The sequence below is a fragment of the Podarcis muralis genome, chromosome 6 (genome assembly GCF_964188315.1).
Source record: "Podarcis muralis chromosome 6, rPodMur119.hap1.1, whole genome shotgun sequence".
Lineage (NCBI taxonomy): Eukaryota > Metazoa > Chordata > Lepidosauria > Squamata > Lacertidae > Podarcis > Podarcis muralis.
Window position 1 is genome coordinate 89,266,911 of NC_135660.1, and position 144,179 is coordinate 89,411,089.

The 144,179-nt window shown below is 46.9% G+C and overlaps 2 protein-coding genes across 3 annotated transcripts; one reads left to right on the top strand and one right to left on the bottom strand.

Moving 5' to 3' along the window:
* The first annotated feature begins 14,709 nt into the window (after positions 1-14,709).
* DRGX (dorsal root ganglia homeobox) lies at positions 14,710-53,872 on the top strand. Its single transcript, XM_028728896.2, has 7 exons — positions 14,710-14,908; positions 15,468-15,525; positions 19,345-19,442; positions 19,763-19,864; positions 30,430-30,602; positions 33,299-33,411; positions 53,079-53,872. Exons 2-7 carry the CDS (start codon positions 15,492-15,494, stop codon positions 53,342-53,344), a joined length of 786 nt encoding a protein of 261 aa, XP_028584729.2. The 5' UTR covers positions 14,710-14,908; positions 15,468-15,491; the 3' UTR covers positions 53,345-53,872.
* A 12,033-nt stretch (positions 53,873-65,905) lies between these two features.
* Positions 65,906-100,670, bottom strand: C6H10orf71 (chromosome 6 C10orf71 homolog). 2 transcript variants are annotated; one of them, XM_028728894.2, is made up of 4 exons: positions 100,313-100,670; positions 75,868-76,021; positions 72,940-73,064; positions 65,906-71,703 (listed from the first exon to the last, which is right to left on the bottom strand). In XM_028728894.2, exon 4 carries the CDS (start codon positions 71,532-71,534, stop codon positions 67,173-67,175), a length of 4,362 nt encoding a protein of 1,453 aa, XP_028584727.2. In that variant the 5' UTR covers positions 71,535-71,703; positions 72,940-73,064; positions 75,868-76,021; positions 100,313-100,670; the 3' UTR covers positions 65,906-67,172. The 2 variants fall into 2 exon arrangements, with proteins under 2 accessions (XP_028584727.2, XP_028584728.2); XM_028728895.2 differs by lacking the exon at positions 75,868-76,021.
* Positions 100,671-144,179: the final 43,509 nt, after the last annotated feature.

The following is a 144,179-nucleotide window of genomic DNA, read 5'->3' on the forward strand; positions in this document are numbered from 1 at the left end:
ACTCCGTCACGGGAATTCGAACCGCCGACCTTCTGATCGGCAAGTCCTAGGCTCTGTGGTTTAACCCACAGCACCAAAGTGTAGTACCAAGGAATTTGCACCAGGTGATTGGAATGAAGTTTGCCATCCTCAATTAATGTCTTCTGTCTGTGGCTTTGTGTTCTCGGCTACAATAATATTACTGGCTGCAATGCGAATGTAAGAAGAGTGTTGCTGGGTCAAACCAAAGACCCATCGAGTCCAACATCCTGTTCTCAATGGAGCTAATCAGATGCCTAAGGGAAGTTCATAAGTAGGATATAAGTGCAACAGCGCTTGTGATTTCCAGCAAATTCAGAGGCATGCTCTCCTCCAGTGGCAGAGAAAGGACTTAGTCACAGCTGCAGCCTCCACAAATCTATCCATGAATTTGTCTATTTATATTACAAAGCCATCCAAGTTTATGGCAATTGCTGCATCTTCTATTTACATGTATGTTAATAATATTAACACTACCATCATCATGATGTTAATTTGTTGGTTTACCTTAATAAAGGATAATAATAATTTCTTAAAAGACTGAAAAGTCAAGAAATCGCGAGAATTAAGGAGATCATTACAAACAATTTGCAAGATTAGATGGATCAAGTAGAAATCTCTGCCACCATCCAAAGCCAACACAGATAACATGTGTAATCAAATTTAACAGTTTCTTCGCCAAGCTCTAAGCTTTGGTATGGGAAAGATGTGGGTGGATTTTGGGAATCACAGAAGAAATCTGAAAGTTAAGAGGGAGAAATGCCTTCATATAGCACATCTGAAATCAAAGAACAAATGTGGAAAACTAATTTGAGGGTTGGCACTGGGTCAAGAAGACACACATTTTTGCTCAGCCATGAAGCCAATCACTATCTCTCAGCCTAATCCACCTTCCAGTGTTGCTTTGGGAATCAAATGGGGAAAGAGGGGACCACAAACTCCATCCTCTTCTTCTTTGAAGGATTATTATTATTTGTTAAGTTTCTTAGTTGGCCAGGGCAACCCAAAGCAACTTACAACCAACCAGACACACAGACCAAAAGCCCCACATGGATACATTAAAACCACAGATAAAGGTAAAGGGACCCCTGACCATTAGGTCTAGTTGTGGCCGACTCTGGGGTTGCAGCACTCATCCTGCTTTACTGGCCGAGGGAGCCGGCATACAGCTTCCGGGTCATGTGGCCAGCATGACTAAGCCGCTTCTGGCGGACTAGAGCAGCGCACGGAAACACCGTTTACCTTCCCGCTGGAGTGGTACCTATTAATCTACTTGCACTTTGACGTGCTTTCGAACTGCTAGGTGGGCAGGAGCAGGGACCGAGCAACGGGAGCTCACCCCGTCGCGGGGATTAGAACTGCTGACCTTCTGATCGGCAAGTCCGAGGCTCTGTGGTTTAACACACAGCGCCACCCCCATCCCAAAACCACAGATAGTTAAAAGTCAGATGCCCGGTTCTAGAGGAAAGTTGTTGCCTGGCACCTAAAGATATACAACAATGGTGCCAGGCGACAGGGGCGGAGGAAGGGGTGTGTGGTGGGGTCAGACTGCCCCGGGTGTCACCACTGAGGGGGTTGACGAAATGTTGGCCGGCACTCACCACGCGGCCTGCAGCACGCCCAAGCCACACGTCTCTCCTGGGAGTGACGTGGTGGCTTGGGTGCCTGCAGGCTCCATGATGTCCCAAACGGTCCGCCCGTTGCCTTCTCCTCAGCTGTAGGGTGGCTGAGTGGGAGGAGGCAGGCAGACTCCTCAGAGGCCCCACGGAGCGTCCTGCCCCAGACTGCCCCACCCTCGCGGGTGGTTGGCCCTGCCCCAGGCGCCCGATTGGCTTGCTCCGCCGCGGCCAGGCAAGCCTCCCTGAGGAGAGCATTCCACAAGCAGAGAGCCACAGCAGAATAGGCCTGTTCCCGTGTTGCCATCCTCCAGGCCTCTTACAGAGGGGGCACATGAAAAAGTGCCTCAGATTATGATTATGGGGTCCAGGTAGGATGATGATGATGATGATGATGATAATAATAATAATAATAATAATAATAATAATAATAATAATAATAATATATTATTTATACCCCGCCCATCTGGCTGGGTTTCCCCGGCCACTCTGGGCAGCTTCCAACAGAATATTAAAATACAATAGTCTATTAAACATTAAAAGCCTCCCTAAACAGGGCTGCCTTCAGCTGTCTTCTAAAAGTCTGGTAGTTGTTTTTCTCTTTGACATCTGGTGGGAGGGCATTCCACAGGGCGGGTGCCACTACCAAGAAGGCCCTCTGCCTGGTTCCCTGTAACTTGGCTTCTCGCAGTGAGGGAACTGCCAGAAGGCCCTCGGCGCTGGACCTCAGCGTCCGGGTAGAATGATGGGGGTGGAGACGCTCCTTCAGATATACTGGATCGAGGCCGTGGATGGGATATAAAGGTAAACGTGGACCAATTATGTCATGAATCCACACTATCTTCTTGCAGTCCATGGGACTCTCAAGAGTCTCCTCCAGCACCAGAATTCAAAAGCATCAATTCTTCGGCGATCAGCCTTCTTTATGGTCCAGCTCTCACTTCCATACATCACTACTGGGAAAACCATAGCTTTAACTATACGGACCTTTGTCAGCAAGGTGATGTTGTGACAGCAGGGCCCCCTCCTGAACCAAGACAAGACGCTTTATTGATAAGTATTAACAAAACTGCAGTGTTTAAGTGCCCATTGTTTCTTTGCAAAGAAGGAGGATAGGGAGATAAACAACAGGTGGAGACTACACTTTTATCCCAGCGAAGAAGCAGCTATAACAGCAGGCATCCCTGATATTTTTCAGTTTAGTTGCATGCTAGTTTGAAGAAGAAGAAGAAGAGTTTGGATTTGATATCCCGCTTTACCACTACCCAAAGGAGTCTCAAAGCGGCTAACATTCTCCTTTCCCTTCCTCCCCCACAACAAACACTCTGTGAGGTGAGTGGGGCTGAGAGACTTCAGAGAAGTGTGACTGGCCCAAGGCCACCCTGCAGCTGCATGTGGAGGTTCACCAGATTACGAGTCTACCACTCTTAACCACTACACCACACTGGCTTTGTAGAACAGCAAAGTGTCCACCAATATCTTTGCAAGGAAGGAGAATACAGAGAAACTCAGAGCTTGGTATGCCCCTGTGACCTCTCTTTGGTCACACCCCTGTGACTTCTTAAGAGATCCACCAGATCTAGTGGGCACCAGCCTATGGCACTCCATGTCACATGTTGCTTTGGCATCCCATGGAAGCGTTGCTGAAGAAAGGTCCCATTGCCCACTAATTCAGTTTAGTGGTTTTCAGTTCTGATCCACTTCAGCGGAAGCCCTGGCTGGAATAATGTCAGCTGGAGAGAATTTAGCCAATGCTCATTCCGTTCCCAATCTCCCTGCAAAAAATCACATCATCTAGTAAGGCAGATCACTCTTCTTGTGCCATGGTATCATTCCTTCTCAGTTGCGAAAACCTAAGATAATGTTCAGAATAATGCTCAAAAATAGAACAAATGCATGCAGAAGACATTCACATGGTTTGTTGATTTGCACAGTATCTTTTGAATGCTGAATTTCAGTTTTCTTCTGCCAGAATATGGAATTATTATTATTATTATTATTATTATTATTATTATTATTATTATTATTATTATTTATTTGAGGGTAGCATGGAAAAGAATAGGACCACTCTTAGAGCCCCTTCACATTGTATGCTTTTAGCACATAACATGCTAAAGCTTACGAGATTATGCATCGATGGTATTTAACCCCAAGGAAGCTAGCTCAAATGTACAAAAATGTATCAATTATTTTTTTTTTTGAAATATAAGGACTGTGAGAGATCATTCTATCATATGTGGTGGACCTACAGGAAGGCCTTTTGGGATATTAGCTATAATGAAATTAAGGGGGGGAATTAAGTGACTTTTCCCAAGAGGCCAGAATTCTTCCTGATGGGGATACTAGACAGCGAAATGAAAAAGAATGCCTCAATGGTATTTATGTATGTAACTCATAGCTGTCAACCGTCCCTTATTTGGCGGGAAAGTCCCTTATCCCAGCGCCATGTCCCGCTGCTGTCCCGGATTGATGATGTCCCGTAAATTTCCCGGGTTTCAAAGGAAGCAGCTCCTCTCTCTGCTGGCCAGGGAGGAGGGAGGCTCCAGCTGTGTTGCTTGGCTGCGTTGCTCACCCAATAAGGAGTCTAAGAATGACTGGGGGGTGGAGCTTGCATGCCTTGTGCCAATCAAATTGGCCGTGTTGCCTGGGGACTCGCCTTTGCTCAGCGCTTCCCAGCGGAGAGGTGACGGTGGTTTTCCTTGCTGCATCCCCTTTGCCGGGTTGCTGCGCTGTGGGAACCACCGCTTGAGGCTTCGTTTGGCTGCTGGCTGGGCTTTCTGCCTTTGGCTCAGAAGTTGAACATACCTGTGTTAGGAAAATCCCTTATTTTGGCTGCTGGTCCCTTATTTTCGAGGCTGCTGGTCCCTTATTTTCAAATCTGTAAGTTGACAGCTGTGATGTAACTACCGCAGCAAGACTTCTCTAGACACAGAAATGGAAGGAGGATTGAACAACCCTCAAAAGAAGAATGGCTGGTGAAAATCTTGGAATATGCAGAGATGGCAAAATTGACGGCACTGATAAAAGATACAATTTAGAATCTTTTAAAGTAGTCAGGAAACCTTTTCTAGTCTATATAAAAAGTCATTTCCCATACGCGAAGACCACAGCGGGATTTGAAGCGCAAGAAAACAGCAGAACATATCTGGAAACATGTCAGAGGGGATGAAATTAGATAAGAAGGAAGCTTAGAATGCAATTGTATGTAATTTGGGTTATAAACATTGATGTCGGGCGAGCAGAAAGTCACTAGTTTACCTGAATTGGAATATAATTGTTGAGTAACAAATGTAACTTTCTATATGGAAAAAAAGAATAAAATATTATTTTTTAAAAAATAACATGCTAAAGCTTAATCAGGGAGGGCGACAAAATGCATATTTTGAAAGATGCATACACCTATTTCGGTAAAAGCAGACACTACAGCAAGAATGACATCCTCTGCTCTCCCACCATGGGTGAAATATTCATGGCAAACTTCTAAGGATCAGCAGCACACTGTAAATTACTTTCTTTTTTCCCCTGCACCACTCAACATCATCTCATTATGGCCCATTAAACACTAATAATTAAAACAAAATATATTGGAATTGTTTATCCTGGACTGTGTAGGGAAATGAGGTCCATAATAATGCTGAAGGGGGAGAAAATAACTACTCTAGGTCTTGTAATTAGAATAACAATTAAGCAAAAGTCAGCTTTTTGGGGATGGAGGCAGTAATAAGAGACAATTTTTGTTGCTAGTACTCTCGTCGTATACAGATGCTATAACAGGGCAGTTGTGAAGGTCTGGTTACCTGTAAGAGCTTAGCAGGCTATTGAAGTACATTGAAGGGGCAGAGAACAACCACACAAATTGTTCAAGGGGCTAGAGCAGCAGTTCTCAAACTTTTTTCTCTAGACCACACTTCCATAATAATAAATTGCTTGCATCACACCAACTTCTTTTAATTGATAAGAAAGACAAACCTGCAGCTTTGAGATCAGTCCCATTCACTTTTGTGGGAATGTCGTGGATAGTAAGGTAAAGGGACCCCTAACCCTTAGCTCCAGTCGTGGCCGACTCTGGGGTTGCGGCACTCATCTCGCTTTATTGGCCAAGGGACCTGGCGTACAGCTTCCGGGTCATGTGGCCAGCATGACTAAGCCGCTTCTGGCGAACCAGAGCTGCGCACGGAAACACCGTTTACCTTCCCGCCGGAGCGGTACCTATTTATCTACTTGCACTTTGACGTGCTTTCGAACTGCTAGGTTGGCAGGAGCAGGGACCGAGCAACGGGAACTCACCCCGTTGCGGGGATTTGAACCGCCGAGCTTCTGATCGGCAAGCCCAAGGCTCAGTGGTTTAACCCACAGCGCCACCCGCATCCCTGTTGTGGATAGTAGGAGAGGATATATTGATTCAATATTATTCTTCCTCACTCATGCTAGTGAGCTGGTAGCAGCGTACTTTCTCCTGTACATTGCAGGAAGCTACAGTCATACCTCATGTTGCGTCCGCTTCAGGTTACGTCTTTTCAAGTTGTGTCCCGCGGCAACCTGGAAGTACTGGAACAGTTACTTCCAGGTTTTGCCGCTTGCGCATGCGCAGAAGCACTAAATCGAGCTGCACACAGACGCGGCGCTTCTGGATGCGAACGCTTCGAGTTGCGGGCGTGCCTCCGAGAAGGATTACGTCCGCGACTCGAGGTTCCACTGTAGTTGGTAAATTCATTTGAATCTCTTGAGTTAAACAATCTAGTCTGGCTTGTCCAGATTGGATTCTTCCTGGTAAATTCCCCTTTTATTCCCTCTTAAAAAGAATAAAGACGCAGCCGTCTTCTCTTAAAAGTAACAAGAAGTTTATTTACATTCAGTTCATGGTATGATCCTGAAGGCAGGCTTTTTCGCTTGTAGTTAAAGAAGAGAGTGGGGGTTCATCCCATATGGGATGAGAGCCAGAAGACAGCAAAAGTATCAAGATAGTATAAAGCAAAGAAAAAGAAAAGGAGGAGGAGGAGGAAGATCAAGAGGAAGATGACTGCGTGACCAGACCTTTTATGGGGTCGCCAGGGTCACGCCAATCTACCTGGTCACATGCAGGGGAAGGATGCTCCAAACAGGTGTCACAGGAAGTCCTCATGGCTAGAGTAGCATTCCCCTGCGTGTCCACTCTGGGCAAACATGAAATGTTGTACTTGACTGCTACGGTGATGTGACATCCCACAACTTTGAGCCGCTTCGGCAAAATCCTTGATTCTCCTTGGACAAAAGCGTGACTTGCTCCAAAGCAGCCTACTTCAGTTTGGGTTTCAGTCTTTGTCCAAAGTAGAGGCACTCCTGGAGTATTGATTACAACCAAGAGGTCCAATACAGACACAACTGTTGCAGTCCAGTTTCCGACGTAGGTCACCTGACAAACCAATCAAAGATGCATCTATCCGAAACCAGGTCTGAAGCTGGATTGAAATGGATCTCGGATATTAATTTTACCCAATAACTCTAGGAGTCAAGTCATCACCACTTGGCATGTTTGAAATGTGGGATGTGAAACACAAGAGCAATCAAGTACAACATTCCTAGAGTGAACATGTTTGCACATGGGGAGGAATGTTTGTCCAGCCAGCAGGTAAACTTTCTATTTCCTTCTGGGCTGGGATAGACTTCCTCTACATGTGACTAGAGGTGGGTGTGGCCTCACCTGTGCAGGTAATGACAAAAGCACAGGGCAGGGCAGCCATCTCTCTCTCTTTCACCAGATGCATCGAAGAAGCAACATCTATGGAGCTAAAGATGCCCTCTTGGCTTCCAGCCTAGATAGGACAAAGGGACTGTCTTCTTATGAGATAGATTCCAAGTGTATGTTACTTCATTAAGCTAAGTCTGCCTTCTGGGATCTGAGTGTGAACAGAAGTAAACTCTTTTTATACTTTTGTAAAAGACTGTGTCGTCTCTTATATTTTATGAGGGAATAAGGGGGAAATACCAGAACAGTTATTATAGAGGCTTTAGCGAGCCTGAACAAATGCATTCGTTGCAAAGTTTAAAATAAGGGGAATGTTACTCTGCTGAAATTGTGGAACTTGTTAACACAAGTTGGATAAGGATATAATCAGACAGTATATCCTCTCCTGCATCCCTGAACATTCCCACATGAAACTGGCTGGAGATTCTACAACACAGTGGGATTTCATCCCAAGAGTTTATTAAACAGAAGTCTACCTACAACTGCTAGGCTACACGGATATTCAAGGATTGGCAAGCGTCAAGAATAAAGATAGCTGGTCTCACACTTCCGAGATCTCGTCCGCGTTCCCAGGCTGAACAAGTGGAAAAGTATCCAGAACAATAGGACAAGCGGCTGCCAAATGTTCCATTAGGATATTATGCAATAAATGTGGCATCCGAGTTGGAGGAGATGCAACCAGCTTCACCCTCAGAGAGCCTGGTAAAACAAACATGGCAAAAGCATGGACCCAAAAAGGAAATAGATCAGCAACCACCACCTCTGATATCCCCTTATAAAAATGTGATTCAGTAAAGAGTTTCATAATATGAAAAATAAAGTAACATCAGTATCAAATATATATATATGAATAATGAAATGGTTTGCAGCAGCACTGTGAGCCCTTCGGAACTGCTGCAGAGAGGGAGGTGTTGGCAGCCGAAAGACTCTCTCCTCTGGTGATGGTTGTAAATAGGATTTCATAATCTCTTTTGTTTCTATAACACTCACATCTACCCTGAGCTCAGTGCAGAATCAACAATCTACAGTTCTGGGCCTTTTCCCAGAGATGAAACAATTGTTTTGCGAGGGTTTTTTTGGGGGAAAATTCATAGCTAACATTCTTTGACGAACAGTCAGATGTTTAGTTAACTCAACTGATTTAAAGATTCATGCAGTGCTATCAACAGGTAGTTTTAGAAACTCCGATTATACAGCCCATTGAATATTTTGTGGCCCAATCCTCCCTATTGATTTAATTGGGACCTACTTCCAATTAACTGTGTTTACAATTACAGCGGCAGAGTCTGATCCTATCCATGTTTTCTCAGGTGTAAATGCCTGTAGTTTTAGCAGGAGTTAAGTGTGCATAGAAAGCCTTTTGTAGGTTTAACCACTGTGCTCAATGGAGCTTTGTATAGGATTGCAGCCCTATAGTCAATGCTTTTCCTTTTAACAGTCTAACCAATTAATCAAGTGACTGGATAGCATACCTCCTGGGACTTCAGAAACAAAAAGAAACACATTCTGAGAGCTGCCACCGGTCAGTAGCTTTCATCTTCCCTCCTCGTTCCTATTTCCTTTTGTATCCTGCCTATCAGATTGTGAGCCTGTGGACAGCGAGTGTCTTATCTTTTAATACAGTATGCATACAGAAGTTAGAAAATGGTAAGTCATGGGCGTAGCCAGGATTTATGTTGGAGGGGCAGTTCACCCACCTGTCCTGTTCCAGAATGGTTAAACCCCTGTGTTGCTAACAATTATCAGTGATATCCAAGGCAACATGATAACCAAGTACAACAATGCGATGTCAGTACAGTGGTACCTTGGCTTACAGACGCTTCAGGTAACAGACGCTTCAGATTAGAGACTCCGCTAACCCAGAAACAGTACCTCAGGTTAAGAACTTTGCTTCAGGGTGAGAACAGAAATCGCGCAGCGGCAGCAGGAGGCCCCATTAGCTAAAGCGGTACCTCAGGTTAAGAACAGTTTCAGGTTAAGAATGGACCTCCAGAATGAATTAAGTTCTTAACCTGAGGTACCACTGTATAAACTTTATATAATCTATACAGAACATTGAACAGTATGAAATATATGAAATATGCACTCTCTGCAAAACCAAATAAACAGAAATCTTATAAATCTCTGAAAGTCACATAATATGCACTCTGGATAGATTCTCCTGAAAACATCGAACCACATAAACATAAGTCTTATAAGTCTCTGAAAATCTTTGTAGGCTATGCAAGTCTCTGAAAGAAGCAATGGATCAGATTCTCTTCTGGTGAAAACAAGCCATAAAGCTTTGTTTTATGACATCCAACACTGCCGAAGTGGTCCACAAACTGATGTAGTGAACAGCACATTCTGAGAACTGCCACCAGTCAGTGGCTTTCATCTTCCCTCCCCATAACTATTTCCTTTTGTATCCTGCCTATCAGATTGTGAGCCTGTGGACAGCGAGTGTCTTATCTTTTAATACAGTATGCATACAGAACTTAGAAAATGGTAGGTCATGGGTGTAGCCAGGATTTATGTCCTGTTCCAGAATGGAGCTACCTGTGATGCCCTTTGGTCAGTTCATGGAAGCCACGCCTATCGCTCAGTTGCATCACTAGATTGCATCGCCACAGCATCATCCAAGTGACCGCGGTGAGCATTTCAATTTCAAATATTCTGATGATTTCTACTTTGAGTTAAGTATTTTTATTTATTTACTTGATTTATTTTTATTTATTTACTGTCCCCATGGCTACGCCCATGTGTTAGGTGTTTTATAAGTTTATTATATCAGCAAAGCGGGATTTATAATTTTTTTTGGCAATCTAAAGCAGATAGCACTTTACTTTGCCTTTAAAATACACTTGCTCCTTTCCCACATGTCCTTGTGCCTGCTGTGGATTTGTACTGATAACTAAGGATTGATTGCTTTGCCTGCTGCGGCCCATTATATAAATAAGAAAATGGTTACACGTCACAGGGCATACACATTCCAATCCTGTATAAGGCAAGGTCTTTTGCTGATTTTATTGAGTATTTTTGTTGTTGGTTTGGACTTCAAACAAACAAACAAACAAAAAAACAAACAAACAAACATAAACCCAGCCCTTCCTCCCGGAAGCTCAGGGCGAATGCCTCAGGGGGCCACCAATATCTACAACTCCCTGCCACACTTACAAGAGCATTTTAAAATAGATTTCCTGCGGCAGTAGCTGCCTTTATGCTCCCATCCACTGCCCATTTTGAAGCACAGAGGGCAAGCTTCTTGCAGGCTGTGTAGGACCTCCCTTGTCTTGGAGGTTTGCCAGACAGAGCCAGAGCATCTTCTGAAAGCAGGGAGCCATTTTTCCTCTCGATGACCAGATTATTGGCTTGCTATATTTTTATACAGCGTCCCTGCAGGAGCGAAGCCGGAATTGGGATTAAAAAAACCCACAAAAACCTGCATGTTAATTTGCAAGGGATGCGTAGATTGATTCACTGTAGCTATCCATCGATTGCTCATCGCAGTTCTCTTTTCCTGTTCTCAGCTGTCAATAAGCAATAGGTAAGGAGAACGATAAAAGTCTGCAATGCACCACCAAGTTGTCTGCTGAAGGCAAGAGGGCCTGGGCTTTGTGGTGACGCGCTGCGGGTGGGCCCGAGTTTCAGGCGTCACCTTCAGGAGTGGGAACACGGATCTGGGAAGAAGGAAGAGTCGCGTGGCTGGGACTGCCGGCACTCTCTGGGTCTGCAGCTTGCCGAAAACTTGGGCACGATTTTCCTGCAGGAAGGGAAGGCGGTTGCCCGGGTTCCTGGTCTCCGCTTTCCAGATCTGCGGTTGAGTCCCCAAGACCGACTGTCGCGCGTTTTAATTGGCGAACTTGTCCCATCCTTCATTAAAGCAATCACTGTTAAAACAGAGGGACATAAAGAATAAACCATAGGATTTATTCCTTCATTAAACTGATGATCCGTACATGAAGCCAATTAACATTATGAGTCTGGCGAACATCAAGTGTAAAAGAGGTTAGAGAAAATGGAGAACAGTCACCTTGGTCTTTAGATAAAGAAAGAACACTTTTGCGTTATAAATTATAAGAGAGTCCAACCGGGACAAATCTGCAAATTTGACTAATTGGAAAATGCCTTTTACTGCACATGGGTTGAGATGAAATGTAACCTCTTCGCTGCTGGTTCTCAGAGACAACTGGGTGTCAGGACGGGTTGCTAGATCATCAGGAAAGAAAGGAGAGAGGAAACAAATCCCCCCCCCCCAAAAAAAAACCCCAGCACTGGCGTCAAATTCGCTTGGTCCAGACAAAGTTGGCAAAGATTGAAATCGGTGCCTGAAATGTCTTTTGAAATCTAGACCTGCTGGAGCGAGCAGGCACAACTGTCATGCAGGCGTTGGACCCAGAGCCACCCAAACTGGACACCCAAACTGAATCCAATGGTTCTTCCTCTTCTACAAAGCCGGTGTCCCAGCGCCGGATGAAATGGGTGACTCACTCCGCACCTCCGCCACACGGCTCTCTGCCATCCAAGAGCGGCTGTCCTGCTACACACAAACACACGCGCGTAATGCTTTTTATACTGGCTCAGATTTTCTACCAGATTCAGGGAGTTAGGAAAGTCTCCAGTCCAGGGTATACGACTAAGAATGCGTCCTGAATGGAAGCATTTCCTCTCTCCCTCCACGCACACTTACTTGGGCGGGTGCTCCACAGAACACAGTTCTGGCCGCCCGCTTCTCTGTTTTTAGACGGGGAGTTCGGTTTGCCTGCGCAACCGCGGCCGGGGCAGCCTGTTGTCAATTCCGCTCCAATGTAAACGAGCGGAGACGGGCCGCGGAGGCGAACCACCTCCTCTCTCGACCAAACCAGAGGGTCGCACTGACCCTCCGAAGGACAAACTTCTTGAAATCCAAGCCACCCGTTTCCCTGACCGTCGTTTAACTTGGAAAGACACTCAAGGCGCCAGATAAGACGGGTTTCTCTTTTTCTCGGGGTAGTGGGCGGCGGCGGGGGGGGGGGGCGTAACTGCGAAGGCCTTTGGCATATTTGTGCTTACTCGAAAGTAAGCCTCACTGAGGCCAGTGGCACTTGCTCCTAAGCCAGGATGCACCGAATTGCGCGGAGATCGTGAACCGACGGGGCCGCTGTCCCTGGTGCTGAACCTGCAACACGCTTTCGTGGGCGGAGGGGATGGGTCCGGTTTCATACCCAAATGAAAGAGGCGCTGGGGTGGCCCTGGGGGACAGAGAGAGGGTGAAGCTCTCTAAAGCCCTGTTCTCCCAAGGGTGCTTTGTTTTCCCTTTCTTTGCAACAAGCCCTCGATTATCTCACGCGCAATGTAAGTAAGTTGATCTCTTTTATATGACAGGCCATCTCTGCGCTCTCTATCTCGCGTCTGCAAGCCATAAAGGCAGCTCCAGCCGGTTAGAATGGGACCCTAGAGAGGGCCCTTTTTCGTTTCTCGGCGCGCAGAATCCAGGGCGGACTCGGAGCCCCTGGGCAGAATACGCTGAACTTGCAGACTACGAGCAGCAGAGAAGGGCAAAAGCGATGGAGGAAGACGTGGAGCCAGAAGAGCGAGGCATCCACCCTTCACACAAACACACACACACGCAAACACACACAAGCAAGCCTGAAGAGTGCCATAATGAAGTTATGATTATTTTATTAGGGTTCTTAGGATAAAATCTACTCTCTCTCTGTCAGACAAGAGAGAGAGAGAGAAGGAAGGAAAGCCGCATCTGTTTCCAAACCAGGGAGCCATCGGTGCCAATCCCGTCCGGGGAGTTTATAGCCGTGGATATGCCTGAGAAATAGGAGCCTTCGGAATTACGCAGCGTGGTAGCGGCGGCGGCGGCTTCGTCTCCCCCACTCGCCTCCCACCCGCTTTGGGGGCTCTGTTGAGCTAAACTAGATCGACTCCCCCACCCTAACAGTCAGGCTGGCGGTTCCCCGACCCTGGAAAGCCAACCCGAAATGGCTTGCCTGGCTGGGGAGTCCAGCGCAGATTCTCCTTGCCCGGGATTCGCCCTTTCGGAAAAGCTGGTGGCAACCAGGATATGAAAAGAACCGGTTTCCACTTTCTGGCACTCGACGTATTTCGGCGGAGCGGAGGTGGCCGGACTCGTGCCTGCTTTCTCTCGGAGACCCTGCCTGGCACGGGACAGCGAGACTCCGAGGAGGACGGCTGCCCCAACCGCTTGTCGCGTAAAAGCGCGTCGGTGCAACTCAGCTGGCGCCTAACGGGAGGGAAACCTTGTTCCTGGGCTGTGCTTTTCGTCTCTCCATCCCTCTCTCGCCTTGCTGCCTTGCTTTAAAATGCACCGTGTCTTGCAAGCGATCCCTGAGCAGGCTAGTCCGTCCTTTTCCTCCTTTTCTAGCTGCGCGTTTCGAAAACAGCCCGTCGTTGCCGTCTGTCCAAGCAAGGCTTGTTCCAACGGAAAACGAGCAGTCTAGACCAAACACAGACAGCCAAACTTATCAACAGTTGTCTGACTTGCATCTTCTGACGCATCTTGAGTGGGTCATAATACCAACTTTATTTTCAGTGGTGCATAAATTAATTACACGCATTTAATAACCCAAATATCATTATATTCCCCCTTTAATATCGTAAAGGCTTTACGCCAGGGAAGCACTTAATCGGGCAGGGGGGGCCATAAGCGGCTATTATGTCGGTGTAATGCTATTATGGAGCCAATTACGCGCCATTATCCCGTCCCCCCGCCCTTTCGGTTTCTGCCATTTGATCCAATCTCGCGCCCCCGAATTTAAATTTTCAGCTGGGTGCTTTAAAAAGACTCATTTTCACCCAGGCCTGGGGGCTGGGCCAGCTCTCTCGCCGCCGAGCCTCCCTCTCGGATGCGCTTTAAAAGTAATTGCGAAGGGTCCCAGCGCATCTCATTTGCAGACGGGAAGCGAGCATCAATCCGGAGACCCCTCGCTGTGAACAAAATCAAACTCCGCTTTGGAAAGGCGAGGCGGCTCCGGCAAAGCCCACCGAATGGGCCATTAGCGGGAGGGCGGGCGGGCGAGCGGGAGGGGGGAGGAACGTGCCAGCCAGCCGGGCACAAGTGCCAGCCCCGCTTGGCCACCTCTGCCCAGAGGTAAAGTGGTACGCCCCCAGGGACCCCGTCGGGGCCTGGGGAGCCTGGCGCGAGCGCGAGCTGCTTAGGGAAGGTCTATGTGGGATCCTCACCCCACCCCACCCGTGGGCTCCCCCCATCCTCCTCCTCCCCCCTTCGCATTCCTGCTGTTTACTGAGAAATGACGCGCTTCCCCCCCTCCACGCACCACGTGGGTCATTTGGAAGGCCCAGTAGACCTATCCAAGTTACTCACTGTAGACAGCGCTGGCAATAATCAGATTAAGGCCAATTACGCGTGAGATTATAAAAGCAAGTGCTGAGAGGCTGAGCGGACGGCAGACAGTTCCGTCAAGACATCTGCCCATTGGCACGGCTCCGCCGAGGCCTTGTGGCTGCCTCGACGCCAGGAGAAGGACGAGCAACCGCAGCTGGGGCGCGGGCGAGCGCTGCCTCCTCCAGCCGCCCCTCTGCCTCCACGCCGCCTTCGGTAGGGCTTTCACTTTCCTTGTTGTTCCTTGACGGGGCGGGTTTGGAGTCTTTTTGGGGGTCTTAGTGGGGGCTGAACAGCTCTTCCCGAACGGGGGAAGTGGGGAGACCAGTATCCGGCTCATTGCCGCCGCCAATAAAGGATTCCCCAGAATTGCTGCCTCGGCTTTCTAAGCTTCTCTCCCCATTCCTCAAATTTTGTCCCTCCTTTCGAAAGACGAAGAGGTCGGCATGGGGGGCCGGCCGGAGGAGCTTCGCTCTCCTCTCCCTCTCCCTCTGGCACAGCGGACGCGACCTATCCTTTAGCCAAAGTTCCCCGGGAACTTTTATCCTCTTCGCCTAGCGTCGAAACGCCCGCGCCGTCGAAAGAGAGGGCCCACCTGAGCGCTGCGCCTCGGGGTCTCTTGCTCTGCTGCTTGGGGGTTCCTTGTTTTGATTAGATTGGAGGTCAGGATGAAGAACCACCTCTCGCCCTTGGAGCTGGGGGGCGGGCGTCGCGGGAGAGAGATTTATTCCTTTGCCTGTTACTGACCTCCTTCTCCCTGCGCTGTTTGTTCCAGAGTTCCCGCCCGCCTCTCGCCACTATGTTTTATTTCCACTGTCCCCCGCAGCTGGAGGGTGAGTGTTGTTGTCGAAGCTCAAACCGTAAGTAGGAGCGCAAACTTCGATCTCGACGGACCTTCTCTGCGAGGCTCCCAGCGTTTGGGCCTGGAGCGCAGAGGGAGGCGCTGAGCGCACAGGCAAGCTGGCAGGCAGCGGCTAACCCCGACCGATCAGTACAGAAAATCTCATTTTGCTTATTTTATTTCTGTTTCGCCTCTTCGGAAATTGTAGCCCGCCCGCCCTGGGCGCCGCCGGCCCCCGCCCCATCGGAGTACTGGGTTGGGAAGCGGCCTTAATTGCCTTCCTCTTGGAAGCGCCTTCGGCTGGGGCGCGCGTCTTTTTGCGCGCTGCGCGGCTACACTTTTGGCCACCTGCCTCCCCTCTGCGGCTGCAAGAGCCGCGGGCGATGGGGCCGCCCGGCCGGGGATCCTCTTTCCTCTCCCAGCAGCACAGATGTTCTTGTTCCGCCTTTAATCGGGAGGCTTTCTGGAGGTGGGGGGGGGGGCTGCCCCCCGTCTCTCGCCCGGGGGCAACATAAATCTTTCATACAGTTTTGGAAACCGGCTTCTGCGACGTCAGTCGGGAGCAGCAGCGAAGTGGCGGTGGAGAGCTTGGGGGGCCGTGGATAGAGCTGTGGGGCAGGCCCCAGTGGTGGCATTGGCTGTCGGGCGCCGCCTCCTTTAAAACTAGTCAGTAAGTTTTTGTCCGTTACAAAGTGAATAGAAGGAAGAGAAAAGGAAACAGGGTGAAATCTGATTTTAAGACGGGGCGGCCGCAGCTAAAACCCGCTGTTCAAGCTGTTCCTAAGCTTCGTTGTCAGGGAGGTAAGGCCGGTTGAGCTAAGGGATTGCTTTCCAGGGGTCGAAAAGTTCCTCGGGGTTTCTTCTGAGCCAAGCTGGGTATGCAGAGAGGCGCGGGAGTCTCGGAGACCCCTTCCGTCCGATGAGTTTCCTTTCGTTATTCCCTTCTGTCTCTGTTCTGGAGTCGCGAGAATCTGGACTTTATCCGGAATCTTTCCGGGCCCGCAAAGCCCTTTCCAAGGCCGAGCTGAATTTCGGCCCTCCGCTTGATCTGAATCTAGCCCTCCAAATCCAATTGGCAAGGGTCTGACCAGCGCTGGTGCAAGCCAGGATCGGACTGCCTTGTGGGCCCGCAATTGAGCAGCAGACCCCGAGAAAGGTTGCACTTTTACTTGGAAGTAAATCCCATTTGCCCTGCGGGCCTTTTCACGCCGAGTGAGTAGCCATTCACTTACCATTAGGCAAAACGAAGGCGGCTGATTTGGGGTCTCCGGAAATGGCAGCAAATGATTCGTTCTTTGCAATTTCATTTCGTGTGTATTTTTATTGCCATGGAAGAGCCAGGCGCTCGGGTGGGTGGGAACTTGCCTTCTTCGGGTGCCCAACTACCTTGACCAGCTTTGGATATTATGTACCTTGAAGGGGGGGGCACTTCCGGCTCCGCTTCAGGCACAAAGTATTTTGGGCGCGCCCTGTTCCTGCAAGAATTCGGAATTTCACCAACCCATCACCAGGCTCAGCGTTGGGATCAAGCCAATTCCCTCACCCTCCGTGAACTCGGTGGCGCTTACTCCCAAGTAACACATCGAGATGGCGGTGCGGGTCAATCCATTATCGGCAATCCCAATTAACTGAGCTGAAAACAGGGAACCGGGTGGCGGTGGTTCTCCCTGGCTGACGCATCTTATGGCAAAGGAGGCAGCCCTGGAAGCAGCTGAGGGGCGCAGCGCTCGCTGGGTACCAGCCCAGCCCTGAGCTGCGCCACAGATGTAAATGGCACCTCATAGTAAATGGGTTGGGACTGGAGTTACTCTCAACCGTTGGTCTTGGGAAGAGCCGGTGTTTCCTCGGAATATTCTGCCACCGCTTTAGCCCGAGGCAACCTCCGGCCTCATCCCTGTCTGCGCCAGAGACAGAGAGGGGCGCGCGGCGGTGGGGTGGGGGGAAGAGTTTGGGCAGGAGGCAGAAAACCAAAGGAACCCTGTCTTCGTCAAATCTCCTGATTTTGAAAGTCAAAAACCGGTAGAATGGGCTCAGAAGCCTGGCAAAAATCGTATGGAGAAATCGGGGGGGGGGGGGGTGTCCCACGCACAACCAGTATCTTTAATAGTGCTAAAAATCTCGCCCTGATAAGCTGAGACGACCCTCCTCCCTGTCCCGGAAAAAAGGAGCAAAAACGTCCATCTCCATCAATTCATTTCAGACAAAATCATACCCCCTTATAGGCACATATAGTGGCTGGGCGGGGAATAAGAATAAGAATAATAATAATAATAATAATAATAATAATAATAATAATAATAATAATAATTGCTTTAGCTGAGATTCATGCATTATTGTGGGTTGGAGTAGATGACTCGTGGGGTCCCTTCCAGCTCTTATTCTATGACACATTCCCACCCTCCGCAGGGCAACTATTGACAGGTAGGTCTCCTTCCCCAATTTGTATCCCAGTCTTCCCTGAACTGCTAGTAGTGGAATCGTGCCTCCTTTTCTCGTTACTGACAAATAAGAAACTCACTCCAAATCATTTACGAGATTGAAAGGGGTACATTGAAAATCAAAGCAACCCGTTAGGAAATTTTGAATTAATCTTAACCCTTCCAGCAGCCCTCTGGCAATCCGAGCCATTTTTGGGTGGGCCCAGAGGGGAGAAGGTGCGCGCAAACTCGCTCGCAGTCGCGGTGCTTTTGCTGGGGAGGCGAAGCGCCTCGACGCGCCTCCGAAAATCTATTTCAGGTTCGCTGCTGCGTAAGTGGTCTGCAAGCTCGCAGCCATTAGGAAGGGCCGACAAAAGGCCCGCCGCACGTTTGAGGCTTTAAATCGATTTAGTCACAAATGAGGTAATGGGGCTCGGACCCAGTAATGGGATTTCAGTCCCAGGAATGTGTTTGGGGTGGGGTGGAAGGGAATAATGCCTTTTATGATCCTAAATAGTAGCCCTTCTTTGCCCGATGGCGCCGCGGCCCGGTTTGTTTTCTGACGGCAACTTTGGAAACCTGAGCAAGTCACATCCAGTCCTGCAACTTGGACGTAAAGTGTACAATCAAAAGACAGAAATAAAAGTCCGGATTCAGAGCCGGGCCGGGCCTCTCCTCCTCCGGTTTCCCGTAGCCACGTCGCTGCCCCCCGGCCGTCGGTGGCGAGGAGAGGAAGCTCTTGCAACCGTCGTTTATTTCGCCGCGATCGCCCCAAACCGGCCAGGTGGCAGCTTTGAAAACGTCCCGGGGGCAGAGCAGGGGCGCTGAACCTCGTTTTCCGCAGCCTCCCCAGCTTCTTTTCTCCCCAAATCGACGCCCTTCGAAATGGAGAGGATCTCGCGCTTCTGTACCGCGCGCCTCTCTCCGGGTTGCGCCCAGTTCTACCCACTAGGCAGCTAGGCCTTACAGTGGCGCCCTTTGGGGAAGCCAAGGAGGAGCCGGAGCGAGAGTCTGGGTCACCCCAAGGCGCAAAATCCCCCTTGCCCACCCGCATAATGATTTGCAAATCGGGAGCGCCGCCCCGTCTGTTTTCCCCGCGGGAGAAAGCCGCTTCGGAGTGGGGGAGGCTTTCGGTCCCTGGTTATGCAACCTACAGCTTCCCCGCAGAAAGCGACTGGCCGGTGCAGCGTGTTGCTTGGTGCTCAACGGACAACGGCCCTGTCCCAAATGCATTTTTATTTTTTGGGTGGGGGCGGGAAGGGCATTTTTGGCTGGGCCCTCTTTGCTCCCCAAACTCCTCACAGCCTCAGCCGGGCGGCGGCGGCTTAGGGTACTTTCCCTCCGTCCGCCCCTTCCAGCCTCCGACCCCCGCTTCTCCTCGCCCCGTCCCGCAGGTGCCACGCCCTTCGGCGGCCCGTCCGCGGCGGACTTCGACGACGGCTTCTTGCGGCGGAAGCAGCGGCGGAACCGGACCACCTTCACCCTCCAGCAGGTACCCGGCAGCTGCCGTCGAGCCTCCCCGCCCTGGATGGTTGGAGTCGAGGCCCGCCGGGAAGCCCTGGCCGGTCTCGTAGGGGAAGGGTCTTCGTGGGTGCCGCCGCCGCGCGCGAAGGACCGGCCCGCGCTGGGTTGGACGGGGCGGGCTGCAGGGAAAGCCGCGCCCTCCACCGGCGTCGTGGCCTCTGCGGAGGCGGCAGGACGGAGCCCCCCCCCCCGCTGGAGGAGGAGGTGGTCTTGCTTGGCCCTGGTTCTCCTCGGCCCGCCCCGTCGCGTCCTGCCCTCGCCTGACGCGGCTTCTTGCTCTCCCGCCAGCTGGAAGCCCTGGAGGCCGTGTTCGCGCAGACCCATTACCCCGACGTGTTCACCCGGGAGGAGCTGGCCATGAAGATCAACCTCACGGAAGCCCGCGTCCAGGTAAGGGGCAGGTCTGGCGGGGAAGGAAGGGCAGCAGTAGGGCCGGATTTCGGTTTGATGAGGCCCTAAGCTCTTGAAGATAATGGGGCCCTTTATATGTCCAGCTGTCCTTCGTCGACAACAAATTGTCGCTGTTTTTGGTGTTGAATATATGCTATCTGGTAATTTATGGACCTCATAGGTATCTAAAGCCATTTGCACCTGCAGAATGTAGGCACCCTATATAGAGAAATGAGCAAACCAGTGATATTTTAGGGAGCAGGCTAGGAGGCGGGGCCCATCATAGGAACCTGCACAACACAAAACACTGTTGCTGTATGTAGGTTTTATTTTATTTGTTTTTTATCTTATATTTTGGAAACGTACACCCAGTTTTATTTTACTTTAAATTTTGGGGGGGCTCCCAAGAGGGTGGGGCCCTAAGCTTGTATTTAGCTTATACCTAAATCCGGCACCGGGCAGCAGCAAAAGTTTTTCCCACCTGCATCCTCCTCTCCTTCTCCTCCCCCCCCCAGCTTTTCTCCTCTTCCTCCTCTTCATCATCATCATCATCATTTATTTATTTATTTACTTATATGCCGCCTCAGCCACTCTGGGCAGCTCCCAACAGCAACAACAACAGTAGTAAAAACATAATAGAGGATCAAACACTAAAAACTTCCCTGTACTTCAGTTTTCTTTTAAAAAATCACATAGTCATTTCCAGTGCTTTTTGCTAGGGGGGAATGGGACTGGCGCAGGGGTACACATACCCCTAAACATTTTGTGAATCTAAGTTTGGCCTCATTGAGGGGCGGTATTTCAATATGAGTAGGAAAATGAGAGTACCCCTAAACATTTTTTAAATAATAAGATAATCATAATAATTTATTACTTATACCCCGCCCATCTGGCCAGGCCTCCCCAGCCACTCTGGGCAGCTCCCAACACAATATTAAAAACAGGATAAAACACTAAACATTAAAAACTTCCCTAAACGGGGCTGCCTTCAGATGTCTTCTAAAAGTCAGGTAGTTGTTTATTTCCTTGACACCTGACCTGATGGGAGGGCGTTCCACAGGGCAGGCACTACCACAGAGAAGGCCCTCTGCCTGGTTCCCTGCAACCTCACTTCTCGCAGGGAGGGAACCGCCAGAAGGCCCTCGGAGCTGGACCTCAGTGTCTGGGTTGGATGATGGGAGTGAAGATTCTTCTTCTTCTTCTTCTTCTTCTTCTTCTTCTTCTTCTTCTTCTTCTTCTTCTTCTTCTTCTTCTTCTTCTTCTTCTTCTTCTTCCTCCTTCATGTTTTTGACATCATCGCCCCCACCCCGGGCTGTGAGGAAAGGCCTATTTGCACATTTGGCCAAAGCAAGCAAATGAAGCCGATCTGTCATTTTCATGATGCACTTTAATAACATCAACATAATGTGGAATATTAGATTAGGTTGATTAATCGGTCATTCATAATTAACCAGTGATAATGTTCTACACTAATTTGTCCGTGTCTCTAAGGTACTAAATTACATCGATGCGCATCCATTTCCTTGCATTGGAGGAGGGGGGTGGGGGTGGGGGGGATGGAGGAGGAGGACGAGGAGGAGGAGGAAGAAGAGGCGGGTGGGGAAGAGGGTGGGGCGCACAGGACGGATGTGACTCTTTCCAGCTGGCTCTCTCCTCCTTTCCAAAGCTGCTGTCGGAGGAAATGGGCTTCCTCTGACCACAGGGCAAGCCTCTGACAGGAGGCAAGCCCCACTGGTGTGCTTAGGAGTCACTTTCCTGCCCTTGGGCTGCTCTGGAACAAGGGCGTTCAGTAACTTGCGAACTGCCTGCCTGCCTTGTGGACGTTTCTTCCTCTTCTCTTAGTTTTTAGTGTCCTGTACAATGTACGCAAACACACACTGTGGGAAGACTTTAAATGTTATTAATAGCCTAATGCAGTTTATTTCTAACTGTATTTTGGAGACTGCTGCTTCACGTTGCCGTACCATCCCACATTTCTCTGATGAAAATAGGGATGTCCTATTCAATAATAATAATAATAATAATAATAATAATAATAATAATAATAATACTTCCCTGCACATCTGTCTGGGTTGCCCCAGCCACTCTGGGTGGCTTCCAACATATATAAAACCATAACATTTTAGCAGCAGAACAAGAGGAAACTAGCAGCAGAACAAGAGGAAACTGGACTACAACTTGGAAAGAACAATGGGGGGAGGCCTATTAAAGATTTGAAGCTAAATGGTTTAAAAATAACTTTAAGAATAATTATAAAAAGAAAAGCCAGCAAGGAGTTGGGGGAAAAATGGGATTTATGGATTTTAACAATTCCAGGCAGACAACATGGATTGGTGATCAGAGGGAAATTAAACCGGGGACAGCGGGGGGAGAACTAGAATCCAAAGGCTTGCCAACTTTTTTCTGAATTAGTTTCTTTTCATCTACTATACTCTTTATTTTCTTATTTCTTATATTTCTATCGTGTGGGGTGTTTTTATCATTAAAAAAAAGGGAAATTGTGGAATGGAAATGGGGTGGGCCCTGGGGAGAGAACTTTTGTCTTTCAATATGAGGATTGTATAAATTTAAATTTAAATTTGAATAATGGTTTAAACAAATTAAGCTTTAATTAGAACTGAGAACTTGTGGAGCCAACAATATGAAAGGGGAATATGGTAGGGGTGGGGGAAGGGGGGAGTCCCGGAAAGTAGATGTATGAAAATAAGGCTTTGAACGTACTTTAATCTTTACTTTCTGTACTTTTGAAAATTTTAATAAATATTATTTTTAAAAAAACAACAACATATATAAAACCATAAGCATTAAACATTAAAAAATGTCCTTATACAGGGTTGCCTTTAAGGTAAAGGGACCCCTGACCATTAGGTCCAGTCGTGACCGACTCTGGGGTTGCTGCACTCATCTCGCTTTACTGGCCGAGGGAGCCGGCATACAGCTTCCGGGTCATGTGGCCAGCATGACTAAGCCGCTTCTGGCAAACCAGAGCAGCTCACGGCAACGCCGTTTACCTTCCCGCCAGAGCAGTACCTATTTATCTACTTGCACTTTGACGTGCTTTCGAACTGCTAGGTTGGCAGGAGCAGGGACCGAGCAACGGGAGCTCACTCCATCACGGGGATTCGAACCGCCGACCTTCTGATCGGCAAGTCCTAGGCTCTGTGGTTTAACCCACAGCGTCACCCACAACCCACATGTCTTCTAAAGGTTGTATAGTTACTTATTTCCTTGGCTTGGGGGTCGCATAACTCCATACCCTCCAATATTTCTCCGATGAAAATAGGGACGTCCTAAGGGAAAGCGGCGCATTCCGGGATCAGATCAGAAATCGGGACGGCTTCTGTAAATCCGGGACTGTCCCTGGAAAATAAGGACGCTTGGAGGGCCTGTGTTGCTTGCTGCAACACACCCTTCCTCCCAGTTTCTGACCAAATAAATGTCAGGAAATAAGTTCCATTCATATCAACAGGCAGCCTCGATTCCTTCCCAGCAGTGGCGTAGCGTGGGGGGTGCAGGGGGGGGGGCGGCCGCACCGGGCGCAACATCTGGGATTAGGGCAAATCCACGGGTTAGGGGGCGCAAATTACTTGCCTTGCCCCGGGTGCTGACAACCCACGCTACGCCACTGCTTCCCAGAAGCCCATCCTATTGTGTATGTGGAGGCATTTTCCGTTATTATCAGCGTTAGGACTTCCTTCTTGCAAAAGGTTTTCTCACACCACGGCGATAAACGAAGGTGCAATCCTGCACACGCACACACAAACTGTGCAAGTCCCATAGGTTTGGCTTCTGGGATTCCCAGGCCGAGTCGTTCTCTTGCTTGGGGAGTGACGTCTGCCGGAAGCTGTCTTCTCAAAGATTGATGAAGGATACCTGGTGGCGGCTTTTATGGGGATAGCTTTTTGATGGAGATTCCACAGGCGCTGCTTCTCCCTCCTCCCTCCCTAGCCCTGGAGCTGGAGCTGGCAGAAAAGACGGGGGTCATTAGGGTTCTGCTCCGGCAACTTAGAAGCTTCAAAATTTCAGCACGTTAAAAAGCCACCAGACTTCATTTTGATCTGCAAATCACATTTCAGCGCTCAAGAGAAGTAACTCAGACTCATCCTGCTCTCTAGTGATGGTAGGTGCTTTGCTACCCAGAAAAAGGGGTGCAGCTGTCCTCAAATAGAAGCTGCACCATCACTACTTGTGAGAACACAGCATGTTAAGGGTTTGTGTGAACAGAGGCGCCAGCAGTATAAGCGTTATGCTGAAAATCTACACACACACACACACACACACACACACAGAGAGAGAGAGAGAGAGAGAGAGAGAGAGAGAGAACTTGCCTTGCAATAGCCAGCCTTTCGCTCAGCTCAGACGTGTTATTTATGGGGTTTTTCCATCCTGCTGTTTCTGTCTTCTTTTTATGTAGGTGCTCGGGGTTAAGACTATGCAAAGATCTAATTGTAGGAAATATAATAGCATGCCTTTTCTTCCCCAGGGTCATGTTAGTATCTCTTAAAACCCAATGGCTAAGGAGAGATAATGGAATTCACTGCAGTAAATTGGGGATTGTAAACAAATTATTTCTTCCATAATCAGATTATGCAACCCTGATTATTAAATCTGAACATGAATCATTGGTCATGTGCAGGGAAATTAAACTGATTATTATTATTTGGACATTCAAATCTCCTTTTTGTGAGTACATTGGAGGTGATAGCTTGGGGTTTTCCCTCCCACCATTTTAGCAATTGGTGCCTAAAGACTGCACTGCAAATTGAGATAAATGGGACAATTATTGGGCATTCAGAAGTGGAAGATCATAACTTCTCCCTGAAAGGTGCAAGGGCGAGATAGGGGTGGTGACAATTAGAGTGCTTAGCCTTGTTGTGCGCCATTATGCAAGCAGACAATAGATGCTGGGTTTTGCTTTCATGCTGGGGACCTGCTGGGGAAACGGGAAGGGAACCATGTTTACATTTCTCCCCCTTGCTCATTCAAATATGATTAATGTGCTGGAAAGCCACGTCTTAATCGAAGATGATGTTGTCAAACAAAAACTAAATAGGGAAATAAACGACTTCATCAGGCCCTTTCTTCAGAAGCCGGCAAACTGTCATTGCAAAGTCATTAAAATATGATAATGAAAAATAGCTCAATTAAATGTTGTTATAGCTGTGACCTTCATTCAATTAAGACACAAGGAAGTGTCTGCAATTGGCTTTGCATTTAAGTCTCCTAAATTTAGAACGCAGATAAAATCATTATTCAGCCTTTGCTGATACACGCAATTAAAAGCAGGCTAAATAAAAATGGAACGATAACAATGCGCCGCACATTGTAATCATCTTTTAAATTGTGCATTTCCTTAGCCCTAGCTGGGAAAGCCTGATTTTCTATACGCATAATAACATCCACAACCTGGTTAAGCCAGCCTATTTTCAGTTTAAAATAATGGGCAGCCCAGTTACATTCCCATTTGCCTCTAGTCGGGCTAAATCCAAGTCTTGTGGCATAACCGGATTGTGGCTTCCCTTGTCACAGCCCAATTAAACTGAAGCACTTGGGTTTTGGCTACTTAATCCCACTGATAATTAGTGGGACTGAATATGCTTAATTCTGGGTGCGTGAGGTTTTCAGAATGAACTACCAAGGCCATTGTTGTTCTGTGTGGAAGCCATGGGGCAAAACTGACAATATGTAGATTGTTCTTAAAAGTGAGAAGAAACTTTCCATAAGCTGTATCAGCTAGTTTCAGGACCAAGCTAGATAAGATGTTAATTGTGTGCATGCTATTAACATAAACATATTTTTTTAAAGTGAAATGGTACCCAGAGGGATGATACAGCAGGCTTGGGACTGGTGTGTGTGTTTAAATTTTTCTTTTAACTTTTCTAACCAAAAGCTCTTCTCCGAATCTGCTATTTGCATTTTAAGGGCAGCTTGCGTTGCATTGGCTTAATATGCAAATAGCAGCTTCAGAGACTTTTTTTTATTCTTGGAATCATGGCAGGGAGCAGCAGTGGTAGAGATAGTTAAACTTCCCAATATGATAAGTACCGTATTTTTCGCTCTATAAGACGCACCAGACCACAAGACGCACCTAGTTTCTGGAGGAGGAAAACAAGAAAAAAATATTCTGAATCTCAGAAGCCAGAACAGCAAGAGGGATCGCTGCGCAGTGAAATCAGCAATTCCTCTTGCTGTTCTGGCTTCTGGGATAGCTGCGCAGCCTGCATTCGCTCCATAAGATGCACACACATTTCCCCTTACTTTTTAGGAGGGAAAAAGTGAGTCTTATAGAGCAAAAAATACGGTAGATCCTTGCTGGATCAGACTGAAGGCCTGTCTGATTAGGTCAAGGTTGCAGGTTTGATCCCCATACGAGACAGCTGCTTCCTCCTGCATTGCATTAGACTAGATAAACCTTAGGGTCCCTTCCAACTCTAGAATTCTATGATTCTATTTTGTCTGGCAGTGGCCAGCCAGATTTCCCTGGGGAGCTCCAAGCAGGGCATGAGCAAAGCTCTTTATCCTACTGTTGTTAGGATCTCACCTTATACCAGTGGCGTAGCGTGGGTTGTCAGCACCCGGGGCAAGGCAAGTAATTTGCGCCCCCTAACCCGTGGATTTGCGCCCCCTAACCCGTGGATTTGCGCCCCCTAACCCGTGGATTTGCGCCCCCTAACCTGTGGATTTGCCCTAACCCCAGATGTTGCGCCCGGTGCGGCCGGCCCCCCCTGCACCCCCCACGCTACGCCACTGCCTTATACCAAGTCAAACCAGTGGTCCACCTAGTTCTGAACTGTCTCTACTGACTGGCTCTGAGTGGCTCTCTAGGGCAGGGGTCAGCAAACTTTTTCAGCAGGGGGCCAGTCCACTGTCCCTCAGACCTGGGGGGGGGGGGCTGGACTATATATATATATATATATATGGGGGGAAATGAACGAATTTCAATGCCTCACAAATAACCCAGTGGTGCATTTTAAATAAAATGACACATTCTACTCATGTAAAAACACGCTGATTCCCTGACCGTCCGCGGGCTGGATTTAGAAGGTGATTGGGCTGGATCCGGCCCCTGGGCTTTAGTTTGCCTACCCATGCTCTAGGGTTTCACACTGAAGATACCAGGGATTGAATCGAGCATGTTCTGCCTAATGTGGAGGCACCTCAGGCTTCCCCATAGCCGATACTTACTCAACAAAAGGGGCACAGGTTGATTTCAGTTCCTCTTTAACCAGGGCCTTTGGCCGAATGACATCCGACGCCCCTTTAAAATGTGCCGACGGTGGGTTATTGGGTTGCTTTTGTTTTTATTATGTGTTTTGTGGTTTTATATTGTGATTTTATGTTGTAAGTGCCCCCTACCCAGTGGCGTAGCGTGGGGGGTGCAGGGGGGGCCGGCCGCACCGGGCGCAACATCTGGGGTTAGGGCAAATCCATGGGTTAGGGGGCGCAAATCCACAGGTTAGGGGGCGCAAATTACTTGCCTTGCCCCGGGTGCTGACAACCCACGCTACACCACTGCCCCTACCCCAAGACCTGTGAGTATAGAGCAGTATCCAAATTTAGTAAAGGTAAAGGTACCCCTGCCCGTACGGGCCAGTCTTGACAGATTCTAGGGTTGTGCGCCCATCTCACTCTATAGGCCGGGAGCCAGCGCTTTCCGGAGACACTTCCGGGTCACGTGGCCAGAGTGACAAAGCTGCATCTGGCGAGCCAGAGCTGCACACAGAACGCCGTTTACCTTCCCGCTGGTAAGCGGTCCCTATTTATCTACTTGCACCCGAAGGTGCTTTCGAACTGCTAGGTTGGCAGGCGCTGGGACCGAACGACGGGAGCGCACCCCGCCGCGGGGATTCGAACCGCTGACCTTTCGATCGGCAAGTCCTAGGCGCTGAGGCTTTAACCCACAGCGCCAGCCGCGTCCCCCCGTATCCAAATTTAATTAATAATAAATAATAATAAAATCTAGTTTGGGCCCATTGAAAGTGATTTTATGATGGTCATTCATTTGGCAGCCTGACCAAACTTAGATCATGAAGAACAGAAATAAGCAGGTTTGTTCTTCCTGCAATTCAGTTTGTTTGGGGAAAAGCTGTATAGAGAGGCAAAGAATAGATTACCCTGCTGTCTCAGCATTAGGAACGGGCTGGATGGCTTCTGGTCCCTCAGAGCATATGAACCTGCTTTCTACCATGTCAAACAATTGGTTCTTCTAGCCCAGGGTTTCCCAAACTTGCGTCTCTTGCTGTTTTGGGACTACAGTCCCCATCATCCATGCTAGCTTGGTCCTGCTAGCTAGGGATGATGGGAGTTGTAGTCCCGGAAAGGGCTGGAGATTCAAGTTTGGGAAATCCTGATCGAGCCCATGCGATAGCAACAGTGTTGCCCTCCAGATGCCGTTGAACTACAACTCCCACCACCATTGGCCGTTAGTCATGCCAGCTGGGGCTGATGGGAGTTGGAGTCCAGCAGAATCTGGAGGGCAACATCATATACCTTTTCCTTTTTAAAAAAAATAAAAATCTTTATTAATTTAAAATAAATGCATTTATGAAAAAACAGACGTACATACAAGTAAACAAACATACAATCTAACAAACAAATAACAGAAGAATAAAACAAACCACCACAATATAAGATATAAGAATATACGGTAAATATAATCATAATCATATATGCTCCTGATATTGAACACAATTATAGAACTTATAGAGAAGAAATTTAAAACTGACTTCCAATTAATCTCATTGTAGTTTATCTATCCATTACTTTATACCGCACAGTTACATATTTATTATATAATTTCATTTTACCTCCCTACAAACTTATATTTATACAATACAGGGATCAGTCTAATTCTGCCAAGATGCTTCCTTTTATTCCATAGTTTTCTAAATATTCTTTAAAGATTCTCCAATCCTTATAGACTTTTTGTTTTGGTTGGCCTCTTATGCTTCCTGTGGCTTTCGCTAGCTGCATATATTCTACCATTAGGATTTGCCAATCTTCTGTGTTGGGTATTGTTGTGTTTTTCCAATTTCTTGCTACTAAAATTCTGGCCGCCGTTATTCCGTACATGTACCTTTTCCTTTATAGAATACATTTGAGTTATCTTCTGCATTCAGTCTTCTGTTTCCAACTCCTGAGACACAGGTGAAGGAAAAGGTCCATTGTGGTTGGTGTGGAGGAGTAGCAGCACTGGCTTGACCCATCACTGGTGTTGCTTCTTACTGGGAGGGGTAGGGGAGGCATTGGTGTAGCCTTATTGGAGTTCACCGATTGGGTCTGCGTTGCTCCCGGACAGGAGGAAGAAAGTCAAATGACACCAAGGGTTGGTTCAGAGAAAGAGTTCTTTATTTCTGCTCTCCGGAACAGCAGAAAGGCACTTGCGTGGTCAGTCCACAGCAAGTCCAAAGAAATGAGAAATTTCATGTAGTATATATATCCTCTAGGCACCCTCTCCCCCTTCCCCAGGAATCCAGCCACGTCAGCTTGTACACGCAGGTTGACATCACAGATGTTCCTGCTCCGGCACTCTTAACCATAAAAGGGTATTCCTTCCTGTACTTCTGACCATATAAGGATCTTCCCGTTCCTACTCGTATCTTGGAGCAAGAGGTCACCATCTCCAAGAACACCCTCTGGCGCTGTTCCCAGACTAGGTCTGTGCGTCTTTGTGGTCAGGATATAAGATAAGGCACAGACGTGTCTTCCCTATTCTACTGGTACAGTCAAGGCCATCCTTGCCATCACAAACTGATAAAGGAGAGGGCTCTGAGCACTTGTCTATACAGCCGGGTTTTTGCTTATACATTGACTCAGAGCTCAAGTTAATGGATTTTAGCTAAGGAAAAATAGGGATTTTGGTGCCTATTTCAAACTGCCTGCACAGTCAGTTTTGGGTTTGGGAAACCCATTCCTTCAGTGGGAGATCAGCTTGGTGTCAGCGCACTGGGAGAGCCATTCCCAAGCTACATCTTGGCTAAAGCATCCATGACAGATGACCATCCAACCTCTGCTTAAAAACCTCCAAGGAAGGAGAGTCCACAATCTCCCGAGGGAGTGCGTTCCACTGTCAAACAGCTCTTCCCATCCGAAAATTCTTCCTGATGTAGAGTCGCAATCTCCTTTTGTGTAACATAAAGCCATTGGTTCGAATCCTACCTTCCAGAGCAGGAGAAAACAAGCTTGTTCCCTCTTCCACGTGACAGCGCTTGAGATATTTGAAGATGGCTATCATATCTCGAAGGCAAGTTAACCTCAAAGGTGCATTAAACCCTCATGTGTGGGAAAAACCCTTCCTTTTGATAATCGTCCTTCCCATATTTCTCCCCGTGTTTAAATCAGGTGCTTAGGCCCTACAAAAATTATATATTATAGTGTTTCATTGAATAAGGGCCTCAGAGAAATGCAGATATTCCTGTTGTGGCTCCCTGATGCAGCCTGGTTTTAATAGGCAGAAGCTGATGCTCTCTTACAGTCAAAGCAGAAGAGGAAAGAAAATCCACACAAATGACAATAGTTTGGTGCCCAAGCAAAGCTGCCGATTGGTTCCCTCCTTCCCGATTCAGGTCTGGTTCCAGAACAGAAGGGCAAAATGGAGGAAAACAGAGAGAGGCGCTTCAGACCAAGAAGGACCTAAGGAGACGATGGCTGAGGTGACACCCCCAGGAAGGAATTTAAACTCTCCCTCTCCAGTTGACCAAACCAGGAATAAGAAGGAGAACCTGGAGATTCAACAGAGGTAAGCTTGTCTCGATTTGATATGCGTTTAGTGCTGGGTGGAAGTTTGAAAGCATTTTTTGATTCTCAATTTTTATTTAGGTGGGCGGAGGGGGGGGGGGAAGAGACTTACAGGCCACCGTCTCAATCCTGAATGTGGAGATACATCAAACACACCCCTTTTTTTGGTCATGTGGTTGGGTTAGGATCATAGCAGCCAATTCCTGGGGACGAGGTCCATTCTCCCCAATAAAATATTTGAGGGCCTCTCCCAAGTTGATGGGCACTGCCATTCAAATGGTGTGCGTGTGCCACATCATGTGATTATGTGTGTGAAGCGACTTACTCCCCCCCCAATATTTTATTCAAGTTGGCACCCCTACTTGGCATCACATTGAGCTGTCAGCACAGAGCCTGACAGGGCACAGGATAGCGCAGAGGTGAGGTCTCAGCTGACAATGAAGCCAGACTGAAGCAATGGGTAGCCTTAGTTGTGGGAATGTTCAGGGATGCAGGAAAGGATATATTGTCTGTTTATATCCTTATCCAACTTGTGTTAACAAGTTGCACAATTTCAGCAGAGTAACATTCCCTTCTTTTAAATTTGCAGCGGATGCGTTTGCTCAGGCTCGCTAAAGCCTCTATAGTAACTGTTCTGGTATTTCCCCCTTTCCCCCTCATAAAATATAAGAGACGACACAGTCTTTTACAAAAGTATAAAAAGAGTTTACTCACATTCTGTTCACAATCAGATCCCAGAAGGCAGACTTAGCTTAATGAAGTAACATACACTTGGAATCTATCTCATAAGAAGACAGTCCCTTCGTCCTCTCTTGGCTGGAAGCCAAGAGGGCATCTTTGGCTTAGTAGATGTTGTTTCTTCGATGCATGTGGTGAAAGAGAGAGAGATGGCTGCCCTGCCCTGTGCTTTTGTCATTACCTGCACAGGTGAGGCCACACCCACCTCCAGTTACATGCAGAGGAAGTCTGTCCCAGCCCAGAAGGAAACAGGAAGTTTACCTGCTGGCTGGACAAACATTCCTCACCATGTGTAAACATGTTCACTCTAGGAATGTTGTACTTGACTGCTCTTGTGTTTCACATCTCACATTAGTGAGGATGGCAAGACACCGCTGTCTGAGGTGCTTCAAGGCTATTCCTGGGAGCACACAATGGCAGTAAAATAAGGGGGGAAAGGGGTGTGTGTGTGTGTGGTAGCGACGGGTGGATGAAATAGCTGGTGAACTTGCACGGAGACAGAAACAGAGATGGAAGCAGAGCTGTAGCCAGGGGCAGAACCCAGGCAAAGGGTCTGGCATGCATGGGGGAAGATAGCAGAGGTTTAGTGATAGCTGCTCCTTGTGCCTGAAGAGTCAAGAATAACATATTTAATGTGGCTTTTGGTTTTGTTGGCTGAGCACACTTCACCCATTGTACGAATTGTGATCTTAATTGGCAGATATGGGTAGGTGTGCCCATGCCCCCATACACGACGCAGCGGCAGTAACCGTTGTATGCAGTGGGGCCCAGAGGCCATGAATGTGAGAAGTTGCAGTGAGGCTGCAGAGTCCAACATAAGACTTGGCTCATGGCACCCATAGCTGATGATACTGGGTTTTTTTTAAAAAAAATTCGGCTAGACATGCTCATTTAACACACGTAGAGTGAAAGATCTGTTGCCCAGGTGGTCAAAGGACAGCTATTTTTAGTTGAATGTGTTGAGATGCAATCATACATTTTTATTTTTATTTTAGGTTTGGGTCAATTATTTTTATAGGATTAACACACACTTATATATCAGGCTTAAGGGACGCGGGTGGCGCTGTGGGTTAAACCACAGAGCCTAGGACTTGTCGATCAGAAGGTCGGCGGTTCGAATCCCCGCAACGGGGTGAGCTCCCATTGCTCGGTCCCTGCTCCTGCCAACCTAGCAGTTCGAAAGCAAGTCAACGTGCAAGTAGATAAATAGGTACTGCTCTGGCGGGAAGGTAAACGGCATTTCTGTGTGCTGCTCTGGTTCACCAGAAGCGGCTTAGTCATGCTGTCTACATGACCTGGAAGCTGTACCCCGGCTCCCTTGGCCAATAAAGCCGACTCTGGGGTTGCGGTGCTCATCTGGCGAACCAGAGCAGCGTACGGAAATGCTGTTTACCTTCCTGCTGGAGTGGTACCTATTTATCTACTTGCACTTTGATGTGCTTTTGAACTGCTAGGTTGGGAGGAACAGGGGCTGAGCAATGGGAGCTCACCCCGTTGCAGGGATTCAAACTGCTGACCTTCTGATCAGCAAGTCCTAGGCTCTGTGGTTTAACCCACAGTGCCACCTGCGTCCCATAACACACTTACCAACTCACAAAATAGTGACCACCTGGAGGCATCCATGGTATGTTTGGTAGTCAGCGGAGAGAGAGGCAAAATGACTGGGATATTGGGTGGCCTTGAGAGAGAAGGATCGTCTTCTTGTAACACCAGGCATACCAAGATAGAGCGAGTACGAGTGAATTGATGCAATTGATGCTGGAGTTGTACGTATATGGGTTGCTTGGTCAAATTCCAGATTGAGGGTCGCCAAATGCAATTGATTCCCCTGGTTAACATGGTGACAGGCCAGGCAGCTGGCTCTGGAGCTCTTCAGTTAACGCAATTTTAATTGAGTTTTAATGGGTTTCAACTTCTTTTAAAACCTATTTTCCCCCACTCTCCTCCTATTCCTTGCAGCCTCAGCAGAGCTGTCGGTCCCTCTGGGCCCTTTTTCCCCTCGTGTCTTCCAGGGACTCTCCTCAACACGGCCACCTACGCCCAGGCTTTGTCGCAAGTTGCGTCCCTCAAAGGTAATGGTCTCTTTTTTAAAATCCCAGATTCCACGGCAGAAAAGTGTGCTTTGTGTTTGAGATGGCGATGATAATAACAAAACCAGTTGTGGCTCAGGTGCAGTTTGCTGATTCAGCTGGGGCTTTTGGGCGCAACGGTTGCAGAATTGGCACTTTTGGACGTCGCCTTTTTTTGCTTTTCTGTTCTGACTTTATGGGCAAACGCTCCGATGGATTAGATTTGGGTTGCACTCCTGTATACGCTTATCTAGGAAGAAACTTCACTGAAAACAACGGGACTTACTTCTGAGTAAACATGCAGAGGTTTGTGTCGCATTACATGCAGTTAACCAAATGTCTAAACGAGATTGGGCTGGGTTTTTTTGCAGTAGCCTGGTCTGCAAAGCCAACCGATAAGCCCATGAATGTTCTCCAGTAAGGTGGATGTACGTATTGCTTTTTGCCTCATGAGTGAATCTCACGGAAAAGCTGCTTCTTCCTAGATGTATCTTAAAGAAAATGGGAAATGACCGTCTTTGGCTGCTGCTCTCTGACATGTGCTGCTGAGTCAAACTGTGACTTGTTTCCCATTAGAGTGGCTCTGTGGTTTCATTTGCCACCATTCATATTTTACAGAATAAATGACAGAAGAGGCAATGGGATACCCCAGGATACCAAGGGCTGAACTCTGGCAGGGGTGGCCCATCTTCGAGGCGAGGGGAAGCTGTTTGCCTCTGGAGGCACACCTGCCCCTCCTCCCCACCCCTGGTTTTGCGCCACTGCCGGTCCTGCCAGTGCTCCACCGACACAGTGCTCTTGCCGCTGTAGCCATGTTGTACTGGTAAGCTCTGGTGCAGCTTCAGTGGCAGTGGCAGGGCAGGCGCAACACTGGGACCTGGGCCCAGATCTGCGTTGGGTGGCGCTGGGGCATTTTGCCTGCAGCGGCAGAAAGTCTCGGGCCAGCCCTGAACTCAGATTTGAACCCTGGTTCGTTCACAAAGCTGCAGTAGTTCATCCGTAAAAAGCCAGTTGTTGGCAGAGAGGAGAGCCTTGGTTCACTTGCTTGTGCGAACCGGATTGTTTTCATGAATTAAAAGAGGCAGTTCTTTGATCAGCTTGTGGCACATAGTTGAGAGGGTATTGAAGGTCACCTTGTCCAACTTTCTGCTTGGAATCCAGACCTACGGTATTCTCTTAACAGCCTCTGTTTGAAGACCCACCCCAGATAACGGGTTATATTGTCAGAGGCGATGTTAGGGTTGTACAGGGGGTGCCTGCTGAAATTTGTGGGAATGTTCAGGGATGCAGGAGAGGATATATTGTCTGATTATATCCTTATCCAACTTGGGTTAACAAGTTGCACAATTTCAGCAGAGTAACATTCCCCTTATTTTAAACTTTGCAGCGGATGCGTTTGCTCAGGCTCGCTAAAGCCTCTATAATAACTGTTCTGGTATTTCCCCCTTATTCCCTCATAAAATATAAGAGACGACACAGTCTTTTACAAAAGTATAAAAAGAGTTTACTCACATTCTGTTCACAGTCAGATCCCAGAAGGCAGACTTAGCTTAATGAAGTAACATACACTTGGAATCTATCTCATAAGAAGACAGTCCCTTTGTCCTCTCTTGGCTGGAAGCCAAGAGGGCATCTTTGGCTTAGTAGATGTTGTTTCTTCGATGCATGTGGTGAAAGAAAGAGAGAGATGGCTGCCCTGCCCTGTGCTTTTGTCATTACCTGCACAGGTGAGGCCACACCCACCTCTAGTCACATGCAGAGGAAGTCTGTCCCAGCCCAGAATGAAACAGGAAGTTTACTTTCTGGCTGGACAAACATTCCTCCCCATGTGTAAACATGTTCACTCTAGGAATGTTGTACTTGACTGCTCTTGTGTTTCACATCCTACAAAATTTGACAGCCCAAAGCCTGCCACTGCTATTGTTGAGTCACTCTTACCGTCGAAAGGTCACTACGGATGTTCAACCAAAACCTACCCTCCTGTAACGTTAGCCCATCCGATCTGCTCTCTTGAGACAGCAGAAAACAAGTCTTTGCTCTTTTCTTTGTGACAAACCTTCAGGTATTTGAAGATCGCTACCATGTCTCCCTTCAGTCTTCTCTTCTCTTGGCTAAATACACTCAAGTTTCTTCAACCTTTCTTCATAGGACTTGATTCCAAAACCCTGTTCGTCTTCGTTGGTCTCCTCTCAACCCATTCCAATTTGTCTGCATCCGTCTTGAAATCTGGTGCCCAGAATTGAACACAGTATTCCAGTGAAGCCTGACTAGTGCAGAATAAAATGGAACAATGAGACTTGGAAGCTACACTTCCAGTAAGGCAGTCTAAAATGGCATTAGCCTTTTTTACAGGAACATCACACTGCTGACTCATGTTCAGCTTGTGACTTTGAGGCTGAGTTTGCCCATCCCATAGCTGTGTATTTTATGGGTAGATAGCCCGAACACAGAACTCTCCATCTGCCTCTGTTTAATTTCATTGCTAGTTTTGGGCCAGTTTCCCATTCTATCAAGGCCAGATTGAACTTCATCCCTGCCCAATGATGTGTGAGGAGCTTAAAGCTCTCTTGACCAGGTTCGCCATGCTTTGGCCAAACACAGTTCTCCAGTTCTTGTGATGTGCAATCCATCTTCTGCCAGCTTTCCTTTATCAAGGAAGAACTTGCAGGTTAAAAGTGTGAGTCATTAGAAGCTGGTTTATTTTTTTTTAACCTGGAAATAGCAACTGCAGAAAGACTTGATTAGTATTGAGACCACAGCACGTAGGGAGGGTTGTGGATAATGCCTTCCTTTGGTGCTGTTGTGCCAATGAAGATGGTTCATTGCAGATCCCATAGTGTAATTATGCACCTTTTATCTGCTTTGATTCTTCCAGCTTCATTAGTTGTCCATGCATTCTAGTGTGTGTGTGTGGGGGGGGGGGATATCATTTTTTTTCAACATAGTGCATTATCATCTCTACATGCCCCCCCCCATCAATACCTTTTCTCTAAACTAAAATACCCCAATGCTATAACCTTTTCCCCATAGGTGAGCTGCTCCTTCCGTGGCCCTATTGCTTCCTTCTATGATTGCTAATCTGAGTAGGCCAGTCAGGCAAGAGGTTCTCCAGTAGACTGCCACCATATTTGCCCCAAGTTCCCACTAACCCTGGCATAACGGCCAATGTTGCTCTGATGAAAATAGGGATGTCCTATTCAATGACGAATGGGACGCGGGTGGCGCTGTGGTCTAAACCACAGAGCCTAGGGCTTGCCGATCAGAAGGTCGGTGGTTCGAATTCCCACGATGGGGTGAGCTCCCGTTGTTCGGTCCCTGCTCCTGCCAACCTAGCAGTTCAAAAGCACATCAAAGTGCAAGTAGATAAATAGGTACCTCTCCGGCGGGAAGGTAAACAGCGTTTCTGTGCGCTGCTCTGGTTCGCCAGAAGCGGCTTAGTCATGCTGGCCACATGACCTGTCTGCAGACAAATGCTGGCTCCCTCGGCCTATAGAGCGAGATGAGCGCCGCAACCCCAGAGTCGTCTGTGACTGGACCTAATGGTCAGGGGTACTTTTACCTTTACCTTATTCAATGATGACAATGAATAATGACAATGATGATGATTTTATTATTCATACCCCACCCATTTGACTGGGTTGCCCCAGCCTCTCCGAGTGGCTTCCAACATATATAGAAACATAAGAAAACATTAAACATTTTTTAAAAGCTTCCTTATACGGGGCTGCTTTCCGATGTCTTCTAAAGGTTGTATAGTTGCTTATCTCCTTGGCTCATGGGTCAAATAACTCCATACCCTCCAACATTTCTCCGATGAAAATAGGGACATCCTACTGGGTAAAAGCCTCAGTGCCTAGGGCTTGCCGATCGAAAGGTCGGCGGTTCGAATCCCCGTGGCGGGGTGCGCTCCCGCTGCTCGGTCCCAGCGCCTGCCAACCTAGCAGTTCGAAAGCACCCCTAAGTGCAAGTAGATAAATAGGGACCGCTTACCAGCGGGAAGGTAAACGGCGTTCTGTGTGCTGCGCTGGCTCGCCAGATGCAGCTTTGTCACGCTGGCCACGTGACCCGGAAGTGTCTCTGGACAGCGCTGGCCCCCGGCCTCTTGAGTGAGATGGGCGCACAACCCCAGAGTCTGTCAAGACTGGCCCGTATGGGCAGGGGTACCTTTACCTTTACCTTTACTATACCTAAGGATGTCCTAAGGAAAAGCGGGATATTCTGGGATCAAATCAGAAAGCGTGATGGCTTATGTAAATCCGGGACTGTCCCTGGAAAATAGGGACACTTGGAGGGTCTGCACTGGGCAGAATTGTTTTCCGGAAATTCAAGGCAAATGCCTACAAGGGGATGCAGAGCTGGCGTCCAGCTTTCCTGCATCTCCCTAGAAGCCCAAGGTAGCTTGCTTTCCTCCATCACCCCCCACTTACTGACCATTTCAAGAGCCAGTTGTCTAGACACGTTGTCTTGAGTCACAACCACTCCACTAACACCTACGTACAAGGAGGAAACCTGTGGTTTAGGGCAGATCGACACGCATCTCCAACGAGAATCCCAGGAACTAGAATTTGTTAAGGGTGCTGGGAATTGTACCTAGGCAAGGGGCAAACTACAGTTCCCAGGATTCTCTGGGGGAAGTCTGTGCTTTAAATGTACATTCATTGCGAGTTAAATTTATGGCGTGGCTCTGCCTGTATATAGGTTTCTTGGCATGCACCTGATGAGTGAACATTGGACAGTGTGCCAGGTTCCCTTCTACCCTTCCTTTCTAAATATATGGAGGTAGCTGCAATTTGCTCCTTGTGTAGATGGGGCCACTCATCCAGGGTTTGTGCCTTTGTGATTTTTGTAAGAGGATCTTCCCTTCCTCCCCGGGAATCTATAACCTCAGTACCTTCATGATGTTGCATTGTGGAGCCGTCGACTGAACACCGAGCTACAGAAGGAAAATCCCTCGCTGCGCGTGATTTATTTATGCTCTGTGCAATAATATGGAGTTACCAGGAGAAATCAACAAGCTTAAAAGCAAGGACCCCCAGAGCAGTTCCTTAATGGACAAAGGCAACAGTGCAATTCATTAATGGAGAGATTATTAATGGAGGTAAACAAGAATCTCTGGTTTTCGGCGGAAATTCTCTAATCCTTGTGGGAGAGCCTCCCTTCCGCTCCTACAGAACTTCCCCGGATCCTCTGTTGCCCAGTGCAGGTTGGAAGGAGATAAATGATTACGTTTGTCATGGGATGACTTGCATAGTGCATCGCCGCTTGCGATATTGCTTGCTCCATTGGCGTAGCAGCCTGTGTGCAGCCATTGATGGGAAAACAGCTTCTGCATTATACATCAAAGCACCGGGCAGGATCGATCAGGATCATTCAGGGTTAGTGCGCTGCTGTGGTTGCAAAAGGTTTTGTGAAGGCTTAATTGTGGTGCCTGCGAGGAAAGGGGTTGTTAATTGTCCTGGATGAGTGGAATTTGTCAATGCCCGGGACCCCACCGTTGTAGTGAGACGCAGGAAGGCAAGGATTTACCCAGAACGAATGCTGCTCTTCGCAAACCTTTTAGGACACCCTCCCAATAATAATTATTATATCATTATTATTAATAATAATATCATATAAATATAACAACAACAAGAAGAAGAACAACAATAATAATATATAAATATAAATATGATAATAAAGGTAAAGGTGAAGGTACCCCTGCCCGTACGGGCGAGTCGTGTCCGACTCTAGGGTTGTGCGCCCATCTCACTTAAGAGGCCGGGGGCCAGCGCTGTCCGGAGACACTTCCGGGTCACGTGGCCAGCGTGACGAAGCTGCAGCTGGCGAGCCAGCACCAGCGCAGCACATGGAAACGCCATTTACCTTCCCGCTAGAAAGCGGTACCTATTTATCTACTTGCACTTAGGGGTGCTTTCGAACTGCTAGGTGGGCAGGAGCTGGGACCGAAAGACGGGAGCGCACCCTGCCGCGGGGATTCGAACCGCCGGCCATGCGATCGGCAAGCCCTAGGCACTGAGGTTTTACCCACAGCGCCACCCGCGTCCCATTGATATTATCATATCAAATATGATAATAATAATAATAATAATAATAATAATAATAATAATAATAATAATAATAAAATTTGTATACAGCTCTTCATCTGTAGACTGCAGGGCGGTTCACAACATAAATTTGTGGCCAGGAAAGAATTCTGTATAATATTATATATCTGCGATTTGTAGAGCAGCCAGCAATGGTTAATAATAATAATAATAATAATAATAATAATAAATAATAACAATAATAATAAATTTAATAATTTTATTGTTTCTACCCCACCCATCTGGCTGGGTTTCCCCAGCCACTCTGGGAGGCTTCCAACATGTATAAAAACATCAAACTTTAAAGACTCCCCCCCCCCCAACATTTTATTGGTTCTACAGATAGAGTACAAATAAACACAAATCAATAAAATCACACTGTATGTGGAGATTCTCCGAATCTTGAGACTTCCCCCCATCCCATCCATGGAGCATTATTTTAAACACCTACAACTGCATATTAGTTCATACTCCATTCTTTAAAATATCGAACCGTATTGTCCATAATGTTTTTTACACAACAAGGGAGTCAAAATCCTGCTCTTGTTTCCATCTGCTTACAGTGGTCTCCTAGATAACTTATAATTTTTTCTCATTCTTTTATGAAGTTTTCATCCTCTTGGTTTATGAGTTTCCCAGTCAGCTTTGCCATCTCAGCGTAGTCCATCAACTTGGTTTGCCATTCTTCTCTGGTAGGGACTTTCTCATCTTTCAAACTCTGGGCCAATAACATTCGCGTGACTGTTGTTCCATACATCAAAAATCTTTTCTGCTCCTTTGGGATGTTGGTACTTGTTATTCCTAATAAAAAGGCTTCTGGTTTCTTAACAAAAGTTATTTTAAACATTTTTTTCATTTCATTATATATCATCTCCCAGAAAGCCTTTATTACCTTACAAGCCCACCACATATGATAAAAGGTACCTTCTTTTTCTTTATAGTTCCAGCAGATATTTGTTTTTTTTAAATAATATTTATTAAAGTTTCAAATAGTAGAAAAAAGAAAAAAAAGAAAAAAAGAAAAAAAAGATTTAGCCTTTACAATCCAAATTTTCAATAACTTTTTTCCACAACTTCCCCTCACCTCCCCTTCTTGTATTCCATGTCCAAATATTTATCCAACAAGTTCTTATCCCTAAATTTTTAACCTTAATTTGTTATTATATTTATTATATTATATTTTAACCTTAATTTGTTATTATATTTAATTCAATTTATATATCAACTTTTAACTTATATACGTCAATCATTTATGCTTAAAAAACTTTTTCTAAGGTCAACCCAGTTTCCCTTCCACGGATTCCCCATTTTTATACTGATAACAACACAAAATTAAAAAAAGAGTAGAAAAAATCAGACGCCCTTTGGATTTCCAAACTCCACCCTCCCTTCCCCGGTTTCGATCCCCAAACCATTGTCCATTAGTCCATCTATTGTCAGCCTGGCAACCTCACGTCTGAGGCCCTTAAATCTCTCTCAGTCCCTCTCTGCCGGTTTCTTTGGAAGTCCTTTATATTTAACACCAAGTCTCGGAGGGGCACTATCCCCCTAGTGTCCATGTTCCTTCCAGCCAGGCCTCCATGTTTAAAGGTGGAGCTCAGATCTTGTTTCTTGATCCTTTTAAGTCCAAATAACCCAAAGGCTCCAACTTCCACCTTGATCAAATTTATAGTCCATAGATCTTCAGATCCCCACAAAAGGAGATCTTTCCAGCAGATATTTGAACTAACATAAAAAACTTCTTGATACAGAACTGCCTTCAAATGTCTTATCAAATTGTGTAGTTCTTTTTCTCCTGGGCGAGTTCCAGTGGGTTCTGCCTTGTCCCAACCCTACATGAAACCACAGATTCATGCTGGTCTGATGTTTTAGCAGAGGTGTCACTGGTAGGCTGATAATACACAGCTTTGTCTCTCATTTTCATCAGATCCTAGGGACACAGCAGGAACCACAAACAAGAGCTTGTCAGGCTGAGAAGGACTGGATGGGAAGAAACAAAACTGAATTTTAATGCAGAGAAGATGATTATCGGTTGCCCATGGGCTGTCCAAGCCAGTATCATGGTTGCTACCTGTTCTGAATGGGGTTTCAGTCCTCCTGAAGGAGCAGTTCCCCAGTTTTTGGGGTGCTCTTGGATTTGGTGCTGGGTTTTTTGAGATTCATAGGTGGCATCGGTGACTAGGAGTGACTTTTGCCAGCTTGTGCAAATATGCCAGCTGCAAACTTTATGGATGGCTGTGCCTCACTGTGGTCATTTATGACCTAGTGCAGGGTTTGGCAAATTTTGTTAGCCGCAGGCCTGTCCACTGTCCCTCAGACCTTGTGGTGGGCCAGAGAAGCAGTACTGGGGGGGGGGGGGGGGGAGCTGGAGAAAGAGGTGAGGGGGGCAAGTAGTCCTCCTCCCCAGCCCCAGCCGCTTACCTTCCTTGGGGCTGCCGCTGCCACTGCCGCTGCTGCTGCTGCTTCTCTCTCTCTCTCTTTTAAATAATATTTATTACTTTTCCAACCATTTAAACACTACAAAAAAACCCCAGAACAATACAATACAATACAAAAACACTACATAACACTAACACATTAAACTAACAAAACAGAACAAAAACAATCAAAAACAGTTTAAAACTGTTTTAAATCAAGTCAGTGCTCTCTGGCAACAGCTATGCGGCTTTGCTCCATGGAAGAAGCAGACGATTCGAAGCACTGCGCCGCTCACCCCACTTCGCTCCCGACCCCCAAAACTGGGTTTCCCCGCGAGTAGGGGAGGCGCAAAGGGTGCCCGCCGAATCCCACACTCACAGGCTTCTCCCGCCTGTGATTTTTTACGGGTCTCCGCCCTCGCCATGGCGGCCAGACCCAGATTCCCACGGGGCAAATTCCTCCCAAATTTCTTCTGCTTCTCATGGGTAGGCAGAACAAGGTCATCCTCTCCACTCTCTGGCCCTCAGGAGCAGCAGGGCGGCACCAGAGAGAAGATGAGCGGTGCAAGAGGGGCTGCTTAAAATGGCGCCCAGCCAGCTCAGCTCAGCCCACTTCCTCCTCTAGGCAGGGCAGGGAGAAGCCAGGAGGAGGGAGGGAGGGAGGAGGCGCCGCTGCCGCTGCCGCTGCCGTGTGTTTGAGGGAGAGGGGGGAAATAATAATAATAATAATTAATAATAATAATAATAATTTATTATTTATACCCCACCCATCTGGCTGAGTTTCCCCAGCCACGCTGGGCGGCTCCCAATCAAGTGTTCAAAACAGTACAGCGTTAAATATTAAGAACTTCCCTGAACAGGGCTGCCTTCAGATGTCTTTTAAAGATAGGATAGCTGCTTATTTCCTTCACATCTGAAGGGAGGGTGTTCCACAAGGTGGGCGCCACTACCGAGAAGGCCCTCTGTCTGGTTCCCTGTAACCTCACTTCTCGCAATGAGGGAACAGCCAGAAGGCCCTCGGTGCTGGATCTCAGTGTCCGGGCTGAATGGTGCGGGTGGAGACGCTCCTTCAGGTATACAGGACCGAGGCCGTTTAGGGCTTGAAAGGTCAGCACTAACACTTTGAATTGTGCTCGGAATGGTGCAGGGGGGGGGGGAATGACACAGCCTGAACAAACGTAATCCCCATTCCGATCCATGGACAGTCCACTGGTCAGATCCTGCAGGCAATTGGGCCTGATCCGGCTCACGGGCCTTAGTTTGCCGACCCCTGACCTAGTGTCTTCCATGGTTGGGGAAACTTCAGTTTCTGCAAAATGCAGTTGTCAGAATAGTGGCTGGAGTCAGCTGATCAGAGCATATTACTCTGATCTTGTATGATCCACGCTGGTTGCCTGTAGGTTTCCAGGCTTATTTTAAAGTGCTGGATTTGACCCTTAAAGCCCTAAATAGCTCGGTACCTGGGTATCTATACGGTTCGTTCTACTTTTGAGGCTTTGCACCAGTTTCTGGCTGCCGAGTGACCCACAGCGGGCATCCACTAGGGACAGGGCCTTTTCAGCTGTGGCACCAGCTTGGTGGAATCCTGTCCCTGGAGAGGTGTGATAGGCTCCACCCAGGACTTTGGGTGCCATGCGAATATAGGTTTCAGGAAGTCTTCTTTGACCATTCTTGAGCTTGACTTCTGAGTATGGTGCTATTTCCTTTCTCTCATATACATTTTTTTGTGTGTGTGTTCGTGTGTGCATGTCCCTGTAATGCAAATTCCAGGAGATTGAGGGAGGGAGGGAGAGGAGGAGAAGTCAGAACAAAATGGAAAATTATTTAATAAAAACATTAAACAAAAAAGGATCAGGGCTGGTCTCAGCAACAATGGGCAGGGCAGAGAGAAAAGAGCAGTGTGGAATGTTTGTGGGGCTGTTGCGGTGTGGGTTGTCTATAAAGATGGGGGCGGAAATTAACAGCTGGAGAGCTTTACTGCCGTTTCGAAATAAAAGCTCTTAACATTTCCCTTTCTTCTCACCCATGTAAATTCCTTTGCCCCATTCATCTGATGCATGCAAGGCACGAGCAGTTAAAGTGAGGACTGTGCAATCTTCACGTGTGTGCAGGATTTAATGCTTGATGCTGTTCTGTTAGGGCTCCCCCCCCCCCAATTGTGTGTACGTCTTCCTAATAATAATAATAATAAAAATATTATTTATACCCCGCCCATCTGGCTGGGTTTCCCCAGCCACTCTGGGCAGCTCCCAACAGAATATTAAAAACTTGATAAAACATCAAACATTAGAAACTTCCCTAAACAGGGCTGCCTTCAGATGTCTTCTAAAAGTCAGACAGTTGTTTATTTCCTTGACATCTGATGGGAGGGTGCCACCACCGAGAAGACCCTCTGCCTGGTTCCCTGTAAATTCACTTCTCGCAGGGAGGGAACTGCCAGAGCTGGACCTCAGTGTCTGGGCAGAACCATGTGGGTGGAGACGCTCCTTCAGGTATACTGGGCCGAGGTCGTTTTAAAGATCTGCACTAACATTTTGAATTGTGCTTGGAAACATCCTGGGAGCCAATGCAGGTCTTTCAGGACTGGTGTTATGTGGTCTCGGAGGCCACTCCCAGTCACCAGTCTAGCTGCCACATTCTGGATTAGTTGTAGTTTCCGGGTCACCTTCAAAGGTAGCCCCACGTAGAGCGCATTGCAGTCGTCCAGACTGGCTTCCAGTTCAGGTTTATAGGGCTTTTGTACATTCAGTCTCTCGCTCTCTCCTCCCTTTTTCCTGTACCACTGTTGTCGCTCAGGATATGCTTGTCTTGGAAAACTGTTCATTTGTAATGCTTTGTGACAGCACAGCACATTCGGATTTAACAGCTCGTCCCTAGTAAGCCCTGCATCACACCTCCAGCAGTGTTGTGTGTTTATTACGTGCCGGACTTCACAGGTGATCCTCTTATTTGAGATGTTTAGGAGCCTTTCTGGTGGAGCAAAGCAAGCTGGAATGATCTGCATTTACATGCATCACATAGTATCTGAAAGTTTTACTTGTTCTGCATGTAAGCCTGTGACATGGAAGTATCTTCTGTGCCCTGTTTTCGTACGCTGTTTAATATATAGGTGAAATACCCCGAATTACCCTGAATGTCCTTTTTGAGGGATAAATTAATTTTTTTAATAATAGTCTTTTTAAAGTTTTATTTATACTTTTCAGATTAATACATTTTCATCGAATTCACAATCATCTTAACATTTCCAAACTTGACTTCTCTTTCCGCGGTTCCGTAGATTTATTTTTCATATCTTCTGTGTATCCAAATCAACTTAATTTGCTCATTAAATAATAGCGCTTGTTTAAGAGGGCAGCCTTTAATATACTATTCTGTGCTTGCCTTACCCTGGTGCCCCATTCCTTCTAATAACTGAGTGCAGTTGGGTAAGTTGTGAGTAGAAAATCTTATTTTATTTGCCTTGGTCCCCCCCACCCCAGCCCGCAAAGGATATGTACACATGTAGGGTTTGAAACACACAGGCTCATTTTTTGCAATGCACTTTTTTTGCATAGTGCTATTCAATTCTACATGTTGTTGTTTAGTCGTTTAGTCGTGTCTGACTCTTTTTGACCCCGTGGACCAGAGCACGCCAGGCACTCCTGTCTTCTACTGCCTCCTGCAGTTTGGTCAAACTCATTCTGGTAGCGTCAACAACACTGTCCCACCATCTTGTCCTCTGTCGTCCCCTTCTCCTTGTGCCCTCCACCTTTCCCAACATCAGGGTCTTTTCCAGGGAGTCTTCTCTTCTCATGAGGTGGCCACAGTATTGGAGTCTCAGCTTCAGGATCTGTCCTTCCAGTGAGCACTCAGGGCTGATTTCCTTCAGAATGGATAGGTTTGATCTTCTTGCAGTCCATGGGACTCTCAAGAGTCTCCTCCAGCACCATCATTCAAAAGCATCAGTTCTTCGGCGATCAGCCTTCTTTATGGTCCAGCTCTCACTTCCATACATCACTACTGGGAAAACCATAGCTTTAACTATACGGACCTTTGTTGGCAAGGTGATGTCTCTGCTTTTTAAGATGCTGTCTAGGCTTTGTGCAATAACTTTGCCTAATGCTGGAGTTGCTGTCTGTGATGTTGGCACTCGCATACATACATACATACATACATACAGGTGAGCCTGTTTTCAAAGTAGTGCGCATCACTGCTTTTTTACTTCTTTTGGTTTTAGTCTGTCCGTATCCCCCGGCACCGGTGGTAACCTCGCTGGGGTTACCTCACTGCAAACACACACGCTTCCTTCCTCGTTTTTTAAAAAGGAAATTGCACGTTTTTCAATATACCAGAAGTCTTTTAGAAGATGGGGGGTGCCACAGCCCTGAAACATCACTAGTTCTGCCCAATAGGAAACGCTCTTTGTGTACACATGGTGGCAGCAAGTGTTCGGGAAGTGTATTTGCAGCACGAAATGGGTTTAAACCTTTCCTGCAGAAAGTGCTATAGATTAGCCAGGCCCAGGGGGATAATGTTGTGTGTGCAGCACTCCCCCCCAGGTGCCCCACATTAAACTGGAGCAGTGAACCAACAGCCACAATTGAGAATTATTTCTCAGTAGTTTTTGCACTGACCCCAGGCTCTGGACTCATACAATATACATATTATTAGAATCATAGAATTGAAGAGTTGGAAAGGACCACGGTGTTCATCTAGTCCACTGTTTCCCAAACTTGGGTCTCTGGCTGTTTTTGAACTACAACTCCCATCATCCCTGACCACTGGTCCTGCTAGCTAGGGATGATGGGAGTTGTAGTCCAAAAACAGCTGGAGACCCAAGATTGGGAAACCCAGAATTCTGGTCTAATCACAAGCAATGCAGGAATCTTTTGGCCTATATGGGGCTTGAACCCATGGCCCATGACCCTGAGATTAAGTCTCATGCTCTAACAACAATATAAAATAGATGAATAAACTGGGAAGGGGCCCAGAATCCCTTGGAATTGAGGCATACAAAGAGGTTAAATTTCCCCCAAGAAATGAAAACATCTGTATTGTTTTTATTGGGCAGAAGGGTGTTGCCCTATTGGTCGAGATTTATTTTAATTTAATGGGGTGGGATGGAGAGTGAGGAGGAGGGGTGTGGTCTGAGGGGAAAGGGGGCCCACTTTGCCCAAGAGCCCCCAGAAACCGCTGTGCCTGCCGCCTGAGGCACCCGCCTCACTCAGGGATTTAGTAGGAGCGCCTTTTGCAAAATAAATAAATCATCCTTGAAAGGATGGTGGGAGGTGAGAAGGATTCGTGTCAGACTGTGCTGTGAACCCGGTTCAAGCTGTGGCACCAAGAATTAAGAGGATGGCACATTTGCTGGGCTGGGAAAAGGGTCCTTACCTCAGAAAACTGGTGTCTAGATGGCGTTGGGCTAGAGGTGGACCAGGTATCTGGTTCAGGTGAGCTTTCAGAAAGGAAGAAAAAAAGTCAACAGAAACCCCTCAGATTCTCAAAACAGAAAGATAAAAAAAGGAATGAGCTCTGCTGCTGGGGCAAATCAGGTCTATCTGTGTGTCATTTGCCTGAGTGACACCTATGTAGGGATGAGAATAGATGCTAGGAGAATATTTATTAGATATTATCCTTTGTGACCCTTTGCAGCTTGTAAGGGACACTTGGAGAGGCTAGTTTTAGCCTTTTGGTTTAAATAATCCAGGATGCTTTAAAGCAGACGGGATTCTCCTGGTATTTCTCTCCCCCCCCTTAATACAACAATCACACGATCTTGTAAAAGGTCAAAAATTAACACTTTCTCTCTCAGAATACTTGTTGGAGAGTAACAGATGCAGCAGCTTTGCTTGGGAAGGCTTAACATGGTCATTCAGTTGCAAAGGCATACTTTAATCTAGCTTAAAATGGTGTCTGAACACCTTCATATTGTTGACTTGATGGAAGAATGGTGAAAAAGAGGATGTGCAATATATATCGCAGGTAGGACAAAAGAGAGAGCGAGAGAGCAATACCTTCTATCAGGGCACAGTGCGAAAGTGTCTCTCTTTTTTTATATATATAATTTTTCAACATACCAATTATTATACATTCCACAGAACTTCACATCTTATACAATCTTTTTGGACTTCCATCAGCACCTCTGATGATCCACCATTTTTATCATTTCTTCTGCATTTCTTAAATTCCTGTTGCCTTTAATTATCTTAACTCACAATCCACCTCTTTAACCATTTTTGCAATAATTCAAATAATTTACCTCACAAAACTTCTTGCAAACCTACAAACGTAATCTGGTCATCACAATTGCTTTTCAAATAGTCTGTAAATTTACACCAGTCTTCTGTGAATCTCTGGTCCCGCAGGTTTCGAATTCTTCCGGTTAGTTTATCCAATTCTGCATAGTTCATCAATTTCATCCTCCATTCTTCTTTTGTCGGTAATTCTTCTTGCTTCCATTTTTGTGCCAATAATATTCTTGCTGCCGTCATGGCATATAAAAACAACTTACAATCCTTTCTGTTTATATCATCTCCTACAATGCCAAGCAAAAATGCTTCTGGTTTCTTAATAAATGTATATTTTAACATTTTTTTCATCTCATTATATATCATCTCCAGTGGCAAAGTGTCTCTCACAGGCTTCTCTCTAGCAAACTTGCAGGAAACACAAATCGTTGGTTTGACAGCATTGTAAATATCCCACAGACTCGGGAGGAAGAATTGTTAGGGAACGATTCCCAAACCTGCTGTTATTTTGTTATTTTGGATTGCAGCTCCCGTCAACTTCAGTCAGTATGAATGCTGGCAGGGGGCTGATGGGACCTGGAGTCCAAAATGTCCGGAGGGCACCAGGTTGGGACTGGCTGTGTCAGGGTGCAAGTGTGATAATCGATGAAAGATGTGCTTCGAAATCTAGATCTAGGCCAGGTTTACCTCGCCTGGGTTGGTTCACTCCAACGGAGATCCCTGCGTGGGCCAGATTGCGTGCACTGCCACGATTTCTGGCGTCTGCGCAGACACGATTTCCGGAGTCTGAGCATGCGCAGATGTGATTTCCAGCACTGTGGAAGTGAGTCCCTGTGTCGCACTGTGTGGGGACTCACCGAGCGGGCAGCTTGGTTCGGGGGTGGCTTGTGGGCCGGTTAAACGACCTCCATGGGCTGCTTATGGCCCACAGGCCTTAGATTGTCTACCCCTGATTCTAAGCGCACCCTGCTCCTCTTCTCCTCCGGCGGTGTCTAGTGGAAAAAGGGATCCCCTTGTGAACCGATCTGTAGTTCAAGTACCACTTTCAGTTAAAATGTGCTTTTGGCAGAGATGAGGCAGGACTAATTTAATTTTTCCTGTCAGTCTCTCTGTAGCAGATCAATTAAACTGTCAAGTGGATCAAATATTTCAGACTGTATTTATTACATTAAGTATTTATGTCCGAGCTCAGCCTTTCAAGCATGATGTAATATAGCAACAGTAGGTGCTCCAGATCAATTCTGCAGAATTTGCTGTAACCTAATGGAGAACTAATTGTGTGTTTTTAATTTAGAATACAGGAGACAGCAGCTTCTTGAAACAATTTAGCAAAGGGCCCCGTTCAGATGCTAAGGCTGGGCTTCCACACACTATGACAGGAGCAGACCTCCTTTCTTCTAGAGTCCACTGCTTCCTTGACCATCTACCTTCTTTCCGTGGCAACCTTGTGGGGCTCAGGAGCCCAGTTATGCCACCCTTGCCTGCAGAGCTGGCAGCCCCTCACCTTTTTTCTACACACCCTCCCTTGTGGAGGGTTCCCTCAGCCTCCTCTCCTTTCCCCTCTCCTTGGGAGTCCTCCGCTGCTGCTGCCCATGTTCTCTGAGCTGCCCCCAAAGAGAGGTGCCTCCTCACACTGCCCCACAGGGGCCTGGGGCTTGTCTGTCCATTCCCAACAGCAAGGGGCTGGCGGACCAGCTGGCTGGGCTCCCTTGCCCGCTTGCTTGCTCCAAGGCTGCCTCAGCTCCTGGCAAGCAGCACCCCTGGCCAGCCCCAGAGGCACCATTCGCCTGGGGAGCTTGTAGCCAGGGCTGTTGCAACAAACAGCGTGCAAGCCTTTGGGAGGCAGAGACGCAAGAGGGCATCAGAGGAGGGAGAGAAGGAAAGAGGGACAGAGGCCAGTATTGCCCACGGCACCCCTGACCACCTTTCAAGTCACCCAAGGGTGCCAGGGCACGCTGGTTGAAAACCACTATTCTAGGGACTAAACGGAGCCTTCTCTTTATAACCATGTTCAGTGCCTCTCTGGGAAACTCTCATAAGACAGCAAAAATAAAACCCAAGCGCTGATTGAAATACCCATTTATTCCGGCATCCTGTTCTCACAGTGGCAAACCAGAAACCTATCAGAAGTCTGCAAATAATAATAATATAATCATAATAATTTATTAATTATACCCTGCCCATCTGGCCAGGCCTCCCCAGCCACTCTGGGCAGCTCCCAACAGAATATAAAAAACACAATAAAACATCAAAAATTAATAACTTCCCCAAACAGGGCTGCCTTCAGATGTCTTCTAAACATCAGGTAGTTGTTTATTTCTTTGATATCTGATGGGAGGGTGTTCCACAGGGCGGGTGCCACTACCGAGAAGGCCCTCTCCCTGGAACCCTGTAAACTCACTTCTTGCAGGGAGGGAACTGCCAGAAGGCGCTCAGAGCTGGTCCTCAGTGTCTGGGCTGAACGATGGGGGTGAAGATGCTCCTTCAGGTACACTGGGCTGAGGCCATTTAGGGCTTTAAAGGTCAGCACCAACACTTTGAATTGTGCTTGGAAACTTACTGGGAGCCAATGCAGGTCTTTCAGGACGGGTGTTATATGGTCTCGGCGGCCGCTCCCAGTCACTCTCAGTAATGGAACTTTAGTGTAGCCGCATTCTCTCGTTTTGTGATTCCCAGCAACTAATATTCAGAGACATATTGCCTCTGTCTGGGCAGATAGAAAATAGCTTTGCCCTTCATTATTTCATCTTAATTCCCTTTTAAAGTCATGTTGGCGGCCATCACTGCATCATGCAGTAGCTTCCATGGAGGTCCTTGTTTCGTCCGTGCCTCCCATTATTTTATTTATGCAGAAAAGTATTTCTGTACCACTATATCGTAAAATATCAAGGCAGTGTGTGCAACGTTAAAACATAAGGCACCATTAAAAACAATAACAGATAGCCATTAAAGCAGCTGGCTGGTCAAAAAATTAAAAATTAAACAGCTGCAGAGGCCTGTGGACTGAAAAAGGTCTTCAAAGATACCTGGAAGTCAAAAGTGAGGGCAGCTGCCGAATCTTGCCAGAAGAGGTTTTCACAGCAAGGGGGCCAGCAATGCGAAATACCCGACTTACAGCTGAGGCCGTTTGGACCTCTAACACTGTACTCCCCTGGGTGATCTTTAGATACAACTCCCAACCGTTCACACACAACAACACTAAAGCTATGTCTGAGCATCCCTTGTGCTGTTCACAGGCCCTCTGTGTTTGTGAAAGTTGCTAACATGGGGCACGACATAGAAGATGGACCTTTTTAAATGGGAAGAGCATTCTAGTCCCTGTCGTTTTTACATTCGCAGTAAGACGAGTGAAACCACAAACAGCACTTTTCAGGTTACGTGTGGCTGGAAGCACTCAGTTTTGGCTGTGTATTTTCCACAGGCAGTTGTGAAGGCAGAATCAGGGTTTCTGGCCCTGTGTCTTTTTAAAAGATACAAATTAGGAAAGATGATAATGTCCTTGTCTACTACTGTTTCTCAAAGGCTATATGACTAACCCAGTTCCTATATTTTTACCTCCATATTGTTAATAGTGTGACCTGGCTTTTCGATCAATATGGTTAAGCTACACTTTTTAAAAATGACTTTAAGAAGTTGTCCATAAAGATGAAATGCTGTTTCTTCGCTGAACAAAGGTGGATTTCTAGGTATGCACAGTATGTGAGGAATTAGGGCGCCATGCGGCTGAGGCCTCCTCTAAGTTACTAGGATACATGGATAACTGAGGGGGTACCATTGAAAAGTGACTAGAAACAATGAATTGCCATTGTTGAATTCTAGAATTTTGGTGTGTTGAGTCGTTTCCACTCTTCGTTTCTTCTTCTCCCTGATCAGGACCATCAACAGAGGAGTGCAGGTGGTACGCATGTACTGAGCCCCAAAGCACTCTTAACTTTCTTTTTTTAAAGCAAGTTGGCCATTTCTGAAAGTTAGAGCACAAAATGTGGAGGCAGCTGTAATGCTTCAGTGTGTGGTAGGCAGCATCGTTGCTAAGGGTGCTCAGAATTATACAGTTGGAAGGAACACTGAGGATTATCTTGTCTAATTCACTGCAATGCAGGAATCTTTTGCCCAACGTGGGGCTCGAACCCACAACCCTAGGATTAAGAGTCTGATGCTCTACTGACTGAGCTATCCACAGGGCCAAATCACCTAATTCTGTTGCTAAGCAATAAGAGGAAGGATGTTGACCACCAACACTTTGGATTTGGAAGCGGACCCTCTCAGAGCAGAACAAAATGGTGGATGAAGGATAATACTGAGATATGTTTGTTACAGCACTTTCTTAGCCTCCGCATTATTTAATTTACTCCCAAAGGGCGCTTCCTTTACATAATAAAACAGAATTGACTGGCTTTGGTATATTTTACTCAGAAGTAACTCCTTGAAATAAATCAAGTTTCTTTTCTGCTGAGAAAAATTGGCGATACAGTCTGCCCACCCTGACAGTCTTTTTGACTACTGTACAGTGGTACCTCGGGTTACATATGCTTCAGGTTACGTACGCTTCAGGTTACAGACTCCGCTAACCCAGAAATAGTGCTTCAGGTTAAGAACTTTGCTTCAGGATGAGAACAGAAATTGTGCTCTGGTGGCGCGGCGGCAGCAGGAGACCCCATTAGCTAAAGTGGTGCTTCAGGTTAAGAACAGTCTCAGGTTAAGAACGGACCTCTGGAACGAATTCAGTACTTAACCCGAGGTACCACTGTACTGTGGCTTTGGAACTGCTGATCTAACCTGAATAGTGTCTGCGCCAGCTTCATCCATGGTGCCTACAGGTGGGCAGGCCTCTGGAAAGTCCTCCTGGCACATATTTGTAGAAGTGCATTGCAGCAGCAAACGGCTCCATCATTTACCGATGCATTCCGACGGCAGGTGGTGTTTTGTTTTTCCTCCCGCTGCAGGTAGCCCGCTGTGCTCTTGCTGTGTTCCCGACCACATGGGCCTCTCCTTCCTCCCCACGTACGGCTGCCAGAGTAATCGCACGGCGAGCGTGGCAGCCCTGCGCATGAAAGCCCGGGAGCACTCGGAGGCTGTGCTGCAGTCGGCGAACCTCCTGGCCTCCAGCAGCCCCACTCCACCCTCGGGGGCCAAGCCGGGCGCAGAGAATGCCTTGGACAACAAGCCGCCCGTGGCTGTGGAACAGAACGAAAGCGAGAAAAGTGTTTGAGACCCCACATGCCGCCTCGTAATGAACTCAGCGCCCCAAGAAACCAAATCCGAGGGATCCACCCTTTAGAGGCTGTCTGGATTTATTTTGAAACTGGAAGGAAACTCGCTCAGCTCATCTGTTGACAGTTTCAGCAAGCTCTGGGTTTTCTCTGGCCCTGTCTTTTATTGCTACCATCAATTCCCTCTGGATTTCCCAAGGTTCTCCATTGCTCTCGCTGAATCTCCAGGTACTGCCTGGTGTTAGTTCTGCTTACAGCGGAACTGGATCCAGGAGCCCTGATGGGAATAGCAGAGAGAGAAGCAAAAGGGCATTATTTGCCTGGTGTCTAGATTCCACCAGATTGGGGTGGGGTGGGGATCAGGGGTTGCCTCAGCATCGCATAACAGGTCCCCCTTCTATTTAAACAAGAACAACAACCTCTTAGTTGCTCCACAGCGGATGGGTGTAGAAAGGCCTGGTTTCATTGGCCTGACGAGTGGAAGTTCCTGAGGTCCGGAGAGCTAATCTATTAATCTATTAATTTATCTACTTGCCAAACCGAGGTCCTTTGTGGAACATGTCCCCTCCATTCCCCCTCATCGTAGCAGAAATGTAACTTCACACAGGCTGTGCTTCAAGATCCTGTTGAATTTGAGGACATGAGACCATCAGTATATGCCACAGAGCAGAAGGAAGACACTTTGACAGCAGTCCATAACCAAGGGTTTCATTCGTGAGCACAGAGTGGTAATATTTTTTATTTGTCATAGGTATTTCTACCCTTGCCCTTCAGATAAACCCCCAGTCGGATGGCATACAATAGAAGAATCAAATCATTTCAGGCATGCAATACTATTCAAGTGTACTAAAATATAAGTCCTGTTGAATTCAACTCCCAGTTGTTTGGAGAACTGCCTTGCAAAATTCCGAGAAGTACAAATTTCAAAGGATAGCTCTGCTGCGGTTTGTGCATTGTCTCAGAAAGAGCAAAAAAAAAATGGTTACAAAAGTGGGAACATTGGGGAAAAGATATTAGTGAAAATGACATGCACAAATGCATTATGTTTGGGGAGGCGGCTTGCAAAAATACGCGTCATAGGAAAAAGCGACCGTGTGCTAATATGCCGATGAATGTTTACGGCAGTGACTTTTTAACTTAACAAATTGCAAACCGGTAACACAAGTGTTAGTGTTCTGAACTTCAGATTGGAAAACTAAAAAATGGAGAGAAACAAAAACAGATAAATCGCTGCTTCTAGTAAGTTTGTCTCGGATTGCAGCAGACCCAGACATATAAAACAGTTGTTGAGAATTCAAGGCTGTCACCCCCTGATCAGGAAAGTGGAGTGCCTGGTTCTCCAAAGACCACACCTTTGCAGAGTCACAACCTCCCAGGTTACATAAATTATACTATGACAGAAAGATAGTTGGTGATGCTCAGGCCTTGTGTATAGAGCATCTTTCTGGCTCAGAGTTCATCCTGAGCTTTGTTCTTTCGACTGGTTGATGAGCAATGCAGGAAGGCTTTTCTTTGTTTCAACATGATCAGTTGTTAACATTTACCCCTGTCCTTTTGATAAACTTAATCCCAGCAGAGAATAAAAAGCAGACGTGGGCAGCCACTGTAGCTGTGGAGATTGCAGCACCCCTGTGGGGTTTGGATGCAACCAAATTCTCTTCACCTTCAGCTCTTAAGCATTTATCTGAAGAGTAACAAGAACAGTTTCTCCTGCCAAAAAAAAAAAAAGCCACCCACCCATACAAACATCCCAGGAAGAAGAGGAATCTGTGTCTCTTTTCACAGCCATTCCAGTCATTTAGAATTTATTTCCTAAAGTTCCACTATTAAAATGGTTTGCAAAAATATAAGCAATCTCAATTTCATTTCGGCATAATTACCGATTGCTCAGGTGAACTTGGCCCTTGTATACACTAACTCTTCATTCTAATGGTTTGATTAAACTCATTTTTCCTCCAGAAAGGTACATAAATAAGTGAACTGTTGAGCAAATTAAGAATACTTAACAGCATTGCATCTGAAAAGTAGTTATGTTGATTAAATTTTCTGTCCTTGAGGATTTTCAGGAAATTACTTTTGATCGTCAATAACACAATTAAGTAAAATACACGCACATTAGCATGAATAATTGATAAGAAATTATGTATTACCATGAAGCATTGATTTAATAATTCATGGTGCGACACTCTAGTGACTGTGCAAAACTGGAGACCATCACAAAAGCCTGCCTGCCCGATGTAGCTGGAATTGCTGCCTGGCAGTTTTGCTGTATAATAATGAGAAATACCTGCTGCATGATGTATTTTCTGTTGGTTTAATAAAAAAAAAAACACGTTTAGAAAAAAGGACCCCAAGGATTGACCTGCATTATTTTTAAGACTACTTTTCGCTCCATCTCTATGTATGACATCTCTCTCTCTTACACACACACACACACACACACACACACACACACACACACGGTGTTTCATGGACCCTCAACACAATTTTAGCATAATTCCAGTTCATTTCAGAAAGGCTTACAAAGGCACCAGTCCTGTACAGTCTGAAAACGCCATAGAATTATTGCACATTCATGATGAAAAGCACAACACCCGGAACATCAACTCTGTCCCTCTGAGGAAGGGTACACAACAAAGACTGGACTGTGGTTTTATGGTTTGTGGCAGAACTCTTAATCTGGATTGCACTTTGGAAAGACACAGCCTCCCTTTGAGAGTGGCTTTATGGTGCTCAGATCAGTGGTCTGCCCAGCCTGATACTGCTTTCGCAGCTGGCAGCAGCCCTCCCTGGTGTTTGGGCAAAGAGAAACATTTCCCCGATTATGCTGCAGAGATGCCAAGCATCCAAGAACCTTGGAGCTCCTGTATCCCACTGTGCCGTGGTGATGGGAATGGAAATAGGGATGAAGGATAAGCTAAAGGTAAAGGGACCCCTGACCATTAGGTCCAGTCGTGACCGACTCTGGGGTTGTGGTGCTCATCTCGCTTTATTGGCCGAGGGAGCCGGCGTACAGCTTCCGGGTCGTGTGGCCAGCATGACTAAGACACTTCTGGCGAACCAGAGCAGTGCATGGAAATGCCGTTTACCTTCCCGCCGGAGTGGTACCTTTTTATCTACTTGCACTTTGATGTGCTTTTGAACTGCTAGGTGGGCAGGAGCAGGGACCGAGCAACAGGAGCTCACCCCATCATGGGGATTCGAACCACCGACCTTCTGATCGGCAAGTCCTAGACTGTGGTTTAACCCACAGCGCCACCCGCGTCGGGATGAAGGTTGGGAATACGCAATTGCAGGTAAGGATGAGTGTTAAGTTGTGGGTGAACATATCAGATGACACAGCAATTCTTCAAACAGCTCTTGTTTATTCACAGGCCAGAACAGACCTGAACTGAAGGGTTCAGCCAGCCTGCTTATATAGAGCTCCACTACAACGCAACAGTAACCATTTTCTGTAACTATCCAATCACTGAACGTCACATTCGATCCCTTATTTGCATATGTGGACCTGAGCTATCTACAGTATCCCCCTGCTGGCCCAGGGTGAGAACTTCAGTACATAACAATGAGCTTTGGCCTGTGTGTTCTGTTCCCTCACTCGGGAAGTTGTGGCATCATCAGCTGGTCTGGGGCTCTGCCCTTCCAGTTGGTGGTTTGGTGCTGACTCCAACAAGGAAACTTGCTTCCTGCTGTCACTGTGAACTTCACAGGGGAAAGACAAAGGAGGGTGGTCCTAGGATTCAGTATGTAACTGGGTCGTCCACGCTTCCACTTGCCCTGCTACATTCTTCCAGGGAAACACGCTGTTTGCGGCTGTATTGGAACAAACAGCTGTCAGGTTTTTGTGCCGATGTGACTTTTGTTCCGATTCAGAAACCGCTCAAACCATGAGCGTAGCCAGGAGGGCAGGACACCTGCCCCCCATCAAATACCGTATTTTTTGCTCTATAAGACTCACTTTTTCCCTCCTAAAAAGTAAGGGGGAATGTGTGCACGTCTTATGGAGCGAATGCAGGCTGCGCAGCTATCCCAGAAGCCAGAACAGCAAGAGGGATTGCTGCTTTCACTGCGCAGCGATCCTTCTTGCTGTTCTGGCTTCTGAGCTTCAGAATATTTTTTTTCTTGTTTTCCTCCTCCAAAAACTAGGTGCATCTTGTGGTCTGGTGCTTCTTAAAGAGTGAAAAATACGGTAAATAAGAAAAATGCTCCTTTTCCCTTACGGGGTACCCAAGAGCCCATATAGAGTCCTTATGTAGGTTTTCTATCGGTAGGAGAAAATAACCAATGCCAACCAGAGAATATTGAGAAGCAAAGCAGCTAGTAAGCATAATCTTTATTAAACTGTTGCAACAGGATGATCACCCCCACCACACAGGAGGGAGGAGGAACACTGAACATGGGTGTGCAAGCTCTTATATAGACTGTTGAAATTGCCTACCCTGTAGCTCAAGGTAAAAGTAAAGGTAAAGGGACCCCTGACTGTTAGGTCCAGTCGCGGACGACTCTGGGGTTGCGGCACTCATCTTGCTTTACTGGCCGTGGGAGCCTGTATACAGCTTCTGGGTCATGTGGCTAGCATGACAAAGCCACTTCTGGCGAACCAGAGCAGCGCACTGCTTCGTTTACCTTCCCGCCGAAGCAGTACCTATTTATCTACTTGCACTGGCATGCTTTTGAACTGCTAGGTGGGTAGGAGCTGGGACCGAACAATGGGAGCTCACCCCGTCGCAGGGATTCGAACCACCAACCTTCTGATTGGCAAGCTCTAGGCTCTGTGGTTTAGACCACAGCGCCACCCACACTGCATAGCTCAAGACCACCCCCGAAAACATCATACATATGGCAGTCTACAGCAGAATCCTGTCTGGCAGGACACCTGTTAATGGTCACTGATTGCTTTTACCTGGGCATCCTGGCCATTCTTTTGTGATGGTAAATACTCAGTTCCTGAATCCAGGTCACAGGTTCACCTTATTCATACACAGATGTGCCCTTAAGGCGGGATTTGTGAGCACAGAGACAATGGGGAGGCTTTTCCCATTTCCATCCAAACTGCAGAGGGATATTTGAGGTCAATTTGGGAGAGTCAAAATGGTTTCAGGATTGCTCTCCTGTACTATTTCAGACACGTGATTTATATACTTAGGTATGCGTTTGCCTTGTTCATTTATGAACATGTGATTTTTATATATGAGACCTTAGAATTCCTATAACAAAGTAAAAATCATAAAATTGTAGTTGAAAAGGACCACAAGGGTCATCCAGTCCAACCCGCTGCAATTCAGGAGACTTGCCCAATGTGAGGTTCGAACCCACAACCCTGAGATTAAGAGTCTCTTCTTCTAACAATTGAGCTACTGAAAGTTGTTGTTGTTTAGTCGTTTAGTCGTGTCCGACTCTTTGTGACCCCATGGACCAGAGCACGCCAGGCACTCCTGTCTTCCACTGCCTCCCGCAGTTTGGTCAAACTCATGCTGGTAGCTTCGAGAACACTGTCCAACCATCTCGTCCTCTGTCGTCCCCTTCTCCTTGTGCCCTCAATCTTTCCCAACATCAAGGTCTTTTCCAGGGCGTCTTCTCTTCTCATGAGGTGGCCAAAGTATTGGAGCCTCAGCTTCAGGATCTGTCCTTCCAGTGAGCACTCAGGGCTGACTTCCTTCAGAATGGATAGGTTTGATCTTCTTGCAGTCCATGGGACTCTCAAGAGTCTCCTCCAGCACCATAATTCAAAAGCATCAATTCTTCGGCGATCAGCCTTCTTTATGGTCCAGCTCTCACTTCCATACATCACTACTGGGAAAACCATAGCTTTAACTATTAACTACTGAAAGTAGAATTTGTAAAAGGATTTTGACACCTTTTTCTGAGCACTTGGGGTCCAAAGAAAGCAATTGGAAAGAAGACATTTGGTGAGACATTTAATTCCGAATCTGCTAGACAGAGCCAGACAGCGGATGATGACAGAGGGGTGTCCTGCCCCCACTGACATAAATCCTGGCTATGCCCATGACTCAAACCCTTGCCTAGAAAGCAAGCAGAAAATCTCTTGGACCTGTGCTTTTCAGAAAAGGACAAGCAGAAGCATAGCTGTCAACCGTCCCTTATTTGGTGGGAAACTCCCTTATCCCAGCGCTGTCTCCCACTGCTGTCCCTTATTGATGATGTCCCTTAAATTTCCCGGGTTTCAAAGGAAGCAGCTCCTCTCCCTCCCTCCCTGCCGGCCAGGGAGGAGGGAGGCTCCAACTGTGTTGCTTGGCTGTGTCGCTCACCCAATAGAGAGTCTAAGAATGACTGGGGGGTGGAGTTTGCATGCTTTGTGCCGATCAAATCGGCCGCGTTGCCTGGGGACTCGCCTTTGCTCAGAGCTTCCCAGCGGAGAGGTGACGTTGGTTTTCCTTGCTGCATCCCCTTTGCTGGGTTGCTGCGCTGTGGGAACCACCGCTTGAGGCTTCGTTTGGCTGCTGGCTGGGCTTTCTGCCTTTGGCCCGGAGGGGCTCAGATGTCGAACATACCTGTGCTGGGAAAATCCCTTATTTTGGCTGCTGATCCCTTATTTTTGAGGCTGCTGGTCCCTTATTTTCAAATCTGTAAGTTGACAGCTATAAGCAGAAGTGGGGATGAGCCCTCTATCCTCACACATAAAAAATAAAAATCTTTACTCAGACAGACAGACAACCCACCAGCTGCCTCCACATTGCATGGCAAGGCACCCCCCATCTGAACCTTCCAATACCATGAATAAGAGGCAAGACACCATCATTGGCTATATACCAGGGTGCTGTGCTAGGCCTGCCCTTGGAGGCCCACCCCCAAGGCCACTCACGATTGGCCAATTCAGTGAGCAGTCAGAACCCATCTCCCAGGTAGCAAACTCCACACAGAGGCTTCCTCAGGTGCTCTGGAAACTCCTTGGGGTTTTCTCGGGCCTTGGAGGGTGGAGGGGATGGTGGCCCACAGTGGCGCCCACCAAAGAAGGCGAGCAGGAATTATTATTATTTATTAAATTTGTATATTGCCCCCTACCTGCAGGTCTTATGGCAGTTTGCAACATAAAACCGCATTATAAAAACACAAAATACATAAGAAAAATTAAAAAAACAAGGGCGACTTCTCTTGCCCCCTCTCCCCAACGCATTTTAAGACAGTTTCAAATGTGATAGGAATTTTATGGTCTTAGATATATGGTAATGTTCCAACCAATGTACCAACCAAGCACGGACATAGATCAGCACAGGAAGACCGACCTGGAACCATTTTGATTCCTAAACTGACCAAATGTTTTCTCTGCAAGGTCAAAGTGGGAAACCTCCCATTGTCTCTTTCCTCACAAATCCTGTCTTAAGGGCACATTTAAGATATGAATAGGGTGTGAGCCTGTGACCTGGCCCAGGAACTAAGTATTTATCACTACAAAAGCATGGCCGGGCTCCCCAGGCAATCCAATCAAGTAACCTGCCAGACAGGAGATAAAGAACGACAGGAGAAAAACAACATTCAAGTTTCTGTTTTAGACCGCCTTTTCTGTGATGTAGGTGTGATGTATCTGAGGGGTGGTCTTAGGTTACACCCCTTCTGTGATGTATGCATGATGTTTCTGGGGGTGGTCTTGATCTACAGGGTGGCAATTTCAAAAGTCTTTATAAGGCCTTGCACGCCATTTTTCTGGGTTCCTCCTCTCTCCTGCGGGTGAGGGGAGACCCTGTTGCAACAGATCAATAAAGATCAAGCTTACTATCAGCTTTGCTTCTCAATATTCTCTGGTTGGCCTCTGTTATTCTCTCCTACCAATAGGGAACCTATGTAAGGACTCTATATGGACTCTTGGATACCCCATAAGGGGAAAGGGCAATTTTTGTTTACAACACAAACATGCAAGGAATCAGTGCTAACGTGCAGATGGGGTAAGCGCATTTAAATGTGGCTGGGCGCATGTAGGAAGCAAATGCAGGCAACATCGTTTCCTTACAAATCAGGCTCTGCTGTTGAGAGTTTTGGGGTTCAGCTGGAGACAGAGAAAGCTGGAAATAGCGGCGCTGGTAACTGCATTTGTGCAGTCAGTTGCTGATTTTCACTTCCCTTGTTTCTGTTTGATAGCTCATTGTCTCTGCTTGGGTCAGCTTCCCTGGGAACTTCTCCTGCTCCCCTGGGAAAATGAGTTGCCAAGGAGAGAGAGAAGATAAGCAGAGATCAACAGCCTGCATTTGAGACAGTAGCTTGAGCTCAACTGACCGAGAGAGCCTGGCTCAAACAAGGCCACTTTCCACACGTAGACTTGAAATTAAAAAATTAAGGTCTTAGATATATATAATAAATGTTCATGACTGCATCTATAAACCACATGTCTGAAACCCCACAGAAAAAGTCCTGAAACCATTTTGTCCCTCCCAAGTTGACCTCAAATATTTCTCTGCAAGGTCGAAGGAAAATGGAAAAGCCTCCCTGTGGTCTTTTTGTTCACAAATCCTGTCTTAAGGGTATGTCTGTGTATGAATAGGGTGAGCCTGTGACCTGGCTCAGGAGCTAAGTATTTATCATTACAAAAGACTGGCCAGGCTCCCCAGGTAATCCAATCAAGTGACCATAAACAGGTAACCTGTCAGACAGGAGATAAACAGACCACCCTTTCTGTGATGTAGGTATGATGTATCTGGGGGGGGGGGTCCTCTGTCGTCCCCTTCTCCTTGTGCCCTCCATCTTTCCCAACATCAGGATCTTTTCCAGGGAGTCTTCTCTTCTCATGAGGTGGCCAAAGTATTGGAGCCTCAGCTTCACGATCTGTCCTTCCAGTGAGCACTCAGGGCTGATTTCCTTCAGAATGGATCGGTTTGATCTTCTTGCAGCCCATGGGACTCTCAAGAGTCTCCTCCAGCACCAGAATTCAAAAGCATCAATTCTTCGGCGATCAGCCTTCTTTATGGTCCAGCTCTCACTTCCCTGCATCACTACTGGGAAAACCATAGCTTTTACTATATGGACCTTTGTTGGCAAGGTGATGTCTCTGCTTTTTAAGATGCTGTCTAGGTTTGTCATTGCTTTTCTCACAAGAAGCAGGCGTCTTTTAATTTCGTGGCTGCTGTCACCATCTGCACCAATATTACTTACAAGGGCTACTCACTTGTATGCAATATACAGCTGTCTACATACCCAGAGACAAACTGCTTAATAAAGATGCACAGAAGTGCACATACAATAAGGGATAAGTGCCACAGGTGATGTGCTGGAACCAGTCCTCTGTTTCTACTTGATAATAGAAAAAGGATGTTCTTGATATCGAAGGTCTAACCAATAAGTTTCCTGCTTGGGTGGCGTTCGACATAAACTCGCTAACACATTCCGGTGGAATTTGGGATACATTCAGCCTTGGCGATGCTGGAGATGGAAGCGCTGAGAATCGAAAGGTTTCAGCATGCAACTTGCTAATTGATTGTTTATGATCCCAACAGGTACAAATGGGAATTGCCCGTTTTAATCGTCTGCGCTTCTCTGGTTCAATGTTCCTAACTTTCTTTTCTAATTAAGTTGGATTTGCTTTGTCATCTGAACCGGCTCCCCTTCCAGCAGTCCTTCTGCCTCAGAATTGCCCTTTATTAAATTTCAGCATTCCGCTTCCCCCGAGAGACTTAAGTGCAGCTGTAACGCATGCATTACTTCTCCCTTTGGCTCCGTGGAGCCTGAGCTCTTTGCAGGCACTGATTTTAAGAGCTCAGCTGTATAAGGTGTGGCGTGTTAAAGCAGCAGGATTCCCAGCCACCAATATGATAGAACTGTGTGCCTCCCCAGTCCAATTGGGAGCCCAGTTCAGATCACTCTTGACCCAGGATGGTCCAGATCCAGCCGCCAGATCCAGATCGTAACCTGGAAAAAAAACAAATCCTATGGACTTGGATTGGGAAACTTGGGGTTCCCCTCTCCCACATAAAGGTAAAGGGACCCCTGACCATTAGGTCCAGTCGTGGCCGACTCTGGGGTTGTGGCACTCATCTCGCTTTACTGGCCGAGGGAGCCGGCATACAGCTTCTGGGTCATGTGGCCAGCATGACTAAGCCACTTCTGGCGAAGCAGAGCAGTGCACGGAATGGCCGTTTACCTTCCCGCCAGAGAGGTACCTATTTATGTACTTGCACTTCGACGTGCTTTCGAACTGCTAGGTTGGCAGGAGCAGGGACCGAGCAACGGGAGCTCACCCCGTCACGGGGATTCGAACCGCCGACCTTCTGATTGGCAAGTCCTAGGCTCTGTGGTTTAACCTACAGTGCCACCCGCGTCCCCCTCTCCCACATAGGTAGATGGAATTTGGTGGCAAAATAGCCTCTACTGAGTTGATGGACCCTGCCAATTTTCAGACAGGTAGCTCCAGTTCTTTTTGTGCTAGTCACCTTTAAAGTTTGGTATGTTTTTTCCCCTAATCTTAAAGTCACTTCTCCACATTTCCATTTGCAATCTTCTTTTAGAAATGTCTCCGTGAAAAATCCACCAGCATTTTAGTGCAAACATCTCCTAACAAACACATTTGTTTGCAATTTTGCTAAATGTACAGATTATTTTTGTAAAACAGTTCTTCCCAAATAGTTCATTTCCATATGTTATTTTCACCAACATACGTGTTTCTGTGAAAAAGCTTTACCCCGGCAATTAGATTGCAAAGTTCAGAGAAGTGCAAATCTCAAAGGATGTCAGTGTTTTGGTTTACCTATTTATGAATGTGTGAATTAGGTGGATTTACTGTTAAATTCTGTCTAGGTCATAAATGGAAAGTGCTTCAAAAGCACTTTCCATTAATGAGGAACAAACCTAGACAGCATCTTAAAAAGCAGAGACATCACCGTGCCAACAAAGGTCCTCCATACACCCCAAAAGCCCATTCCCAAGCTTGCAAAATTTGTTTCCAACACCCTTGCTCTTCTTTTACTTTAAAATTCATTGCGAGGCCAAACAGGTCCAGTTGTTTACCTGTGTGTCCACCTGCCATCCCTGAACAACAGCACAGAGGGGGTTTTGAATCATAGAATCATAGAGTTGGAATAGACCACAAGGGCCATTGAGTCCAACCCCCTGCCAAGCAGGAAACACCACCAGACACCATTTTGACTGGGAAAACAGTGAGCAAAGGATTAAATTCCCTTCCCTTAAGTGCCATGGTCCCAATCCAACTCTCCCACCCTGCCCCAGTCCTGCAGCTGTGATTCAAGTTTTTAAATCGCTATGGGAGATCGTCATCATCGATCTCTCGCATCCACAAGCATCCTTGTGTTCATACTTGAGAAACTGGGGAACTTGTAGAGGTCCTGTCCTATGGACCACAGTGAATACTTTCTTCTCCTTTCTTTCCCTCTGCATTATTTTGTTCTGCTGGGGAGATTTCTGGGCCTCTGTAATCCAAGAGCTGGAAGGGGAACATCAGGCAAATTGATTTGCAATAATTCAGTATTATTACTGCTGCTGTTGAAGAGGCACTATCTGAAATTCTGGCACACAGCAATGGGGCCTGTTGATCGAGAGCACTAGTTCTCTATTGCAACTGCTCCACTCAGGGTCCAGTTTTTATTGGATCAACTATAATAGCCAATTCGGCCGCTCCTCTTAGCCACCCCTCTGACTGGAAGCCACAATGCCCAAGGTCAGAGAAGCGCACTGAAATATAAAAGTAGACCCTCCAAGCGTCCCTATTTTCCAGGGACTGCCCTGGATTTACAGAAGCTGTCCCAGTTTCTGATTTGATCCCAGAATGTCCTGCTTTTCCTTAAAGGTAAAGGGACCCCTGACAGTTAAGTCCAGGCACGAACGACTCTGGGGTTGCGGTGCTCATCTCGCTTTACAGGCCGAGGGAGCTGGTGTTTGTCTGCTCTGCAGAGTTTTTCCCAGGTCATGTGGCCAGCATGACTAAGCCGCTTCTGGTGCAGTGGAACACCGACACCAGAGCAGTGCATGGAAACACCATTTACTTTCCCGCCAGAGCGGTACCTATTAATCTACTTGCACCTTTTAGCGTGCTTTCGAACTCCTAGGTTGGCAGGAGCTGGGACCGAACAACGGGAGCTCACCCCATTGTGGCGATTCGAACTGTGATCTTCTGATCGGCAAGCCCAAGGCTCAGTGGTTTAGACCACAGCTCCACCCGTGTCCCTATTTTCATTGGAGAAATGTTGGAGGGTATGGAGCTATGTGATCCCTGAGCCAAGGAGATAAATAACTATATAGCCTTTAGAAGACACCTGATGGCAGCCCTGTATAGGGAAGATTTTATGTTTAATGTTTTATTATGTTTTTATGTATGTTGGAAGCTGCCCAGAGTGGCTAGGGCAACCCAGTCAGAAGGGCGGGGTATAAATAATAATTTTATTATTATTATTATTAAGGAATAAGACATCCGTATTTTAATCCGAGAGACATTGGAGGGTATGTAAAAACTGGGCAGCACACCTTACCCCCCACCATTTATGTGTAGATACGAGCAATTGCAATATTTTTATTCCAAACCCTACTTCCAAGTTCATGCAGGGATTTGCAGCCAGGCACATTACACAAACACAGCCAAGGTCTGAGGTTCACCACCACCACCATAAGGGATAGAAACTAGCTTTATTTAAAAATGAAGGCATGGGCTGACAAGGATCTTCCCTTTATTTCTTACGCTGAGGTGACTACTATCAATTAATCCTTTCTATTATGACAAATGAAATGCTGGTTTTGAAATCTTCCCCAGGTTCTGTCCTCTGTCCGAAAGTTCTCATATATGGGATTGCAGATGCGAAAGAGATATGTAGGACATTGTGACAATATCCTTTTCTGTAGCTCCTTTCTAAAGCAGTTCCTGTCCCACAAAGAGGGTTCATTCTGAGTTTGTATTTGTACCCTACTAGTCTCTTTAGGCCAGAATGGCATGGGAAGAGTGTTTCTGAAGAACTGCATTCAGTTGTCCTCAAGTGGAAACTCTGACATGTCTTCTTCATAAGAATGCACATCCCTCGAATCTTGTAATCCACTTTGCCACAACAGAGGAGGCTCTGAACCCTTGTAGCTTGGAGACCATCATGATAGGAGACTTAACATTTCTAAGAAATTGCTCTCAATTTCCACCTTCATCGGGACAGTTGTCTCTGACTTGTCTTTTATAGGCACAGACATGTGGTTGCCCAAACTGTACAAGCAGTGAAAAAATGGCAGGGGGGGGGGAGGAGGAAAAGTTAGCATGTGCCAATGAAAAAGGTAGCAACCAGATCTTATTCAACCACTCACTCAGTTTCCAAACCTGAAGTTTTATCCCAAAGTGATATTTCTGAGCATGTGCTCTCCGTGGGCATGAATCATGCGTGTGAAAGTTTGTCCCAAAGTGACTCTTCAGCTGTACACTCTGCAAAAATATTTAGGCTGCTGCACATATCCAGGCCAAAGTATTTCTGTATTGTACATCCAATGTACAATACATGGTTGTTAATGAATTTGGTTTTTTGGGCGCGTACAAGTGAGTTCTCATTCGTACATTTGATTCTCACCACCACGTATCTTTTGTCTCTAAATCATGTGCCAAGCTGAAATGGCTGCCTTCTGCTTGTATGTTTGTTTTCTAAAGGGTAATCTGTCCATTATTCTCCATCATTCTAGTCACTCAAGCAGTGGGGAAGAGAAGCTGCAGCCACCATCATGCTTTTCCTTTATGTCAATTTGGCGTTCATCTCATCAGCAAATTTATATCAAGAGACCACAGCTCAGTTTTCCTTCTAACACAATTGCCTTTGAAATTTGTACCGATATTATTTAGGGTGTGTGTGTTCGTTTTCAGGTGCGTTAGGTCTGTGTTTCTAAAATAATAGCGAGCACCTTGTGTTCTCACGACACACCTTCCACAGCAAAATCTTCAAGCGCGCCCATTGAAATGATGTCAGCATCATCAGGGAGGCTCACATCCTTCTCGAAGTTATACTGTGACCCATCCACTTCGTGACTGTGAACATCACACACGGCAGGCTCAATATAAGGTTGACTCCCGAGAGGTTCTGGGTACTGGCCACCTTGTGACCAGTCTGAAGTCGATTCCAAGAGGGCTCTTTGCATAAGGGAAGCCGATTCAGAAAACTGAGATGGCGATGCCTGTACCGGAACAGATGAAACTCTGGTTGGGAGAGTACTGGGGTACAAGACGTAAGAAGAAGGGACACTCTCTGAAGAGGGCGTTTGAGACAAGTTCCTTTTTGAAGGAGGGATCGAGAGCTGGATATACCTTCCGCTCTCTGGATCATAAAAGGTCTTAAACTGAACAGGTAAATCTACAATGAAATACTCTCCTGAATCTGGATCCTGAAGCAGCTTACGCTGGGTTGTGGCAGGTAAAGAGGGCGTGGGACTTAATGATGGGGCAGGTTGTAGCCTCACCAGGTGAGATTCTGATGGTGTCAAAGAAGAATTAAGGCATATTGGCGAGAGTGAGGACTGGACCGGTTGCATAGTTCCGATATCGCCGCCGTGGGATGGAGCTTCGTCCTGTAGCCTTTTCTGCTGTGCCTCTGTTTTCTTCCTCTTGCTTGCCAGTTTCTTTGCCCGCCGTAACGCCTTTTCTGATTTGGGTGGTACAGCCGGGGGTTTGGCTGCTGTCTTCGCCATCTGAAGTCTCTCGTTTGCAACAGGAGAGCTGCCAGCATCTCCCGAGAGTTGACTTGTCTGCATCAGATCAAATGGCTCCAAGGTAGAAGACCTCTTTCCGCTCTCTGTTCCTCCTTGCAATGAAGAGGAACTTGTTATTCTTTCAGCCTGTGGTACATTGGAGACTGCAGATGTATCTGAAAAAGGACTTGTGAAGGTAGATTGCATCGCGCTGTGTGACCTTGGACTTGGTATGGTGGAAACGGTTAGGGTACCCGATGATGCTGATGTGTCCCGGAAAACTTCACTGGAAGCATGAGAATAGGGCTCCGATATCGTGGGAGATCTCATCTCTTGACTTATTATCTTTTTCACACAAGAACCACCTCTGCGTTTAGATAAGAGATTGTTCTTAAAATAGTTCACCTTTTCTCTCACAGGGCACTTTTGCCTGTTTTGTGCTGGGTCACCTTCCAAACTAAGAGTCGATTGGCTGGAAGAATTACGCCTCAGTTTCCCAGCCCTAGCCTTTCCTTTGTCTCTGGCCAACTGTTTCTCGTCGCTTTTCAAACTTTGCTGTGATAACCCTGGTGTAATATTAGCTCCTTCATCTTCTCCCACCAATTCCTGCATATAGACTCCTTCTGGTCCTTCTCTAAGAGTGTATCCTGTTGTTAAGGGGCTTTTCCGTACCACTTGACAGCTCACACTGCCTGGGATGGATCTTGACTCATCAGCATCTCTGCCTGTTGCAGCATCCCTCACATCCTGCTGGCTTCTGTTTCTTGACGAAAACAAGTCCACCTCTTGAATGTTTGGAGTAGAACGAAGGGGCCCAAAAGTCTGCCTTTCAGCCTCCGCGTGACTGCCAGTGATGGCTTCTTCACAGGACAAAGACCTGAGCAGAGGCAACTTGACTGCTTTTATCACCGGCGACGACTTAAACGTGTTGTCTTTAATCATGAACATATTGGGCTTCAGTGAACTTGGTGAAGTTGGTGTTAGCGACTCTTCCAGCTTAGCTTCTGATGCCGAATCCATGCTTTCCCACTTGTCTTCTCTCTTCTCCTTCACGTCTGTTTCTTGCGCTGCCTTCTCCTTTTTACCCTGCTCTTCCTGCTCCTCATGCTTCTCATCCGTGTGACAGCCACGGATGCTCAGATGGTAGTCATGCAGTTGCTTCTCCCCCCCTGACTTCTCCTCCCCCTCTTCTTTGCTACCTAGCTTTTCTTCTGCACTCCACTCATTCTTACTCCTCTGGCTTTCTTGATGGCATGCTTTCTGAAAGAGCTGCATTAGAGAAAAAGAGTCGTCGTGAAATGGCTGGTCTATAATGGAGACAAAAGATTGTTCAGAAGAGCTGGTGCTCCTTTTGCCTCGGTGTTCATTTCCAGTCGGTGGGCAGGCTTGGTTTCCACTATCATTTATGTTCTCCTCAGGTGTGAAAAATAAATATGGGGATACCTGGGGTTCCGCATCAGCACTGTGACTTGGAGCGACTTGTTTACTTTTAAGATCCTGCAGTTGGAAACTTTGAACATGTGCTTCTGGGTCAGTTGGCACATCTGCAAGGTGAGAGTTGGGTGGAGAATATTGTCTTAAACGGTGCTCATTTGGGTGGAAGTCAGCCAGAGATGACATCTCACTGTCCTCTGGAGTCAGGTAGCTGTCAATGAAATGCCCAGAGGAATTGGTGGCATTGGTGCTGTCCATTTGTTCAGAAGGCTTATGACCTGTTTTGTCAGCCTCAACCATTTTTTTATTGCTTCCTTCTAGCGCATTGGCGGCTGTGACGCTTGCTTTTATGCCGTCTTGCTCCTTAATCTTTTTGTCCTCAAGGGTTCTTAGGAGAGGGGAGGGACTGTAAGTGCTTTTCACACGTTTTCGGATATCCTTCAGGTTGAACAGCAAACTCGGTGCTTTCGACTTATAATTGTTCTGAGAAGAATAGAATATTCTCTCCTCTGTTTCTTTGGCGGTTCCAGTTTCAGAAATGGGAGGAGCTTCCAGAAATGACTGGCCTTCTGAGGGCTCTCTCTCTTGTTTACGTGGTAGGACTGGAGTTAAAAGTTTTGAGATGTTGAAAGAAGGACTAGAGGGGTCAGATGGAGCCATGTGGGACTCATCTGCGGATGTTTCGGCAATGGGAGTGATGTCAGGTGGCTTTCTGTACGAGGAGTCCTTCGTTCTTAGCACTTCTGGTGCAATCTCCTGCGTCAGCTCCATTCCTCCAAGCTCTTTCTTTTGTTTCCTCCAAGGTGGACAAACATTTTTCAGCTCAGACTTAAATTCTGAATTGCTAGTCTTCTCTGACAACACAGTAACTTGAGGCGCTATCGCTTCTGGTGGAGCAGAGGCCTGAGGCAGAGATTGTGGTGGAGTGGAAGGCTTCAGTGACACGGAAACCTGCGGAGATGGTGGAAAAGAGGTTTCAGATGTAAGGGATGGTGATGTAGGAATCCTGTGCACAGGTGGTGGCAGATCAGAAGCTTGGGGTGGCAACACCTGTGAAACAATGTCTTTAGCATTAGCCTGAGGAGGAAAAGGCACCTGGGCTAGAGGTAATGGAGAGAGAGAGCCTTGAGAGAGTGGTTTTTGTGGAAAGGCACCTGAGAAATCCTGTTCTGAAATTACGGGAGCTGTGACCTTCGGGGGAGATGGTTTACATTCATGAATACAGGCCTCTCTAAAGAAAGGTGTTTCTTCAAAGTATATCAGGTTTCCTTCTTTGAGGATAATTTCAGTAGGCCCGTCTGCCTCAAGTTTTTTATGATGCAGATTCCACGATTCAAAAGCACTGTTCTCGCTGTGTAGAAAGATGCCCTTTCTAGCTGGCTCTTTGGCTTTCCCAGTTCGGTTTTTTGCCGCCTTTCTTGAGACGGCGGAGACACTGGACATTCGAATATTTGAAGCGTCGGCCTGACGATAAAAACCACGTGGACCGTGACAGGCCAAATCCATTTTGTTCTGCCTTCTGTGAAGTTCGTGCAGTTCGGGCCTCCCGCTTGCGTTTGCCACGTCCTGGAACGGCTCAGAAAACTCAGAGAGTTCCTTCTGGATGTTTAAAATGGTTTTGCCACCCCAGAAAGCCATGTCGCCTCCACAAACTAAGGGGAGTTTTGTCAAGCTGTTTCTAACCGGTTGCTTGGCTGTTGCTGAAGCCTCCTGGTTCTCAGCTTTATCAAAGGTCTTTATCAAGGAGGAAACTTTTGAGGTATGTTTATAATTGCGCAGAGTAGGCACTGGCAAACCCAGCTTCATCCTAATGCTTGGGGTGATGTTTATAGCGGCGTTTTGACCTTCTTGGGTGTCGTTTGGAAACTGCTGGAATGTTGAATGCTCCTCGGCTTTTGGCAGTCCCTTGTTAGGGGGAGTATTTTTCTTGATGGCATGGTTCCGCGGGCCTTGGGGAAATTTGCTCGAGAACTGGTGGGAGATGTTGGGTGAAACAACTGGATCGGCCTCCGCGTAAGATGATTCGAGCTCAGCCACACACAGACTTTTGAAGGCTCGGTCGGTGAGGCTGCAGACTTCTCTGTCTGTGTCATCCAGGAAGCTCCCAATGCTGGAGGAGTCGCTTTGCCCATCGGTGTGCTTCTTATTCACTTGCATTGTCCATATGAGTCATGAACAGAACAGTCAAAAGAGCAATCTCACGTACAGAACGGGTAGGCAATTCTTTCAGCTACCGTATCTCAGCCTTCGACATCTTTCGGCGACCTTCCTCCTCAAGAATGCACAGCTTTACATTCATTTATTGTGTGGAAGCACAAATAGGGCCCTGCAAATTGAACACATAAAATCAGTTATTGTAGTGTATCGTAGTTGACACGTGAACTTTCCCCCTGTTTAGTTCCATCGTTGAGTCTCAGGTTAATCTGATTATGTCCTTCCAGAATCAGGTTGTGTGGCAAATTCTTACATATTAGCCTGTTCACATGTTTCTCACATATGGGGGTTTACCATGATTACCTGGAGTAGCAGCATGTTTTTAGTACCACCCACAACATAGCTTCTCCGGTCCGGGAATCTGCGTGTTTTTACATGAGTAGAATGTGTCCTTTTATTTAAAATGCATCTCTGGGTTATTTGTGGGGCATAGGAATTCGTTCACCCCCCCCCCAAAAAAAATATAGTCCAGCCCCCCACAAGGTCTGAGGGACAGTGGACCGGCCCCCTGCTGAAAAAGTTTGCTGACCCCTGGTTGAATATGGCCACAAGAAATTTACTGGTACAGCTAAGAATATGCCTATCACACACACACAATTTTTAAAAATGGCTTCCCATACTTTCCCGTGTATTAGATGAGGGTTTTTTTACTCTAAAATAAAGTTTAAAATGGGGGGTGTCGTCTTATACATGGACAGTGCAGAAGCACTGGAGAGCCAGTGCAGTAGCGGTAGGAGAGCCAGTGTGGTGTAGTGGTTAAGAGCGGTGGACTCGTAATCTGGTGAACCGGGTTCGATTCCCTGCTCCTCCACATGCAGCTGCTGGGTGACCTTGGGCTAGTCACACTTCTCTGAAGTCTCTCAGTCCCACCCACCTCACAGAGTGTTTGTTGTGGGGGAGGAAAGGAAAGGAGAATGTTAGCCGCTTTGAGACTCCTTCGGGTAGTGATAAAGCAGGATATCAAATCCAGACTCTTACAGTGCAGAGCGGGGACGGGTGATTGGTTGCAGCCGCGAGCAGGATCTAGAGATTGGGTGGGTGAATGGTGTCTGCTGCAAGGGCTGCTTTTTATTGGCTGCTGCTTTGTCAATTGTGTGGGTTATTTGTGGATGCGGCAAGGGCTGCTTTGGATTGACTGCCACCTTGGCAATTTGGTGTGCGTTGCTTGCGATGGTTAGCGTTCACCAGCTGGGTGACAACTCTGGGCCATCTCCCCCCAATTTTCTTTAATTTTAGCCCCCCAAAATAGGGGGCGTCTTATACATGGGGGGCGTCTTATAGACAGAAAAGTACGGCAGCTTTTGTTTTAATATTGGCTACCAGTTCACTTCAAAGTGCTTGTACATACCTTGAAAGCCCTTAACACTTAGGTCCTGAATGCCTGAAGAAGTTCTTCTTCTCCTCCCAATCTGCCAGTGCTTTAATATCTTCCGCTGAAGACCTTTTTCAGGCACTGCCTTTCTCACAGGTACGCTGTTGGATAACAAAGGAAAGTACTTTTTTTTCCAGAAATGGCGCCCCGGTTGTGAAACACCATCCCTATAGCCCATCCTATTTTTCTAGAAAAAGAGGTGCCGGAACTCACCACGAACATCTCCCTCATTCTCTCAGAATGGTAATGGTGCCCACTGGTGAGTTGCTGGAACCCAGCTGAGAGGTGCTGGAACTGGAACTGCCTATAGTGGCTTTGCTGGAGTCTAAGCTGCGTTCTTTATAGAGCAGGCTTCCTCAACCTCGGCCCTCCATATGTTTTTTGGCCTACAAAGCCACTTCCAACCTCGGGAGGAGGTGGTGTTGCGGGCATCACGCCCCCCAACACACGCGCGGAGGCTGGCTCCCAGCCCCGCGCGATCTGAGGAATCCTCGGCCGCGTCATCCCTGGGCCAGCCAATAGGCTGGCCCAGGGGGTGTGGCTTGCCTCATTTAAGGCAAGCGCGGCCGAGAATCTCCCTCTTTGTTTCCCACCCACCCGCCCTTCAAGGTTCCTCTTTTGACCTTGCTATGGACCTCGGTTGGTCGCTGTTAAGGGGCCTGGTAGGAATTTTTTCCACTTGGCAAATTGGCACCAGCCATTTTGGTTTTTCGCCTACCTCGTAGCAAATCGTCACAACTTTCTCGGCTTTGACGGTTAGGCATTGGTATGGGTATTGTTATGTAGATGTATGGAGGGGAGGAGCGCCATCACCTCCCCCCCAAAATCGAAGTGTAGTCCGGTAAAGGATTCCGGGGGGCGTTGCCCCGTCCGAAGCCTAGGGAGGCCAGGGCCCAAGGCACGCCCCCGAGCGTTGACCCCGGGGGAGTGCCTTGTTGATGTGCATCAGCAGGACTCCCCCTGCTGGTGTTAACCCTTCCCGGTCTTCAAGCGAGCAGGCTGAAGCCGGATAGTCGATAGGACCAATGCCTAAGCCAATACCGCTCATCACCTGTAACCAATAAAGTTGTGGTCTAATTTTAGCCATTAAACTAAATTACTGTGTCCTGTGTATTTATTTCTACTGGTGGGAGGCAGGATCTCGCCACGCAACTCCCATGATCCCTAGCTAGCAGGACCAGTGGTCAGGGATGATGGGAATTGTAGTCTCACAACATCTGGAGGGCCGAGGTTGAGGGATCCTGTTTTAGAGCCATGCAAAAACGTTCGTATTCACATTTCAACTTGTTGCAATTTTAGTGGTTGAGCAGAGCAGGGGGGAAAGGGAGAACTGACCCAATACAGAGCTGTCGCCAAATCCAAAGTCCTGTCATGCATTGCTTAGCTCCTGGCTGTGAAAAGTGCCCTAGGTAATCTTTTGTTCCAAATCGGATTTGTTTTATGAAAAGGAATAAGAAAGATCAGAACTAACACTGCAGACTTTGCTTCCCACTCACGCTCCCATAGCTTTGCTTGTCCATTGCTGTGCAAATGAGGTTCAGGCTCTAAGTTACAGACCCTTGCTGGTCTCTAAATCTAAATGTGCCATCCATTGTGCAAGGCTGCTGGCCTTTCCATGGCTGCTCAACACAACTTCTAGTAAAGGTGAAGGGAGCCCTGACCATTAGGTCCCGTCGTGGCCGACTCTGGGGTTGCGGCGCTCATCTCGCTTTATTGGCCAAGGGAGCCGGCGTACAGCTTCCGGGTCATGTGGCCAGCATGATTAAGCCACTTCTGGCAAACCAGAGCAGCGCACGGAAATGCCATTTACCTTCCCGCCGGAGTGGTACCTATTTATCTACTTGCACTTTGACGTGCTTTCGAACTGCTAGGTTGGCAGGAGCAGGGACCGAACAACGGGAGCTCACTCCGTCACGGGGATTTGAACCGCCGACCTTCTGATCGGCAAGTCCTAGGCTCTGTGGTTTAACCCACAGCGCCACCCACATCCCCAACACAACTTCTAGCTGGCTGCAATTAGTGATTGCTGTTGGGGATGCCTGAAGTGCCCACCTACATTGGTAGCTATCTCCCCTGTTTCTCATATATTCTAATTTCTAATTTACATTTCAAAATATTCATTTAAACAACCTTAAATCAATGACTTCCCTTCTTCTCTTTCCTTGGTTCATTTTGCATACCATACATCCCTGCATATTTTACATGAACTAAACCATTCAGTGATTCATTATTACATCCATCAAAACTCATTTACACTGTTGAATTTATCTTAATGCTACTAGCATTTTAAATGAACACAATTTTCACCCATATATTCAGTAAACATTTTCCAGTCTTCTTTAAACGTATATTCTTCTTGTTCTCTTATTCTATATGTTAGGTCCACAAGCTGCACATATTCCATCAGTTTCAGTTGCCATTCTTCTTTGGTCAGGACCTTGCTTGTTTTCCATTTTTGGGCTAACAAAACATGGGCTGCAGTTGTAGTATACATAAATAATCTTTTTTGGCTCCTGGGAATTTCCCTTTTTTGTTGGGGAGCATTCAGAGGGAAATTCCCCTGTTTCTCATGATGCCCAGATTTTATGCACCTGGGACATTTTACAGGGTGTGGGGGAGAATGACAGCTGACAGTTACTACCGCAGCAAATGATAAGCCTCCCAACTCTGGGAAGAATACTTCCTGAAGAACCATCCATTCCCTCTCAAATCTGTCAAATGCAAATTCCTCCATTTAGTTCAGCCCTAGCTGGCGAGCACATTTTAAACTGAGGGTGCTTCGAGCTCTGTGATTCTAGTCAGACAAATATTAACAACAACAACAACAACAACAACAACAACAACAACAACAACAACAACAACAACTTCATGCAATTTTGTATTGACAACTTAAGTCCTTCTCACCTGCTATGTTAGCAGGTGCTGTGGAGGCCCCCATTTTGGCCTCCTCATGTTCATATTCTCCTCACTGTGGCCCATCTTGACGTATAAACTGAAAATATTTTTATGAAACGTTTTCAATAGACATATTTTGGCGTGTTCTTTAGATTCTTTCGCTCTGCAAATTAATAGACAAGAGAAAAGTGGATGAGTGTGTATGTAAGTAATCACCATTAGTTTATTGCTCTGATTGTGTGCTAAAGGGTGGTTTTCCTCTCAAGAGGGCCACTGCGCAATACTGCCCCATAATGCTAGCTGTTCCTGACCCCAAGCAGAATTCCAGTAATAATAATAATAATAATAATAATAATAATAATAATAATAATAATAATAATAATTCATTTATACCCCGCCCATCTGGCTGGGTTACCCAAGCTACTCTGGGTGGCTTCCAAGACATAAAAACATAATAAAACATCAAATATTAATAGTAGCAATCTGATCCAATATAAAAGTCACAATAACTTTAAAATAAACAACTTATATCAGACAAAGCAAAATTCAACAATCCGTCAGAATCAATAGTAAGCAGTAAAATTAAGCATCAGCAAATAATAATTAAACAGTTCGGCCACAATAAAGAATTACAAATCCATCATCAATAAAAGTAACAGCAAATCACAATGCATAAAATACCATGAAACATACAATACCATGTAAAAGGATCAAATTGAGAAACAAAAGAAGCACAAAAGAAGAACTTATAAAACTATTTAATAAATATCCCTGAACTCCTCTCTTCCCAGCTGCTGCTGCTGTTCTCAAAGTCATAGTCTGAGAAAGGCTAGGTGGGGCAAGGTAACACAATTGCGTGGACAGGTGGAGTCCCCCAAACCCTGGGCGGCCCCGTGTGGAATCACGACTCAAGACAACGTGCTATGGGATTAAAATTGGCCACAACTTTATTATGTTTCAGATGTGGGTAGACCTTGGCTCAGGCACTGGGCGTTATCCCTCTCAGTCCCTCCAGGGATCTGGGGAACATCAGGGTTATCCAGTGTGAGTGGGGGATGGGCTGGCTCTGGAGAACATATGTTCAAGCAGAGAGAGCCCACCCCCCATTATGCTGCTGTCGCAGGGGAGAACAATGACAACCTCTAGGCGTACGGCCAATGCCTCCCCTCAAAACAACCCCTTCAACGGGGAACCCTGTGATCGCTGCCACAAAGAGGAGGGGGGTGTGGGTCATCGCTACACGCCCACCCCTATTTTGGGAAGATAGACTAAAGGATTCCGCCCAAGGCCTGATACTGCCAAAGTTGTGACGCTTTGCTATGGGAAAGGCAAACCTGCCAATGCAGGGAAATTCCTTTCCAGCCCTTCAACAGCGACCTTGACGTAGCAGCGCCCGCATACCTGTGAAGAAAAGGTGAACCTGCAAAAGAAGACTTAACTAAGGGTGGACAGGGCGGGAGAAGCTCTGGAGCCAACTGACGATTCCCAGGTAAGATTCTCCCCCTATTGTGTGGATAGGTAGTCCCTCCCCCTACCTGGCCTGATCACCTTGGCAACGCCTCCCCAGGTGGGATTGGGCAACTGGCTGAGGTAGGCGGAGACCTCCAGGTATCCCACCTGGTGAAGGCAAAGCCAAGCCTGTGCTAATGTTGCCGCATAGGCTCCCAGAGGGCTGTGCGCGACCATGCAAAGGGCGCCCCCATTTAATGTGGGGAGTGGTCATTGTTTGATGAGGAACAGAAAGTCTCTCTTCTCTCCTATGTATCTTGGGGAAGAAGAAATCTCCCAAACAGACCCAGGAGAAGAGCACTCTCGTCTGCTTCTCTGGATCAGTCCCTGGCACCTCTTGAAAAATCATATGGAGCATTTTTTTTTATCCCAACATTGGCTGGGACAAAAGAGTGGCAGGGATGGGGGATCAAAAATACGGCATAGTTTTTTGTTTTGTTTTTTGTTGTTACTTTTTGCTTACAGAAAGAAAACTGTACAAGCATCTCCCCACTTGCGTGGCGAGTTCCCGCCTCCCCCCCCCCATGGAAATAAAGACACGTGACAACATTGTATTAGGTTAATGGGCTAAAATTGGCCACAACTTTATTGGTTATAGGTAAGAGCAGTATTGGCTTAGGCATTGGTCCTATCCGACTATCCGGCTTCAGCCTGTTTGCTTGAAGACCGGGAAGGGTTAACACCAGCAGGGGGAGCCCTGCTGATGCACATCAACTAGGTACTCCCCCGGGGTCACCGCTCAGGGGCGCGCTTTAGGCTCTGACCTCCATAGGCTTCGGACAAGGCAACGCCCCCCGGAATCCTTTACCGGACTACCCTTCAGTAAATGGGGGAGGTGATGGCGCTCCCCCCACATCTGCATAACAATACCACTAGCAATGCCACAACAGCAGCTGCGCAGGCAAAAGAGGGAGATCCTGGGGCCGCGCTTGCCTTAAGTAAAGCAAGCCACACACCCCGAGCCAGCCGATTGGATGGTGCGGCCCGAGGATTCCCCTGATTGCGCGGGGGCTGGAAACAGCCTTCGTGCGCGAGATTGGGGGCGTGAAGCCCACAACCTCACCTCCTCCTTATGTCGGAAGTGGCTTTAACTTGCACTGTAGTCATGCATAACCACGCATGCACGTGGTGCCAGGAAATAGAATCATACCAGAAAATGGCAGGAGGAGAGCTGGAGAGTCCTTGTGGCTCACATGGAGACCCTCCCCAGAGCCCGAAGAGGGTGCTAGTGAGGGAAGAGGAAACCCCAAAGAGACCTGAGGCACAGCGAGGCCTTGTTAAGATTGCTCAGCCGTCCTGCCTAACAGCAGCAGAGGAAGCCGCTTTCCTGAGCATCCTCCATCCTCCAGCCGGTCCCAGAGCTTCAGCTCTAGATATTTTGGTCTGGATTGGAGAGGGAGCTGGAGGGCAGGGGGGGAAATAGGTATTTAGAGACTGCCTCCTATATTATGGGATTTCACTTATGCTCACAGCGGCCCGGAACACAACACCTACATAAGTGAGGAAACACCTGTAAATGGCTAAAATGTGAAGGCTTTGCTTGCTACTGAGTGGGTGACACTGTCCTAAGAAAAGATTTACCCTAGATTTACCTATGGGTACCATGCAAGCATTGGGACGCGGGTGGCGCTGTGGGTTAAAGCCTCAGCGACTAGGACTTGCCAGTCGAAAGGTCGGTGGTTTGAATCCCCGCGGCGGGGTGCACTCTCGTCGCTCAGTCCCAGCGCGCCTGCCAACCTAGCAGTTCGAAAGCACCCCCGGGTGCAAGTAGATAAATAGGGACCGCTTACCAGCGGGAAGGTAAACGGCGTTCCGTGTGCTGCGCTGGCTCGCCAGATGCAGCTTTGTCACGCTAGCCACGTGACCCGGAAGTGTCTCCGGACAGCACTGGCTCCCGGCCTATAGAGTGAGATGAGCGCACAACCCTAGAGTCTGTCAAGACTGGCCCGTACGGGCAGGGGTACCTTTACCTTTACCTTACCATGCAAGCATGGGTACCATGGGGACACAGGTGGCGCTGTGGTCTAAACCACTGAGCCTAGGGCTTGCCGATCAGAATGTTGGTGGTATGAATCCCCACGACGGGGTGAGCTCTTGGTCCCAGCTCCTGCCAACCTAGCAGTTCGAAAGCACGTCAAAGTGCAAGTAGATAAATAGGTACCGCTCCAGCGGGAAGGTAAATGACACTTCCGTGCGCTGCTCTGGTTCTCCAGAAGCGGCTTAGTCATGCTGGCCACATGACCCGGAAGCTGTCTGCGGACAAACGCCAGCTCCCTCGGCCTTCAAAGCGAGATGAGTGTCGCAACCCAAGAATCATTCATGGCTGGACTTAACTGTCAGGAGTCCTTTACCTTTACTTTTACCATGCAAGTATTTGCACAAAGCAGCGCTTGGAAACATACCTAAATTCCAACTTGCAATCCCTTATATACTCAGATCTGTGCCATGCATTAGTATGTTTACTCAAGAATTACATTCTACTCTGTTCAAGGTGGAGAGGCTTGCTTCATAGTACAGTTATACCTCGGGTTACAGACACTTCAGGTTGCGCGTTTTCAGGTTACGGATGCGCCAAAACCCAGAAGTACTGGAACGAATTACATCTGGGTTTCGGCGCTTGCGCATGCGCAGAAGTGCTGAATCGTGACCTGCGTGTGCACAGATGCGGCGCTGCGGGTTGCGCTCCTGCACAGATCACGTTCGCAACCCGAGCGTCCATTGTACTTGTGCTTGGAATATCCAGTGATTGAATCTGGATAGCTTGAAGTATATAAGAGTTATCAACAAGAATACAGCAATAATCAAAGGAGAAATGCAAATCAAGTCAACACTTTGGCTACGCTTTGCTTCTGACATCACCATCACTCCCTTTCCCTGTCTGCTAGGGTAGCCATTGATGCATTACTAGAGTAGAGGAAAGGGACGCGGGTGGCGCTGTGGGATAAACCACAGAGCCTAGGACTTGCCGATCAGAAGGTCGGTGGTTCGAATCCCCACGACGGGGTGAGCTCCCGTTGCTCGGTCCCTGCTCCTGCCAACCTAGCAGTTCAAAAGCACGTCAAAGTGCAAGTAGATAAATAGGTACCACTCCGGCGGGAAGGTCAATGGCGTTTCTGTGTGCTGCTCTGGTTCACCAGAAGTGGCTTAGTCATGCTGGCCACATGACCCGGAAGCTGTCTGCGGACAAACGCCAGCTCCCTCGGCAATAAAGCGAGATGAGCGCCGCAACCCCAGAGTTGGTCACGACTGGACCTAATGGTCAGGGGTCCCTTTAATTTTACCTTTAGAGTAGAGGAGAAAATGCAGCAGATTTGCATATGCTAATTTAAATGTGTATATGCAAACTTGGAAATAATGGGTGGCATTCAGATGAATTTGCTGTCACTTTGTTGGCACTGCAGGCTTTCTGATGGAGAAGCCGGTATTCATTTCCTTGCTAGATTGGATGAACTGTCTTTCTCTGCCCAAAAGTCAAACCCAACAGAATAAACTACAAAAGTATCAAAATTAGCTGGGGGAAAGGCAGTGGTGGTGTTATAATCACGTCCGCCAAGAGGGGGAATTTTGTTCTCTCTCCAGGTTTGGTGTTTTCAGGTACCTTTGGAGCACATTTTTATTGAAACGTGGAACAGCAAGAATAGGGGAACCAGTTGCTGTCCATATGTTGTTTTGCTTTATGGGATCATGGGAGCTGCAGTTCCACAACAGATCCCTGAGCTGGACTGATGATCACAGAATCATAGAACTGGAAGGGGCCACAAGGGTCATCTAGTCCAACCCCCTTGAAGACAGGAATCTTTCACCCAACCTGAGGCTCGAACCCATGACCTGGAGATTAAGGGGTCTCATGCTTTACCAGTTGAGCTATCTGTATGATTCCACACTGAACTCTGAAACTTGGGAGAAATCTCCACTCTGGCTATTTCACAAGAACTTGGTACACTTTTGTTATACAGTGGTACCTCAGGTTACATACGCTTCAGGTTACAGACTCTGCTAACCCAGAAATAGTGCTTCAGGTTAAGAACTTTGCTTCAGGATGAGAACGGAAATCGTGCTCCGGTGGCACAGCAGCAGTGGGAGGCCCCATTAGCTAAAGTGGTGCTTAAGGTCAAGAACCGTTTCAGGTTAAGTACGGACCTCCGGAACGAATTAAATACTTAACCACTGTATCACTGTAAAGTATTATCTTTTACAAAACTGATCTTAAAGCTGCTGAGTGCAATCTTGTGCCTGTCTAAGCAGAGATGAAATCAGTAAATTAAATATTTGGACATTATCAGAACACCAGATTTATGGACTAGTTCTGTTCTGCCTGTAAATTCTGAACATTCAATTCATTTTGAAACCACTATGATCAGCCCCAGACAGCACTGTCTGAGGGCTGATGGAAGTCACTGTACAAAATCCCCCCCCCCACCAAAAAAATATCTAGCTGCTTGGCGATTTGGGTGTGCTAAGCTGAAAATATGAGAAAATGTGATTGGAAAAATTGAAAATAAAAACACAGCAAGTGTTTCTATATCAGTACCCAACCACAGAATGAAGGACAGAGGAATTCATATCCCAGAGCTTTTGTTTAGCACCTCAAGGAGTGGCATTCATGGGTTGGTTCTCAGGGCAAAACCTACCCCACCCTTAGGTTTAGGGTTTATTTGTCTCCCACAAATAGCTTGGGGGGAAAGGCTTAAACCTTTGCCCCTACTGCAGACCCAATCCAAACGGGATCCCAGTGAAACAAATGGGATCTTTTTTGTGGCAGAGCCAATCCAGATCAGGTCCACACTAGGCGGTAAATGGTTTAAGCCCCTTAACTCCCACGCCCCATGCTAAAGCAGGGTTGAGAAACTTTTCCTATTCAGTGGTACCTTGGGTTAAGTACTTAATTCGTTCCGGAGGTCCGTTCTTAACCTGAAACGGTTCTTAACCTGAAGCACCACTTTAGCTAATGGGGCCTCCCACTGCCGCCGCGCCACAGGAGCACAATTTCTGTTCTCATCCTGAAGCAAAGTTCTTAACCTGAGGTACTATTTCTGGGTTAGCGGAGTCTGTAACCTGAAGCGTATGTAACCTGAAGTGTATGTAACCCGAGGTACCACTGTAGTCTCTTTTTCATCCACCCCCCGCCATTCATCTACACCCACATATATCCATTCTCTTTTAACATACACCCATTCTTTAATTCCTATGCATTCGTTCATCCTCCCCCCCCCCCCCGTCTTGCACATAGCAATGAGGGTTTGAATATGTGTGTGTGAAGAATTTTAAAAAGGAATGGGGAAAATTTATAAAGTATTTAATAGAACACTGTAAACAGCTAAAAACATTGGCAGGATTTGAGTAATGCTTGTAATGTATGAAAAACTATGGGAAAACAGACTATTATTATTTTTTAACAAATTAGAGAACATAAGATAAGCTGCTGAGGGGAAAAAAAAGATTGATAATGGTAGCCATGGAAGGGCAGAGGGTAGTCGAAGGATTCAGAGAATCCTAAACGAAGAGGTGAATGGTGTGTTTGAATTTAAATTTGTTATGTAAAATTTAGTAAAAAATATATTTAAAAGAAAAGAAAAGAATAAACTGCCTCGGTCCAGTATACCTGAAGGAGCGTCTCCACCCCCATCGTTCTGCCCAGAAACTGAGACCCAGTGCCAAGGACCTTCTGGTGGTTCCCTCCCTGCGAGAAGCCAAGTTACAGGGAACCCGGCAGAGGGCCTTCTCGGTAGTGGCACCCGCCCTGTGGAACACCCTCTCACCAGATGTCAAAGAGAAAAACAACTATCAGACTTTTAGAAGACACCTGAAGGCAGCCCTGTTTAGGGAAGCTTTTAATGTTTGATGCATTACTGTATTTTAATATTTTGTTGGAAGCCGCCCAGAGTGGCTGGGGAAGCCCGGCCAGATGGGCGGGGTATAAGACACACACACACACACACACACACACACACACACACACACACACACACGGAGGGGAGGGTTATCCTTCCTAGCCAAGCCCCAATATTCTGTCACCATGAACACCAACCCCCACATGTTAGTTGAGCTGATGTTGGGGGGTGTTTCTTTAAAATAAAAGTTCTGATTCTTTAATTCTGTTTTCTTGGGCTGGGGGGCAGGGAGCCAACGGCTCTATGAACATAGCAAGCATAATTGGCCATCCTTTTGTCCCATGCTGAAAATGGATGGAAAACGTGTTAGGTTTGCTATAGATTTACAGTGGTGCCCCGCAAGACAAATGCCTCGCAAGACGAAAAACTCGCTAGACGAAAGGGTTTTCCGTTTTTTGAGTTGAATTTCCCTATGGGCTTGCTTCGCAAGACGAAACGTCTTGTGAGTTCTTGCGAGTTTGTTTCCTTTTTCTTAAAGCCGCTACGCCGTTAATAGCTTCTAAGCCGCTAAGCCGCTAATAGCCGTGCTTCGCAAGACGAAAAAACCGCAAGATGAAGAGACTCGCGGAACGGATTAATTTCGTCTTGTGAGGCACCACTGTATCATGAAATGCTTCCCCAATAATTTCCCCTAATTAAATTTATATTTTATACCTTTATTTTTTTTCCCATTCAACATGACCAAATATTTTCTTTGCCTCGAGGAGCAAAAAATAAAATAAAATAATGGTTGGCTCTTTTTGGATCTTACATTCGTTAAGATTATTTTCATGCACTCAGCCATTTTGGGATTAATGGAGCAATTAAATACTGAGGGGGCGCTGCCAGCTGAGAGAGAAGCTCACTGCTGGAGGCCTCTCCAGTGCCATTTTGCCAGTGGGCTTCTGTTGGTGTTAGGACTATGATGGGGGAAGCTATGAATCCAAAGGACCCCATGTCCTTTTGACACACACTCCCAAAGGCCCTAAAACTACAGCAGCCCTAGAGCTGGCGTATTTAGTATCCTCCCGTTGACCACAATGAGAGGACAAAAATAAGAATACTCCAGCTCTTACACTCACTTGCACACAGACCATAGCTGTCAACCGTCCCTTATTTGGTGGGAAACTCCCTTATCCCAGCGCCGTTTCCCACTGCTGTCCCTTATTGATGATGTTCCTTAAATTTCCCGGGTTTCAAAGGAAGCAGCTCCTCTCCCTCCCTCCAGGGAAGAGGGAGGCTCCAACTGTGTTGCTTGGCTGTGTTGCTCACCCAATAAGGAGTCTAAGAACGACTGGGGGGTGGAGCTTGCATGCCTTGTGCCGATCAAATCGGCCACATTGCCTGGGGACTCGCCTTTGCTCAGCGCTTCCCAGCAGAGAGGTGACGGTGGTTTTCCTTGAGGCTTGAGGCTTTGTTTGGCTGCTGGCTGGGCTTTCTGCCTTTGGCTCGGAGGGGCTCAGAAGTTGAACATAGCTGTGCTTGGAAAATCCCTTATTTTGGCTTCTGATCCCTTATTTTCGAGGCTGCTGGTCCCTTATTTTCAAATCTGTAAGTTGACAGCTATGACAAAGACATTCGGGCACACACTGCTGCGCTCCCCTCAGGTAGGTAAAGTTCCACTGTAATTTACAAAACAACTCGAACCCAAGATCCACCGCGAAGAGAGAGTTTGGATTTGGCAGATCTTGGGCTCTCAGTTGGGGCTATGTCAGCATAAGTCCCTGACCCTAGCTTAGCTGGGACTCAGCCAGTAGAACTTTCATACCCTCCAACAGTGAAGTTTTGAGTGGCCGTGGCTAAAGACTACCTGCTGTAGCGCTAGCCAATAAAAAGAGGAGTTTGCTCTGATGGAGCGCCAGCTTCTGCCAATGGCGACGCAAGAGGAGGGCGGTGCTGCTTAAAAAGTCATAGGGCAATTAAAAAACAAACTCAACTGATGCCGCTGCTGCCAACATACTTCTGGCAGTTCCCTTGCTGCGAGAAGTGAGGTTACAGGGAAACAGGCAGAGGGCCTTCTCAGTAGTGGCGCCCGCCCTGTGGAACGCCTTCCTACCAGATGTCAAGGCAATAAATAACTATTTTACTTTTAGAAGACAACTGAAGGTTGCCCTGTTTAGGGAAGTTTTTAATGTCTGATGCTGTATTGTTTTTAATATTCTGTTGGAAGCCGCCCAGAATGGTTGGGGAAACCCAGCCAGATGGGCGGGGTATATATAATAAAATATTATTATTATTATTATTATTATTATTATTATTATTATTATTATTATTATTTATTAAATTATTATATCAACTGGAAAGCCGCGGTGGAAGGAGAAAGAAGACTGGGCAACACACAGGGGTAGAGGAAAGAGAGCATCTTTTGGTTCCCCTTCTTGGTGCCACACTCTGGTGCATAGCTGTCAACCGTCCCTTATTTGGCGGGAAACTCCCTTATCCCAGCACCGTTTCCCGCTGCTGTCCTTATTGATGATGTCCCTTAAATTTCCCGGGTTTCAAAGGAAGCAGCTCCTCTCCCTCCCTCCCTGCTGGCCAGGGAGGAGGGAGGCTCCAACTGTGTTGCTTGGCTGCGTTGCTCACCCAATAAGGAGTCTAAGAACAACTGGGGGGGGTGGAGCTTGCATGCCTTGTGCCGATCAAATCGGCCGCGTTGCCTGGGGACTCGCCTTTGCTCAGGGCTTCCCAGCGGAGAGGTGACGGTGGTTTTCCTTGCTGCATCCCCTTTGCTGGGTTGCTGCGCTGTGGGAACCACCGCTTGAGGCTTTGTTTGGCTGCTGGCTGGGCTTTCTGCCTTTGGCTTGGAGGGGCTCAGAAGTTGAACATAGCTGTGCTTGGAAAATCCCTTATTTTGGCTGCTGATCCCTTCTGGTGGTGCACCCTGCTGGTGCCTTATTTTCAAATCTGTAAGTTTTTCAAATCTGTAAGTTGACAGCTATGACAACTGACTCTCACTACAGCTTGGAACCAAAAAAAGTGTGTCTTTGGGTCCCCATCTCTGGCATGGCCAGAGCGCGGGAGCCCAAACGGGACATTCAGGATTGGGATCAGCAGCCAAGAAGGCTTCCGTTAATCGGGAATGTCCTGCTTAAAATGGGACAATTGCGCAGTGTGCCCTTTCAACTCAGCCATGCGACCTGGCAACCCAGCAGAATTTAGCCAGCAAAAACAGAGGTGCATGTCAAATTAAGATTACCAGGTTTTTTTCAATGAATCCAGGGACACTTTTCAACTTCAGTGGATTTTGTATGGGGACTGATTTGTAAATCCAGGGACTGTCCCCGGGAAACAGGGACATCTGGTAACCTTAGTCTAAATCACGTTTGGAATAGGGGTGAATTACACCAGCATAATTTGCACCAGCTTTCTGTAGTAGGATTGCTCTGTTATTCCGTCTGCTTGCATAGATTATTATATATATTTTATAACCTTGACCCAATAATAAAATGGAACCAAACAACATAGTTAAATTAAGATCTTTATCTTTTTTAATGTATTAATATTGCACCTGTCTCATTCCATGTCTTACTAGGTAAATTTGAAGTTAAACAGCAATAATTAGACAGCTGGATCGAGGCGGGTCGGGGCTGCTGATCCTTCCAGATCTGTCAGCAGCTTTTGACATGGTCGATCACAAACTTCTGAACCACCGTCTTGCCGACGTGGGGATCCAGGGCACAGTCCTTCAATGGCTGCGCTCGTTTCTCTCTGGTTGGGGACAGAGGGTGGCGCTTGGGGGGGAATTGTCATCGCGCCACTCCTTGGTATGTGGAGTACCTCAGGGTGCGATACTCTCCCTGATGCTTTTCAACATCTTTATGCGCCCCCTCGCCCAGCTTGTTCGGAGTTTTGGGCTGGGTTGCCATCAGTATGCTGATGACACCCAACTCTATCTGTTGATGGATGGCCATCCTGACTCGGCCCCAGACACACTGACCAGATGTTTGGAAGCTGTGGCTGGATGGTTACGTGGGAGCCGGTTGAAGCTAAATCCTTCGAAGACAGAGGTCCTGTGGCTGGGACGGGGCGATATGGGATTGGGGGGGCAACTCCCATCTCTTGCGGGGGCGCAATTAGTGCCAGCACCGTCCGTTAAGAGTTTGGGTGTAATCTTCGACACCTCCCTTTCCATGGAGGCGCAGATTGCAGCTATAACAAAGGCGGCATTTTTCCATCTCCGCCAAGCTAAGCAGTTGGCTCCTTACCTCTCTCGCCCTGACCTAGCCACTGTGATCCACGCGACGGTCACCTCCAGACTGGATCATTGTAACTCGCTCTACGTGGGGCTGCCCTTGAGACTGACCCAGAAACTCCAGCGGGTGCAGAATGCTGCAGCGAGACTCCTTACGAGGTCTTCGCTGCGAGATCACATTCACCCGGTGCTATACCAGCTGCACTGGCTCCCGGTGGAGTACAGGATCAGGTTTAAGGTGCTGGTTTTAACCTTTAAAGCCCTATACGGCTTAGGACCCTCGTACCTACGGGACCGCCTCTCCTGGTATGCCCCACAGAGAAACTTACGGTCTTCAAATAAAAACATCTTGAAGGTCCCAGGCCACAGAGAAGTTAGGCTGGCCTCAACGAGAGCCAGGGCTTTTTTGGCTGTGGCTCCGATCTGGTGGAACACTCTGTCACAAGAGACCAGGGCCCTGCGGGACTTGACATCTTTCCGCAGGGCCTGCAAGACAGAGCTGTTCCACCAGGCCTTTGGCAAGGGCACAGCCTGACTCCCTCCTTCGGCAATCTTCGCGGAGCTCTCGCCCAATGGCTGCCAGTGGCTTGAATTAATTAATTTTAGAATGAATGATTTTAGAGTGTTGTTTATGCGGAACTTTTTGTACTGTTTATTGTTGTTAGCCGCCCTGAGCCCGGCTAAGGCTGGGGAGGGCGGGATATAAATAAAATTTATTATTATTATTATTATTAATTAAACAGCTGAAACAAAGGAGGTGAATAACTCATTTGAAAAGGTTTTTATAAAATTCTGCATTTAATCTATCTGAAGCAGAAGCCATAATGATACTTACTCTTCTGTAAATTTTGCATTTACTTATTTCGCTTTTTTGGAGGGTATATTAATATACTTTTTTAAAAAATCGCTTCTTTTTGAAATGAATAGGTGTCCTGGGCCCAACATAAACTTGAGCTTGGCTTGGGAGCTCATAGCATAGCTGTCAACTTTTCCCTTTTCTTGCGAGGTATCCTATTTGGAATAAGGGAATTTCCCTTAAAAAAAGGGAAACGTTGACAGCTATGGCTCATAGGAGGCCAGTGCAGATTTTTCAAGATGTTGGAAACAAATAATGGCCTCTCCCCACAGAAAATAAAATTTTATTTTCTCTCTCCTATGTACCTATGAAGACAATGAGTGTCAACAGTGTACTTTGCTCCCAATTCCCTGCTGACCCCCCCCCATGGCTTTATACAGATGTTGAAAAGCGCAAGGAGCAGAACTGAGTGGGACCGGAGCTCACACCAAATCCGCTAGGGGCCTAAGTTGAAGTCCCCCAATGAAATTTTCTGAAACGTACCCCACAATGTTAAGTTGTGGGTGAACATATCAGACGACACAGCAATTCTTCAAACAGCTCTTGTTTATTCACAGGCCAGAACAGAACTGAACTGAAGGGTTCAGCCAGCCTGCTTATATAGAGCTCCATTATAAGGCAACTGTAACACTTTCTGTAACTATCCAATCACTGAACGTCACTTTCAATCCCTTATTTGCATATGTGGACCTGAGTGAAAACTATCTACAGTACACTGGTACCTCGGCTTACATATGCTTCAGGTTACATACGCTTCAGGTTACAGACTTTGCTAACCCAGAAATAGTGCTTCAGGTTAAGAACTTTGCTTCAGGTTGAGAACAGAAATCGTGCTCCGGCGGCGCGGCGGCAGCAGGAGGCCCCATTAGCTAAAGTGGTGCTTCAGGTTAAGAACAGTTTCAGGTTAAGTACAGACCTCCGGAACAAATTAAGTACTTAACCCGAGGTACCACTGTATCCCCCTGCTGGCCTAGGTGTAGTGGTTAAGAGCGGTAGACCCGTAATCTGGGGAACCGGGTTCGCGTCTCCGCTCCTCCACATGCAGCTGCTGGGTGACCTTGGGCCAGTCACACTTCTCTGAAGTCTCTCAGCCCCACTCACCTCACAGAGTGTTTGTTGTGGGCGAGGAAGGGAAAGGAGAATGTTAGCTGCTTTGAGACTCCTTTGGGTAGTGATAAAGCGGGATATTAAGGAGAATCGACGCAAACCTATTCCGCGCTGTTCCTTTCCAGAAACAAGTTACCCGTCAGAGCAACCAAGGCGAAAATCAGGCCTCAACCCAGGTTGAAATGGGTCTTGATAATCCACTTCTGCCAAGTGCTTCTAGAGCTGGCCAGCCATCAGTTGTCAATCACTGTCAACAATAGGCTGCTGTAACATTACAAGCTGCCGGTTGTCTGTTATGTATCAGTGAAGCCAAACCCAGCATGAGGACAGAGCGAGGGGAGTAAACAGCACCTGCTGCACTGCTATTTGTCATGCAGACACCCTATTGGGCAAGAAGGCTGTCATCCCCCTCCATTTGACTTATTTGCAGAATCCACCTTTCTCAATAGAGATTCACAAGTGGTGCCATTTTAGGGATGTATTCATCCATGTATGGAAATATCCAGCTTGCTGGAATTTGGCAAGCTGCTGCCGTGCCAAAACCTGCCCTCCAAATTGCCACAAATTTTATTCACCGGCAAAAGAGACCTGCCTTTTTCACAGGGCACGTTAGAATTAATTTCTAACATCGGTTGGTTGCTGCGTTGAGCCTACTTTATCGTTTCAGGGGGGCAAGGTTGGTAAACACATTCTTCTTCCCATTAGACATTTCTTCAACACACAGCAGCCTCCCCAGCTGCCCGAACTTCCTGATTTTTTTAAAAAAGTCATGATTTATTCCCCTGGGTTGTTATGGAAGTGTGGGAGGCTGACTTTGTTTTTAAGGGAAGTGCCTCCTTTTATTTTTCTGCACTGATTTCTTTACAAGTAAGAAGAATTCTCTTAAAAACAAAAACAAGCTGTAGCCCAATACAGACCAGACAGTATCCCTAGCTTCTGCACTTACAGAAAAGCCCAGCTGAGGACATAATAGAGGGATGCAGGTGGTGCTGCGGGTTAAACCACAGAGCCTAGGACTTGCCGATCAGAAGGTCAGCGGTTCGAATCCCCGTGACGGGGTGAGCTCCCGTTGCTTGGTCCCTGCTCCTGCCAACCTAGCAGTTCGAAAGCACATCAAAGTGCAAGCAGATAAATAGGTACCGCTCCGAAGGGAAGGTAAATGGTGTTTCTGTGTGCTGCTCTGGTTCGCCAGAAACGGCTTAGTCATGCTGGCCACATGACACGGAAGCTGTACACCAGCTCCCTTGACCAATAAAGCGAGATGAACACCGCAACCACAGCCATGACTGGACCTAAAGGTCAGGGGTCCCTTTACCTTTACCTTTTAGCACAGGCACCCAAGAAGGCTGCTGAGTGCAGAGATAATTTTCAGAATAAAATGAAGGAAACTCACAAACACCCCTTGGCCACTTTGTAAGTAGCTGACCGCAACAGAAACCATGCACCCCATCCACAATAATTTCAATGACATTTCCCCTCAATTCCGATAAATTTTGAGTGCAGGTTGAAAAGATGGATCTTGTGGCTGCTGCCAGCACTGAAATCAGAAGTGAAAAGGCAGCACTGGTAAAGTCCTTCCTTGACTTAGATGCTACAGCTGTCAGTCACAGAATCGCATTCGCGGCCCTGTCTGCCTGCCTCCTCACGCCTCTCTCTGCAAGGCATTGCCCATTCATGAACAGCTGGGGGGAGGTTTCAAAAACTTAGAAGCCATTCCAACACCCCGAAATGGTCTCCAAGTCCCAGAGCCCCAGAATACCTTGGAATCCAGAGGCCTCTGATTCTGAGGAGCAGTGGCGTAGCGTGGGGGGTGCAGGGGGGCCGGCCGCACCGGGCGCAACATCTGGGGGGGGGGCGCACTCGCAGCTCTCTGCCCGAGTGCTAAAATCCATGGGTTAGGGGGCGCAAATTACTTGCCTTGCCCCGGGTGCTGACAACCCACGCTACGCCACTGCTGAGGAGGTCTGAAAAGAATATTTACCATGGGTAAGACATAAGCACTACCCTTTATACAGTGGCCCCTCATATCTAAAACCACAACATAGCAGATCCTCTAATTGTCCCTATTTTTCAGGAACAGTCTCAGATTTACAGAAGCCATCCCAGTTTCTGATTGAATCCCAGAATGTCCCACTTTTCCTTAGGCTGTTCCTATTGTCACCAGAGGAGATAAGTAACTATACAACCTTTAGAAGACATCTGAAGGCAGCCCTGTATAGGGAAGTTTTTTAAAAAAGTTTAATTATGTTTTTATATATGTTGCAAGCCACCCAGAGTGGGTGGGGGTATAAATCATAAAAATATTATTATTATGGAATAGTATAAGATTTTTGGAAAAAAATGTTTTTATTGTTTTCATATATGCTGGAGCAGCTGGGACAAACCAGTCAGATGAGTGGAGTATAAATAATAAAATTGTTGTTGTTATGGAATAGGACATCCCTATTATAATTGGAGAAATGTTGGAGGGTATGTTAAGCATGACGAAAGAATGGTTAAAAGGGTGCATCGTTTTGCCTCTTTTTTACACATTTTTATGGTGCTTTGAGAAGGGGGTTGGGTTGCTTTTGATTAATTGTGGAGTGTACCATCTCTTACATTCTCAGCACAGTAGACTGGGGGCGGCAAAGATTGGGTTCACGGTCTCACAGATGCCGCAGTGGGCCGGAGTGTGTGTGCGTGCACACATGCGCAAACACTACCATATTTTTCGCTCTATAGGATGCACTTTTCCCCCTCCAAAAATGAAGGGGAAATGTGTGTGCATCCTATAGAGCGAATACAGGCTCCTTGGCTTCAGCGATAGCAACGGGAAGCCTCCAAAGTGCAGAGGGAGCGTAAAGGCTTTGCGTTACTTTCGCTGAAGCCTGGAAAGCGAGAGGGGTCGGTGCGCACCGACCCCTCTCACTCTCCAGGCTTCAGGCAGCTATCTGCAAGCCTTCGGAGCGCAGCAGGAGTTCCCGCCGCGCTCCAAAGGCTTGTGGACAGCAGCCTGAAGCCTGAAGCCCGGGGAGCGCAGCGCCAACTCCCGCTGCGCTCCTCGGGCTTCAGGCAGCTATCTGCAAGCCTTCAGAGCATGGCTAGCGTCGCTGAAGGCAGTCCCCGCTCTGCTCCACTCCGGTTTAGCGCAGCGCAGGGGAGACGACCAAACAGGAGGCAGGGTCCATGGGTCGGTGAAATGACCCCCATGGGCCGGTTGTGGTCCATGGGCCTTAGGTTGCCGACCCCTGCAGTAGACATACTGGAACATCCCCGCAACACCCTTATTCTCACACAACTCCTCTCACGCTAGTCTGTCCGGAAGGCATGTCTGCAGATCAATGCCATGTGCACGTGCAGGAAAGTGGCGATTACTGAGCGGCGAGAGACGAATTTCTGCACATACTCCGTGCGCCCTCCTTAATTACTGTTTCGACCAGGGCTGAGGCCTGACATTCAGAACCGGTTCCAGGCCCACCGCCAAGCCCGGCTTCAAATGAACCGCTATCTGCAAAGCTTTATTTATAATTAAAAGTAACCTGCCCCTGCTCAAGCTGACTCCTTTCGGTTCAATCTGTGCACCTGCTGCTGCCACAAATAATTCCGCTCCTTTCCACAGTGATTCCACAGTTCTGGCCAAGGGGAGCAAAAAAGGGAGAGAGGGCCTGCAGCTGTGATTGACAAGCAATTAAGAAAGAGGAACAGAGAAGTCCTGCCCCTTCCGTTCATAGGTCATAACAGGGGCATAAGGGCTCTCCTTTATTGCAATCGCTTGTCAGTTGCAGTGTGGCCGTTGCTTCCATTGGCTGGAACGGAAAAAGGAGGTGAGGAGGAAGTGGGCTGACTTCTTATGGGGAAGCCAGCAGCCCCACAAGTTGTTGTTTTCCTTTGTAAGCGTAGCTTGATGTTGGGAACGTGGAAGTTTGCAAACTTGCATTCTACCCAGGCATTAAGCATGCAAACCCTCCCAGTGTCCCTATTTTCCAGTGACAGTCCTGGATTTACAGAAGCTGTCCCGGTTTCGGATTAGATTCCGGAATTCCTGCTTTTCCTTAGAACATTCCTATTTTCTTCAGAGAAATGTTGGAGGGTATGGAGTTCTCCGACCCCCGAGCCAAGGGGATGAATAACTCTGCAATCTTTAGAAAACATCTGAAAGCAGTTTTTTTAAATGTTTAATGTTTTATTGTGTTTTTATGTATGTTGGAAGCTGCCCAGAGTACAGTGGTACCTCGGGTTACATATGCTTCAGGTTACATACACTTCAGGTTACAGACTCCGCTAACCCAGAAATAGTGCTTCAGGTTAAGAACTTTGCTTCAGGATAAGAACAGAAATCGGGCTCCGGCGGTGCGGCAGCAGCATGAGGCCCCATTAGCTAAAGTGGTGCTTCAGGTTAAGAACAGTTTCAGGTTAAGAACAGACCTCCGGAACGAATTAAGTACTTAACCTGAGGTACCACTGTAGTATAATAATAATAATAATAATAATAATAATAATAATAATAATAATAATAATGGAATAGGACACCCCTCTTTTCATCAGAGAAATGTTGGAAGGTATGAACATGGACTCTAGATCAGGGTTGTCTTAAGCATATGTGGTGTCGGGGTACAAAGATCTGCCCAGCAGGCTCTCCCCCCCCTCCGGTTGCCCAGTTTCAGGTGCGCAGGAGGGCAGAACCGGCCAGTCGCCTCAGCATCTCGCTGGCTTGGTCACCCCTGAACTCATGGCACAGAGCCGCCCACAACAGAAGAGCCTGTCAAGGCACTCTGACTAATGGGCGGACACTTCCCCAGACTCAACTCTTGGGCCCTGGACTCTTGGCCTGTGTGCTGGTCCTGAGGGTTAACCATGCGGCGAGGTCCGAGTCCAGTCCGAGGTCGAGGGTGCGGTATGGAGTCTGTCCGTCAAAGCTGAAAAGGGGTCCAAGGCAGGGAGTGGGGTGAGGTCAGGAACTCTGGCAGAAGAGCAGGACAGGGTGCAGGCAGGAACAGGCTACCAACAATGCTGCTCCCGCAACCTGGGACTGGCCTGGCTGGCTTTTATCTGCCCCGAGGCATAGGGCGGCCCCGGTCCACAGGTGACTCGCCTCTCCTGGCCTGGAGGCGAGCACTCCTCCTGTGGGAACTTAGTTCCCTCCGCCTCTCTGCCCTGAGCCTCTGCAGCTCAGGAGAGGCTGGAGGGTTACCGGACCCAGAGGCAACCTCAGCTTCCCCTGACAGGGCTGGGAGAGGAGCACCTGCAGGCAATGGGTCCTCCATCCCCTCAGGAGCCAGAGCAGACTCAGCTGGTGCCTGCACCTGAAGATCCAGCACAGGTGAGGGCCCTTCAGGCTCAAGCCCCAGCCCCGGCTCAGCTGCTTCTGGAGGCGGGGACTCCTGTGCAGGCTGGGATTCCTCAGGTTCAGCCTCTGAGTCCGAATCCCAGGCCATCACAGCCTGGCGCCCCTGAGAGCCTGGCGCCTGGGTGCCCTGCACTCCTAGCACCTATGGGTAAGACTGGCTGTTGCTCTGGCTGTTGCTCAGTTTTTTGGCAATCTTCTCCCAAGGATAAAAAAAGCTGTGGGCTGGATAATGGAGCCAACTCCTGGGGCCAAGATCCCTTTGCCCCACCCCCCATAAAATATTTGAGGGGCCCAGGGCCCCACAAAGTTGATGGGCACATCATTCAAATGGTGTGTGCGCACCGTAGCATGCAATTGATTATGCAGTGCGGGGCGTACTTGCGCCCCCCCAATATTTTATTCAAGTTGGCACCCCTGAGGCTGCAAGTTGATGAAAGGAAAGGTCATGTTGCCCTTGGGAAGAGAAACAGGCGGGGAGGCTGAGTGGGGAAAGTCCCCCCCCTCCAAAGTGAAGGTGGCTGAAAGAAATGGGAGAGAGGAGGGGGATTTCTGCAATGCAGCAGTAGGAAGTGGGAGAGACCCATGGCAAGATTGGCCACGGAGCCCAGAAAATGTGGGACCCGGCTTTTTTTAGTTTTGCACAGTCATTTACCTTTTTCTTTTTTCTTTTCCCCAAATCTAAATAATAATAATAATCAAGTTTTTGAGCTATTTTTAACGAAATTCGCCAAAATCTACACTTCCGACATGGGTTGCCATAAATCCAGATTTTTCCCAGACATTTAAGCAATTTCTGCCCAGATACTGTTTCTGATGGCCCAATCCCGGCTACGTCCTGGAATGAATGAATGAAACTTTATTTGCGTCAGTCATCGGCCATTGCAATAAAACAACAATACGATATACAAGAATAGAAATAAAAAGTCAGTGGTATAAAATACATTTCAGGGTTCTGAATCAATAGTCAAATAGTGGGTCTTGTTCTAATTGCCCCAGCTAAAAACCTTGCAACCTTTGCTGTCACCTTTCGCTATGTCCGGGAAATTCTGGATGTATGTTGCGAAGGTGGTATTATACAGGTGTGCTGTGTTAGGGAGCAGGACCATAAAGAAGGCTGATCGCCGAAGAATTGATGCTTTTGAATTATGGTGCTGGAGGAGACTCTTGAGAGTCCCATGGACTGCAAGAAGATCAAACCTATCCATTCTGGAGGAAATCAGCGCTGAGTGCTCACTGGAAGGACAGATTGTGAAGCTGAGGCTCCAATACTTTGGCCACCTCATGAGAAGAGAAGACTCCCTGGAAAAGACCCTGATGTTGGGAAAGATGGAGGGCACAAGGAGAAGGGGACGACAAAGGACGAGATGGTTGGACAGTGCTCTCGAAGCTACGAACATGAGTTTGACCTAACTGTGGAAGGCAGTGGAAGACATGGCGTGCTCTGGTCCATGGGGTCACAAAGAGTCGGACACGACTAAATGACTAAACAACAACAAGTCTAGAGACACAGCGAGGGAGCAAAGTTGTAAGCAGAGCAGATAAATCTGAGGTCATGCCCTGCCCGAAACTGCTAATCTGACCATGCTTGGTTGCCTGCCAGGCTTTTCCAGCCTCGTCTCTCCATTTTCTTGGTCCCACACGGTTCTCAGGAGCTTTCAGCTGAGCTCCAGTTATCGCCAAAGCAGACATAATCAAAGCAGAATGTACATGACGCTTAGCAGCTCGAGGCATCAGATAGGGAGACATAACATGGTGTTTGGTTTCCCAGGTTTTGGCTCCTGCTCTAAGAATTCAGCGATTCCTTGGGTCAGTCACTGCCATAACCTTCAGCTTGGGTAAGCTGGCGGGCAAATATTTTGCCAGCTATCTGTTGGAGGGAGGGAGGGAGGTCAGGCTTTTTGCCTAATATGAATACACATCTTGAATGTCCTGATGATAAGTCACACAGAAGGGTTTATGAAGTTAAATTTAACTGTGTGTGTGCATGGGAGCACAGGCTGAAGAGGAGATGATTACTTGCTTCAATTGTTTGTCAGGCTTTTTGAGAAGCCTGACTAGTCTCTGTTGTCAAGGCCACTAGTAGGAGAGTTCCCCTTCCGCACCAGGATTGTGCCTGATACTTTTTGCACGCAAATTCTGGGCTCTTAGGACCCCTTCCATCTTCTGGGCTGAGCACTGGAGCCTCCACACCAGTTATTAGACCCAAACTGGTCACACTTTGAGGGGGCAGCAGTAGTTAGTGGGTTTGACACAGTACGGTTTTGAAGCATGCTGGGCTTTCTGTTGTTGCTGGAGTCATGATTAAAAGCTGCTAGTTGAAAAAGAGAAGGCTCTTTAATAGTTGTGTAGCAGACAAGATCATATCCTCCTACATTTCTCCGATGAAACTAGGGACGTCCTATTCTACAATAATATTAATGATAATCTCATTATTTATAACCCACCCATCTGACTGGGTTCCCCCAGCCACTCTGGGTGGCTTGCAACATATATAAAAACATAACAAAACATTAAACATTTTTTGAAAAAACTTCCCTATACAGGGCTGCCTTCAGATGTCTTTTAAAGGTTGTATATTTATTGCATACCCTCCAACGTTTCTCTGATGAAAATAGGGGTGCCCTATGGAAAAGCAGGACATTCCGGGATCAAATCAGAAACCGGGCCGGCTTCTGGAAATCCAGAACATTTGGAGGGTTTGCTGTCAATACCTCTTTTACAGAAATGTTAAGCCCTCTTTTTCAACCTGGGTGGCCTAGAGGTGGTGGCAATGACAACAGGCTAAATCAGCCCCTCTTAGGGGAGCCAACTTGAAGAAAATATGGGAGGGGCAGGTAAGCCCTTCCCCTCATGATCACATGACACAGTGCGCCCACACCATTTGAATAGCAATGCCCACCAACCTTGGGGAAATAGCCTCCCTCAAATATTTTAGGGGTGTGTGAAGGGACCTCAGCCCCCAGGAGCTGGTTCCTATGGCCCAAGCCAGAGATGGAGGCTTGAGCTTGCTTTGGTGGCCATGGAGCAAGGGTGCTGGAAGAAGGAAGAAGTTGCATAGAACACCAAGGACCGACTAGAGTTATTTAGGGAGTCATGGATGTTAGGCTGGAAAAAACGGTGCTCTTGGCGTCGAGGGAAAATGCCTGAAACCAAATCTTCCCCTTAGCCCCAAATCCAGTACACTGGGTACAGCTGCTGCAGACCAGGCTTCCTCAACCTCAGCCCTCCAAATGTTTTGAAACTACAATTCACATCATCCCTGACCACTGGTCCTGCTAGCTAGGGATCATGGGAGTTGTAGGCCAAAAACATCTGGAGGGCCGAGGTTGAGGAAGACTCTCCAAGTGTCCCTGTTTTCCAGGGACAGACCTGGATTTACAGAAGCCACCCCAGTTTCTGATATGATCCCAGAATGTCCCTCTTTTCCTTAGGCCATCTCCATTTTCACCAGAGAAATGTTGGAGGGTCTGGAGTTATGTGGCCACCGAGCCCAGGAGATAAGTAACTATACAACCTTTAGAAGGCATCTGAAGGCAGCTCTGTAGTGGGAAGCTTTTAAAAAAGTTTAATTATGTTTTTATATATGTTGCAAGCCACTCAGAGTGGTGGGGTCACCCCAGTCAGATGGGTGGGGTATAAATCATAAAATTATTATTATGGAATAGGTAAAGGTAAAGGGACCCCTGACCATTAGGTCCAGTCGTGGCCAACTCTGGGCTTGCGGCAGTCATCTCGCTTTACTGGCCAAGGCAGCCGGCGTACAGCTTCCGGGTCATGTGGCCAGCATGACTAAGCCGCTTCTGGCGAACCAGAGCAGCGCACGGAAATGCCGTTTACCTTCCCGCTGGAGCGGTACCTATTTATCTACTTGCACTTTGACGTGCTTTTGAACTGCTAGGTTGGCAGGAGCAGGGACGGAGCAACGGGAGCTCACCCCATCGCAGGGATTCAAACCGCCGACCTTCTGATCGGCAAGTCCTAGGCTCTGTGGTTTAACCCGCAGCGCCACCCGTGTCCCTTATTATGGAATAGGATGTCCCTATTTTCATCAGGGAAATATTGGTGGATATGCGATAACAGATCTCATTAGCTGACTTGAGACTTCCAAACGTTAGCCTCCTTCTCAGGGTCTCCAAGGCAAGAACTAAAGTCTCAAGGTGAGGTAATAGGGACAAGTGGGCACACTGTTGTCAGCTTGGCTTGTGTGCTTCTACCATCACTGCCCTCCCCTGCTCATCAGACCACATGTTGGTCCCATGACAGAGCAAGTGCTGTCCACATCTCAGCAGCTTCAAGCCCCTGGCCTACAAGGCACAACTCTCACACGATGCTCGCTGTCTCTCAGGTTCTGTGCTTCTAGGAGCCTGACGGGCCTAGCCTGAATACCTTTCTAGTCTTCCTTTCAGGGCCATTTTGGACAATGACCCTAAGCAACGTTGTTATTGCCACTCCCAAGCAAAGCCATTGTCATAAGAAAATAAGAGTTTCCAACTGCCACCTGCTTGTATCTTGCTGCACTGGCAGAGAAGCAAAAATGTTTTTCTTGCTCATCACAGTAACTCTATATCTACAACATTTTGTGTAAGACTATTAGTTATTATAATTTCTATAGTGCAAGAGGAATACAAGAGGACAGGGGTTTCCATAATTTGCTTGTACAGTGGTACCTCAGGTTAAGTACTTAATTCGTTCCGGAGGTCCGTACTTAACCTGAAACTGTTCTTAACCTGAAGCACCACTTTAGCTAATGGGGCCTCCTGCTGCTGCCGCACCGCCAGAGCACGTTTTCTGTTCTCATCCTGAAGCAAAGTTCTTAACCTGAAGCACTATTTCTGGGTTAGCGGAGTCTGTAACCTGAAGCGTATGTAACGTGAAGCATATGTAGCCTGAGGTACCACTGTATATTACAAGTCGTAATAACGAAACACAGTTTTTGTGAGCTCAGATCTTGGCATCTGGACCTCAGAGGTCCAAGCTGTTGAGGATTGGTTTCCTAGATTAAAGGGAATACCGTTGAATAGTCCCAGTAATACTATCCTCGCTTCATAGGTAATTAACTGACATAAGACTATCTAACTGACATTAGACCAATGTCTGTCTAGACAAATGTTTGTGTCACACTGTGTGTCCAACAGCATTCTCCACACCCCAGCGTAATATACATCTGAGATTTATGAAAGTAAATCTTCAGCTAGAAAATAAACCTAAACATGATAAACCTTGCTATGCAGCCTTGGTTCATATGTAGTGACACCTGAACAGCCCACTCCTATGCAAGTTTACTCAGAAATAAGTCCCACAGAGCTTACTGCCACTTGCTCTCACATATGTGTATGGAATCGTAGCCTTAATATCTTTACATTTGATTGCAACATTGGCTTGGATAAATCAGAGCAAAAATATCTATCCATCTGGAGGACAACGTCCCTGCTTTTCAGCTGAGCTCAAGAGATCTTGCCTGATGGGGGGGAAATAATAATAAACTGTTTCGTGTTTCGCATCTGATCAGTTTCACATGATGTGCTTCCATGCTGCCCTTGCGCACACAGCCGAAAGCACACATCACAACACCCATGCAGTTTCTTGCGCCTTACCTTCTAGATCCAAGTGTTTTGATCAGAGGCGGAGGGCCACAGTGCTGTCTTCAGCTGAGCCAGCTTCCCAGCACATTTATTTCCAAAGTAGTTCGCTTACCCCTCAGACTTCCTGTAAGTCATATCCTTTTGTGTGAATGAGAACAGTGGTTTTTCGAAGTGGAAGCAGCCAAGTCTTTCCCCCCTCAAGATCCGCCCAAATGGGTGAAACGAAGCGAGAAATCAAAGTCCGTAAAACATACTTAAATATATCTTAGGCAAGGAGGAACCGAGTGTAGAACATGGTTGGGGAAGAGTATTGGAATAGCCACGCAGTGTCAAGTAACAAGCAGGCACTCACAGGCTATTTTTACACACAGCTTCTCCGCTGGCAATGCTTCAAAGATAACTGAGTGACAGAATATAATGTTCTGCGATTGGCCAGCCCCCAAGGGTGATTCAAACCATAAACCGCCGCATTTTCATGCCATCGGGTGGCGGGCGCAAATGTTTTCATGAAAGTCATCATTAAAAATAATAAGCCAGAAATGTGCCCATGAGTTATGCACATGATTGTCTTCGTGGTGTCATTTCATAAATAGCCCATTTCATCATCAGGGCAGGACAGATGTATCGCGCGCTGCATTCTCCGAGACACAGCCCTGCCTGTCCTTCGGAAGCCAATAGAAAGAGCGGCTTTAATGGGAAAGACGCTCAAGCATTGAGTTTCATTCTGAAGGTTGCAGTAAAATATTAGATAATGAGTGGATGTTGCATGTCATCAGCAAGCCGGGCTTTGCTCTTGCAAATAGGAAACGGGCTGTTCCCAACCGGGATCAAAGGAATTATGGAAGTTGTTAGCATTTACAGAAGCCATCCCAGTTTCTCATTGGATCCCGGAATGTCCTGCTTTTCCTTAAAGGTAAAGGAACCCTGACAGTTAAGTCCAGTCGCAAACGACTCTGCCGCTCATCTCGCTTTACAGGCCGAGGGAGCCAGCGTTTGTCTGCAGACAGTTTTTCCGGGTCATGTGGCCAGCATGACTAAGCATGACTCTGGCGAAACCAGAGCAGCACACAGAAATGCCGTTAACCTTCCTGCCGGAGCGGTACCTATTTATCTACTTGCACTTTGATGTGCTTTTGAACTGCTAGGTTAGCAGGAGCTGGGACCGAGCAATGGGAGCTCACCCTGTCACGGGGATTCGAACTGCCGACCTTCTGATCGGCAAGTCCTAGGCTCAGTGGTTTAGACCACAGCGTCACCCGTGTCCCTGTATCACCTTAAAGGTAAAGGTAAAGGGACCCCTGACCATTAGGTCCAGTGGTGATCGACTCTGGAGTTACGGCACTCATCTCGCTTTATTGTCCAAGGGAGCTGGCGTACAGCTTCCGGGTCATGTGGCCAGCATGACAATGGGAGCTCACCCTGTCACGGGGATTCGAACTGCTAACCAGAGCAGCGCACGGAAACACCATTTACCTTTCCACCAGAGCGGTACCTATTTATCTACTTTCACTTTGACATGCTTTCGAACTGCTAGGTTGGCAGGAGCTGGGACTGAGCAACGGGAGCTCACCCCGTCACGGGGATTTGAACGATATTGACCTTCTGATCAGCAAGCCCTAGGCTCTGGGGTTTAGACCACAGCTCCACCCATGTCCCTGTATCACCTTAGGATGTCCCTATTTCCCTCAGAGAAATGTTGGGGGGTATGGATGTATCCGATCCCTGAGCCATCTGAAGGCAGCCCTGTATAGGGAAGGTTGTTTTTTTTTTAAAAAAAATATTAAATGTTTTATTATGTTTTAATAGATGTTGGAAGCCAGTCAGATGGGTGGGGAATAATTACTACTACTACCACTACTACTACTACTACTAATAGGATTGAAGCAGCAAGTACAGATAGTATTATGTGCCTTAATCCTGCTTCTGTCATTATTATCTGGAATGTCATCTGCCTCTCAGACTCTACCTTGGTGCAGTGGGTTAGTGCATCTGGCTACTAACCAGAAGGTTGGTGGTTCAAGCCCACCCAGGGACAGCTGTGGGTAGAATTCTGCACTGCAGGGAGTTGGACTAGATGATCGTCACGGTCCCTTCCAACTCAACAATTCTACGATTCAACCCCCTACCTCTAATCATGGCTGGAGTTACCTAAAGTTGTGTAGGAAAACAATATTGTTACATTCACCACACTCATTTGAGATATAACACCTACCCAGGCTGGATTTCCTTGGGATGACTCCTAGACTTGGAATGGTAATTTAATCAACCCAGTGTGAAAGCAGGAAATCCTAATAGCTGGCCATACACCCTCTGTTGAAACTTTTATAAGAGTGAGCTCACCATTTTCTGAGGCAGTTTGTCTCATTGTCAAGCAGATCCTATCATCCAGAGGGTCTTCCTAAAGTTTAGCCAAAATCCCCTTTCTAGGTCCAGGTTCTACCTTCTGGAGCAACGGACAGGTAAATTGTTGTCTATGTGACAGCCCTCCAAATATTTGATGATGGCTGTCATGTTGGTTCTCTTATATGGGCTAAATATACTCAGCTACTTCAACTGTTCGTCATAGATTGATCTCCAGGCCTCCTCACCATCCTTTCAACCCTTCTATGGGCACATAGGAGACAACACTAGTGGCCAATGTCCCTTCGGCCCTGCCCCGCAATTGAAGGGGCCAAAGCTGATGGGCATGTGCCATGCCTTGTGATTGATTATGCAGGGTGGGGCTTACCTCTCCCACCAATATTTTATTTAAGTTGGTACCCCTGTATGGCATGTCCCAGTCTCTCAGTATTCTGCTCAATAGAGCTGTATCATTACTTCTCTCATTCTTGATGCTATGTCTGTTGATGCAACCTACATTTATTATTATTATTAAAGGTCCGTATAGTAAAAGCTATGGTTTTCCCAGTAGTGATGTATGGAAGTGAGAGCTGGACCATAAAGAAGGCTGATCGCCGAAGAATTGATGCTTTTGAATTATGGTGCTGGAGGAGACTCTTGAGAGTCCCATGGACTGCAACAAGATCAAACCTCTCCATTCTGAAGGAAATCAGCCCTGAGTGCTCTCTAGAAGGACAGATCGTGAAGCTGAGGCTCCAATACTTTGGCCAGCTCATGAGAAGAGAAGACTCCCTGGAAAAGACCCTGATGTTGGGAAAGAGGGAGGGCACAAGGAGAAGGGGACGAGAGAGGACGAGATGGTTGGCCAGTGTTCTCAAAGCTACCAGCATGAGTTTGACCAAACTGCGGGAGGCAGTGGAAGACAGGAGTGCCTGGCGTGCTCTGGGGTCCATGGGGTCATGAAGACACGACTAAACGACTAAACAACAACAACAAATTATTATTATTATTATTTGCTGCTACATGGCCCCACCGTGTCATGTTTAGCTTGTGATCTTCTAAAAAATCCCTAGATCTTTTTGACACATGCCACTGTCAAATGTAACTCACCCCCTATTTACAGATAGGTAGCCGTGTTGGTCTGCCATAGTCAAAACAAAAAAAAATCCTTCCAGTAGCACCTTAAAGACCAACTAAGTTAGTTCTTGGTATGAGCTTTCGTGTGCATGCACACTTCTTCAGATACACCCCCCCCCTATTTGTGCATCTGAAAACCAAAATGCAGAAGTTTCTGCTAGAGTTCATTTTCTTAGATTTGGCCCCTCTCCTGTAAAGATCATGTCTCTTCTATGGTATTAGCTAGCCAACCCGGTTAGGTGTGAAATTTATACTGCCCTTCATCAGCAAACAGTACAATCACCTAGCCCATATTTTACCAATTTGTAAAGAGCATGTTGTGGAGTCAAAAGCCTTGCTGAAATCAACACGAACTACACCTGGGCATTTCCAGCTTAAACACACCAACAGATGGTCAAGGTCTACTGCTCCCACACCTAATTCTTAAGGACGATGAATGATGATGATGATAATTAATAATAATAATAATAATAATAATAATAATAATAATATATGCTGCCCATCTGACTGATTTGCCCCAGTCACTCTGAGCAGCTCCCAACAAATTATTAAAAACACAAGACAACACAGGAGTGCCAACTTGAATAAAATATGATCACATGATGTGGCATAACTGATCACATGATGTGATGAACACACACCATTTAAAGGGCAATGTCCATCAACTTGGTTCGCCCACACCCCCTCAAATATTTTATTGGGGTGGGGAACAAAGACCCATCGGCTCCTATGACACAACATCAACCATTAAAAAGTTCCCTGAACAGGGCTGCCTTCAGATGTGTTCTAAAAGTCAAATAGTTGTTTATCTGTTTGACATCTGATGGGAGGGCGTTCCACAGGGCGGGCGCTGCCACCGAGAAGGCCCTCTGCCTAGTTCCCCGTAACCTCACTTTTCACATTAAGCGGACTGCCAGAAGGCCCTTGGAGATGGACCTCAATGTCCAGGCTGCACAATGGGGGTGGAGATGCTCCTTCAGGCAAGCAGGGCCGAATCCATTTGTGACTTTAAAGGTCAGCACCAACACTTTGACTTGTGCTCAGAAGTGTACTGGGAGCCAGCATAGATCCTTTAGGACCAGTGTCATATGGTCCCGGCAGCTGCTCCCAGTCACCAATCTAGCAGCCGCATTCTGGATTAGATGTAGTTTCTGAGTCACCTTCAAAGGTAGCCCCACATAGAGTCCAAGTGGGAGATAACCATGCACCACTCTGGTGAGACATTGTGCTAGCAGGTAGAGTCTAGATGGAACTGTTAGACAGCTGCCCTGAACACAGAATTCACCTGTGCCTCTATGGACAGGATGGGGAGGTCTGGTTGTGTAGAAACCTCTGGTTTTAGTATGAGATATATACGTTGCTCTGGCCGCTCTCAGCATCACTTGCATGTGGTCCTAGGATGGTTTTCCACACGAGGGAAGGTGGCCCTCAGGCTGAGAAAGGTTCTCCATCCATCTGTGCCCTCGTTTATTTCTTAGCCACGTTGAGAACCGTCAGCCAGTCTCCCTAAGAAAAGGGAGCCATACCTGACAACTATGCTAGGATTTTTATGTTAGGACTCATCTACACTGGTCAATCATAACATTAAAAATGCATTATAAAAATGTGACACCAGAGGGCTATGTCTCTACAGTGATCCGTCACCAGTGTCAAATTGCATTGAGGGCTATTTTTTTTTTACAGCGTTTTTCGTTTCAGTGTAGATCCAGCCTTAAATTCCAGCTCAGCTAACCCTCTCCTGTGCAATGCTATGCAGCAATGCAGAATGTAGAATGGCACAGCCATCTCTTTTCCCAACAACATCAGTACTTTTTTTTCTCTGCAGGTACTCAAGGGAACGCGGTACCTGCAATTTTTTTCCTTAAAAAAGAAAAAGCACTGATCCAAACCATTTACAAGCAAAACATGTGCAGCAAGGCAAACTGTCTACAATTTTAGATTCAGGTAGGTAGGTCTGAAGCAGTCGAAATAAATACCATATTTTTCGCTCTATAGGACGCACTTTCCCCCCTCCAAGAATGGAGGGGAAATGTGTGTGCGTCCTATGGAGCGAATGCAGGCTCCTTGGCTTCAGCGATAGCAATGCGAAGCCTCCAAAGTGCAGAGGCTGCCTGAAGCCCCCAGAGCACAGCGGGAGTTCCCTGCGCTTCAGGGGCTTCAGGCGAAGGCTTGCAGATAGCCGCCTGAAGCCTGGAGAGCGAGAGGGGTCGGTGCACACCAATCCCTCTTGCTCTCCAGGCTTCGCTTCGCTGGAGAAGCGCTGCACAGTTTTCCCTCTCTGCGCTTCACCCCTTTAGTGAAGCGGGAGGAGAAATGGAAGGGGCTCCTTTTCTCCTGCCACTTCGCTGAAGGGGCGCTTCGCAGAGAGGGGGAGAATTCCCCCCCCCTGTTCTCCCCCTCCTATGCATCCTATGGTCCGGTGCGTCCTATAGAGCCGAAAATACGGTAAATTTCTTTTTAATTTCTTTATTTATTTTGTCTTTACCCACATTTTCATGTGTTTTAAGTGAAAGAGCCTGGACATAGCAGGACTTTAACATGGACTGAGCCAAGCTGAAGAGTCACCGCAGCTGTTTCATCAGGCCTGAGCTGTTTTAAGTGAAGAGCTGCCAATCAGCTCACAGTGGCAGGACTTAATGCTGGTGAAAACTAACCCTGAGTCATTAGATCAGTGGTCTTATATTTAAGCGATGAGACTACCAGATAACTGGGACGTTGCTCCTGTGTTCTGTCTGAAGGGCTGAACTAGATGTGATTGGAGCTGCACAGTTTCTTGCCATATGTCTCTGCATTGTGAAACAGGAGGTTGGGGGTGGAATTTTTTGCAAGAAAGCTGTGTAAAGAGTGTCTGCCCCCTCTTTATTATTATTTATTGAATTTATATACTCAGGGGTCACGGGGTGGTTCACAGAAGAAAATCAAGATATAATACCACAAAATACCTAATAAAATTAAAAACAACCCAATAGTGCCCCCCCCAAACCACATTTTAAAAGGGCATGGGATGTAAATCGGATTGACCAAAGGCCTGGTTAAAAAGGAATGTTTTTGCCAGGCGCCTAAAGGTGTATAATGAAGGCGCCAGGCGAACTTCCCTGGGGAGAGCATTCCACAGAAGGGGAGCCACTGCAGAGAAGGCCCCGTTCTTGAGTTGCCACCTTCCGGACCTCTCAAGGAAGGATGCACACGAAGGAGGGCCTCAGAGAATGATCTCAGGGTCTGGGTAGGTTCCTATGGAAAGAGGCGGTCCTTGACGTATTGCGGTCTCCAGACACCTATACTTTCCACCAGGCTCACTTCTCGTGCAACCACACTGGGCTTGAGGAGAACAGGAGTTTGGGTGACCAACTGCAAGGAAGGATTATTTATTTAGACCAGTGGTTTTTTTCTGGGGTACTAGAGGGTATGCAGTACTGACACACACACACACACACACACACACACACACACACACGCCAAATGTTAAAAGTACTTACGGACCTGAGCAGGAGGTCCAATTTCTGGAGGGTATAGAGACTTTGATTTACCAGAAGAAAATATTAATGCAGTAATTTTGAGATGAAATATCTGTGCAACAACACTCTTCCGACCTTGACCTAACCCAAAGCCATATTAGTAAGGAACAGAAAAGCCCAAATTCAGAACTGCCGTATGGAACTTCTACCACCAAAATTTTCCCTCACCATCTCCACAAACTACCACTATCTCTTCTGCAGCTTTTCGAAAGGTAATCTTCAGCCATAAAAACTATGCTACTGCACATGCCTGGTTTTTAATTAAGGCTAAATCTAATTCTGCTCCAACTATAGCTAGCTTTGTTGATCTAGGTATTGAAAACAGCCTCCATGCAAACATATTTTGTACCTTTTCTAATTAATCTAGCTTATCAATGGTCCACAAGAGTGCACCATACAGTAATTGTGGTATGATCCTTCATTTATATTTTTCCAGAGCTAGTTTTAACAAGTTTCCCCCTTGGAAATCATCAGCATAATAGATCTCTCCGTGGGTTGAGTAATTTGTAATATTTGGGGTTGCCATGAGCCCATTGAGCGATTTCCGAATAATTAAGGCCTTCTCCCTGAATATTAGCCAGCTTACCTTTGAAGGTAGAGGCACCTGGAGAAGAATCTGAAGAGAGCGGGCTCCTGTACCACAACCAGTCTTTGCCACTTCAGTCTCTGAATGTCACCCTACTGAATGTAAATGCAGCAATGCTGGATTCCATTACATTCAGGCACTGCTGGGGGAAAAGCCTGAGACTATGGGCTGGCATAAGGATGGGCTGGCAAAGAGGGAAAGTAATGGAGCAACATTGCTCCCTAACATTGGCACACCCTCCAACATTTTCCCAATGAAAATAGGGACGTTCTATTCAATTCTTCTTCTTCTTCTTCTTCTTCTTCTTCTTCTTCTTCTTCTTCTTCTTCTTCTTCTTCTTCTTCTTCTTCTTCTTCTTCTTCTTCTTCTTCCCTGTCCATCTGGCTGGGTTGCCACAGCCACTCTGGGCAGCTTGCAACATATATAAAAACATAATAGAACATTAAACATTGAAAAGCTTCTCTATTCAGGGCTGCCTTCAGATGTCTTCTAAAGGTTGTATAGATGCATATCTCCTTGGCTCGGGGGTCGCATAACTCCATACCCTCCAGCATTTCTCCAATGAAAATAAGGATGTCCTAAGGAAAAGGAGGACATTCCAGGATCAATTCAGAAACCGGGATGGCTTGTCCCTGGAAAATAGGGAAACTTGGAGGGTCTGATGGTTGGCCATTTCAATCTGAGCTGGAAAAGAATTTGAGAGTGTGAAAACCTCTCCTCTGCTTTGCGGGGAGCTTTACTAAACACCTGAAGCTCTTTTGCAATCCAGCTAAGGAGAACTTCACCATCATCCCTGCCAGATGACAGTTGCATTGAAACATGTTGTTGTTGTTCAGTCGTTTAGTCGTGTCCGACTCTTCGTGACCCCATGGACCAGAGCATGCCAGGCACTTCTGTCTTCCACTGCCTCCCGCAGTTTGGTCAAACTCATGCTGGTAGCTTTGAGGACACTGTCCAACCATCTCGTCCTCTGTCGTCCCCTTCTCCTTGTGCCCTCCATCTTTCCCAACATCAGGGTCTTTTCCAGGGAGTCTTCTCATGAGGTGGCCAAAGTATTGGAGCCTCAGCTTCAGGACCTGTCCTTCCAGTGAGCACTCAGGGCTGATTTCCTTCAGAATGGAGAGATTTGATCTTCTTGCAGCCCATGGGACTCTCGAGAGTCTCCTCCAGCACCAGAATTCAGAAGCATCAATTCTTCGGCGATCAGCCTTCTTTATGGTCCAGCTCTCACTTCCATACATCACTACTGGGAAAACCATAGCTTTTACTATACGGACCTTTGTTGGCAAGATGATGTCTCTGCTTTTTAAGATGCTGTCTAGGCAGCATTAAAACATACCACAAGTCAATGGAGCTGTTTACTGGCAAGACATGTTCCTTCAGGCCTACTCTTGCTGCTGTGTTTCCCAACTTCTGAAGAATCTGAGTAGTCTTCAACAGCAAGCCCCACATGCAATGCATTGCTGCAATCTAGTCCAGATGTTGCCAGAGCATGCTGCCAGTCTTTATCTGTCCAGGAGGGATTGGAGTTAAGGTACCAGTCAGTGTTGGTGAAAGACATTTCAGCCACAGATTCTTTTAGGGCATCCAAGTTAAGGTCCAGATCTGTGAGCATCTTGCAGCTCCTTAAGAACGAACAGAACTCCACCCAGAGCAGAGAGCCAACCCCCTTTGGGACATATGAACCATTCACAAAGAGGAACTCTCTTTTATATGGATTGAACTCCAGTTTATTCACCCTCACCAAGTCCATTAAATCTCTTTTACATTATTTGAGCCATTATCTGAGAAGGAAGAGGAGGAGAGCCAGCTCTCCCAACTCATGTGAACCACCATCTTCCATTTCGTACATGTGAACAAGTGTGGCTGCCCCATCATATCTAGTTTGCCCTAGTTTTTGTTGTTCAGCTACCGTTAAGTGCACAAATGTCATATTTTCCCTTGGTACAGGGAAGGAAGGGAGGAAGGAAGGAAGGAAGGAAGGAAGGAAGGAAGGAAGGAAGTTCATCCCTCACAAAACAGTTGCTTGAGCTAGGGTCTTGCTATATGGGAGAAGAACTGTTTTTCCTACTGGGAAGCACATAAACTGAGTTTGCAGAAACTGTCCTGTCCTCTTTCCCCACCTCCCTATAGGGGTTTGCCTAGAGGAGAGCATAGCTGTCAACTTACAGATTTGAAAATAAGGGGCCAGCAGCCTTGAAAATAAGGGACCAGCAGCCAAAATAAGGGATCTGCAGCCTCACCTGTTCCAGGCACTCCAGTCTTCCTGTCCTCCTGCAGTCTGGTCAAACTCATGCTGGTAGCTTCGAGAACACTGTCCAACCAACTTTGTAACCAGAGGTTCGACTGAATAGAATCTGAATCACATGCACCACAAGGCATATGCAGCCTCAACTTAAGATGGCTCCCCGGCCTGGCTTTGCACTGCAAAGTTTGCAGCAGCACGTGCAACAAAATGGTGTCCAGCATTCAAAAAACCCCTCAGCTTGCATTAACTAGCCACACACATGGCATGCAAGCTCCACCCCCCAGTCATTCTTAGACTTCTTATTGGGTGCGCAACACAGCCAAGCAACACAGTTGGAGCCTCCCTCTTCCCTGGCCAGCAGGGAGGGAGGGAGAGGAGCTGCTTCCTTTGAAATTTAAGGGACATCATTTAAGGGACATTTAAGGGACATCCATCAATAAGGGACAGCAGCGGGACATGGCCCTGGAATAAGGGACTGTCAAATAAGGGACACTTGACAGCTATGGAGGAGAGGTTGATCAGAGGAGCAAGTCAAAGAGTTCTTACCCGACTGCAGCTCTTAGTATGGGACCTCAACAGAGAGGCTGCCTATTTGAAGGAATAACCTGCCTTCCGGTGGGAGGATCAAATGCAGAGGCTATTTTGACCTCCAGCAACAAGAGCCAATTCAGAGAACTCTAGGAGAAGCGGAGGGCATGGAACATCTTCCTGGAAAGAGCTTTCAACAGCTCGCTTTCTGATGAAGTCTCGGTGCAGAGCAGAAGAGAGGGTTGGAGCTGGTAGAGGTTGCCAGCGCTTCCAGTTAGTCCATCACATACCCTTCAGTGTTCCTCTGATAAAAACTGGGATGCGATTTGGCAATGATACCTCGAGAGGCATCTGAACCTATGGAGAACAAATGGACAGACAAACCAGTTTCGAAAATATGCAGTAGATGAGCTGAGCTGGATGTCAACGAAGGCTGCACCAGTCTTGATCTGGGAGCTTAGTTTGCAAACAGGTCGTTGAGAGGTTGCAAGCAGGTCACATACACGGCAATATATTCCTGGGAAAGAAGGGAGAGGACTGGAGGGTTGGTTCCACTCTCCTCCCCCTATTCCTTCTGCACGGAAAGAAGAGAGGGAGGGGATACTATGTCCCCATATTGCTGGGGGCCACTTCTACACTCATAACTTGCTTCTGCTACACAGCAGCTAGAAAACAACTTGTATATCCTATCTTTTGGCTACAAGGGCCCCCAAGATTGATGTGCATTTACCTCTCCTTGCCCCTGAATTTGGCCCCCATCCACATGGCTTTCCCCTCCACCAGTCCCTATCCCAGTCCATTTCAGGCTTAAACTTCGATTTTCCCTACTCAGTGATGATCCAGATACAAAAAACACCCCAGCGGTCTATCCCTCTGTTATGTACTGAGTTGAATAGGATCCAAAATGCAGCAGTCTGATTGGTCCTAGAACAATAGGATTCATGTGGTTAATAGAACATGGGGGCTAGCCGGCAAAAGAGGGTGAGCCCCGGCCGCGCTGGCCCTAAATAGGGCAGCCCCCCCCCCAGCCACCCGATTGGCTGGCTGGGTGGACGACGCGGCCGGGATTCCCCTGCTCTCGCGGGGGCTGAAACCAGCCCCCGCTCACATGGGATGGGCGTGAAGCCCGCAACCCCACCTCCTGGGCCAGGTCCGGAAGTGGCTATTCAGAATGCAGCAGTCTGATTGGTCCTAGAACAATAGGATCCAGAATGCAGCAATCTGATTGGTCCGCAGGAGCCACCCAATCCAGCTCCAGGTGGAAGTGAATCCGCAACCTGATTGGCCTACAGGAGAATCCCGGAATTAGCCAATCACGTGGGGCCCATTGTGCAAATAATGTATATAAAGCAGACTTTCTGGGGGAACTTCCATTCCTCCTCACCACTATGAGCTGAATAAAGAGCATGAAATCCACTCTCGACTCCGAGTATATTTCGCCCTCCTATAGTTACTATGGGTATGGTCCTCCAGCTCGTGGAGTTAAGGAGAAATTGTCCCGCTTCCAGACCCAATACTTCCTCTGAGATTGATTTGCCTTCTGGCAGCTCTCATACTTCCGGCTCAGCTGGCATTAAGCTGCCTTTTCAGGAATGGAATTATTATTATTATTATTGCATTCTATCGTTAATAAGTGAACAGTTGCATGCGTGACCCACGTAGTCGATGCCTGCCATTTCCCAGTATTTCTGGAGCTTCATATATGTGCGAAACAAAGGCCAGCCGTAGTAAATTCAGGTAAAGCCTTTTCCCCACTCTATATGTGGGGCGGGGGGTGGGTGGGGGAGGAAGACGAGTGGTTCACTTCAGCACAACAAAAGCCATCTTGGATATGATTTCTCCTGAGCAATGGCCTGCCACAAGCCACGGATGGGACCTCAGCTGTTAATACAGTTTCCAAACACTTCTTCTGCCAAATGGTGTGTCTGTCCCCCCCCCCCCCTCTGCTGCCTTTTACTGCACACGGTGACGATAGGGCTATAATTGGAGGCAAGGGCACTGGATCTTTTCCCAGGATCCACTCTTGGAGAAAGCTCTCTGCGCATATTGTCATGATCGACATACACATGTGTGCCCCGGCAGAGGGAAAGGCAGCCATTATTGATGACTATGCAAGAATGGCCCAGCCAGGCGTCCCATTCCCACTCTGCCCACGCCACTCTCCTGCTTCTGTGACCTGTTTTCGTCAACACCTTCTTCGCTTGATCTCCTGTGTTGCCATGATTCTAAGCTTTCCTGTGTAAGAGTCGCATTCAGACCGTTTTTGCTCCCAAATCTCTCCCCTTACCTTCCCAGTCGAGATTGATTATTTTTAGAACTCTGTGGATATTCCCAGGCTGGATGGGAAGATGACCTTGTGAAATTAGTAGCTCCTCTCTGCTCTCCTTGTTTGTCATTGCATGGGCTTCATTTTAAGCTTGTGGTTTTCGACAGCTGCATTCCGGCATAGGGCTTGCTCTGTTGTGTTCTGGAATGCAAATAACACGTCACCTTCTGAAGTTAAATTTAACAAATGAAATCAAGAACAAGGACTCTGAAGTCCACACTTTCTCTTGTTCCGCTGCTTTCCCCCAGGGAAAACCACAACAATTTGCGAAGGGAGCGGGGCAAGGGGAAAACTGCAAGGACCCATGCCTAGAAATCATGGGTAAAGCAGAAGACCACTTGGACCAGTGCTTGTGATTCGAGGACCCGCCCCACGCTTGAGAATAATAAAGACACGTGGACACAGCATATTAGCTTAATGGGCTAGAAAAGGCCACAACTTTATTGATTACAGCATGTGAGAGGTATTGGCTTAGGCATTGGACAACAGCAAATTTTGACTCCACCCACTTGGAGAGGGGTGAGACTGACAAGGGTTAACCACCAGTAGGGGGAGCCTGTTGATGCAAACACAACTGTAAGCTCTCCCCTGATGTCACCGGGGGTCGTGCCATGGCCCCCCCGCCCCACAGGGCGTCAGACAGGATCCACGACTGCCGGATTCCTTTAACGGAATACCCATGAGTGAAGGGGTAGGCGATGGCCACACCTTGTCCTTCCACACACCAACAACACATTCCAATTCCTAACCGCCAAATACCAAGAAAGTTGTGATGGTTGCTACGAGGTAGGCGAAAAAAACCAAGAGGCCGGTGCCAATTTGCCAACTGGAAAAAACTCCTACCAGGCCCCCTAGCCAACCAGGGCGACCAACCATGGGTCCATAGCAAGGTCAAGCGAGAAGCTACGCACTAAAGGGAGTGGTGGACGGGTGACTCGAGGAAAATCGGAGCGCAATGGAGGCGAGAGCTGGCGCGGCTGCATTTGAGCGGCTGAACCACGCCCCTGAGCTGGCACCCGATTGGGTGCCCATCTGGGAGGTGTGGCGCGCCAGCGACGATGGCAGGGCAGGGGCTGGAACACCCCCTGCGAAGCGCGGGAATCGGCTCCCAGTCACAACCCCTCCCCTCCAGAAGGAGGAGAGGCTTTTCCAGACACAAGTGGAACTGTGAATGAACCCTATGCTGAATCGATACTCATCTTTTTTTTAAAAAGGAAAGGAAAATATCCCACACCTTGAGAATAACAGATTTCTTGTGGCATAAGTATTTATAAGCCAGACTTGCTGATCGGAAGGTCAGCGGTTCGAATCCCCACGATAGGGTGATGCTGTGATAGCGCAAAACTCTTGAACTGCCTGCGATTATGGTTTTCCTCAAAGAGGAAAGCGGTTGACAAAAAACATCTGGTCCAGGCTGGAATCGTACATTGACAAACTGATGAATCAGTTCCCTGTAGCCTCAGTGATAGTGGCAGGCGACTTAAATGCTAGAATTGGCCAGTCTGACGATGACTTATATGCTCACTTCCACGAATCGCCACCCATCTTAGAGGAAGCCCATTCTATACCAATCAGATAGCTTTCTGGCATAGCTGTCAACTTTTCCCTTTTCTTGCAAGGAATCCTATTCAGAATAAGGGAATTTCCCTTAAAAAAAGGGAAACGTTGACAGCTATGCTTTCCGGGCCATGTGGCCAGCATGACCAAACCGCTTCTGGTGCAATGGAACACCGTGACAGAAACCAGAGCACACAGAAACACTGTTTACCTTCCTGCTGCAGCGGTACATATTTATCTACAGTGATACCTCGGGTTAAGAACGTAATTCGTTCCGGAGGTCCGTAGTTAACCTGAAACTGTTCTTAACCTGAGGTACCATTTTTGCTATTGGGGCCTCCCGCTGCCGCCACGCTGCCACTGCATAATTTCTGTTCTCATCCTGAAGGAAAGTTCTTAACCCGAGGTACTATTTCTGGGTTTGGTAAAAGTGAGGGACCCCTGACCATTAGGTCCAGTCGTGACCGACTCTGGGGTCGCGGCGCTCATCTCGCTTTATTGGCCAAGGGAGCCGGCGTACATATGGTCATATGGCCAGCATGACTAAGCTGCTTCTGGTGAACCAGAAAAGTGCACGGAAACGCCATTGACCTTCCCGCTGGAGTGGTACCTATTTATCTACTTGCACTTCGACGTGCTTTTGAACTGCTAGGTTGGCAGGAGCAGGGACCGAGCAACGAGAGCTCACCCCGTCGCGGGGATTCGAACAGCCGACCTTCTGATCAGCAAGCCCTAGGCTCAGTGGTTTAGACCACAGCACCACCCGTGTCCCTATTTCTGGGTTAGTGGAGTCTATAACCTGAAGTGTCTGCAACCCAAGGTACCACTGTACCTGCACTGACGTGCTTTTGAACTGCTACGTAGGCAGGAGCTGGGACAGAGCAAAGGGAGCTCACTCCATTGTGGGGATTTGAAATGCTGACCTTCCAATCAGCAAGCCCAAGAGACTCAGTGGTTTAGACTACCCGCACCCCTTTTCATCTATGATTCCTTCCTGGAAGACTCATTTAATATGTCACAGGCACTCTTGACTTTGAAGACAGAGGTCATTTTAAAGGAACAGCAACTTGTGACACATCGATAGTAATAGTGCAAAATCGTCATGCGATGCTCAGACACCTTCTGCCGGAATACAATGCAAACCATAAGCACAGGCAGTTCAAGAGCGCTGCGCTATCGCACCATCACCGTTAAGTGTCTCATTACTCTTGTCCCTATAAAACAGTCAATATTTCTTCCCATGTTGTTGAACTGTCAAACAAATGGTTTCTAAGTGAACACTGTTTAAACACAATAACTATTGAATCTCCAGAAGCTATCAGATGGCTGCTTTGACGATATCTGATAGCTGACGAACCCATCAAGGAACAGAGCAGAATAGGCTGGAAGAGATACTATGTCACTCAGATGAGAGGTCATGACTCATGTGAGCCCTGAGCCAGATGTGACTGGATCTCACCCTGTACATAACGGCTAGTTGTTTCTGAAGAACACGTCAATGTTCTTGCGCACTTGCATGTGACTGATGCCTGTGAAATCTTGGTGTATATAGTCACACACAACATGCAACATGCCGAACCAGAGGAATCCAAGCACACAGTATTACAAGCTGGAACATTTCTGTTGCTAATGGAATTCCTAGAAATGTCTGAGTACTTTTCCACACCCTCACAAATTCTGGCATGTATGTCTGACTGCAACTCACAGCCCACTTCATATTGAAAGGGAATGCAATTAAGCAACAGCTAAATTTGTATCTCTGCTCTTCTTGTGGTATGAATTTGCGGGTGATGGTCATGACACGAGGGATTAAGCCAAGGGTCAACAACTGCATTATCGGTACTGAAAGGCAACGATGAATCACAGACTTGTAAAGTTGGAAGGGATCACGGGGGTCATCTAGTCCAAACCCCTTTTGCCCAACGTGGAGCTTGAACCCACGACGAGATACTTAACAGTTGAATGATACAGACAGATTAATTGTTAGGATTTCATTAGTCATCGCTGTTTCCTGTCACCAACTTGTAACTTTCTGCATCCGTCTTTAAATTGTGTTTGGCATCAGCCTCAAAGGCCAACAGAATAGACGGACTACAGCATGCATCTTGGAGGTTTTGAAGAGACTTTCCTACTCACCTTTGCTTTAGACAACAGAACTATGCAAGATGGCGGACTGCTTATCTTTCAGATACAAAAAGACTTCCTGACATGGCGCCAATAGCGTTGAAAAGGGCTACTGAAGAACTCTAACTTGAGCGTTCATTAGACAGACCAGCCAAAGAATCCAGCCTGGCTATTGTATAGAAGGTGTCTGTGAGGGAGAGGTGGTTTTGTACAGTACATAACACAGTGGAAATGATGACAACATCAAGTGCTATGTATGGAACGACAGAAATGGACTAGGCAAAGCATGGATAGGTTAGGTCAGATGTGGATGGTTCATGTCCAGTGAGTTATTGCTATGTTTTCAGGACAGCTTGTTAACCCATTTTCAATTTCTTAAAAAAGAATTTGTGATAAGATATAAATCATATCTTCATTCTCAAGTTGCTGTAATGTTAAAGGAAGGCAAGAAATGCTGGTGTTTGTTCAGCGATGGCTGCATGCATGGCTCCAACAAGTGAAGATTCAGAATGAAATTAATATTCCAAGACAAGATTTGGAAAGCGTAGTGGTTGCTTCAGCAAGCCCACTCTGCAAGGGTAGACAGTGGAGGAAACTGTGACCAAGGTTCTCACTCCTATGAAATCCATGTGACCACTTTGTAAGTGTGCATAGTATTATGGTCTTTAAAACTATGGTTTGTCTTTTGTGTATTGAACACAACATTATTTAGAATATGTCAGTACAGTGGAACCTCGGTTTTCAAACGTACAGTGGTACCTCAGGTTACATACGCTTCAGGTCACAGACTCTGCTAACCCAGAAATAGTGCTTCAGGTTAAGAATTTTGCTTCAGGATAAGAACAGAAATTGTGCTCTGGCAGTGCAGCGGCAGCAGGAGGCCCCATTAGCTAAAGTGGTGCTTCAGGTTAAGAACAGTTTTAGGTTAAGTACGGACCTCCAGAACGAATTAAGTACTTAACCTGAGGTACCACTGTAATCCATTCCAGAAGACTTCCAAAACGTTTTAAAACCGAGGGGCAATGGGCAGTTGGCAAAATCCATTGAGGGGGGAAAAATGCGCAGTAGAAGTTGTCCGACTTCCAAGGCACGTTCAAAAACGGAAGCAATTACTTCTGGGTTTTTGGCTTCCGAAACGTTCAAAAACTGAGATCCCACTGTATTCCCACGGCGTCCCCTCTAACTCACAACAGCTAGCAATCATCTGTTCTGCTATTTTGTATTGTCGTGAGTTTGAGTAAGCACACATAGGATTGCACAGTTTGAGTCAGGCTGTATGATGCCTCTGTCCCTTCTAATTCATGGATCCAGAAAGGGTTAGAATCTAATGGAACATCTCAATGTTGAATTAGCCAGGCTCCGTGCCAGAGGGCAAAGGGGTGGACCCTTACCTGGCTGGAAGTAGGTCAGCTAGAAGCAGGCTGCAGGCAGAGAGGGAGAGCCATGCTTGATTTGTGCTTGAATCCAGCTGTTGATATGGGAGAAGCAACACCTTCTGGGGTGTTAATGCTATGAGTCCCTCCATCCTGGGCTGTAGGTTTTTGTAAATAAACCCTATAACATAAAGACACTACAGTCTCTGCTATCCCTAACTCCAAGGAAACCGAAAGCTAGGTAAACAGCTGGAGTCTGGGGTGGCGTGCAACTGTAGTCAAGAACAGTAAATTAAGTGTGCAGTTTTCTATTAAGTACAGACCATCTCAGCTTAGCTTGGAGGCTATGCTCACACTCCCAATTACTGGACACTCGCTACATTTCCAGCATATTGTTTTTTAAAAATCCATGTGGACATTATCCAAAATACATATGCATCCTGTACTTCATTATAAAGGAACAAGGGTGGCACTGTGGGTTAAACCACAAAGCCTAGGACTTGCCGATCAAAAAGCAGGTGTTTCGAATCCCTGCGATGGGGTGAGCTCCCGTTGCTTGGTCCCTGCTCCTGCCAACCTAGCAGTTCGAAAGCACGTCAAAGTGCAAGTAGATAAATAGGTACCGCTCTGGCGGGAAGGTAAGCGGTGTTTCCGTGCGCTGTTCTGGTTCGCCAGAAGCAGCTTAGTTATGCTGGCTACATGACCCGGAAGCTGTACGCCGGCTCCCTTGGCCAATAAAGCGAGATGAGCGCCGCAACCCCAGAGTTGGCCACGACTGGACCTAATGGTCAGGGGTCCCTTTACCTTTACCTTTACTTCATTATGAGTTACTACTGTTTAGGGCACTGTTTCTCAAATGAGCTTCACACTGATTGGAGACTTCAAGCTAGTCTCTGAACCGCTTTTGCACAGGAGAAAAAAACATCCCCCATCATCAGTGACCCCTGTTGTGAGCTGAACCAGAAATGACTTGGACACTAATGAAGATGTGGACATGGGGGGGGGGGGCTTTGAAACAAACAACAACAACAGCTTCACTACACTCTAAGGCAGGAATGTGAACAGACCCCTAGACTCCTCCATTGCCTCTCTTCTCTTTTGGATGAGTAGGAACACTTTGCCAATCCTGCATTTAGAACCTTCATTATTTTTTTTAATAAAATTTTTATTAAGATTTTTACATTACAAAATAGAAAAAGAAAAAAGAAAAAATACAAAATAAAAGTAGTTAAAAACAATCAATCTTTTCATCACATTATTTTTCATTTACTTGTTTCCCGGACCTCCTCGTACCTCCCTTTTTTGTATTCCAGTTCAATTTATTAGCTCAGCAGTTTCTTTCCCTCTTTATTCTACCCAGATCTTTAATCTTAAATTATTATAACCTTGAATTTTTACTTATAAAAAACCATTTTTTCATATTCTTTTATACCATTACAGCTAGAAACCACTTAATTTCAATCCAACATCATTCTAACATTCATTAATTTTACAATGTCTCTGTAGATAGTCTTTAAATTTCTTCCAGTCTTCTTCCACTGACTCTTCTCCATGGTCTCGGATCCTGCCAGTCATTTCCGCCAATTCCATGTAATCAATCACCTTCATCTCCTGCATTTAGAACCTTCAAGAGCTGTCAAGAACCCTGCTTAATAAACCAGTTTACATTCCCAACACCTGTGCGGTGTCTCCACTAACAACACCATTTGTATTTCATTCTTTCCACGGCAACTTGCATAATCTCCATTCTGATCTCTCAAGTTTCTGCAGCTGAGATCTGTGAGCTCCCGGCTGACACATTATTCCAGTTCCCACTATAAGATATCATTTCCCTGAGTAAAGAACGCTATGGAGAGAAATTTACCTTTTTTTCCGCCCCAGCAAAAGTAATTTCTGCAGGGAGTTTTGAAGCCAGAATTGCAGGAGATAAATAGCAGAGGACACAATATCCTTCAGCACTGAGGAGGGTTTTGGCTATGGAGATGATATGAGATACTTATCATATAAGCATGTGTGCACTAATGAATTTTCTGCTTTTGGTTGCTAGCTGGTTTTAAGTCTCCCTCCCCAAGCAAAATTAAGCGGATTTTATACATATTCCTCAGATATGGGTATCTTGTATATAAATTAATGGACTATTTGTGCCGGACTGAAAACTCTAGAACAATCTTATTTGGAAGAGGCTATATAATTACTTCAAAACTGCCTGTTTGTTTGTTTTTTAAATCATGAGATCTCTATAGTAGCTCTGAAACTATGCAAGAATGAAAAGGTGGCTTTAATGTGTATTAATGGAGCAAACAGCAAATGTGAAGAAGAGCGGATTCGTTTTTCTTATTCCCTTGTAGGACAAGAATGCTAAATAAGAGGATTCCAGCTGTGCAACAGGAAAGTTACAATGGATTGTGCAAGTCATTAATATTGCAATGAAAACTAATTAAACCTAGAGCTCTGGAGAAGCGCTCATCGGAGATTTGAAGAGAGGAAGTGCAAGATTTGGGGGCCTTGGGCAAAGTGTATTTCAGCCCTCAGAGCAGAACAGTAAACAGAGGGTACTGGATTGCCTACTTCGATTGAAGAAAAGAAAATGTAGGCAGTTAGGAAAACGTTTTCAAATGGCAGAGTATACTATAGGACACAATAGAAGATGGCTGTTTCTCACTGCTTTTATGGTTGCTTCCAGTATTATCATTTTAAGGTAAGGGTGCTCTGCCGCCCAAGGCAAAACAGGAAGGTGCCTTCCCACCCTGGCCAAAGCCTCCCATGCCTGGGTTATGTGACAACACCTGCGAAGTGCAGTGGCATAGCATGGGGGGCACAGGGGCTGTTGCCCCAGGTGCAAAATTGTTAGGGGGTGCAAAATTTCAACACCTTATTACAGCTGTGACAAACCTACACAGCATCTTGAAAAGCAGAGACATCACCTTGCCAACAAAGGTCCGTATAGTTAAAGCTATGGTTTTCCCAGTAGTGCTGTATGGAAGTGAGAGCTGGACCATAAAGAAGGCTGATCGCTGAAGAATTGATGCTTTTGAATTCTGGTGCTGGAGGAGACTCTTGAGAGTCCCATGGACTGCAAGAAGATCAAACCTATCCATTCTGAAGGAAATCAGCCCTGAGTGCTCACTGGAAGGGCAGATCCTGAAGCTGAGGCTCCAATACTTTGGCCACCTCATGAGAAGAGAAGACTCCCTGGAAAAGACCCTGATGTTGGGAAAGATGGAGGGCACAAGGAGAAGGGGACATCAGAGGACGAGATGGTTGGACAGTGTTCTCGAAGCTACTAGCATGAGTTTGACCAAACTGCGGGAGGCAGTGGAAGACAGGAGTCCCTGGCGTGCTCTGGTCCATGGGGTCACAAAGAGTCGGACACGACTAAACGACTAAACAACAACAACAATACAGCTGTGCACTTCCGTCGTGGGGCTCTGTTGAAAGTGGACTTCCGGGGTGGCGCCATCGGCAATGGCGGACTCCCTCTGAACTGGAGGGACAAGCTCCGCGTGAAACGGGTCCTTTCCGCTACGGTGAAGTGGGGACCCCTTAAAAAATCACAGGCGGATGAAGCCTGTGACCATGGGACTCGGCGGGCACCCTTAGCACCCCCCCAACCCGCAAAGGAACCCACTAACGGGCTCTGATGCGAAGAGGGGGAAGCAGCGCGGTGCTGTGAATCAACTGCTCTTTCCGTGGAGCGAAGCTGCATAGCCGTTGCCGGAGAGCGCTGCCTTCTTTTTGGGACAATTTGGCTTCTAAAAATAATCACTGTGAGTACCTAAACCTTGAAAAATTGGACTTTAAATAAGGAATTGGGAACAGAAAGGAATCAGACTTTAAAATTTAATACAATTTGGTACTGAAACGGGAAGGTCTAAACAGGAAGTCAGCCTTCCGTTTCCCTGTAAATGGAACAAAGCAAAGACAAAGTAAACTAGAGCTTTGAAAATCATCATTAAAGGAGTGGATTTCATCATCTAAAATAGTTGAACCCCCCCTTCGGCAGCAGGAGGAGAAGGGGGAGCTTTCTTTGGACTGTTTTAACCTGCAGAAGTAAGTTTAAAGTAAAGTAATTTTCCACCGTCCTGACCCTGGAGCGGGGTGTCAGGACTGATGTTTGAAGCTCATTGACCAGAGACAGAAGTCTTTTGACAGATAGCTAAAAGAAGAGAAACATTGTGATTCCACTGTTTCCTTTAGCATTTTAAAATAACAACGATTGACAAAGTATCAAAAAAGAAAGAAAGAAAGAAAGAAAGAAAGAAAGAAAGAAAGAAAGAAAGAAAGAAACTTTGGGGTTGGATTTGCAACAGAAATTTCCCCCCTAGAGGGAGACTGTGAAATTGTAACTAATTCTAGGGAGTTTCCAGCCGCTACAGTATAACCCGTGGGAATTGACTGGTGACCTTGAAGGACAATGCATTCAGAAGTGTTGTTGTGTGTTTTTTACAAAACAAATGCTCTATTGGAAGAATTACATGAGAGAGTGAATTTGATGACTGACTTGGTTGGAAATCTTAAGCAGACAGTGGGAAATTTTGGACAGGCAGTAGGAAAAGGTATGGAGTCTACCCAGGAATCAAACCAGGAGTGTGCCCTGACAGAACAGATGAAAGAAGAGGATGCTGCTGAATTTTAGGAGTCAGAAATGGAGCCAGAGATGGAGGAAGTTGCGGCCCTGCAGGAACATGAGCCTTTGGATCTGGCAACTGATCTTCGAAAAAATCAGACTCGGAAAGATAAAATTTGGACTGGTTTGGAAATGGGGGGTTGGATTGACCCCCCTGAGCAGGGATATATGGACTTTCCGAGTCTGGCAATGGGCCGTGAGAGGTTTGGAGATATGGGGGCTCTAAATTTTGGAGGGATTTTGAAACATGCTTTTAAGTACTACATGGAGCTCAGTCTGGACTGTGGAAAAGGGACTGATTGGTTGAAAAGGGGCAAAAGCATTATTAAGTTGGAGTTCACACGAGTGAAAGGAGAATATGAAGAAAAATCGTGGAAGGGACATGGAAGAGACTTAAGAGCCTCGGATATAAGATTACCAGGTTAATGTGCTAGTTCAATGGGATAAAATGGACTGACAAACCCGGGACCAGGAGGAAGGGATGCTGGATGAAGATTGGATTGTTTTATTTTTTTTCCTTTATTTTGTTACTAGGACTGTCTTACATAACTGATGAATGTTAGAAGGATGTTTGAAATGAAATTGCCTGGCTTTAGTATATATGTTTAAAGGATTAGGAAAGAATATAATGGTTATGAGAAGTTAGTAAAAATAAGATTTAGGTTTTGAATTATAAGGTTTTTTTATAAGATAATGAGGAAAATAGATTAAGGTAATGCAATGAAAGATTAGGATAAATAAAGTGGGGAAGGATTTGCTGAATTAACAAATTGAATTGGAATACAGGAAAGGGAGGGGTGAGGAAGTCCAGGAAATAAGCAAATGAAAGTTAAGTAAAGGAAGATGGAATTGTTTTTAACTATTTTAACTATTTTTTCTTTTTTTTTCTTTTTTGTATTTTGTAACATTTTGAAAATTTCAATAAATATCTATAAAAAAAATATGAAAATGGCTTCTTTGTGCGAACCAGGAAGTGACTTCTCCAGACAACGGGACAACTCTTCTTAGCTCTATAGGTGACGCAGACGCTGTTAGGCAATTGAATACGCATGCGTGCTGCATCTGTTTCCCTCACTCCACACAGCCCCGGGCACTGGCAAGCCACGCTATGCCACTGGTGAAGTGGCAGCATTGTTGGTGCGTTCCAGCAATATCACGTGGAAATCTCAGGAGGTTTTTGAGAGGTCTTGCAAGATCTGGCCGGAGGCTACTGGTGCTGCTTCTCCACCAGCAGTGGAAATGGCAGGGCACCTGAGAGATACAACTTCTTGGGCTTCTGCTACCTCAGCCCACCTCATTGGCAAGCCATCCCTGGGCTGTCCCTCTTACACAAGTCAACCTTCTTGGGTGAACCGTGCCCATGTCTCCCATGCCTGCCATCACACGATGGAGGAAAGTTCATGCCTCACATAGACTGGCTACATACAGATGCCTCCCCACTTGTGTGCAACCAGTATGTGTGCTCCCATTGACACATGAACCATTTTTAGTACCACAAGGGGGCAGGCAGGCACAGAACAGGGGAATCCCCACTCACATGTATCCAGCTAACGTGCACAGTGGCCAGGAAAGGAACCCCTGTGGGGTCTCCCTTGTACATGCTCCCTTGTACATCTCCCCAGCAGAGAAGGTCCTATGGCTTCTCAGCGATGTAAACACTTCAGTGACTCATAAAGTCACCCTTTTTGCTTTGGCGGCCAAAATGACCAGAAAGAAGATCCTGGACCATATGCGAGTGAACTGTAAGGGAGACACAGAGATCTAAACAGAGACCATTATTTGTGATGCGACACCCCTTTTGCTTGTATTTATTTTTGATTCAGATTTGTCATGGCCAATGGCTAGTACAATGAATTTATTTGGATTGGATTGGATTGTACACGTTCCAGTCATGACAAAGAGGTAAAATTTCTAGATACCCTAAATAGCCGAGCCCTAGAATGGTTAGTGATTGAACTAACCAGAGGGGCAGCAACCCTGGACCTAATCTTGAGTGGTGCCCAGGACCTGGTGTGAGATGTAAGTGTTGTCAAGCTAATTGGGAACAGCAACCATAGTGCTACTAAACTAGTGTGACATTTAAATCGACAATTGCCAAGGAAAATGCAATGCTATTGCATTTGACTTAGAAAGAGGAAATTTCCCCCCAAAGAGGACTGGTAAAAAGGAAGTTGGAAGGAAGTTGGATTTGACCAAGAGGGTCAAATCACTTCCAAATACTTGGGAGTTGTTTAAAAACACAGTATTAGTAGTTCAGCTGGAGTGTATACAGCAGATCAAGAAAGATACCACAAAGACCAAGAGTACTGTATGCTGTCTTGGTTAAACAGCAGAGACAAAAATGCTATCAGGGGCAAGAAGATGTCCTTCAAAAAATGGAAGTCTTGCCCAAATGAAGAGAATCAGAAGGAACACAAACTTTGGCAAAAGAAGTGCAAGCAGAAAGCAAGAGATGCTAAGAAAACAACAACAACAACAACAACAACAACAACAACAATGAGCACATTGCTAAAAATATTAAGACCAACAGCAAAAAGTTCCTTTAATACATTACTAGACCATCTAGGGAGGCTGTTGGATGACAAGGGAGTAAAAGGTGTGCTAAAAGAGGATAAGGAGATTGCAGAGAAGCTGGATGAATTATCTGCATCTGTCTTCACGTCTGAAGATTTATGGCCGATCCCAGTGGCTGAACTTTGCAGGAAGGGAGTATGAGGCAAATAGTGGCGATGAGAGATGAAGTTGTATGCCTAATAGATAAAATAAAAACTGACAAATCGCCAGGTCCCGATGGCATCCACTCAAGAGTTCTCAAAGAACTCAAATGTGATGTTCTTACAAAAATATGTAACTTGCCCCTCAGATCAGCCTCCATACTTGAGGACTGAAAAGCAGCCAATGTAACACCTTTTTTTTAGGAGGGATCCTGGAAATTACAGGCCAATTAGCTTAACATCTGTCCTGGAAATACTGGTGGGAAGCATGGTTAAAGATAAAATATCCAAGCATAGAGAAGAACAAGCCCTGCTGAAGCAGAACCAGCGTGCTTCTGCAAGGAAACTCCTGCCTCACTAACCTATTAAGAGTTTTTTGAGAGCATCCGCAATAACTAGAGGTGATTCAGTTGACACAATGTACTTGGACTTGCAGAAAGCTTTTGACAAGGTACCTTAAGAGACAACTGAGTAAGCTTAGCAGTCATGGAATAAGAGGAGAGTTTCTTATGGGTTAGGAATGGGTTCAGTAGCAGGAAATAGACAGTAGGCATATATGGACAGTTCTCCAAATGTTGGGGTGTAGAAAGTAAAATCCACCAAGGATCAGTATTGGAACTCAGAGCCTTTGCAGGGGCGGGGGGACCAGTTAAGATGGGCCACCCAAGGAGGCTGATGGTCTCAGCAACTCTTCCTAGGAGGTCTTTCCCTGAAGACACAGTTGCGAGGACTGAAGGCCTTCCCACCCCTCTCTAAGACTCCTCCTCTCCTGGTTTAGCCCATGACATCACTCTTCACCTTGAGAGGAAATGTGCCACCAAGCCTCTGTCATCTCTCTCTCTCTCTCCATGTGAACTTCAGTATGTAAGGAACTGAGCATGACTTTAGCACAGAGTCTGAAATGAGTGTTTTCCTCTACCAATGCTTTGGAAACTTTTGCCATCTGGAGCTAAGCAACGTTTTGACTGCCTGCGCATCTTTTCCGGCTGTTGTACGGAAAGGCACATGAATCTGACCTTTGAACAGTTTTGCAAGTAAACCATTTCTTGACTTGACAATGTGTGGCCTACGTATCTCTGTGCTAGGAACGTGGGGTGACTTGGAAATATATTTTAAAGGGCGATATTTGGGAGATTCACTGGACATGCACCTTTAAAAGATTTCCCAGTCTATATTTCCACACTTTTCTTTGCTGCATGTTTTGCGATGTTAAATATCTCCTGGGGTTCTCTCACCAAAAAGTCCTTGCCCTAAACCTGGGTCTTGACCTTCAGGATTCCAGTACTTGGCCCCTTATATCCCAGCACCAAGGGACGCAAATGGTCTGTGTTAAGTTGTGGGTGAACATATCAGACGACACAGCGATTCTTCAAACAGCTCTTGTTTATTCACAGGCCAGGACAGAACTGAAGGGTTCAGTCAGCCTGCTTATATAGAGCTCCAGTACAACGTTACTGTAACAACTTTCTAAAACTATCCAATCACTGAATGTCACTTTCGATCCCTTATTTGCATAACTATCTACAGTATCCCCCTGTTGGCCCAGGGTGAGAACTTCAGTACATAACAGTCTGTTCTGTTTGGCTTGGGCATTTTTTGCTGGGCGTTCCTCTTTCCTTGTCCTCACCAGGCTGTTGGGCTCTGTTACCTGATCCACCAGCTCATGCTTGTGGATATATGCAACCCTAGGTCCAAGGCTCCATCCCAGAGCATCAGCAACCCTATATTGGGCACACTTACACATGAGTAAGGGCTCTGGGAGGTGTGGACAAAGAAGAGTTTCTGTTTTCATAGAGAGATGACGATGCTCTCCTATTCCCAGAAGCATTCTTCCCTTTCTGCCTTGACCCTGAAAGGCCTTCATGTAATTTGGAATCTTACCACCATGGCTTGGGAGTAACATAAGTAAACATCCACTTGGGTCTAGATTTCTCCAAACTCTGTGGGTCTCAGCATTAAGCAAGGCACAGGCGGGTTAATGGGCAAAACACATTGATTTGTATCATTCATTCTGAGCGCAATATTTGGCATCGACAGGCCTTGGTGGGACCTTTAAGGATATTAGTGAGACAAAAGAGCACACAGCGGTGGCCCTGCTCTCTCTCCCCACATTCTGAGAGTGAGACGCTCTCCCGGCCAAGGAATGACTGCTGGCCTCCTAACTGTCTAGGGAAGCTCTCGGGTTACACAGTCTAGAGAGCAAGAGCCCAAATCAGGCAAGTGTGTTCTTCGGATCGTCCTTGAATAGAGGAAACCTGACCTAAATTTAGACAGCTGAATTCACACCGACCCAAGCTCGTAAGAAGTGAAGAGCGATGCTGGGCTGCGCAGGGGGGTGTTGAGAGAAACCCGCCACCCCACATGAGATCTGCTGCCTTTTACACTTACCCAGCAACAATACCACAACCCTAAATATTCTGTGTTGCTGCATTTCAAGCTCCATAGGTCTGCATGGGGCGACTCTAGAGAAAGAGGTCGTCTCACTCGCTTCCTTTGCTTCAGACAATGCAACCCAGACACCATGTGTTCATGACAGCCAGACAAAGGACAGCTTTGGACGTTCAGAGAAGCACCTACCGAGGACACACAAGTGCTTTGTGACTCCAGTTTGTTGTGTGTTCAGTGTAATGTGTGTCATAGCAATGAGTTCCTCTCTCCCTTGGTGAGATTGATGCGCCGAGTTCCAAACGCAGATGGGATTCCTGCAAATAATAAATAATAACAATAATAACTTTCCACCAAAGAGAGGGCCATGCTTCACACATTACAACCCCTGAAAGTGCAAAACATAGGAAGTGTGAGTCACTTGCACGATTCCTGCCAGAGCCCACAGTCTATGCAGCTCAAAGCTTCCTTGGACTGCCTGCTGTTTTGCAGTTTCCAAATGAAAACTGCAAAATACTTGACCTTTTTCTTTTTTTAAAGGCATGCACATGATACGTTTACAGCGGATACTGTATTTTTCGCTCTATAAGACACACTTTCCCCCCTTCAAAAATGAAGGGGAAATGTGTGTGCGTCTTATGGAGCGAATGCAGTCTCCTTGGCTTCAGCGATAGCAGCACGAAGCCTCCGAAGCGCAGAGGGAGCGCTCCCCCCGTGCTCCGGAGGCTTCGCGTTGCTTTCGCTGAAGCCGCTTGAAGCCCCCGGAGCGCAGCGGGAACTCCTACTGCGCTCCGGAGGCTTCAGGCAGCTATCCGCAAGCCTTCGGAGCGCAGCAGGAGTTCCCGCCACGCTCCAAAGGCTTGCAGATAGCCGCCTGAAGCCTGGAGAGTGAGAGGAGTTGGTGCACACTGATCCCTCTTGCTCTCCAGGCTTCGCTTCACTGGAGAAGCGCTGCACTGTTTTCCCTCTCTGCGCAGCACCCCTTCAGCGAAGCGGGAGGAAAAATGGAAGGGGCTCCATTTCTCCTACCGCTTCACTGAAGGGGCGCTGAGCAGAGAGGGGGAGAATTCCCCGCCCCCTGTTCTCCCCCTCTAAAACAAGGTGCATCCTATGATCCAGTGCGTCCTATAGAGCGAAAAATACGGTAAGTTCCTCCACAAAATCCTGATATCTGTGGTTTGTTAAAGGTGCTGAGAATTGGATAAACTACAGCTCCAGGGATTATTTGGCGTGCCCATAATCTGATGTGTCTTTGTAGATGATGTAATTATTATTTGATTGCTTACATTTCAGCACTTGTATTTTCAATATACTGAGATATATTTGATTTGTCTACATATTTTTAATTACGTTCATTTCATATGACATCTGTCTTCACGTACATATCTACATGTATGGAAGTGATAGGCTCTTTAAAATGCTTTAGAGTTTATTATTGTCCTATTATGGGAGAGGCTGTTACAGCTGATTCTCTGGAAGAAAACATTTCTTTCCCTGGGTTAGTGCTATGAAAAAAACTGGTGAAAAATTGCTCAGACAGGTTGCTTGTTCATCATATAAATCTGGCAATCAGATGACAATCTATTCTTTTAATTGATTGCAGCAATGATATTATCTGATATAAAGCAGAAATAAATGTTCTTATAGGAAGTGCTTTTTGGAAGTTGAGGTTGCAGCAGGAAGAATTGCATTTAATCACCAGACATGTGGGAGGAATTCAGCCTGGCAGCTACAGCTCAAATCACAATCCAACGGGGCCGGGGGGGGGGGAATTAGAAACACGTGGATTTGAAAAAGATATTCTATTGAAACAGCTGATTTGCTAGTGCAGTGGTACCTCGGGTTACATACGCTTCAGGTTACATACGCTTCAGGTTACAGACTCTGCTAACCCAGAAATATTACCTCGGGTTAAGAACTTTGCTTCAGGATAAGAACAGAAATCATGCTCCGGCGGTGCGGTGGCAGCAGGAAGCCCCATTAGCTAAAGTGCTGCTTCAGGTTAAGAACAGTTTCAGGTTAAGAACTGACCTCCAGAATGAATTAAGTTCCTAACCTGAGGTACCACTGTATTCCTTTCAGTGAAGACTATTTTATGCCTGTTCAGAGTCCCATTTAAAGGGGGGGGGGGCAGGAATCTGAGCCAATAAACAAGAGACTTATACTTTCTTAGCACCTCCAGCATTCAGATGGAGCTCTTGAGCTTTTGATTTCTTGAAAGCGGTCTTTTCTTCATACTATGAAAGCCCATTAGGACAGAGCACTGTTTTTCTAGCAGGTTTATTTCCCCTTCAGTCTGTTTGACTGTGGCAGGTGGGAGAAATAGGAAAGAACAACGAAGGTTATTACTGGGAATTGAGACCTTGGGTAAGTTCTATCCATAAATCTCCTATGTGATCAAAAAGCCCGTTATCTTCTCTGCAGTACTGAGGTGAAGCTTGTCTTCTCTTTTTTTAAAAGGAAAAAAAACCCACCACCAAACCATTAACCCACCTTCAAATTATCTCCAAAGTTCTGTTTAGGCTCATTAGATTTCATGACCAGTTTGGCTCTTGCATTATAATAAGGGGAGCCTTTAAGTCTGCACTTCACCCGATCAAATTGCACAGCGTCAAAGCCATCAGAAAAGTTGGAATCTCACTGTACAGCATCGGGGACAAGAAAAGGAAATATACTTCTACAGCTAAATCTTCACTTTGCCTCCACACCCATTATAGTTATTACAAGGCTCCATCGTTGCAGGTGCAATTCAAAATCAAATACAAATGTGCCAGCAATAAGAACGGGCAACACATCCGGTCTGCTCTGAGCTGTGCCTCGGATATCTCAATCTCTTCTGGCCGATGAAAACAGTGGCAGTATCCTGACGACCCCATTCTCCTTTTTGGAGGCCCCATCACCTCCTGGCAAATAGAAGGGGAAGAAATGGAGGCAGTGAGAGATTTTACTTTCTTGGGCTCCATGATCACTGCAGATGGTGACAGCAGCCACGAAATTAAAAGACGCCTGCTTCTTGGGAGAAAAGAAATGAGAAACCTAGACAGCTTCTTAAAAAGCAGAGACATCTCCTTGCCGACAAAGGTCCGTATAGTTAAAGCCATGGTTTTCCAAGTAGTGATGTATGGAAGTGAGAAGGCTGATTGCCGAAGAATTGATGCTTTTGAATTCTGGTGCTGGAGGAGACTCTTGAGAGTCCCATGGACTGCAAGAAGATCAAACCTATCCATTCTGAAGGACATCAGCCCCGAGTGCTCACTGGAAGGACAGAAAATGAAGCTGAGGCTCCAATACTTTGGCCACCTCATGAGCAGAGAAGACTGCCTGGAAAAGACCCTGATGTTGGGAAAGATGGAGGGCACAAGGAGAAGGGGACGACAGAGGACAAGATGGTTGGATAGTGTTCTCGAAGCTACCAGCATGAGTTTGACCAAACTGTGGGAGGCACTGGAAGACAGGAGTGCCTGGCGTGCTCTGGTCCATGGGGTCACGAAGAGTCGGACACAACTAAATGACTAAACAACAACAATCCTGATGACATGTTCTGTGAGGTCCCTGCAAGAGCAACACAGAAAATGAATGAAATAGATGACAAACCAACCACATTGGAAGCTGAGCTCCCACCACTGACTAATCCTTGCCCGCCCACTCCAAATAGTTTATTAATGTATCCTTCCATGTGAGTTTCTATAATTCATGTACAATGAATAACGCTTCCACCCACTGCAGTGTTGAAAGCAAAGCGTTTGATAACCAACAGCTAATCTATTTTTTCTTGTGATTAGGAAGCAGCCTGGCAATACTACGAATTCCTTTTTTTAATTATTATTCTATTTTATTTTTTACCACCCACCAAAACACAAACAGTGAAACCCCCTAGGCAGTTGATACATTGGGTATACAATATTCAATAATATACATATTCAATAATATTCAATAATAACATATTCAAATCAGCCATATGTACACTTCTATATGCCTTAAGGGACGCGGGTGGCGCTGTGGGTAAAAGCCTCAGTGCCTAGGGCTTGCCGATCGAAAGGTCGGCGGTTCGAATCCCTGCGGCGGGGTGCGCTCCCGTTGCTCGGTCCCAGTGCCTGCCAACCTAGCAGTTCGAAAGCACCTCCGGGTGCAAGTAGATAAATAGGGATCGCTTACTGGCGGGAAGGTAAACGGCGTTTCCGTGTGCTGCGCTGGCTCGCCAGATGCAGCTTTGTCACGCTGGCCACGTGACCCGGAAAGTGTCTCCGGACAGTGCTGGCCCTCGGCCTCTTGAGTGAGATGGGCGCACAACCCTAGAGTCTGTCAAGACTGGCCCGTACGGGCAGGGATACCTTTATATGCCTTAACACTCCTCCCTCCACAAGGTTTATTTAACTTTTAACATTTTAATTGCCCCAAATTGTTCAAACCTAACCAAATAATTCAATATCTTCTCAAACCAATCCTCCTCTTTGTCACTGACCTTAAGCCCTTTCATTCTATGTATCTTCACAGTTAACAATAACTAACAATAACAATAACTAACTATGAATTCCTATGACTTTCTTAAATTGTAGTAATTGTTCTGAAGAGTTTGTTGTTTCGATGCTGTTGTGCTTAATATTATAGTGATTGCAATGTTTGTTGTTTTCTTTTTTATATATAATTTTTATTAGTTTTTTTTAACATATCATTTTCAACAGTAATTAAACATACTTTTACATCTTATTCAATTTTTTGACTTCCATCAATCCTGTCTGAAAATTTTCCAGTTTAATCTCTCAGTATGCATTTCTTATCTTCCCTATTACAATTCAAACTCATAACCAATATCTCTGTCTTTTTCTACTTTGTAACACTTTGTATATTTCTCCTTACGAAACTTCTTGTAGTCCTACTAGCGTAATTTGTTGATTACAGTTGCTCTTCAAATAATTCATATACTTCTTCCAATCTTCTGTAAATCTCTGGTCCCACAGGTTTCGAATCCTTCCTGTCATTTTGTCTAATTCTGCATAGTCCATTAATTTCGTCTGCCATTCTTCTTTTGTCGGAATTTCTTCTTGTTTCCATTTCTGGGCTAACAATACTCTTGCCGCAGTTGTTGCATATAGAAACAATTTAACATCTTGCCTATTGTGTTTGTTGTTTTCTAATGCTATTGTGATTATTACAGCAGTGCCCTTGTCATTGCTACTCCTGATTGATGGCTGCTGTTCTGACTCATGCACAGTTGGTAGCGGACAGTTTTCCTCAGTATAGTTAGTGATTTTCTGTTGGGGAAGGGTCTCTTGGCGATTGGCTGTCACTGCGGCAAGTGGGCAGTCGATTGGCTGCCGCCAGCGATCGTCACTGTCGGTGCTGCGGGTGAGAGCGATTTTCGGCAATTCCCCCCCAAAAACAGCTGTACAATTCTGGGCAACCCTCCCCCAAAGCTCAACAACTCTGGTCAATCCTCCCCCAAAAAAGTTCAACAACTGTGAGCCATCTCCCCCCATTTTCTTAATTTTGAGTCCCCCAAAATTCTGTCTTATACACAGAAAAGTGTGGTATTGTTATTATTATATAAAAGGTAAAGGGACCCCTGACCATTAGGTCCAGTTGTGGCCGACTCTGGGGTTGCGGCGCTCATCTCGCTTTATTGGCCAAGGGAGTCGGCGTACAGCTTCCGGGTCATGTGACCAGCATGACTAAGCCGCTTCTGGCGAACCAGAGCAGCGCACGGAAATGCCGTTTACCTTCCCGTCGGAGCGGTACCTATTTATCTACTTGCACTTTGACGTGCTTTCGAACTGCTAGGTTGGCAGGAGCAGGGACCGAGCAACGGGAGCTCACCCCGTCGCAGGGATTCGAACTGCTGACCTTCTGATCGGCAAGTCCTAGGCTCTGTGGTTTAACCCACAGCGCCACCCGCGTCCCATTATTATGGAATAGAAGGTCCCTATTTTCATCGGAGAAATGTTGGAGGGTATGCTGGCACTGTGGCTCCTCTTGTTGCAGGTGGTTGCAGGTGGTTAAGTGAGAGAGCTGTCTGCTGTTGGCACACGGCCTGCCCAAGACATTTTGATGCTTGAGGGGAAGGAAAAGATGCTCAGTTCCCCAATTCCAAATGCAGAAGCTGGCTAGAGTAACAACTCTTTCTTAAAACACTGGCAATAAGATGGCATCCTCTACCACAGGGGTCAGCAAACTTTTCCAGCAGGGGGCCGGTCCACTGTCCCACAGACCTTGTGGTGGGGCCGGACTATATTTTGGAAAAAAATATGAACAAATTCCTATGCCCTATAAATAACCCAGAGATGCATTTTTAATAAAAGGACACATTCTACTCATGTAAAAACACGCTGATTCCCGGACCGTCTGGGGGCCGGATTTAGAAGGCGATTGGGCCAGATCCGGCCCCCGGGTCTTAGTTTGCCTACCCATGCTCTACCACATCTGAGAGTAGCGGGCTAAGGTTCAGGAGCACAGATGTTCAGGAGAAGGGGGTCTCTGAATGACTAGGGAGGCTGCAGCCATTGGTCACCCCCACTGCAGCAATTACTGTACCACCTAAGGAAGCTATCTCGCCAGCCCTACACTGGCACTTTTCCTGCCACATAGGACTGGTGAATGTGCCGGCTGTCACCTCACACAGCTGTCTCCTGCTGCTCCAACCCTTCCTTGCCTTCTGGGCCAGCAGTGGTAGACGCAAAGCAGCATGGCTTCTTTCTTTCTTTCTTTCTTTCTTTCTTTCTTTCTTTCTTTCTTTCTTTCTTCCTTCCTTCCTTCCTTCCTTCCTTCCTTCCTTCCTTCCTTCCTTCCTTCCTTCCTTCCTTCCTTCCTTCCTTTTTTGTACTGGATCCAAACTGCAGCAGTCTGATTGGTCCTAGAACAATAGGATCCAAAAGGCAGTAGTCTGATTGGTCCTAGAACAATAGGATTCAGAATGCAGCAGTCTGATTGGTCCTAGAACAATGCAGCAGTATGATTGGTTGGCAGGAACTACCCAATCATGCTCCAGATAGAAGCGAATCCACAACCTGATTGGCTTACAGTAGAATTCCAGAATTAGCCAATCATGTGCAGCCCATTGTGTAAATAATGTATATAAAGCAGATACTTTGAGGGGACTTTCATTCATTCCTCCTCACCACTATGAGCTGAATAAAGAGCATGAAATCACTTTGCGACTCTGAGTATATTTCACTTCCTCTCCCTTACAGGTAGTCCAGGGATTGGGCAATGGGGCTGGAGGGCCAGCGCGAGAGGGCCAAAGCCCCCCTGCCCTGCCACTGCCAACCATGGGGGCATCTGGAGATCTGGCAACCATGAGCTAAAACGAGCCTTGTTGCAGGGGCGTTTTAGATAACTTCCTGGCCGTAGCCGGGGCTTGGAAGGAAGAGAGATGCCTCTCTGTCCCCCTACCTTGGGCAAAAGGGACACGTGGAACTTTTGCAAGCCTCTAATTACAGTCACCATGACACTTTGTGTGCTGCCGCAATAAAGAGAACCATAAACCTACCTCGTCATTAAAGGAAAGCAAACAGCCCCTCACTGGATCATCATACACAAGTACTGGGGCGACTAATAAAGCCCAGAGAACATAGGGGCATTTAAAGAGCAGCCTTTCCGTCTCCACAGTTCCTCTCTCAACTTTGGAGGCATATTTTTATTAAGTACATGCAAGAGGATGATCTTAAACCTCACGAAGAGAGCGTGTAATAATTGTGTGTTCCTCTAATGCTCTCCAAAGGCCTATTCAGAGTCCGTTCTGGAAGACAAAATATATCACAAAGTTCTACAAAGTTCCTTCTAATGAACACATGCCAATTTGAGAGCAAGAATTCTGGCCCCGGAGGACAAAATAACCACTACTCTTCGTCTCTGGGTACTTTGCTACTTTATTTCAGAGCGATTCAAAATCTAATTAAATTTCTAAACTCTAATGAAATTACAGAAGAAAAATCATTTAGGACTATATTATACGCAATTACTCATGGCTGAAAATTACTGTTAGCCTCTTTCACCAGGAGAAGGTCCCCGGAGAAATCCTTGTTATTCTGACCACGAATAAATCCAGCACCATTCCCTCTAATTTACAGAGTGAAGGTAAAGCTGGAATTAATTAAAAATATATATCCTGCTGCCCAGTGACTGGGGACGACTTGCGGGGTTCTGCCCCTGAGGTTGCAGAGAGCGATGATCAAGGGGTGGTTGGTCTCTGAATGAAACAACTCTGGATGTGTTTCCATAAGCGGAACTAATAAGGGCACCACAGAGTTGGAAGGGACCCCAGTGGTCATCTAGTCCAACCCTCTGCAATGCAGGAATCTCAGTTAAAGAAGGATCTCTCAAGGGATCCTCTCTTGTATTTATTTCATCCAGGAGGTCGTAGGAAAGGAAAACCGAATGCACAGTCCACTTGGAATAGGGTTTCTGTTTGTGTTAAGAGCTCTTTTAGAACAAAGCGTTGTGTGCATAGGCGGTCTGCAAAGGTCCCATATGAGAAACACATTAAATGGGGAAGGGGAAAGCCACTCCCAACATCAGGGGGGCGGGGTTGCGGGCTCATGCCCACTAACGTCCGCGCGGGGCTGGCTGCAGCCCTGCGTGATCCGGGGAATCCTTGGGCTGTGTCATACCCCGGGCCAGCCAATCGGCTGGCTGCAGGGGCGGAGCTAGGTGGGGTCATTTAAGGACAGTGCGGCCCTGAGAACGCCCCCTTTCCTCTTCATTTCAGCTCTGGTTTCCCACCCACCCACCCTCTAGGTTTTCCCTCTGACTTTGCTATGGACCTCGGTTGGTCGCCGCAAGGGGCCTGGTAGGAGTTTTTCCACTTGGCTAATTGGCATTGTTTTTAAAGCCATTTGGTTTTTTCGCCTACCTTGTAGCAAAATGTCACAACTCCTTGGTTTTGGCGGTTAGGCATTGCTAGGGGTATTATTATGCTGATGAGTCGGGGGGGAGCGCCATCACCTCCCCCAAATATTTAGGGGTGGTCCGATAAAGGATTCCGGGGGGCGTTGCCTCGTCCGAAACCTATGGAGGCTAGGGCCTAAAGCGCGCTCTCAAGCGGTGACCCCTCAGGGAGCGCCTAGGGATGTGCATCTCAGGGGCTCCCCCTGTTGGTGTTAACCCTTACCGGTTTTATCCCGGATAGTCTGATAGGACCAATGCCTAAAGCCAACACCGCTCTTACCTGTAACCAATAAAGTTGTGGCCATTTGTTGCCCATTAACCATAAATTCTGGTGTCCGGTGTCTTTATTTATTCTAACTGGTGGGAGGTGGGAATCGCCACGCAAAATTTAATTCTAGATATAAACCTAAAACTGGTCACCAGGGCCTTCTTAACCATAGGCACCAGGGGTGCAGGACGCCAGGCTTTCAGGGGCGCCTGGCCGAGAGTCGGGCCTGAGAGTTGGAGTCCAGGGAAGAGCCTGCCCATCGCTCGGAGCGCCACGGAGGGCTCTTCTGCTCTGCGTCGTCCTCCTGCGCACCTGGGATTGGCGTAGGGCCGTGTAGAGGCCTGCCCAGTACACACTGCTTACACCACTAGGCGCCTGGTTTGTTGCGCTGGTTTGTTGCGCTGGGCTCCTTATGTTTCCTGTTTTCCTGAGCAGAAAAAAGGTCGGCAACTCTGGGGAACCTTTCTTTTAAAAAGCCAACAACTTTGGGGTCCACCCTCCTAAAAAAAGGGCAAGTCTGGGCAACTGGGGGCTGGGCACCGGGTGGATCTTTGCACCCCAGGACCGCATATCCTTAAGACGGTCCTACTGGTCACTCGAGTCTGCTGGGCTCAACTGCTTGAGTTGTGCATTTATTAATTCTTTTGTTATTGCTTTGGCTCCCATTCATGACAGTAAGAGCTGTTCTGACAGTAGAACAGACTCCCTTGGAAGGTAGTGGATCCTCCTTCATCGGGAGGTTTTTAAGCAGAGGTTGGGTGGCCATCGGTCATGGGTGCTTTAGCTGAGATTCCTGCATTGCTGGCGGTTGGACTAGGAAAGGGAAAGGGAGGCAGAGGAAGGATATGGAATTGCGGCAGTTATAACTATTTAGACCTAGTCACAACAGGGCAGTCTTTGCAAACCAGGCTCCTTCCAGATGTTTTGGACTGCAATGTTAAGTGCAGTGGTACCTCAGGTTTCAAACACCTCGGGTTACAAACACTTCGGGTTACAGACTCTGCTAACCCAGAAGTAGTACCTCGGATTAAGAACTTTACCTCAGGATGAGGGCAGAAATTGTGTGGCGGAGGCAGGAGGGCCCATTAGCTAAAGTGGTACTTCAGGTTAAGAACGGTTTCAGGTTAAGAACGGACCTCCGGAACGAAATAAGTTCTTAACCCGAGGTACCACTGTGTAATGGTTTAATTCACACAGAAATGGAAAATGTCTATGTCTTAATGAAGATTTAAAATGGAAAATGGCTAAATGTATATTGCTTACATCAGCCCTGTGTGCTCACTGGAAGGACAGATCGTGAAGCTGAGGCTCCAATACTTTGGCCACCTCATGAGAAGAGAAGACTCCCTGGAAAAGACCCTGATCTTGGGAAAGATGGAGGGCACAAGGAGAAGGGGACAACACAGGACGAGATGGTTGGACAGTGTTCTCGAAGCTACCTGCATGAGTTTGACTAAACTGCAGGAGGCAGTGGAAGACAGACGTGCCTGGTGTGCTCTGGTCCATGGGGTCATGAAGAGTCGGACACGACTAAATGATTAAACAACAACAACATATTGCTTACATGGGTTTTTCCCGCCCACAAGAGTTTTTTTGTAAAGGACTCAGAGCTCCTTGCAGAGTTAATGACTGACTAACTGATTGTTGCGCTCTGGTAGCTCACATGTGAGGGTTGTAACCTGGATCATGCGAGAGGTATTGGGTTGCAACCTCCATCTTGAAAGGAGTTGTCTTTGAATCTTTGCCTCCCAAACTTAATGGACTGAAGGTGCAAATGGCGTTTCTCTCTGAACACTACAGGGAGAACAATACATCTCGCAGTCTGTGGCCGTTGTGGCAGCTGGTCCAATTAAGGCAATTAGTAAAACAGTCTTAAGAGCATGTTGCGTTGTGCTGCTGTCCGCCTCAAAGACTTGGTTGGTCTGTGGCAGTTTAATCTATGTAAGATGTATTAGCAATTTAGGAAACGTCCAACTGCATTGTATATATTTAATTTGCAACTGCAAGCTCACCAAGTAAAAGTTGTATGCAGTGCTATTTTTCTAGGGGGGTGGGGTGGGGAAGGAGCCAGAACTTACCATGAACACTTTTCTTGTTCTCTTCTCATGGCAACGGCGCCCACCTGAGAGGTTCGGCTGAAAAAAAGCCCTGGTGGAAATTGTTCCATTTGTGTACAGTGGTACCTCGGGTTACAGACGCTTCAGGTTATAAACTCCTTTAACCAGGAAGTGGTTGCTCCAGGTTAAGAACGTTGCCCCAGGATAAGAACGGAAATCGCGCATCAGCGGTGCAGTGGCAGCAGGAGGCCCCATTAGTGAAAGCGTGCCTCAGGTTAAGAACCGTTTCAGGTTAAGAACGGACCTCCGGAACAAATTAAGTTCTTAACCCGAGGTACCACTGTACTTTGCAGTGTGTTTTGTAAACCACAGAGCCTAGGACTCGCCAATCAGAAGGTCGGAGGTTCGAATCCCCGCGACGGGGTGAGCTCCTGTTGCTCGGTCCCTGCTCCTGCCAACCTAGCAGTTCGAAAGCACGTCAAAGTGCAAGTAGATAAACAGGTACCACTTCGACGGGACGATAAACGGTGTTTCCGTGCACTGCTCTGGTTCGCCAGAAGCGGCTTAGTCATGCTGGCCACATGACCCGGAAGCTGTACGTCGGCTCCCTCGGCCAATAAAGTGAGATGAGCGCCGCAACCCCAGAGTCGGTCATGACTGGACCTAATGGTCAGGGGTCCCTTTACCTTACTTTACTTTTGTTATGTTGGAATTACATAAATCTTATGTAAAGGTTGTAAGCCACCTCGGGCATGGTTTTAACTTTGGAAAGGAGGCATACAAATAAGATGAGGATGATGATGATGATGCTTTTTGTGGACTCTGCCCTTTGACCCCAGAAAGATCCGCCTCACAAATCCATCCTGTCCCACAATGTTATCTGCCAGGAGTTAGCAACCTTCTCAGTAAACCTGCAATCATGGAAATGCTGATAACAGGCTCAGAAGACTTATCATGAATTCATAGCTCAAGTAATATTGGAGCAGCTCATATATGGCAAATAAATGGTCTATGTGACAAGCAAAAAATCTCTTCTGGAATGGCTGGCAATAAAATCGCAAGTTCCAACATTGAACATTTGCACCCACTGGTGCAGGTGCAGAGGTGAATGGGTTAAATGTTTCTTCAAGGCCCCTAAATTAATGCCTGCCTCTTTTGCACCAGTTTTTGCAGCTCATACCTCCTGCTGCAGCAGCAGTACATTAAATGCCTATTAACAAATGAGTTTCACACCATTAATCCGGTTTGGCTGTGTGATGACGTCACTAACTAATGCCAACTAACTCGGAATTAATGCTTTTTTATGTACAGATGCAATTGTACGCACCTAGTTCCATGTGGCCTGTATGCTTAAAATTTACACGAGCTTCTACTAGCTATATTGTACTAGTAAAAGGACCTTCAATTGCCGATACCAGAGGAAGGTTATGTAGCATCAATTCCCAGTTTAATTACCTGGCGCTCCAAAGGTTTGCTTTCCTGTATTGAAGAGACTGTAAAGCCAGGAGATTATTTATTATTTTATTTATATTCTTTGAAGCCAAGAAAGAAAGATGTCAATACAACGGACTTGCATGAAAAGAATGTGAGGCCTTGGGGCCTCTTGTAGTCAGCTTATGAATTTAGACGTTAGCTGGAAATTTGACGACTTGAAAATTATAGTTCATATCAATTTGGAAAGCCATCTGAACCGGGTAAATTACAATGTCCCCAAAATTCAGACGTATTTAATGCATTCATAAAAACGTCTAGGCATGTTTAATATGGAGAGCACTTTGGATTAAGTATAGCGCAACAAGATTTATTCCGTTATAGGGGGGAAGAGGGACAAATGAGGCAAACGACAATGGGAGATAAAGACAATGGGCTTCAGGTTGAACTATTAATTGGATATGTGTTCCATGCAGCTCAGTGTAATGTGCGTGTGTGTCCTATTTTATCCTCACATCAATCCCGTGAGGTAGTTCCAGCATGACCAATGATCAGAGATCATAGCTGTCAACCGTCCCTTATTTGGCGGGAAACTCCCTTATCCCAGCACTGTTTCCCGCTGCTGTCCCTTATTGACGATGTCCTCTAATTTCCCCGGGTTTCAAAGGAAGCAGCTCCTCTCCCTCCCTCCCTGCCGGCCAGGGAGGAGAGAGGCTCCAACTGTGTTGCTTGGCTGCGTTGCTCACCCAAAAAGGAGTCTAAGAACGACTGGGGGGGTGGAGCTTGCATGCCTTGTGCCGATCAAATCGGCCGCGTTGCCTGGGGACTCGCCTTTGCTCAGCGCTTCCCAGCGAAGAGGTGACGGTGGTTTTCCTTGCTGCATCCGCTTTGCCTGGTTGCTGTGCTGTGGGAACCACCGCTTGAGGCTTCGTTTGGCTGCTGGCTGGGCTTTCTGCCTTTGGCTCAGAGGGGCTCAGAAGCTGAACATACCTGTGCTGGGAAAATCCCTTATTTTGGCTGTTGATCCCTTATTTTCGAGGCTACTGGTCCCTTATTTTCAAATCTGTAAATTGACAGCTAGGTCGGAGATGTTGGCAATTTTACTCCAGGCATAGCTACAGAGCCACAGGTTAGTAACTCCTTTACTTAATGCGTTTTTTTCAATGAAAGAACAGTGTGTGTACACACACACACACATTACAAAGGAAATGGTTCTTTTACTTGTACCATAAATTTCCGACTTCCCTTTCCCCACTCTATTTTATCATGGGTTCTCATTGCTATCAAATAACCCCTTCACTTGCATCCCCGTACAGTTGCTGCTGAAATCTGCCATGATGTTACTGATATTGTTGAAAACCTGCAGCTCCTTTTGGCAATTTCCCACCACATCTGGATTTAATAGCAAAAGTTCATTTATGGTTCTTGAACTGCAGCTGCATTTTTCATTATCTTTCATCTTTTCACAAACTTCACGTTGCTAAGCTATAGTTTGTTGATGTTGTTTAAATCATATCCTTTAGCTACTTCAATTACTTTAGTTTTTACTCTGATTTCTTTTCTCTCTTCTTCTTGTTTGAATTTTATCTTCTAACAACTCTTCCACATAGCAGTCCTGTATTTACATTTGCACTTGGTCAAAGGTACACCCCAGATCCTCATTCTATGCCAATCCAGCCCAGGATTTGGAGGGAGAAATATATAGCAGAAAAACAACAGGCATAAATTTACATCATGGCTCCAGCCACAATGATCCAAGTGTACCTTCAGAACACCCCTATGCCTCATAACACAAATATTACACACACTCCAACAGTCTCAGTAGATCTCTCCTTAGTGTGGAGGTTGGGAACTTGGAGACAGTGATTTAAGCCCCACCAGGTGAAGTGGAGAACGTCCCACAATCATCTTTTGCAGGCAGGGCCAGAGGAATCAAATTGTTATAGATTTGGGGGGGGGGGCTAAATCCTAGAAATTAATAAATGGTAGGATTTTGATTAATTAATTGAAATACTTTATTGTCACTTGTACAACTTGTATACAGTGAAATTACACGAGCACCCCCCACTCAGCTCTCTTAGTCTTAATTCCCCTCGTTTACTGACGCACACCCACCAAACCCGAAAGTCAGTTGCCTTGTTGTTATCTTTTCATTCAGCAGCCTGACAGCCCACGGATAGAAGCTGTTCTTTACCCTGTTGGTGCGACTAATCATGCTTCTATATCTTCTGCCTGAGGGCAGGAGATCAAGAAAGTGCCGGCCAGGGTGTGAATCATCCCTGAGAATTTTCCTCTCCTGAGGCACCGTTCTTCCGCGATGTCATCCAGTGGATTCACGGGACAGCCCATAATATCTTGTGCTGTATTCACCACCCTCTGTAGGCACTTCCTATCAGTTGTCAAACCAGTGTACCACACCATGATGCAGTATGAAAGGAGACTTTCTATTGTGGACCGGTAGAAGGAGATCATCAAATGTTGATGGACATCGTTCTTTCGCAATACTCTGAGGAGATGGAGTCTCTGTTGGGCTTTCTTAACCACCTGGGTTGTATTGATTTTCCAAGTAAGGTCTCCACTGAGATTAACTCCTAGGAATTTAAAGGAAGAGACTCTCTCCACTCAGCCCTCCCCAATGTACAGACAAACCCTTCTTGAAATGGCCATGCCATAAGATCTGGACCCCCTCCATGCAGACTGAAGGTGTAAATAGGTGAATAAGCCATATTTCTTAAAGCCACAACAGTCACTGCCCTGGGTGAGTGCCTGGAACCCTAGGAATCTTGCAGAGAGTGAGGGTGGCATGTGTGTGTGTGTGTGTGTGTGTGTGTGTGTGTGTGTGTGTAAAGGTAAAGGTAAAAGGACCCCTGACCATTAGGTCCAGTCGTGGCCGACTCTGGGGTTGCGGTGCTCATCTTTCTTTATTGGACGAGGGAGCCGGCGTACAGCTTCCGGGTCATGTGGCCAGGAGACTAAGCCGCTTCTGGCGAACCAGAGCAGGGCACAGAAACGCCGTTTACCTTCCCGCCGGAGTGGCACCTATTTATCTACTTGCACTTTGACGTTCTTTCGAACTGCTAGGTGGGCAGGAGCAGGGACCGAGCAATGGGAGCTCACCCCGTCGTGGGGATTTGAACCGCTGACCTTCTGATCAGCAAGTCCTAGGCTCTGTGGTTTAACCCACAGCGCCACCTGCGTCCATATATATATATATAGTCATCTCGCTAACCCCTTAGCCACAGAAGCAGACAGCCACCACCAACATCCTGCAAAGCCATTTCCGAGCTTGGGAGAAGAGGGGGTTGCGGGTTACCCCCTCCCACACACGCGGGGGCTGGCCTTTTGCCCCCGCGAGATCCAGGGAATCCCCGGGCGTGCCTGTGACCTGGCCTGCCAATCGGCGGGCTGGGTAGGCGTGGCCTAGCTTACTTAAGGCCAGGCACGCCGGGGACTGCCCTCTTTCCCCTCGCCAGCTGAGCGGTTTTCCCATCCCACCCACCCTTAGGCTTAGCTAGCTATGACCTTGCTATGGACTCCGGATGGTCTTCGCAAGGTGCCTGGTAGGAATTTTTCCAATTTGGCGCACTGTCAGCCTTTTGGTTTTTTTGCCTACCTCGTAGCAAACGTCACTACTTCTGCGGTATTGGCGGTTAGGCATTGGCAGGGGTTTATTGTTATGCAAATGAATGGGGGGGAAGGAAGCGCCATCACCTTCCCCCAAGGAAAGGGTTATCCGGTAGAGGACTCCGGGGGGCGTTACCTTGTCTGAAACCTAGGGAGGTA

Bases quoted from the DNA above. Each gene is read 5' to 3' on its own strand.
- DRGX (XM_028728896.2), top strand. From the start codon at position 15,492: ATGTTTTATTTCCACTGTCCCCCGCAGCTGGAGG. The intron at 30,603-33,298 runs GTAAGCTTGTCT...TATTCCTTGCAG, and splicing joins AACCTGGAGATTCAACAGAG to CCTCAGCAGAGCTGTCGGTC. The intron at 33,412-53,078 runs GTAATGGTCTCT...CTCCCGCTGCAG, and splicing joins GCAAGTTGCGTCCCTCAAAG to GTAGCCCGCTGTGCTCTTGC.
- C6H10orf71 (XM_028728895.2), bottom strand. From the start codon at position 71,534: ATGCAAGTGAATAAGAAGCACACCGATGGGCAAAGCGACTCCTCCAGC.